Source organism: Cyprinodon tularosa, unplaced genomic scaffold, assembly GCF_016077235.1.
Source record: "Cyprinodon tularosa strain WSP-4 unplaced genomic scaffold, ASM1607723v1 ctg66, whole genome shotgun sequence".
NCBI lineage: Eukaryota > Metazoa > Chordata > Actinopteri > Cyprinodontiformes > Cyprinodontidae > Cyprinodon > Cyprinodon tularosa.
Window position 1 is genome coordinate 5,401,405 of NW_024039407.1, and position 144,179 is coordinate 5,545,583.

The 144,179-nt window shown below is 38.8% G+C and overlaps 2 protein-coding genes across 3 annotated transcripts in view; both read left to right on the top strand.

The window, feature by feature from the left end:
• Positions 1-11,547: 11,547 nt before the first annotated feature.
• On the top strand, positions 11,548-118,783 carry LOC119799433 (arf-GAP with coiled-coil, ANK repeat and PH domain-containing protein 3-like). 2 transcript variants are annotated; one of them, XM_038309327.1, is made up of 25 exons: positions 11,548-11,736; positions 55,664-55,721; positions 59,923-60,042; positions 60,596-60,649; positions 69,031-69,089; positions 71,350-71,533; positions 72,105-72,149; positions 72,231-72,326; positions 76,495-76,569; positions 82,623-82,634; positions 89,644-89,756; positions 90,401-90,452; positions 91,374-91,474; positions 95,565-95,676; positions 95,849-96,057; positions 98,546-98,615; positions 98,685-98,779; positions 98,872-99,089; positions 101,938-102,027; positions 102,153-102,245; positions 102,340-102,554; positions 102,704-102,813; positions 104,672-104,782; positions 104,873-104,934; positions 118,056-118,783. In XM_038309327.1, exons 1-25 carry the CDS (start codon positions 11,690-11,692, stop codon positions 118,160-118,162), a joined length of 2,508 nt encoding a protein of 835 aa, XP_038165255.1. In that variant the 5' UTR covers positions 11,548-11,689; the 3' UTR covers positions 118,163-118,783. The 2 variants fall into 2 exon arrangements, with proteins under 2 accessions (XP_038165255.1, XP_038165254.1); XM_038309326.1 differs by having other exon boundaries at positions 98,546-98,614; positions 98,681-98,779.
• Positions 118,784-122,146: 3,363 nt separating this feature from the next.
• The window catches only part of hipk1a (homeodomain interacting protein kinase 1a), a 23,918-nt gene continuing 1,885 nt past the window's right edge, over positions 122,147-144,179 (top strand). Inside the window, exons 1-15 of the mRNA XM_038309314.1 lie at positions 122,147-122,509; positions 127,235-127,962; positions 131,157-131,530; positions 131,627-131,750; positions 132,476-132,595; positions 132,686-132,772; positions 132,854-133,035; positions 137,064-137,214; positions 137,597-137,801; positions 137,880-137,998; positions 138,085-138,236; positions 138,329-138,481; positions 140,885-141,040; positions 141,286-141,482; positions 141,578-141,708. Coding sequence (XP_038165242.1) covers positions 122,494-122,509; positions 127,235-127,962; positions 131,157-131,530; positions 131,627-131,750; positions 132,476-132,595; positions 132,686-132,772; positions 132,854-133,035; positions 137,064-137,214; positions 137,597-137,801; positions 137,880-137,998; positions 138,085-138,236; positions 138,329-138,481; positions 140,885-141,040; positions 141,286-141,482; positions 141,578-141,708 — 2,895 coding nt within the window. The 5' untranslated portion in view covers positions 122,147-122,493. The remainder of the gene's footprint in view (positions 122,510-127,234; positions 127,963-131,156; positions 131,531-131,626; positions 131,751-132,475; positions 132,596-132,685; positions 132,773-132,853; positions 133,036-137,063; positions 137,215-137,596; positions 137,802-137,879; positions 137,999-138,084; positions 138,237-138,328; positions 138,482-140,884; positions 141,041-141,285; positions 141,483-141,577; positions 141,709-144,179) is intronic.

Genomic DNA, 144,179 nt, shown 5'->3' on the forward strand with positions numbered 1-144,179 from the left:
TTTAGATAGAGTTTTACGAGTTAAAATCTTTTCAAATTGCATTTAAAGATCACTTTCACTTGTATTCACTTCTGGAGGTGTAGACAGGGTGTCTGCCTCACAGACTAAAACTGGTAGTTGGTTCCACAGGAGAGATAACCCACCTCTGATCAGATAAAGATCTGCCTTCCATTCTAAAAGTAGAATGGGAGGCAGAACTTTTACCCTTGCTCACACTGGCTCCGGTGCGGTTACTGAGCCGACAGAGACCGCAACTCCCGCACACCCCCTTTTGACTACGGTGCGGTGCGGCTCTGCGGCTCCGGCAACAGGTCCGGAGATTTAACAGAAGTTCACTTGAGTTCACGTAACTTCACGCGATAACACCTCCCAAATAAGGATATTTGCGAGAGCTTGTTGCGGAGGGCTCCGGCACGCCGCAAGGATAGCTTTCTTGCGGAATTTTCTGCAGCGCCGGAGTGTCTCGGTAACCGCAGCCGGACAGCTCAGCAGCCGGTGAGAGAGGTTTACGTCTTTTTAATGACTTGGAATCACTGCAGCGCCGCACCTACCGCACCGCAACGGTAAGACCGGAGTCGGTGTGAGCCTGGGGTAAAAGTTAATAACTTATGTGAACCCACATCTTCTTAAGGCTTTGACATAATAAAAGATTGTTTTATTGTTTTTTTATTTCTCAATTTTTTTTTTAAGTTTAGTTATTTTATTTTGAACCTTATTTTCCTTTTATTTTTTATTCTATTCTTATGGCGGCCTTCAGGGCGGCCATGGTTATTTTACAGGGAATAATATAATCTGTTCATCTGCGATGTGTTGATTTGGTTTGTATTTGAAATTCATAGCAATACTCTTAAACTCTCGTATTGCTTACAGTAGTTGCCAACAAATCTGCTCTGCAGCTGGAACATAATGAGGCTCGGTGTGACATTCCTTTCAAATCCAGGTCCTGACAATGCAAGTTGGATTTGAGGATGTAACATTTGTTTTACATTAAAAATGTCATTTTTTATATTTACTGTCTGCTACAAACATGAGATGAGGCTTTTTATGTGATTTTAAACAAAACATTTGAAGATGATTTTTCTTTTCATGTCCTTTTGGTTACTCTGTCTAAGCATTATCACACAAAAGCTGATAGAAGCAGCATGGTGAGAGATCAACATTAATTTTTAAGTCTATTTTAGAAATGTTGTTTCAAAGCTGGTGGTGGTGGGAGGTGCATGCATAATACATACTATCTGCTGTTTGCTCCAGCTTAATTTCTGACTTGTTCTGTCTTGCACCTGCAGTCAAAAGGGATAAAATTACATGCTGCAAATCCAGCAGTTCGACTTGCAGCTTTCTCCAGTTAGACTAAAGAAGGTAGCGAAAGTAGGTCACCATCCAAGAGAGCTATATGCTTTTCTCAGTGATTCAGTGTTGCAGTAGTGCTTGGGATTTTGTAGGAGGCGGGGTTCTGGGGGAAGCATGTGTGCGATTCAAAGGCTTTCTCTTCTCTGTGCATCTGAGATAGTGATGGTCTCAGAAATAGAAGGATATGGACTCCAACAGCATCTTATACGCTCTTAGATAGCTAGATCTTAGATAGCTGGATCTTAATTGTCAGCTGAACACAGAGGCTGTATTATTTATTCAAGTATTATCAAGGCGAACTAAGGTAGATGAGCAGCAGGTATTATCAGTATTGTAGCCATTACAGTGAGAAAACAGTTTTACCGAATCAATGAGTCATTTGTATTTATAGTTTATTCTAAGGCCACAATGATGGTGACAGAGATGCTTTATAAAACTAATTTACAAAAAAAAAAATAAACAGATAAAAATGCAAAAACTTGTTTAAATTGAAATAAAAAAAAAAGGCTAAAAAGACATTCAAATTTTTAAAACGTTTTATAAAAAAGACTGATGCTGAGAATAACTTACTGTTTTCTTAGAATTTAATTTAATTTCATTATTATTATTTTTAGATTGTATTCTTTCGATATTACATTTTTACAGATTTTATTCCCAATTTCTGTCAGGATTTGGTTTTAAGGTTTTTGTGAGGACCCAAAAGCAGAAACTGAGAGGCAGGGGTGAGATCTTTTAAGGTTTAATCAATGATGACAGGCAGCCAAACAGTAATCCAAAAAAATTCAACTTAAAAATGTAAAAAACCAGAATCCAAAAAACCAACATAAGAATTAAACCCAAACCAGGACCATGGAGACATCAGGGGAAACAATCCTGAGGAGCCAGGGTAGGATGAAGTAAGACGAGGAAACAGCAAAGAGGGACTGCAGAGGGAGTGTATTTATGGCTGACTGAACAAAGGAAGGACTAACGAGCTGATTGGGAGCAGGTGTGAGTAGAGCTGATGAGGAAGCCAAGGGAAAAGAAAACACAAGGAGGCAACAGAGGACAGACAAAGAAAAACCTAAGAAACTGAAATGAATCCAGAACACACCAATAAAGCTGGAAAACAAGGAAGAACCTGGATGAACTTGAAACCGAAAACTAAGAGAAAAACAACAGAACCAAGATCGTTACAATTTCTTCTTTTTTTCACTTTTCAAAGTTGTTATACTTTTACCTATTTCTTGAAACTTCTCCTTTTCAGATGCAGTTTTACAACTTTCATTCACTGAGGAGCGAAGAAGCTTTTCTCTTGGTCTGCATGTTAGCAACAGGATCTTTACTGGTGCATAAAAAAGCAGCATTTGTATTGGGCTTGAAGGGAAGAGAATGTGATCTGTGAAACGACGTTTGGAAAAATCAAACAATTTGTAAAGCTTGATCTTAAAGACAGAAATTGAAAAAAAAAACTTTTGAAATTTTGTAAAGTATCATTTTATTTGACAAATAAAAATGGAAAATAAATAAAATTTGAAAAGAAATACATTAAAGTTACTCTTCAAACTTTTGTTTTATTAAAATACTTTTGAAAGTTTCATTTTTAGATTGCATTCTTTTCACTGTTCTTTACTTGCAACAATAATGGAACAAAATTATCTCCATAGTTGGGCACCAAATCGCTTTAACTAAGCCTATTATCACTATTGAGTTAATTTGTTCAAATTCCTTATGTTTTAGGGGTAAAGAACTAATGTAGCAAAACACTGGCTCACAAACACTGGATGCAGCTTTGCTCCACTATTTGCAGGGTCAGATTAAAGAAAAGCTGAGCATCGCAGCCAATGGTCTGCCGATCATATTTGATTTAAAGTACTAATTTTTATTGGACTTGTAGGATTTCTTGCAACATCCCAATGTCTATAATAATGTTATCTATTATAGGATAAAAATCCAGTTCATTGTCTAAAACAGGGGGGAATTTATAACACAAATAAAAGTATGTCCAAAGGCAATGCTGTTTTATTGTTCAAAAAAAGTGTTTATCCTGTTGCACATTTTATCAAAATTAAAGAAACTCTGAAATGTGTTGGTCAAATGAATATTTACACATATATTAGTGAGTAATCTAATATTGCCTGGTTGTGCTGGAGGTTTCTTCCTGTTAAAAGGGAGCTTTTCCTCTCCACTGTCGCTACAAGCAATTTTAACTTCTTTAAGGTATGGATAAGGCTCTGTTTGGGTAGTTTTGTTTAAGTTAAATTATTTGACCAGATCTGAAGTTGTTTTAACTATATGCTTTGTTGCCTAAATCACTAGTGCATTATCTTAATTTTAAATGTATATATATAAATACAGTATATATATTTATATTTCTTTGGCTTTAGATGTGGCCATTTTAACTCAAACTCTGTTAAAACTTCCATCTCAATTTCATCATCATATGTTTTATATAATGAAATCTTTTGTGGCTGTAATAAAATCCATAACAGTGTCCGTTAAATGCATACTACTGAGTATGCCGGTAAGTTTTCTGCTGCAGCTGGAACTTTTGCATCAGCCGACTGCAGATTCAGCATATTTATAAAGAGGCAGGGAGGGCTTTGATCTCAGATTTATAAGAAGAGCTGAGCCTCAGGAAGGAGGAGATGTGAATATCTATATTAGGAGACTTAAAGTATATTGACCAATAATGTTACAAAAAGTTTTATTGAAAAGAAGTCCAACTATTCTAAAACCAAATTGCAACTGCTTGGACATACAAAACTACACTGGATTACAAAGAATTATTTTAATAATCTGGGAGGACCAGATGCAAACATTAAAATGCACCAATAGATAACACAGAAAGTTTATTCTCTAAAAGATCACAAAAAAGTCACATTTTTTATGGGCTCTGTGCCAAAGAATTAAAACAATAAATTAAAAATCTGAGATTAAAAAAGAACAGTAAATTCCTTAGATTTTGTTTGTGCCAAGAATTCAAATATATATATTTTCCTTCCAGATGTGTCAACATGTCATGTAAGGTGAAAGGTCCAGCTAATTCATAGTAAATAATTAAAGTGCATTTTAATTTTTTATGAAATTTTTTGTCTGAATAAAACTCAAGTTTATTATAAAAAGTCTTTTTATTCATCAGAATTCTAGTTTTCCAAAATGGAAGACATTGTTCATGATAAATGTGACAGAAAGACAATGAAATCATTTCTATTCATGACCTGGAAGCAGAGACGGGAAGGAAAAATGACGCCAGTGAAAACTCATCAGTTCCTGCTCTTCCTCCTGGTTTTCCTGTTTTCTGTCAACGAAGGAAAGTCATTCAGGGAAAATTCATTTACTGTAGCATCGCTAAACATCTGCAGGGGAAAGTACAGAGGGAGGAAAAAGTGCTCTTTTTTTTTTGTAATTAAAGTTTTTATTTTGTTTTATGAACATATAACAAAAACAACAAACAAACAGCAAAAAAAAAAAAAAAAAAAAAAAAAAAAAAAAAAAAAAAAAAAAAAAAAAACAAAACACAACCAGTCAGGTAAACATTGTTGATTGTAAAGCGGCGTTCACATCCATCACACGTTGTCCTGGTTTCCACCCAATTAAATACAGACTGGACACCTAATTATGTCCCGTTTAGCTTGACCGGTCCTGGTCTTGTCCAGGTTCAGATCAGAATTTGGTACTCCTTAATTTAATATGTTTATGTGTAAATGCGAACGCAACCTAAATGTTGTTCCAAGTTATCACTGTTGCAATGTAGTAGAAACATAGGCACTAAAACTGTCCCATTCTTCTGTTACAGCCTCAGAGTAGTTGTTCAGTCTTCCAAGCATTTTCTCACAGGCTGTATTTTCAGTCATTCTCTCTCTCCATGTTTTGAAAGCTGGAGTCTGTGGTATCTTCCATAGAGTCAAAATGAGACGGGCACAGGTAACAAATCCAGTGTTCAGTACTCTGAAAGCTGCTTTATGGACACCTGGGACCAAACCTCTGTCCCCCAACAGGCACAGTCTTGGTGAAATAGGCAGTTTACTCTTTAACCATCCCTCCATGTATTTTATAACACTATTCCATATTGGAGAAATCAGCGGACATTCCCACAAAGCATGCAGCAATGTGCCTCTTGCTCTTTGGCATTTCCAGCATAAGTCATCTTTGCTAATACCCATCTTATGCAGTCTTACTGGTGTAAGATAATACCTGTTCAAAATTTTATATTGAATAAATTTCCCTTTGGCCTCTCTTATATAATGCCCGCTTTCAGAAACAATAGAGTCCCATATTCCATCTTCAAAAGTGCAACCCAGATCTCTTTCCCACACTACCTTAAGACTTTTACTTGTATTGTTTTTAACCCATGGACATATGTTATACCATTTTGATGCTTTACTAAGTAAAGGTGGAAGTTGTAAAAAACTCTCTATCGAATTTTTCTCTAAGTGAAATTTTGTTTTGTCCTTCAAACAGTCTCTAATTTGTAAGTATTTCCAAAAGTTGCTTTATCCCTCTAACTTAAACTTTTCTTTCAGATCATTATATGACATAAATGTGTCTTCCACAAATAAATCACCAATTATCCGTACACCTTTCTTTAACCAATGTGACCAATAAATTGACTGTTTACCGATTTTGATCTTAGGATTATGCCACAGGGAAGCATATCTTTGGGTATATGGAGAGAGCGCAAGTTTTTTGTGGACCAATTGCCACACCATTTTTGAGAATTTTAATATAGGGTTTTCAATTTTATTCTGTTTATTATCTATCTTTTGAGTCAATACCTCGATAGGGGCAAACGGAGAGGAAAGTTCCCGCTCTATTGAAACCCAGTCTAAATCTGATTTAGTTTCCGGCCAATGTTTACACATCTTGGACATTTCAAATGAAATGCTGTAATGTTCTATGTCAGGTAATGCCAGCCCCCCTTCTTTTTTGGATTGACATAGTTTGCTAATCTTGATTCTAGGTTTACCACCGTCCCACAGAAAATGTTTAATCATATTATTATATTTCAGAAGAATTTGAGCTGGGATACCAATTGGTATCATTCCAGTGTAATAATTTATCAAGGGTGCTATAACCATCTTTATTGTGTTTATCTTACCCCATAATGTTAAATGTAACTTGCTCCAATTGTCCAGGTTTGATTTAATTCTAGTAAGCAGTTTTTCTATATTTTCAACCATGATTTCATTAATATCTGGGTTAAGTGTTATTCCCAGATATTTCATGCCTTTTTGTAACCACTTGAAATTGAAAGTAGATAATAAGTTTGCAGTACAGGCTTTTGATACAGGCATTGCCTCTGATTTATACCAATTGATTTTATAACCTGATAATTTAGAAAAGTCATCTATCATCTCTAACAATGTTTTAATGGAATTAGCAGGTTCCTGACATAATACCAGAATATCATCGGCATACATAAATAATTTATGTTCTCTCCCCCCCCCGCTCACCCCCAGGATTCTAGCATCTTCCCTGATTTTAATAGCTAATGGCTCTAGGAAAATAGTGAACAGAAGTGGACTAAGGTTGCAGCCCTGACGCGTGGATCTGGAGATGCGGAAATAATTGGACAATATTCCATTGGTAAAAACAGCGGCCTTTGGGCCCGAGTATAAAGTACTAACCCACCTACAAAAATTTTCACCCAATCCAAACTTGGACAGAGCAGCGAACAAAAAACCCCACTCCACCCTGTCGAAGGCTTTTTGGGCATCAAGTGATATTGCCACTACAGGGTTTTTGTTGTCCTTGTTTCTCCATAAAAGATGCAGAAGTCTTCGCATATTATCAGCTGAAGAACGATGTTTAATAAAGCCCACCTGGTCTTTGTGAATAATCTGCGGTAACACAGTCTCTAATCTTGTGGCTAGAATTTTTGACAGTATTTTGCAATCAACATTTATCAAACTTATGGGACGGTAATTGACTGGGTCTGTAAGGTCTTTATCCCCCTTTGGTATGAGTAATTATAGCCTGATTGAAACTTTCAGGAAGTGAACCACATTCAAACGCTTCTCGATAAACATCAGTTAAGATTGGTGCAAGTATATCTACAAATTTATGATAGTATTCGACTGTAAAGCCATCTACACCAGGTGATTTCATTTTCTTCATTCCAGCAATTGCTTTTCTTACTTCTGCTTCACCTATGGGTGCTTCCAATCTATCTTTTCCATCCTGGGTGATTTTGGGTATCTTTATTTTGTCAAAAAAGGATTCTAATTCTTCTGCAGTTGCTACATTTTCAGATGTATAAAGATCTTCGTAAAATCTTTGGAAAATTTTATTAATATGAGAGGATGATGTTATAAATTTGTCATTTTCTTTAAATGCTGTGATTACGTTCTGATTCTCTAACCGCTTCAGTTGTCTGGCCAATAGCCGTCCTGTTTTTTCACCGTTTTCATAGAAATTGGTTTTGAGCCTGAACAATGCATATTCTGCTTTCTTATTGTAGATTTCATGAAGGTTAAATTTCATTTTGCATATTCTATTAAATTTGATTTCATCGTGATTTTCTGCCAGTTGTTTTTCCAATTCACTTATCTGTTTTTCCAGTATTTTGACTTTTTCTTTCCCCTCTTTTACTTTCTTAGAGCTGTATCCCAAGCATTTACCCCTAACAAAGGCCTTATGAGCATCCCAAACTGTTGCCAATTTATCTGTTGACCCAATATTCACGTCAAAGAAGTAGTTTAAGTCGTCTTTTAATGTTGTTACAAATTGTTCATCCTGCAATATGCTGGAGTTTAATCTCCATCTGCCCGATCTGTTATTTTCACCCTGCAAAAGTATCTGTAACTTCACTGGGGCGTGGTCTGTTAGGGCAATTACACCTATTTCACACTCCGCAACTAAGTCAACACTGGCACTGGGAATCAGAAAGTAATCGATGCGGGAGTAACTTTTGTGGGCATGTGAATAAAACATATATTCCCGCTCCGCAGGGTGTATTAGTCTCCATATGTCCACCAGCCCAATCTCTTCTTTAAAAAGGCCTGTTGCGGATTTACCTCCACTACTAGAACTGGCACTAATTACACTTTTATCAATAAAGATATCTGGGACTTCGTTCATATCTCCTCCCAGTATAATGTGGCCTTCAAGATTGCTTATTGTGTTTAGGATGGAGTGAAAAAAAGTGGCTCTTCCCTGTTTGGGGCATATATATTGCAGAGGACGACCTTCACATCATTCAAAAGTGCTTGTATGCATAGTGTACGTCCTTCTATATCTTTAAACTCCTGTAGTAACACAAAATTAAGATTTTTGTTTATAAGAATCATAACCCCTCTGCTTTTCCTGGACACAGAATTGTGAAACACTTTGCCAACCCAACCTTTCTTGAATTTTAAAGCTTCTATTTCACTTTCAAAGTGTGTTTCTTGTATGAACGCTATGTCCGTATCATGAGATTTCAAATAGCTAAGAACCTTTTTTCTTTTGATTGGTGTACCACAGCCATTAATGTTCCATGTTACAATATTTATACTTAATTTACCCATTATTCTCCAACAAAAACAGTATCAGACCAGTGTCCTGGATTCCACTACTTAGCATATATGAACAAGTTGGTGCAAGCATAACATAACTTCTTACCTGACTTTTTTTAAAACAATGAAACAGCAAATAAAAGTAGAAAATGGACAAATAAAACACTGCTCTAAAAAAGAACATGGCAGTGAAACCTTCCTGATGAAAAAGTCAAGTATTATCTGGTCCGTGTGGGTTCTGGAGACGACCTCTCTGCTGATCCCTTCGTCTTAATCCTGACCGCACCGCAGTGACCTTCCATGCCCCGTCAGATGTCGTATTTTCTCCGTTTTCCTACTCGTTGATATCAACAGGTGCTCCCTCGCCATCTCCCGCGGTCTGTCTTCCCGTTGTGGTTCCGCCATTTTCCGCGCTCTCCATGTGCTCTTGTACGAAACTTTCCGCCTCCTTTGCATCTGTAAAGCTGAGCCGTTTTCCTCTCCATGTAAACCTGAGTATGGCCGGATGCGCCAGTGTATGCTTCACCTGCTGCTGCCATAGCCGTTTCATCACCGTGGAAAACATTTTGCGCTGCACTGAGCGCTCCTTGGTGAAAAAGTGCTCTTTGACCTGAAGCCAGTGCCTGATGTCTCAGCTTGTAAGGCAGGATTTATATCAGCAAAAATGATATTATATAACTACAAAAACACGTAAATATGTTTTTACTCTCTGAAATTTTGAGCTTATAAAAAGAAAAAAATTAATTGCAACAATTCAAATAAGTTTTACGTCAGCGTCTACAATGTAGCTTTCAGGTGCTGTCCGAAATTTCAGTTTTAGCTGGAAATGTGTGCACTTTAAATTTTTTTTTCAGTAGTTACTTCCATCTGTTAATTACTTTTATTTTAAGGTATAACTAGTTTACCTTTTTGAGATTCCCTAAAGCCTTTTAAAAATATTAACATAATATATTCTTTACTAAGCTGCAGCGATTTCAATGACATGAAACACTTGCCCGTTTGTTTAGCTTCAGAGTTTAGCAGACATTACTCTGCTGTTTTAAAACCTGATTCAGAACCTATTAAAGCCCTAAATGTTTGTACAAAATACAGATGACACCTTTTCCATTCCCTTCCATTCTTTTTGACTCCTAAAAGCTCCATCCTTGCATAAATCATGCAGATGCGTCTCTAGTTTTAAATGACCATCTCTCATTTACTCAATTAATATAATTACTGGTTTATTATTATTCCCATTATACATTTATTTTGGTTGGGAAAATTGGATACAGCATGCTTTGTGAGAGGGAATGCTAAAGAGTCTATGAGTCGATACTGTCAGCTGGTTTTCCTTAGATAGAAAATTTTGAACCAATCTGGTTAGTTTGTTTCTGTAAAGGGCCTTGAGATGACATGTTGTGAATCAGCGCTATAAAAATATAGCATTTTTTTTTTTAAATATAAAAAAAAAGTAAAGTCAAAGTGAAGTACTCAAAGAAAAAAAGGCTGATATGCTTTTAACTCAGTAAATTACATATACCGGTAATTCCCTATACAATGTTCTTATTTGACAAACATGATTGTGTAACTTAAAATTGTATTTTAATAGTAATATTATTGTATGTATTCAATAATTTAATACGTTTTTTTGTCCTTTATTTGTAAGTGCTGGACTTAATTCCGCGTTCTTAATTTTACTTTAAAGAGAAACGCCGTTTTTTTTTTTACATTGGGCCCTCGATTTTAAGTTATTACATTATGTTCTACTCACCCATATGAGTTATGGCGCGCGCGGATGACGTCATCCACAATCCGCTTTATTTAAAAAATATATAAATATAAAAAATATAACCATGGATGTCTGGGGGACAGTGTCTGGGGGACAGTGATTCACCAGCATGTTATGAATGCTGGCGTACCATAAAGAATAAATTATGAGCAGTTTAGTTTGTGCCTTCAACTCTTTGCCCATAGGAAGACGTTACTTGGATAACAAAACCAAATATTTTCAGAACAGCTCCAAATGACAGAAAACTCATATGGGTGAGTAGAACATGATGTAATAATGTAAAATCAAGGGGCCAATGTAAAAAAACTGGTGTTCCCCTTTAATGAAATAGCTTCACCAGGGACCACTTGGGCACGTAAAAAGTCGCCTGATTTCATAATTTTCCACCAATGTGTTACTGGCCCTCCAAAAAAACTAACATCTTTGTCAGTGAAGCTGACTGCTCCCACATCTCTTCCTTCATGGTGCCCATCTACATTAAAGGAATAGTACACCCAAAACATGATTAGCCTTCATTTTCTACTCACCCCCATGCTGAACAACACTCTGGAGTACTTTTTTGATATCTCAAATGCATCTGGAGATCTGGGAGGCTTCTTGCTGTCTGCTGTACTATTCCTTTAAGGTTAAGAGGCTGAGCTCGTAGATGATGATAAATAACATAATTATGTATAATATATTACATTTCTGACTGTATATCCCTGTAATTATTACACACTGTAGCTTTAAAGTGAGAATTTTGAGGTTAAATCAGAATTCTGACTTTTTCCCCATATTAAACTGAAATAATATTTAAATATAAGTTAACTTTTTTCCAGTGGCCCTAATCCCCCTGCGTACAAAACAGATCCCAGTTCTATTGTATTACCAAAGAAATCTATTATTTCCAAGTACCCCTTGCAGTACCCTCGCGCACCACTAGGGGCTGGGAATGCCTGCTGCAGTGAGCGGAGCTGCAGTCAGAGCCGCTCTCACAGTGAACCGCTGCTGTTGGAGCAGCACCATTCTCCCTCGGATACTTAGCATCTTTTTACCCACTCAGGATATGAAATCTGTGTTTTAAATCGCGTGGAAATTCCTCAGCAAATCCAAGATGACGGTTGATTTTGAAGACTGCATCAAGGATTCTCCCCGGTTTCGGTAAGAGAGAGAAAAAACGCGCGTGAGCGGCGGTGTGTTTGAACTGTTGAGCGCCTCAGTCTGCTCTGCAGGACAGGATTGTCCTTCACACCGGCTCTGAGCGCCTGGAGCTGGGACACATGGCTCGATTGGGAATCGGGAAGTTAACGTAATGTGGGGAATTTAATGGAAAAGCGCAGCTTTTTGGGTTCAATCCCATTTTTTCAGTTATTTTCCATCAGTTGCCTAATTCTGTTGATCACAGAATTCAGTCACATGGACTGAACCTATGACACTAATTAATCCCAACTTATTAATTAGTTTCTGTCCATATATAATGTCTTATTTGACTTTAATCTTTTTTATTAGCTCATATAAAAAACTACTGATTCTGTCAGCTGATTTAACCCTTTTGTTTTTAGGACTGCTGATAACTGTGATCCAGTAGATCAGTTTAGATGAAGATTTCCAGACACAGAGATAGTGTCAAACTTTGAAGGAAACAAACAAAGCTGATCCAGGATCGCACTGCAACACCCTGTTGGTCTGGGATCCTTAAATTCACAGTTTGCTTCAAGAAAAAACTAAAAAGCAGCTGAATGAGATCGTTTCCAAACATTTAGTCTGGGGGGCACAGACGTTAAATTGACAATAATGAAGTGGCTACTTATTTTTATTATTTTTCAGTTATAAAAACATTTTTTTCTAACCTGTAGTTTTAAAAGCTGAACAGTTATGGAGTTAAATGCATTTCTGAATTTGTAAATGAAAGTAAATGATAGATTTATGATTTGTGTTTGTTCCTTGTCAACTCAAACTTGGACATAATCTTTTTTGGGATGGGGGCGGGTTCAAAATTTGTTTTTTGTCCTCTGCATGTTTTACTGTCCAAAAACAATGTTATTCTAACATACACAGACATTCGTTGAGCATTAGGACCAAGTGGAAACCGCAGCTCAAGCTGAAGCCCGCTTCCCTGAGTTTAGACAAGTTCCTGATTGGCCCACCGTCTTTTCTTGTGTGATTGACTGTCACCGCTAACCTGACACCGCCAGATGGATTTGCTCTGCATATCCATCTGGAAACCTTCCGTTGAAGTAATTTTGGGAAGAGGCGAAAATACTGGTTAGCTGATTGGCCTATGTTGGTGATAGACGGGCCAAATAAACCAATCAGATCAACGAAGCATATGACGTACTAACAGAGCGACGACGAAAACACAACCACAAGCCAATTGATAGATCAAACTCTTGCCGAAACCAGTCGGGAGAAGAGCGAAATCATCTTTTCCTCTGAGAAAAGCCTCCAGAGCAGTGTTTTGCTCTTCTTTCAGTGAAGAAATACTCTGTAATTCCAATAAAACTTGCTCGATAGCCACGCTAACGCTAGTTTCATCGGCTGAAGCCGCCATGTTCTTTAGACTGAACTGTCGTGCTTCACCTCAACTGTCGCGTCAAACCTCGACCCGCCTCAAAGCCAACGCTGATTGGACGTTCGTTTGGTGAACGGATCCGAATTTTCTTTAACGGAAAGTAGCAAGACTGATCTGCGAGGGAAACCTTGAAAGCTCGCGAGATTAGGATAGTCTCACGAGGCTGTCACCACTGTCACTCCTACGGAAGAGGATTAGGGCCACTGACAAAAAAAAGTTAACTGATTTTTAAAGTTTATTTCAGTTTAGTATGGGAAAAAAGTCAAAATTCTGACTTTTTTCTCAGAATTCTGACTTTAATCTCATAATTCTGACTTTTTTCTCAGAATTCTTACTTTAATCTAAGAATTCTGACTTTTTTATTGTCAGAATCCTGAGATTAAAGTCAGAATTCTGACTTTTTTCCCATACTAAACTGAAATAAAATTTTAAAATCGGTTAACTTTTTTTTGTCAGTGGCCCTAATCCTCTTCCGTACACTCCTGAAAAGCTCACTTAACAAACATCTGATGCTACTGGATCGGGTCTGTGATTGGATGGTCAAATACGATGAAGTTAGCTATATCAAAAAAAAAAAAACTTGCAGCCCCCCCCACTTTTGAGATCAAAATTTCGACCCTGAATTCAAAAGAACTAGGGATGATTTCCAAGATGAAATAGGACTAGAAGAAATATGACTCTGCTTTGACTGAACGAGTCCAGATGACTTGGAAGCTTGTTTATGGGGTAAATGAATGATGAGACCTTGCTGAAATTAGATTGTAGTGTTTAGTGGGGATAAAAAGTCTTCTGGCTCTTGCCTTGGTCATGAGACGTAGATCCGACCAAAAGAACATACATGACACTCAAAAAAAGAGGCCAAAATAACCTAATTATGGAGGTTGGCTGGGTTTATCTTTAGATAAGGTTAGGGGTGCGTAACATCAGGATGCTTACTTTGCACTTCTGGAGGTTTTTCTGAGCGTCTTCCACTGGGATAGGACACTGGGACCGTCCCTTCTAATCATCTATTTTGAACAAGCCTAAAGGGCAGATTGGACTTCTGCAACCGCACACATCAAATATCGCTTGGGTCTGGTCGTGAACCAATTTTTGCTGGTATGCTTCTGCACCATCGGTCTGGAATTTCTAGGGATGCACAGCAGTTTCCCGCCAAAGCATAAGTGGGAGCCTATTCGAGAACTCGCATGAACTTCGGCAGATGGTCACTAGAACTTCGGTGGCGCCGGTGGTAGTGTTAATCGTCCAAAACAACAACGGCGCGTCTGCAAAATATCACGATCACGGAGATGGATCTAGAGTTGCTAGATATCGAAGAGGAACCATTTCTGGCTGAACTCTCTCCAGAAGTTGACACAGAGACCTTGGTATCTTTGTATAATTTGTCTGAGGCATCGTATAATTGGTTGTACTTCCAAACCTCCTCGATTAACCTTTCATCGTAGTTGTCCATTGTTGTCATAGTTGTCCGAGGCGCACCACCCGGCACTGAATCGAGAAGGAAGGACGACCGCACAGACAGCCGGAAAGGCATACCAAGGACAAATCACAGCTGCTTTTTGTCTGCGCACTTCCGCTTGAGGTCTGCGTGGGTTTGCAACTGTCCGACGCGTAGTCAGGATTTTACCGAGGTGTGTGACGACGGTTGCAGAACCTTTGCTCGGGGGGCGTGGTCGCGCGCAGAGACAGATTGGACGGATGCAGAGGCTATGCGTCAGAAGCATAAATTGGCCTTTAGTTGTTTCCCTGAAATTCTAAAAAAAAAATTATATATTTTTTATTCTCTATGGGGGATTTTATGAAATAGAAAGCAGAGACGTGTTTTTCTGCTGCTCAAAAAAGATAAAAATTAAGCGAATTTCACAGATTTTCCTCATCAGTTCTCAGATGATTATGTGGACTTAAAGAGATAAACACAATGACGATTATTTTTTTACTATTTTCTTTTCAGAGAATTTCAACAACCGGTAGTTTAAAATCCAATTTTTTTGTCTCAGCAATGACTAAAATCAATAACTTGTTTGAAATATTGAATTAATGAACTTCTAAATCCAGACCTGGAGAACATTTCTTTGCTTCCTAACAGAGCACATGTTTCTCCCCTATAAATCAAAGACTTACTGGCAGCCATCTGCAGCTGGCTGCGCAGCAAACTCTTTCACTGTTTAAAATTTTCAGCAGTGCAGGAAAGGCCATGCACGCTCAGGAGAGGCCTCACTCGTTACTCAAAGCTCATGGATGGAGGAATGCAGGGAGAACTGCTCTCCTCCTCCTCAGATGTTGTGCAGATTTTTAATTCTTCTCCTACTTATATAGAGATTTTTTAGGGTTGAAGTTTATCCTTCAGCTAACAGAAGGTTAAGAGTCTTCTCTCTGCAGCAAATATGTTAGAGTGACCCGAAAAGATGCTGACAAAAGGCAAAGTAAACAGAGCCTGTAAGAAGGTTTTCATTCAGCCTCATTGAGGAGCTGAAAGCTCCTCTGCAGCAGAGCGATGTTACGTAAGAGACGTGGAGGTGGGTGGCTGCAAGGAAGCAGGTTAAACAAAAAAAAATATCTGGGATTTTCACCGTTGGGATTGACACACCGCCGTTTTCCCACGCATGTTGGAGATCAGGTCCGTGCGGTTGTGTCAGACACGCAGCTTCTGTTTGCCAGCTGGAGCTTAGAGCCAAACAGCAGACTGGTTTTTCCTTACAGTCAGCAGCTTTTCTTTAAGCAGCTTCCGATTGTATTGTACTGGTAGCAGGACACAAAACATGTTGAGCTCCCAGACTTTAAAACCAGTACCATTTCTTTTCAGTTGGATTGAACTACTTCAACCTGAAACAATAACATGTCAATTAGAATGGTTATACAGAAATCGCTTCTCCAATCTGGGATAAAGAAAACCTCATAAGTGACGTTTGTTTTTAGCTAAAGAGGAAACGTGGGATTACTGTGAATCACTGGGAGGAGAACTTCCACCCGTCTTCTCTTTTGTAGTCGAGGACAGGTTTCCATTCAGTGTTAAAACATTTTTAGAATAGTGTAGAATAGTGTTCCCCACAGCATCATGCTTCCACCGCCATGTTTTACTGTGAGGAACTGTTTTCTACCAAATGATCTCCAGCTGACTGATCCTTAAACTCCACATTTTGTTTTACTCACACAGCCTAAAGTTGTCAGAAAGGCTCAACTACCGTTTTAAAGTGCTGTTTTTTTTTTTTTTACACAAATCTTATTTCTAATAAGAAATAAAATAAATAGATTAACATCTCTACTATTAACCATGAAAATAACAAAGCATCTAAATCAAAGCATATTTACACATTACATTTTAAAGGCATACTATGCAACATTTTTCAGTTAATTAATGTGTTCCATAACATTTTTGGATGATTAAATGAGTCATTTCAGGTCGAACAAAGGTTTTCTCGGCCGCCCTGGTGGTGTGTAGGGGAAATACCGTACTTGCAATTGCAGGAGCCCTCGGCCCGCACCCACAGGCTCAGAAGTATCGTGCATTGCAAGAGTCGTCTTGCTTTACGGCGAGAACTTGGCTAACTACAATCTTTATTTAGACACATGCATAACAAATAATGTATGAAAACATGCTACATTTTCAAACTCGAAAATTGGAACAAAATAGTTACTTAGACATGGTGATTGGTTGCGTTCGCCTGTCTGCTAAGCTCAAAACAACCGCGCCTGGCTTGACGGAGAAACCAGGAGAACAGCTGAGCATATTTACGACAGTGCACTTTTACTTTCGCCCTCTGGGGGGAGCCTCGCTGGAAAATCAACACCGGTTGCATAGTATACCTTTAAAGTCAAGCTGTTGTTTTTCTTTCTTTTAGCAGTCTATCGATTGCAGGTTTTTGGCTGATCACAGATTACCAGATTACCAATCTGTGATCAGCCTGACATTTGACTGACAGGTACTGATTTTTAAAAAATGTTTTTTTTATTTATTTTAACTTTCATTTGTTATATGATCACAAAACACTTTAAGTATTTACAGTTTATCTTTTAAAAAATAAATCAATCTCCATGAAACAATAAAAAACCTTTTAACTGCTCTCAGCTTTAAAGCATTGAGAGTTGAGGATTGTCAGACCTTTACAGACATAGATAAGATTGACTGATTTCACATCTAAATGTTGACTGATCTACCAAAATAAAGGAAACGGCTTACAATCGGTTCACCCACACGCTCTTTGATTTCCTTTTCTCACTATTTTTTTAAGCTCACTTATACATTTATATAAAAAAGGCAGAAAAAATTTATAATTTTGATTGTTTTCTTTTATGTCGTTGAGATTTTTCCAGAGAAAAACTGAAACACAATGTTGTTTAATCTTTGTATTTACTGAATGATTTTTGAGAATTACGTTTCTTCTAAGGTCATAAATATTGTCAAGTTTGTCAAAGACTTTTAGAATATTACATTAATCATCTCTATTTATAGATTATGTAGCGGTATCAGAGTAAGGTTGGTTATACTCCGCGCAGTAGTGTGTCGCAGTGAGCTTGTCACAGATATTTTTGATTTATGCCCAATATTGAAGTGTGGTCTGCACCATGTTATTCCGCACCACAACGCAAGAGGGACTATCAGGAACTAGCTGTGGGTCTAGATACGACCGAGGCGGCGAGGAAGTGGCGGCGAGTTTGTCCGACAATTGAGGGACACGAGTGCGAAAAAGAGCGGGGATCCAGGTGGAAAAAGAGTCCCAGCGTTCTCGCGCACCTCGCTCTTCTAGCTGGTCCAACTTCACGAGTTGTTTTCCACAATGGCGGTCATAAAAAAAAACAACAAGCCGGTAAGGTACCAAACAGGAAATACGCATAGTGTAGAGCGGATGTAGATTTGACCAATCAGAGGCCTCCTGTCTGCGGTCACCTACAGTTTGGGATAGTGTCTGCGGAAGGGCGGGGGCACATTTGCGTTCACTGCGACACACACACAGACGAACTGGTTTCTGAGTATAAATCGGCATTAAAGGGGAACGCCTTTTTTTTTTTTACATTGGGCCCTTGATTTTACGTTATTACATCATGTTCTACTCACCCATATGAGTTTTGTGTCGTTTGGAGCCGTTCTGAAGATATTCCGTTAGGTCATATCCAAGTAACGTCTTCCTATGGGCAAGAAACGCACTCCTCTTTGTTTTTAAAATATATAAATATAAGAAATAAAACCGTGGCGTACCATAAAGAATAAATTATGAACGGTTTAGTTTGTGCCTTCAACTCGTTGTCCATAGGAAGACGTTACTTGGATACAACCTAACGGAATATCTTCAGAACGTCTCCAAATGACACAAAACATATATGGGTGAGTAGAACATTGTGTAATAATGTAAAATCAAGCACCCAATGTAAAAAAAAAAAAAACGGTGTTCTCCTTTAAAAGGCGCAGAAAGCATTGCACACCAGTCTGTTCTGGTCTTTTTTTAAATCCAGGTCTCTCCTTTCATTTCACAAGTTCATGCTGTGAGTGTGTTTGGTTGTAATGTGATAAAATGGGAGAAGTTTCAAAGGGTGTGAGTACTTCTGCAAGGCCGCGTTTAAAGTGACGTTCCAAAAGTTGGAGTTGGTTGTGTTTTGATTCCTTCTGCTGTTTTGGTTCCCATCCAAATTCAATAGTTTCTTTATTCTCTGTACTTCTGGCTGGGCTCCAGTTGGACAGGTGTCAGCATCGTTTCTGCTTCAGGGGAAGCTCCTCCCGGCAGTCGTCGTCTTCTGTTTTCCCTGGTTCTAAACTTCATTCTTCTTCTACACCTTGTTTTAAAGAGAAGTAAAAAGGTTCTCCGGTTTGCTGTTAGATTGAACATCTTTGCTTATCATGAAGATTTCTTGCTCTGCTCTAAAAGTGACGGTTTGTGTGACGGATGAGCTTTGCTGAGTTTCCCAGGCGAGGAAGTGAAGGCAGACCTTTCATTGTGGAGCTTTGCTGCACGCAGGCCTCTAAATGACGGGGTGGTTTTATTGTTTTTTTTTTCTTCTCGTTGTTAAATTCAGTTTCTTTTGATTGGAGCTTAGAAAATTAAACCTGATTCTAAGAGGACCAAATAAACCTTTAATTAGTCAATATGTTCCTTTAACCTTTGTGGCTTTATTATTGATAGTTTGACAGAAAGTATCATCTGGAGATGTTTCAATCAGAGATTTTATGGCTGGAAATAAAACGTATCAATCTAAGTTTTTGCTGTTCATTAGGTGCTATTCTATCATTAGTACAGACAGCATTTATAAAATTAAACTTGTTTCTATTATCTGTGTAGATACACCTCATGTTGTAAAGTTCTCATCTTAAGTTATTTATGAATAAATTCTTCGTAAGTTAAGTGATCGTATTGATCATCTAACATTTAATTGAAAAGCAGGAATTTTCTTTATATTTTTTAGCTTTGTGGCACTAGTGGCTCGTTTTTTTGGACAGTAGGCTGACAGGAAATGCAGGAAAGGTTCAGGTCTGAGCAAGACCCTTAACCTCACACTGCCCCCCCCGTGCGACACACAATGGCAGCCCTCTGCTCCCCAAGGGGATGGGTTAAATACAGAGAGTGCATGAAAATATAAAAAAAAAAGCTGAAAAAAATTAATCCTTTTAAATAAGAGATTTTTTTCCTCATATTCTTGTCTGGGAAAAATCTATTCCTTAGTTTAAATGTAAGAATTGAATCATTCAGTCTAGCACTTTAACCAACTCATCAAAGCCAGACGTGTGTCTATGGCGTGTTGCATGCTGTTGCTGTGGTGATTGCACTGCTGAGCTAACCTTTGGGTTTCTGTTTAATCTGGCACCACTCTGGGAACTGGCGGCTGTTTTCTCTGGGCCAACATGCTAATTAGAGGTCACACTCTTCCAGGAAGATAAACAAAGGTAATGATTAGGTGTGATTTAGCTCATCTTCTTCTACTTAAAGTTTTCCCTAAAGAGTCCAGGGATATTTCAGGCGGGAGTTCCAGCATCCGTTCCGCTCCATTCACGCTGAACTTCCCATCCTTTAGCTGAATATAAGTATTGTCCGGTGAGTTTGTGACTTCCGCTGGAAGACACTCTCCTCTCTGTGTCTGAACAGCAGCGAGCCGGGAGCTGAGATGATGTCGTCATGATGATGAAGGACTTCTCATTGAGTCACAGAGCGGAGCTCAGAGGTCCGACCTCTGCCCTTTGCTGCTTTCCAATCGTCTGTTTTTTGTGAGAAAAGCGCTGAACAGAAGAATTCTTGACACAAATTAGGATCAGGTTGCATATTTTAGATGGCTGCGTTAAAGAACAAGCCTGATATTTGGTCGGTTACCTGAAAATTAGATTTGATTTTTTGATGACAGATAAAGTTGGGGTGAAAGTAATGTTTATTACATATCAGAAACATAAAAAACCTGCTCTCTGAAGTGTGTAACAATTTCTATCCCACTTGTTTTTTATGTTCCACTCTGATATCGGAAATCTGTCTATCAGCAAAAAGAAAAGAAATTATAATATTGCAAAATATCAGCCTGCATTTCAAATCTCAGAGATTAGCATTTTGATAGAGAAACTCATGTTCAGTTTAAAGTTTAAAGGAAAAGTCTGGTTATATTCAGAATTCAGACTGAGAGTAATTTTCATGTGAATGTGCTTTACTGGAGGCATCCATGTTTGTCAAAGAACACTCCTGCCACCTTCTGGTTTGTGACGTCACGGTGCGGTATCGGCTGTTGATCAAGTCCCAGTGCTGTATCTGCTGTTTGTCACAACGCGCTATTATCCAAGTCATCTTGAAAATATTCTTCTTCCAAATGTTGGCTACATATTACGTGTTTTTTCTCTGGCCAGAAGTTCGATGGCAAATCCTCCCTCTTCAAGTTGGCAATCCAAGGTGGAGGATCAGGAATCAGAAAGGTGGAATAACTCTTTTTGTTTCACTTTTACCCGATGTATTCCAGCATCCAGCTGCCATGCACGTGGGCATTGTCAGTTTCACTATAGCTCTGGTGAATTTCAATGGTGAAGTCCTCTGGAAATCTTCAACAATTGTTGTTGATTGCAGATGTGTCTAGTAGTTCCCATTGATTTAGCTTGTAAAGCGCGGAGAATGGCGCTAGGCTTACCGCACCGTGACGTCAATGCTGGAAGATGGCAGGAGGGAGGGGTTACTATATTTGGGCAAAAACGGCCGCTCTTTGACGAAAATTATTGTTTTAATTTTTTTACTGATTAACGCAAAATTTATTAAATCAACGCAAACTAATTAGTTTTAGGTATAAATAATTATCCATTGATCATTCCTTGCTGACGGGACTTTTCCTTAGAGTAACTAATTGGTTGATTATAAATCAGTCATTCTCATAGTGTTGGTGCCTGTTGTTCTCTGTTTGAGTTACATCCTCTGATTAAGCCTTTTCTAACAAACCAATCTACATAATATAAGTATTTTAAGTATGTATTATTAGTGTTAATATCGTATCGGGTCGTTATCTGTATCAGCCAAAGAGCTTAGCAGACAGGCAAACACAACGAATCGCCATGTCTACTGCGGTAAGTGACTATTTTGTTCCAATTTTCGAGTTTGAAAATTTAGCATGTTTTCATACATTTACAACTGCACAAATATCGCAACTGCGCTAGCAACAAGCATGCCTTTCACTGGGGGCGTGTAGCAGTTCTCGCCGTAAAGCAACCGTCTCTCGCGATGCACGAGACTTCTGAGCCTGTGGGTGCCGGCCGAGGGCTCCTGCAATTGCAAGTACGGTATTTCCCCTACAGACCATCAGGGCGGCCGAGAAAACCTTTGTTCGACCTGAAATGACTCATTTAATCATCCAAAACGTTTTAGAACACATTAATTAACTGAAAAATGTTGCATAGTATGCCTTTAATTCTTTTAATTTGCTCCATCTGATTGGATTTGCTTCTGTTTGGGATCATTTTCTTGTTTATGACTCAGTTTGGGACGTTCTTTGGCTGACAGATTCTCTGATTCTTTGATGTAAAGAGGATTGGTGCTGTAACTGCCCCGGTCATCAGCCCCCTACCTCCATGCTTTACTGTTGATATCCAGACCAGCAAACATTTAAAGATCCTCATCTGTTATATTGAGTAACATCTTTGGTATCTTTCTGCCGAATGGTCTCTTTTTCTATGCCTTGTTTTGCTAAACTCTTGAGAACAGAGGGTGTTGAAGATCCTGCATCACTTTCATCACTTCATCAATGTTTCTCTTAGTGTTTGATCTGTCTCTGCAGCTTGCAGAGAGCTGGAAGGCATTTTTACCAAGAGATCTTGTTGTTTCTGCTCTAGTTCAAACCGACCTTCTAACTTCAATCTGTGTCAGTGGGCCTTCTGTTCAGCCAAGGGTGCTTTACCCACAACTGTGACTCCATCCAGTCCAGACTGGGAGATTCCTCGTTCTTACATCCCGTTAAATAAGTTGCCTCTCCTACATTTTCTGTGGATGTGTTCTTTATTCTTATTTCCACAGCATCTCTCGTACTATCTGTGTGTTTATTGTTCCTGTGATGCAAAAAAAAGGCTCCTGTCATCATTGTTTGGGTGAAAATTCACCCACATAACAGACCAGGAGTTTCTATTGGCTACACATAATAATAATATGTCGACAATCCGAAAAGCTTAGAATTTTATACAGTTGTTCTAAACAGGGGCCAGAATTCAAGTGGAAAACTTTTCGTTTAAATCTGTAAAAAAAAATCTTCTTTAAGGAACCTTTGGCTTTCCAATTATTAAACGATTAATCAAATAAATAATCATCGGATTAATCGAATCGTAAAATAATAATAACTAAGTTTCAGCCCTATTTCTTACCCTTACAAAAAGGTTAGAAATATAAAAACATGAAAAATAAATAGCTTTTTTAAATTTCATGTCAGATTTACAATATAGAAAAGAAAAACTGTACAATTATTCGCTGTAAAAAATAATTTGAGAAGAAATTAAGCATGTAGCTGAAAACAAAAAGTTTAAACTATATGCATAAAAAAAAACAAAAACTAGTTAAACATCTGAGGAAAAAATAGAATAACAGCAGATATTTTCGGAGAAGTGATCATTATAAATGCATATCCACTTAAAAAAAAATTATTTATACAAGAGTAGCTCACTGTGTTTGCATACAAAGTTCTTTTGAAAGATAACCATGTCCTGCTGGCACATTATTTATAATTATTTTGTTTTAAACTTTGATTTAGTAAACTTTTTTGGTAAATAAAACTATAAAAAGTTATATTTACAGAAACAATTGAGGTTTGGTTCTTCATATCTAAAGTAGTGAGACTAAAAAAAGTTAGTGGAAATGTGAAATAAAATTAACAAAAGTCCAAGATCCAGAGCATCTCTTTATGTCTGCTCATTGTGCCCGGTGCTGGAATTCTATTTAGGCTCAAAAAACAATTAGGATGGATGATTGGTGTAAATAATTTTATTTTATCAGGCTCAAATGGTTTTTGATCTACGGAAGAGGATTAGGGCCACTGAAAAAAAAAAATGTTAACTGATTCTTTTTTTATTTTATTTCAGTATAGTATGGGAAAAAAGTCAGAATTCTGACTTTAATCTTAGAATTCTGACTTTTTTCTCAGATTTCTGAGATTAAAGTCAGAATTCTGACTTTTTTCTCAGAATTCTGACTTAAATCTCAGAATTCTGACTTTTTTCTCAGAATTCTGACTTTAATCTCAGAATTCTGACTTTTGTCCTATGTTAAACTGAAATAAGATTTAAAAATCAGTTAACTTTTTTTTTTTTTTCAGTGGCCCTAATCCTCTTCCGTATTGATCTTTTTATAGTAAAGGCAAATAACGTGACTTTGCCTCTTTAACAACTGCTGGGAGGATTGATGGTTACAGCTGCATGCGTGGAGTGGGGAACTTTATCCAACAGTAACGTTAAACCTGTTTTTGTAGTCCTTTTTTTTTAGTTTTGAACAATGCGTCTGCATGTTTGGCTTCAATTTAACAATTAACAATGTATTTGTAAAATGACTGAATGTAGTGTAAAGCGCTTTGGTCTCTGACTATATAAGTATAGGCCATTCACCATTTAGTCACAAAGAAGATTGTTTCTGGCACCGTTTGCATCTTCCTCGTGGAAATTAAAATAAGAAAACAGCCGAATCTCTGGAGGGAAATAAAACTCAGCATCCATAGCTGGAAAGTAGTGAATGAGGCGGCTCTCTCTGGTTCTACTTTTGTTTGGTCAGGATCAGTAGAGCCTTTGATGACAGAAAGAGAGATTTAAGGGTTTTTAGTGAAAGAGACTTTTACATTTCTGATTCTTCCCCATTAAAAAAGGAGTTTCTGGGAAATGGTTTAGCAGGGTTTCCATGAGGGCCTCAAAAACCCTTTTATATGTCTAGATTTTTTCTAATAGGCATTGGAACCATCTTTATTGGTGTGCTGGTTGGCTCACCTGTTTCTTTTCTTCATTTTTTTTATTTTTATTTAATTTTTTTTACACAGGTGGATTTTAAATGCTGCAGTCAGTGGTGGCTGGAATAGACTGAAAGGATTTTTATTTACCCAATATAACTTTACTTAAGGAGATATATAAAGATGTCAAATAAAAAAAAGTATATTAAAGCAGAAAAGAAGATTTGTTTTAAATACCATTATTTGACAACACAAAGCTTATACTTACAATTACTAATAAACAGAAATCTGAACTATATATATAGGTGTATAGGTGTATAAAACTGTAGGTGTGTGTAGCTATTTTCGATTCATGTTTCTGAATTATTACTTTTTTATACATTTATTTATTTTTTTGCATGTTTGTTTTATAGGTAAATAGTAGTGCCGTAATAATGTTATTCCAAAGTAATGACACCCCTTATACATTATAGATAGTGACGGCTGTGGACAGGAAGGATCACCTGTAGCTGTCAGTATTCCAGTGGATCTGGAGAAGCCTCTGACTACAAATGAGAGTCTGATAAAGGGGATGATGGGGGTTTTGTAAGGTAAAAATGCCAATAAAGGCCCAAAATATAGATTACCTAATTAAGCATGAAGATAAAACCAAACCGGTCATGAAACAGGATCTTAAAAATGTTGAAGTGGTCTTCATTGAGTGCCTCCTGTTGCCGTGCCTCCTGTATTCAAGACGGTGAGAACCTTTCTGCCATTCTCGCCGTTTTCCTGCTTGGCCGATTTAATGAAGCCAGGAGCTCAGGGAGCTCATTGTTGGGCTTTTCCAGCATTTTTTTTTAAGGGAGTCAGGGAAGTCGTTGAACCGCAGGTAATGAAAGTGATGGGCATTAATTCAGCACAGTGGATGGGAGCGGCGACGTGTCTTAATCAGGGATTGGCCTACATTTGCTTGCTGATTCCTATGCACAACAAGGTGCACCACCTGGAGGCTACATCTACAGCTGGTTGTCATCCTGTAAAAGGTCCAAACAGATCTATTGATCCCTACAACTGCTCTCATGACATGCTGCAAAACACAGCATCAGTGGCCTAATTCCAGTTCAGATGAAGGGCTTTTTCCCATTTAAAGCCTCTAAGCTAAATGCATTGCATAGCATACGGGTTCAGCTGGACTAAAATCAGTCTGTCACAATTATGGCAGAAGAAATATTTGATTTGTCTTTATTTTGCCTGCTTGAAACTGACAGAAATAAGAAATTGTTTCCATAAGTCACAGAATTTGGGAAACTGAATCGGATCTTGCCAAAAGCTGGAACTTTATTAGTCCTAAATGTAGCTCTGTCTGGAAAATAACATGCATATTATAGTGAGTTTTACTTCCTTTTAATCTTACGTGGTCTAACATTTATTTAAAGAAGCTGGCAATCATAGCAGGAGATTATTTTCTACTTCCAGGTATAAGGAAAAAGGCTGCCTGTCCATCAGATACAGATACAACCTTGCAAACACACACCTGTTATATTCCACTATCTCTACAGCTCTATGGAAGGAAATTTGCTCCATTATTATTGCAAGCAAAGAACACATTTTGTGAATGGGTATTTGAAAAGCATGTTTTGTAAATTAGATTTTTTTTTGTTGTCTTTCAAGAAAACTTTGTCACATTTTTATTCTTCAAATTAAGATTTTTTTCCTATTGAGTGTTATGAATTGCAATCTTTTGCTAATCTGTAGATGCTTTACTATTGGTCTGCATAGATGCTGGTTAAAACATTTTTATTGGCCAAGAGAGCATTCATATTATGCTTGAAGTGAAGAGAATTTAATCTGTTAAAGGCATTTTGAAAAGACTGCAATTTGTAATACTCCATCTGCCTAAGAAAATTATGAAAAAATAAAGTGTGAAAATATAGATTCTGTAAAAAACTAAAATAAAATTAAAAAAATTATAATATGGAAAAAAAAAATCTTTATACTGTAAAATGATGTGACTATATATATTCATGCCGTAACCCTGAAGTCTTGAGTAGCTGAAAATGAACCCCTGTTAGAACAGCTTTGGCTTCAAAGATGACGTCGAACGGTTTGTGTTGTTTTTGTGTGGGAGGAGGCGATTCTCTTCAGGAGCTCTGGCTCTCCAAATCCTTTCAGTTTCATGAATAGGAATATATTTTGCAGATGAGACACAGAGCGACATAAAGTCTTTTCTTGCATCTTGAGGGTTGGGAATTTAAATTGGCTGCTTTCAGTGTGAAACCGTAAACGTTTTAATGCATACATGTCTAACAACCAGGTTTCACAGTTTCCACTCATTTGAGTATTTTTTTAGATTAGTCAATGCATAAGTTTGAGCTTGCATTAAAGCGGCGCTGAATCAGCTCTGCAGTAACATTAAATGATGAAGATGTTGGAGAAAATGTGAACATTTCTAGCACTGCTCATAGTGAAAGAGAAAAACAGCAGCTGAGGAGTCAAAGTCTTAGAGATTTTACCTCTGATGTTTAACCTTTGCTCTCTTTTCTAAGTGGGAATGAAGAAAGTCCCTCCCAACTTCAGTTTTTCCTCACAGATTGGATTACGGTAATGGAGGCTGAACCCATGATTTCAATTTCCAGATATCAAATGCTTTACACTATTTATAGAAAGTGATCTACTTTTCTTTTAATGTGTGGGGGGATGCTCCAAATTAGCTCACCAGAACATGTTGACGTACATGTTTGTTTGTTTAGCAATTAAATGTTTTTGTACAAATTAGGGCTGGGCGATAATTCAATAACGATATATATCGATCGATAGACGTGTGGCGCAATAGAAAAAAAGAGGGTCGATAAAAGTTCGATAAAGAAACGCAGTTTTCCTTCCTTCTCATTGTAGCCTAGCATGTAGGTTTATGGTAGTCACTGCTTCCTCCCAACCAATCACAATCGCGGACCCAGGCACGCCGTCACCAAGCGCCGCCCTCTCAAACCACAACACAGAGCACATGAAGATGTCGCAGCAAGGAGAGGCGGTGGAAATTGTTTCAAAGAAGGGTTTTTGTAGTTCGGCAGTCTGGCAGTATTTCGGTCATGGCAAGTCGGACAAAAAACAAACCACAGTCATCTGGAAAATTTGAAGGGAACCAGTGGAAACCAAGTCTGATAACACAACCAACTTTTTTTTTTTTTTATCACCTCAGCCGCTCACAACCCAGGAGTACGAGCTGTGTAGGCCCCGACGCGGCTCTCCTCCGAGGAATCTTCGGGAAAATATATATATATTTTCAGTTCTGGGCAGTTTCCCACGTAGTTCTAACAATTGAGATAAAAATGCTGAGGGGCCAGAAACTTCAAAGTAATAACTCAGGTTAAAGCAGGAAACGGGGGCGGCGGCGGCGGCGGCGGTGGGGGGGCATTTATTTATTTGTTATATTTATTTTGGTCACTTTTCTGGTCACTTTAGTTTATTCTTTGTCAGTATTTAATAACAAAACTCAGGTCTCTTAAGTTATTTTTCTTTAAAACAATTCTGTTATGGTTAAAAAAGTTGGTTAAATAAAGATTTAATTCGAAGTTTGTGTTTGTGTTTTTTATTAAAATTAAATCATTTAGCAATATTATATAAAGTCCAGGCAGAGCTGCACATAAAATATGGTTTCAAATCTTTTCAATAATTATCGATATCGATCAATATGCATTTTTTTTATCGATAAGCTTTTTTTCTATATCGCCCAGCCCTAGTACAAATAAACTTCAACTGTAAGAAGTTTATAAAATGTCTTCTTTTCCAATCCCTCCTGAAAACTTGAAAGTGAAGAAAAGGCAAAAAGAGGCAAAAGTTTGACTCAAAAGCAAAAATGATGGAGTTGATAAAAATCTGAGCATCTTTTATTAGTAATTAGCATGCTAATCTTGGTTAGCTTTATTGATAGTAAACAACGATGTCTGTGTGTAGGATTAAAGTGAAAGCCTCTTTTTTGAAACTTTAAAAAGAATGTAGACTAGTTGAAAAATTTGGCCTAAATGTGTTCTCATGTTTAAATTACCTTAAAAATGTTTGTAACACATAAACACTCATAAATATTCATAAAATATATCCTTTGTTATATTTTTTCACTCAAGGAGGTAGGCATTTAAACATAGAAAGAACAGAAAAGGCGCCAGAAAGGCGCCTTTGAAATGAAATGTATTATTGTTATTATTAAGTGGTAAGTCACCTGTCCTGCAGACAGGAATCCTGGGTTCGTATCCCAGGGTTCCTATGAGCTGCCATCATGGTGCTTAGTAGGGATGGAACGGTTTATGAAAACTGTCCGAACCGTTTCGGTTCGACTGTCTTGGTTCGATTCGTGTGTGTTGCGTTCAGTTCATGCGCTGCTCCTTTTTCTCATAGGCGAAGTGATTACACTCCAGAGCAGAAGGTGGCGGTACTGCGACCAAAACCAACCACCAGTAGTAAACAAGAAGAAGAAGAAGCGAAGCAGCGTAGCCGGGTATAGCAGAAAAAAATCAGTTGTTGGGGAGAATTGTGTGGGTATGGCGAGTGGGAAAGAACAGGAGTTGGAAGACGCGCCAGCAGCACTTTATAGGTCTGCTGTATGGGACCACTTTGCATTTAGAGTGACCTACGATGACAGCGGAAAGAAAGTTGTGGATAAAAGTGCAACAGTGTGCAAGCATTGTGCAACACGTTTTGTTTATGCTAACAGCAACACGACCAACATGTCAGGCTAACAATCAACATATACCGAACTGAACCGAAAACCGTGACCACGGAACTGTGAACCGAACCGAACCGTGGATTTTGTGAACCGTTCCACCCCTAGTCCTTAGGCAAGGTGAATTTATTATGCATAGCCTCTGCAACAGTCAAATCTGTCTCTGTGCGCGACCACGCCCTTCCGTGCAGAGGTTCTGTAACAGTGGTCGCGCACCTAAAAAAAATCCTGACTTCGGGTCGGACGACCACAAACCTGCACAGGCCTCAAGCGGAAGTGCGCAGACAAAAAGCAGCTGTGCTTTGTCCTTGGTATGTCTTTCTGGCTGTCTGTGTGGTCGTCCTTCTCGATTCGGTGCCGGGGCGCGCCATTTTTAAAAACCAAGTAACAACTACAAAGGACAACTATGACGAAAGGTTAATCGGTCTTTTTGCCAACTCCATTAACAGAACCTGTTCCTCTTCGATGTCTAGCAACTCTAGATCCATCTCTGTGACCGTGATATCTTACAGACGCGCCATTGTTGTTTTGGAAGATAAACATTCAGACCAGATCCAGAGGTGGGCTCGGCTTGGTTTTTCCCTGGCTCGGTTCTCTGATAACAAGAGCGCATGAGCAGAACGCGTCATCTCCGTCTGGCTGCACGTCCCGATTCACACTCCATTCCAGTAGTTGGCGGTAATGTCCCTCCGGAAGTTGCTTGCCAACCAACACAAAACGGAAGAAGAAGAACTATAAACAACAATCAAGTAAATCCACGAAAGGTTGATGTCTTCGCCTGACCCTCCGCAAACACCGAAGTACAGCAATAATAATCAAGCATAACTTTCTGAATGTGCCATCATTGATTTGCTTGATTTCCTCCTTCTTCCTCTTCTTCTTGTGTTTTATGGCGGTTGGCAAACAACTTTTGGTGCATTACCGCCACCAACTGCTTGATTTTCTCCTTCAATGCTGGTAGTAATACCGCAGGTCGTCATAAGGAGGCGAGGAACCGAGATAGCATGATGTGTAAACGGTCGTCAGAACCGAGCTCGGCCTGGTTAACTGATCCAAGCTCGGCATGGATCGGTTTTTCAAGGGAAGTGTAAATGGGGGTATTTTACTGCATCACTTCAAGACTGTGGCACATGATTAGAGAAGAACTCTTCAACTAAGTGTAAGAAACTAGTATTTTTCCAAAGACTTAACTTTGTAGTGGAAACCGCATACTTAAGGTGTAGTTTTCTAGATAGTCCTCTGCATTGGCAGCTGTGTCATTCGTCATCAGTCACGTAAAGGAGACTCGATAACCTGTGTTTGCCCTCAGACCTGGTGGGTCTGAACTAACAGAAAGTTATGACTGCCAGATTTCTTTGTGTTGGATCATATCTGGGAAACAGCCTCCCTGATGACCAAGCTGGAAAGTCTCTGACATTTAAGGTAATAGTGTTGAGTATTCCGCTTGTGTCGCTGTTTGAATCAGGAAATGGGATAAAAACCTATGGACTGGGGTTGAGTTTTAGTCTCCACAGCTGTGGCCCTTCGACGTCAGAGTCTCCAGTCTCTGCTTAGGATTTAAATGCTGAATCACATGTGTTTGAACATCTGTTTTTGATTACTTCCATAGCTCTCACTCCCCTGCCTCACACTCTCCCCGTCCCTTCTCTTTTTTCCCTCTCTCTTGCACTCTGGGCGTGTGGTTGGGCCAAGTCTAGGGACTGGCCAGGAAGTGCGTCACTTTGCTCCAGTATTGAAAGCAGATTGGGACGAAGGAGCTGAACCCCGGGGAGACGATGTGTGTGTGAGGAAGTAGCTGACTCTCCTGTTGTAACACCCAACTCTGAGTCACAAGATCAATCCTTTTAACCTCTTCCAGCGTTGATAACATTTGGACGACAGACCACCCCTAAAACCAGAGGGGACTGAATTCCTTTGAGTTAGTTTGCTGCTAGTTTGGCCCCATATCAGCTTTATGTATTGTATTACCCTATAACTCGTTTTTTTTTTGGGTTGTTTGACTTATATATATTATCATTATCTATATTAGACTTTTCAAGCCTCTATTGACCATTTATCTATTCTCCTCCGGCGTTTTGCAGTTACCAATGTTTTAGGCTATTTTATTTTATTATGTAACTATTAAAGGTTAAAAATCACTTCAGAAATAATTCCACCATCATACATCGTGTGCATTTATCATAGAATACAGGCAGAGCTGCTTTAGAGTGAAAAAAAACGTAATATAAAGCTTTACATTGTTGAAGCACCTCTTAACTTCATATCTGCTCTCAGTAATGACTTAGCAATATTTGTCAAAATTTCCATTGGAAATTGAAGCAATCAGATTGCAACCGAGCCTCTTTATATCACCAATGGGTTTTTCGAATGAGATTGAGGCCTGGGCTTTGACTGGGACACTCCCTTACTTTTATCTTTGCTGGTAAACTTCTTTTTTGTTTAATCGATCTGGATGGAAGCTGCTCTGTGACATTTCCTAGTGGAAACTTGTTTAATAGTTACCTCGATTTAAGACCCTGGTTTCTGTACCAGTGCATATCATCATCATAAACCGATTTAGTATTATATTATCAGTACAGCGACCAAAATGGGCCAGGAACAGTTCTACATGGGTGCTGTACCCTGCTGGCCCATGCTGGCCCCTGCTGGCCCTTGCTGGCCCATGCTGGCCCTTGCTGGCCCATGCTGGCCCATGTTGGCCCACGCTGGCCCTTGTTGGCCCTTGTTGGCCCATGTTGGCCCATGCTGGCCCTTGCTAGCCCATGTTGGCCCATGCTGGCCCTTGTTGGCACTTGTTGGCCCATGTTGGTCCATGCTGGCCCATGCTGGCCCTTGCTGGACCATGTTGGCCCATGCTGGCCCTTGTTGGCCCATGTTGGCCCATGCTGGCCCTTGTTGGCACTTGTTGGCCCATGTTGGTCCATGCTGGCCCATGCTGGCCCTTGCTGGACCATGTTGGCCCTTGTTGGCCCATGCTGGCCCTTGTTGGCCCATGCTGGCCCTTGCTAGCCCATGTTGGCCCATGTTGGCCCATGCTGGCCCTTGCTAGCCCATGTTGGCCCATGTTGGCCCTTGTTGGCCCATGCTGGCCCATGTTGGCCCATGTCGGCCCTTGTTGGCCCATGCTGGCCCTTGTTGGCCCATGTTGGCCCATGCTGGCCCTTGCTGGACCATGTTGGCCCTTGTTGGCCCTTGTTGGCCCATGTTGGCCCATGCTGGCCCTTGTTGGCCCATGTTGGCCCATGCTGGCCCTTGTTGGCCCTTGTTTGCCCATGTTGGCCCATGCTGGCCCTTGTTGGCCCATGCTGGCCCTTGCTGGCCCATGTTGGCCCTTGTTGGCCCATGCTGGCCCATGTTGGCCCATGTTGGCCCATGCTGGCCCTTGCTAGCCCATGTTGGCCCTTGTTGGCCCATGCTGGCCCTTGTTGGCCCATGTTGGCCCATGTTGGCCCATGCTGGCCCTTGTTGGCCCATGCTGGCCCTTGCTGGCCCATGTTGGCCCTTGTTGGCCCTTGCTGGCCCATGCTGGCCCTTGTTGGCCCATGTTGGCCCATGCTGGCCATTGTTGGCCCATGTTGGCCCATGCTGGCCCATGTTGGCCCATGCTGGCCCTTGTTGGCCCTTGTTGGCCCATGCTGGCCCATGCTGGCCCTTGCTGGCCGTTGCTGGCCCATGCCGGCCCATGTTGGCCCTTGTTGGCCCTTGCTGGCCCATGCTGGCCCTTGCTGGCCCATGTTGGCCCTTGTTGGCCCTTGCTGGCCCATGCTGGCCCTTGTTGGCCCATGTTGGCCCATGCTGGCCATTGTTGGCCCATGTTGGCCCATGCTGGCCCATGTTGGCCCATGTTGGCCCATGCTGGCCCTTGTTGGCCCTTGTTGGCCCATGCTGGCCCATGCTGGCCCTTGCTGGCCGTTGCTGGCCCATGCCGGCCCATGTTGGCCCATGTTGGCCCTTGCTGGCCCATGCTAGCCCATGCTGGCCCATGCTGGCCCATGTTGGCCCATGTTGGCCCATGCTGGCCCTTGTTGGCCCATGCTGGCCCATGCTGGCCCTTGCTGGCCCTTGCTGGCCCTTGCTGGCCCATGCCGGCCCATGTTGGCCCATGTTGGCCCTTGCTGGCCCATGCTAGCCCATGCTGGCCCATGCTGGCCCCTGCTGGCCCATGCTGGCCCATGCTAGCCCATGCTGGCCCATGCCGGCCCATGTTGGCCCATGCTAGCCCATGCTGGCCCATGCCGGCCCATGTTGGCCCATGCTAGCCCATGCTGGCCCATGCTGGCCCCTGCTGGCCCATGCTGGCCCATGCTGGCCCTTGCTCGCCTGCACCAAAACATACTGAGCGTGGCCCCGATGTCATTATTCTGATGCACATTCGGGTCAGATTGCAGGTGTTTAAACCAAGGTTAGAAAAAGGCCTCTGACACCACCGTGCTCCACTGTGTGGATGATGTTGCTTTGGTTTGGTTTGATGTTTCTCCATCATAGCAAAGAAATTAGAGATCGACCGATGCAGTTTTATTAAAAGATGATACTGACTATTCTGACATCAGTCTTAACCGGTTCTACAGATGTGCTGCCAACTTTTTTGGGGCCAATTTGGGGCTAATTTAGCTTTTTTTCTGGTTTAACATTTGTTATCATTTAGACAAATGCTACACCAGTTTGTATTTAAACAAACAAGAACATTTATCACCAATTCATACAAAACATTAACAGTGAATAGCACATGGAGGGAGGTGGGAAGCATGTGCTTTATATGATATAAAGGCAAGGCTGCTGAATTGAATGAGCTAATACAAGATAATAAAAAAAACGGGTGTATTAATCTATTTCTAAAAGAAATTCAATAAATTATGGAGACTTTAAACCTGTTTTCCCAAAGTTTAGCTTCTCTTTAAGAGAATTTAATCCTTTAAAAATGGGAAGCTGTGAGATTTGACTATAGAGCAACTAGAACAATGGATTTTTTTTGGTATTACGGGTTAATCAGAGGAGCTAAGATGTTAGCAGGTGTGTTCTGCCTTCGCTAAATGGGAATTTAAATGCTGATGATTGCTCTAACGCATTCGCTGGGACCTTTCATTTTGGGCACTTTCATCTGTGTGAGGTTCGACCATATAAGGCTGCAGAGAGTCCATCCAATCAACTGAATAATTTACCAAACAATCATTGTATTCCAAGAAATCCTTTGCAATAGTAATAATATGTACATTCATATTGTAGAGAGGATATAGTCAGATTATTTAAGCATGTTTTATTTACAGATATGCAATAAAAAGTAAAATATGTTGCCTTAGCTACATGTTGATTTTGCATCAATACATGTTCATTTGCTAAATGGTTCAAAATCTTTGAAATGCAGTAATACTGCCTTTTTGATGTCTACAATTGTTGAAGCGATACCTTTCTTTTAAAAAGAGGTACTACTTTAAATAGACTAAATTCTTTATAGACCAGTTAAACACCTCAGTTACTGGTTTGTGTTTCATTTAATGTGTTTTCTTTTATTGTTTGGTCCCTCCTCCTGTTAAATTTTTTCGTTGCCTTCTTGGAAGACTGAGGTTTTTGGTCAAAACTGAAGCTAAACCTTTTGTTTTTCCTCATAAAACCTTTCAGCTGCTTGTTATTTTTTTCTTTTCTTGCTTTCTGCATACCATTCTCCACAGCGGATCTGCTGCGGCTGTCGTTTTCCAAACGACCATTTTTCTTGCTCTTTGGACTGACACCGAGCGGTTATCTCACGGCACGCTTGAACTCGCTTTGTAATCTTTGTTCTCTCTCTTTAAGGGGTCAAAGCTGTGGGCTGTGGTTAGGAAGCGCTTTGCTTCATCTTGTGATGCTTCCCTGCCGGCTGTGTCGCTTTGCGGTGAGGTTTTTGCTGGTTCATGGTCTGTAGGGAGAGGATCATCATGGAGGGGAATCTAAAAGTCAGGTCAGGGCCAGAGGGAATGCTGCTGATGTCAGATCAGAGGAAGCACCTGGAGGAAGGGACCACATCTCTGTTATCTGTCACTGACCTGATCAGACATGATGACCTACTGTTCACCTCAGCTCTTTCAAACAGTTCTACCTCCACTCCAAAGAAGAGCTGTTTTTGAGCTCTAAAAACTAGTGCAGTGGGATTAAAGGTATCAGAAAGTCGCGTAAAAGCTTTTCACTTCTTAAACGTTTGTCTTCAAAGCTCTGTTTCTCCAAAGCTGTGAGACAGGAAGGAGCAGAATGCTTCACAGGTCTGGTATGTCCTTTTTAGTGCAAGCCAAGCTGCATGTTTAACCCACAAAAATGCCGGGAAGACTCCCAGCTCTCGCCGCTGCAACACATCACGCCTTCTCAGGGGTTTTCAGTGGTGGTGGTGGTGGGGGGGGGGGGTTCAGCTATTTCACCCAAATGTCAGAGTCTTGCGCTGTAGGATTGGCTTACTGGGAGCTTTCCCTCCCCAGTCAGCGCTGGTTTTGTGCCCAGAAATAAAGCAGTAAGAAGCTCCATGTCTGTGCGCCTTATTGTCTTCCTCCCCTTCAATGGGACATTGTGCAGGCTGGTTCTCACAGCCCAGGCCTCCTCTTGTGCGCGTTTCTTTCTTTCGTCTCCCGCGCGTCTTCTTTTGACATTTTTCTGCGTTGCAGTCATCTCAGACTGGGACCACCCTGGCTTAATGTAAACCGTCACGGCGAGCGCAGACCCCTCGTACCCCGACCTGTCTTTGGCCTGTCAGCCTGCTGATCAACATCGGGCCTCCTCTGCACCAGTACATACAATGGCTGTTTAGACGTTGCCTACATCCTACGTAATAACAAACACTCCTTCTGACGCTGTAGTTCTGTCTGCTTCCTTTGTGAAGGTCTGACTTGGAGTCCCTGAACCCCCCATGAGGAAGCGCTAATCTATCCAGTGGTATAAATAATACAATCAGTTAAACTGAAGGGATTAATCCATGTAACACTTCCTCTTCGTGACCTTTTTTGTTGTTGTTCACTCATTGCCAGTGGTGACCTAATTGCACAAGCCCCCACCTCCACACTTAACCCATTAGATGCCTGCTTCTGCTAAGCTTTGACTGCTTTTTGTAGTAATGCGTTATATTTCAATTCAATTCAGTTTGATTATACTTCAATAATCTCCAAAGAAATTCAGTTTCTGCACATCCCGTCCAAGAAGACGAAAACATACTGAAAGATCAGGAGGATGTTTAAGGTAAAGGGAGACTTCAACGCTTTATAGCATAAACTATGAAACAATTGTCAGAAAATTACTAAATCTTTGGAAATAGGTGTCATTGAACATTCTGACAAATGGGTAAAAAAACTAATCAGTTCTGAATGAGTCAATTTTTTGGGTAAGTTATTGTATTGTTTGTGATAATTAGACATTTTTGAGCAATTTATTAGAGATTTTGTAAGTCAGTTTTTTCAAGAACAATTATATCACACTAATGATGTAGAGATCAGAACAACTGATGCATCTTATATGAGACACTTGGTGTTAAAGGATTTAATTCATGAGGAAGTTGTAGGGTCAGAAACTGCAACCTGTCTTTGGCCAAAATGTGAATGTTCACATTTTGGCCAAAGAAGACAGGTGGTTTGAGAGGGGTGTGGAGGAAGCAATCTCTGTTAAGAAAGAAAACACAACCTTAAACAGAGGGGGTGGACTGAGGTTTCAGCTTTCAAAAACCTACAACAGCGATAGAGTTCATTCCTTCCCGCTATCATCGCAACTAATGTTGCACTTATATGAATACCAGTATCAGAGGGGGCCCCGATCCAGCACTAAAATGGTGGTATCGGTGAGTACCAACTAGGGATGGATGGGTTTATGAAAACCGTCCGAACCGTTCGGTTCGACTGTCTCGGTTCGGGTTCGCGTGTGTTGTGTTCGGTTCATGCGCTGCTCCTTTTTCTCATAGATGAAGCATGTATACTCCAGAGCAGAAGGTGGCGGTACTGTGACCAAAGCCAACCACCAGTAGTAAACAAGAAGAAGAAGTGAAGCAGCTTAGCCGGGTGTAGCAGAAAAAAATCAGTTGTTGTGGAGAATTGTGTGGGTATGGCGAGTGGGAAAGAACAGGAGTTGGAAGACGCGCCAGCAGCACGCTTTGCATTTAGAGTGACCTGCGATGACGGCGGAAAGAAAGTTGTTGATAAAAGTGCAACAGTGTGCAAGCATTGTGCAACATGTTTTGTTTATGCTAACAGCAACACGACCAACATGTCATGCTAACAATCAACATATACCGAACCGAAAACCGTGACCACGAAACCGTGAACCGAACTGAACCGAACCGTGGATTTTGTGAACCGTTCCACCCCTAACACACACACACATCAATTTCAAACAGATGGTATCGGTATCGGCCGATACTGCACAGCCAGGTGTCGGGTATCGGTATCGGGGCCAAAAAATGGCATTGGCGCAACACTAATAGCAACCCCCACCCTCCTATACAGGGGAACAGAAGACCAAGCCTGTTCAGTCAGGCCACCAATTCCCCCTAATGACACCCCTCTTAGAGACATAGACAGGTATTGGATATTGCAGGCTAACATAAAACCCAAACGACTGCCCATTCGTAAGGGGTGGACCCATTCGTCCGGTTCAATTTGCATTTTTCTAAGCCAAGACAAGGCTTTATTTTTGGGCTACTCTATAAAGCCTCGAACTCAACGCCCTTTCTAACATTTTGAATTGAAAAAGCTTCCTGGATGGGAAGAGAAACGTCTTCAAACTTGGAAACAAAGTCCAGAGGATTGTTGTTTAACTTTTTTGGAATGACTGTGACCTGGATGACTGAGAATCCTCATCAGTATATGCACATTCTGATTTTGTCAGGCTACTAATAGATAAGATCTGTTGGCTTGAACGATAAAGAGTTTCTTGTGTGTTTGAATGACAAATATTTATATAATAGTTTTTGCTAACATATAATCCGGTATTGTTGTTTAGGTTTCTCAATCGATGTTAACGGCTGCCTTTTTAGAAATTGGTTAATAGTCATTGATGGTCTTCACATAGGTTAATGGTAAAATCCCAGTGCTGGATGGAGTTTGGATCTAGAGAATTGCAATGCACTACTGTAATTGTTTAATAGTAGTCGTCAGTTTGCTTCTGTGAATTCCTTGTCTTTTTTTATGTCCCTGTATCACCAGACGGCTGCACAGCCAAGAATATATAGTGGTTGGGTTAGAGCAATATTTACGGCGTATAATTTGACCAAATTAGTTACAGAATGTTGCATCACTGGCTCTGCTTTCCTCACTCATCGCTCCGCTCTGCTGGTCTTTCATTGAGTGGTGAGAATAAGAGAGAGTCGGATGCTTGTGCCCTGCTGGTTGTAACATTGTCCTGAATGACTTCAGCACAAACCCAAAGTTCGAGGTTCTTTAAGAATTGTTGGTCACCTTCCCTCTCATTGTTCTTTGGCATTTCCCCCCCCCCCCCCCCTAAAGATCAGCAGCGTCAGCAGGAAGTTCAATGCTGTCTTTCACCCCTTTCAATGCTGAAAATGCAATTTTATGATCTGGCCCCAGACTCGGCTTTTGAGTCTTTCCTGTGAGCTTTATCAGAGGAGCTTTTCTCTTATCTGTTATCCTTTGTTCTCGTGGTGCAGAGAAACATGCAGCCTTGAGGCTCAGATTTCTAGAGACTTCTTAGGACTGACTATGGAATGCAGAACTGGCTCTGAAAGATTTTTAGTACAGTTAATTTTTTATATGCATTAGATCAGGGGGTTAAAGGGCTTACATTTAAATCCATTTATGACGAAGGGACCAGAGGTGGGCAGTAACTAGTTACATTTACTCTTTAAGACCCCACCCGTTTACCTCTTAACGGTTTCACGCCCTCTTGAACTCATTTTTCAAAGTTCTTTTCAACTTTCCCTTACGGTTCTTACCGGCCTCACACCGTCCATGGGCTGAGCCTAAATCAGGAGGACTCAGGCCCCCGAGCGACACCGGGCAAAGCGGTCTTCTGTACTCCAAATTTCCCATGCCCGCCGGTCGGACGGGGATTCGGCGCTGGGCTCTTCCCTCTTGGCTCGCCGCTAGGGAATCCTGGTTAGTTTATTTTCCTCCGCTTAGTAATATGCTTAAATTCACTGGGTTGTCTCGTCTGATCTGAGGTCGCAGTGGGGCCGGTGTCTGTCTTTGGCAGTCTATGGGCAAGAGGCGGGTCCAGCATGGACAGATTGATAGTTTGTCGCAGGGCAACACAGAGACATACAACCACATGCACTCACACCTAAAGATAATTTAGTGAAGTCAATTAACCCAAAAGCCCGGCTGGGGAGAATTTCAGTCCGGATAGAACTTTCTTCTTGGCTCTACTTTTCTTATACCTCATCCAAAATACTTAGGTTATTCTGAGCTAATTTCTGCATTTGCACTGCTATAGGCTTAGACTGCTGGAGGACATAGGGACCACTTTTCATTCTTTCTTTATTCTCCCACTCCGCAGAACCTGTTAGTTCAATCTCTAACATTCTGCTCTCTCTGCTTTTTCTCATAGTACTAGTAGCAACTATCAAAAAATAAATTAGCATTAGTCATACTTTAATCTCCTCTTTACTATTACTTGAATAAAAACCATACAAAATGATAGTAAATACTATATATATTTTAATGAATGCTTCAGTATGCCATTTCATGTGGTAAACATGGTAAAACAAGTTATTACCTTCAGTTTGTTTTGCTTTGATTGTCTGCTTTGCCAGATCAACTGATTTTATTAGCAATAGACCAGAATTTTATCATTAAACTGGTAAAAATTCAAAATTAACCAAAGAAATAACTGCATTTGTGATTATATATGTGATTATAGCCTCAATTATCTTTTTTAACAAAAAATATTGGTAATTTTCAACTGAAATTTGAATTTTTTTTTTAGTGTGATGCGATTTTTGCCCAAGTTTTAAGAATATATTATATCCTTGGATATATATTTAATGCTTTGCATCAAATATTGATTAGGGTTTCAAGATTTATTAATAAAGAATATAGTAAATGGCAGATAAAGAGTTTGCATTAGAAAACTATTTACAGATGTGTGAGATAAAATGTTGGTGAAGCATGAGAGCATTTGAAAACTGCAATTGTTTAAATAGTATAAAAAAAGTCTTAATAGTACGTATTTTTACATTTTGGAAAATTAAAGGGGAAATATGAAGCCCTAACTGTCATCAATATTTTCCCACCTTTCTCCTTTCGGGTAAAGATAAACTTCAACTTTAAGCGATAGAAAAGAGAGAGATCCTGACTGTATTTATTTTAATCTGAATTTACCATTTATTTTTTGTGTCATTAGTTTCTCTTACTGTCCAGTCATTCTAAATGGTCAAATCCTGCTTTTGATTCAGATTTCTTTTTTTTTGTTTTAATCTTCTAACTCTTTTTATAATTTCTTATTGAAGTGGGATCTTGATTAGATTCAATTTGCTGTTTTTTTAAAACTCTGCCCTTTACGACTCTGGAGATGCATTCTCATAACGTCAACCCATCGATAGAAAAAAAAAAGAAAAACTCATGTTTTTTGATAAAGGAAAAAAAAAGTTTTTAAGCCAGGATTTTTTCCGTATTACAATTTCTGTGTTTCGCAATTGAAACACTTTATTTTTTACGGAGTCCCCTAGGGGACATGGGTATAATCACAGAGTTATTGATTAAAATATGATGATATAAATGGTTAATAATAACAAAAAAAATCTAAAAAAAAAGTAAATTTGTATTTTTCCAAACCAGCTGTTGTAGTGCAATCACCAAGAGCCCATTAGTGTGTGTGGTGATTTTGGAATCTCTGCACTTTATGGCAGTGGAGTTATTGATTTTTATTTGCAACGTTTTGCTGTTGTTTTACCATTTGCAGACGGACCCTAACCACTCACCTGGCCGCTGCCTGTGCATAGAGATCAATGTAATACATCCAGCTCGGAGAACGGCTTGTTTTTCTCGAAAATAACACTTTTTGATTCTTGTAATACGTAGTCTGTGCTATCAGGTCATGGAAGAGGCGCCATTTGTGTTTCAACAACGAGAGTTATTGATCCCGGAAGTCCGAATCTGTGAATATCTTTCTCACTTTACCGAAGTAAAAGGTTTTGCGAGGTAACGCAACATTTTGCGAGGTAACGCAATACTTTTGCGAGGGAACGAAAGAAAAAAAAAATCCCCATGTCCCCTAGGGGGCTCCGTAATTTTTCACCATTTCAGGGATGTGCAATCGGATATTTGTGCAGGTGAACGAAGACAAAATAGTGGTCGGAGGAGGATATTCGGCGTTTTTTAAATGAGCTCTCTTATGAACAAAATTGTTCATGTGTAATTTTAATTCAATTCATTTATAGAAACTGAAAATGCAGAGTTGTTTCTGCATTAGTAGAATATCAGCTACGTTTTGCACACATTTGTAATGAAAATGCAGCTATGTTCCCTTTTTGGAACGATACAGGATGTTTCTATCTATTACTAACTAGTTCCTTTCATTGGTGGTACTAAATCCAGGTTAAGTCTGTTGAAAGAAACTCGGTCATTTGTGTTTTTCCTTATCATTCTATGCCAAGAAAGACATTTACGGTACTTAAAAAAAAAAAAAGTCCCGGTTTGGACTGAGAGCCTGAAACTGACAGGTTTTTCTCCCTTTCCCTGAATATATCAGAAAAAGATCTTGGCAGCAGCAGCTGGACTAAACCTGCAGGATTTCTGTTTAATTTGTTGAGTGAGTCGGACTCATCTGCCTCATTGAGTGGGAATGTTATCCCTAGTTCTGGGAATGACTGAGTTGGCCTGAATGCATCACCTTCCACATGTGAAACGCTTGTATGACTGACAGCAGCAGAACTAATGCCTCTCACCAAGGGATATTCTGAAAATATGTGCACATGTTGCTCAAGGTCCGGAGAAAGCATAAAAAAATCAATGTTGGCACGCTTAGTTTGGGAAGTTGTTGAGCCTTTTCTCCAGGGAAGGTCTGCTTTAAACACAGCCAGAAGTCATGCTTGATTTCCTTCTTTTCCTCCTCACTTAAAAATACACTTTTGTTCCAACAAAATTGACAAAGTTTACATTCCTGAACTGCAGATTTCATTTGTACTTTAGTATTGCATATAGCATCTTTAGATTCACTGTTAGATTTCTTAGAGGTTGCCAAATATTTCCAAATCCTTCATGATCCATGACAGACAAATGTTAAAGACACAAAAGGATGAAACAGAGGAATTTTGCTGTACTCCTTGCAGCCTTCATGTTATTTGCTGAAAGTCTCACTCTCTCTCGCTAGGTCACTTAAATGAACCATCTGGTCACTTTAAGGACAGCTTAAGGCAAAGATTGTTGAGCTTGGCAGCAAAATGTCCCACATAGTGATCTAGATCTATTACTTTGGCACACTGCTTCCATCTCAAACCATCATCTGCCATGTTTAAGTGCACATGACTTTTAAAAAAGATTTATATCAACATTTATATTGGGATTTTCTTTATGTACAGGTTTGTTTATAATTTAAAGCTGCTAAACTCTTTCAGACAAACAAGCAATTACTAATTATAAGTATTTTAAGGGCATAAAAGTAGGGGGCAGTTTCCCCCTCTTGCCCCCCTGTAGAGCTGACCTTAAGATTAGATTAGATTAGATTAGATTCAACTTTATCGTCATTGCACAGGTACAGGTACAAGGCAACGAAATGCAGTTTAGTTCTAACCAGAAGTGCAATAGCAGCAAGTGGAGGATAAATAATGGTTCCATAAATACAGGCCATGGGTTAGAGATGAATACCATTATAAACAGAATCTTACTAATAGATGAATATAATATATAGATAACTAATGTTATGAACTAAAATTACAGCTGGATATACTGTATACCGAATATAATATACAGGTGGATATTACTATAAAAAGGGTTTTTACAGTTATGTACAGTTGTCATGATTTTTATCTAAGGTCTGACCCCAAGATGCAGAAAGCCAAACAGAGAGACACAGAGTAAAAGTTTAACAGGTTTATTAAGAGAGTGGTGATGCAACCAGTGCTGCTCTGAGCACTAGGGAGTGAGTCCAGTGTTGCTCTGAACACTGCTCAACAGGGACTGAAAGGTGAGGGGAAGACACTGCGGTTAGTTTAGTCTCAGTGGGAAATTTGAATCTTGGAATTGGAAGAAAAGGTTGCAGACTCACTTCTCCAGGGAAAGGTGTCCTTTATGGAATCCAGACTGAGAAGATTGTACCAGAGAGTGTCTTGCTTGGAGATGGGTGGACTGGGCTACTCAGACTGCGGTTGTTCCTTGGTGAATGGAGAAGCTTACTGCCACTCAGATTTCCGGCAGTACTTGAACGGGCTGTGGTGCAGATGAAACCTTTACTTGGTGTGAAGCTCAAACGACTTCTTGGGTAAAGTGGATCCAAACTTCCTGTTTGGAGTGAATGGAGAAGCTGACTGCCACTCTGATTTACTGCGGCACTTGAACGGGCTGCGGTGCTGAATAAACCTTTGCTTGGTGTGAAGCTCAAACGACCTCTTGGGGAAAGAGGATCCAAACCTCCCGTTTGGAACCCCAGCTCAGTTAGAAGCTCAGCTGAACCTTCCAGAGAGAGAAGGACCAAACAAATCCAGTTTGCAGGATGACTTCCTGCCGAGAGGCAAAGACAAAACAAAGTTAAGACTCAGGTTGACAAAAACTCAGTTTGACTCAGGAAAACTCAGCTTGACTAGAGAATCCAAAACTGGCAAACCAAAAACTCAGGTTAGACTCGGCTAAACTAAGCATGGCTAGAGTGCCCAGTATTGGAAAACAAAGACTTAGGTTAGACTCTGCTAAACTACGCATGGCAAGAGTACCCTGTTTAGGCAAACACTCTGGCGTCGAGGTAGTGGCAGTCAACGCTCCAGAGGTAATGAGACAATGAGCTGCAGGTGTGCAGGGAGACCCAATGAGGACGGGGCACCACCTGCTGGAGGAGGAAAGGAAACATAAAAACAGACCACACAAACTGGATTCCTGACAACAATAGCATAATATACAGATGGGTTTTACTATAAAGTGAATAAATAAAGTTTGGACAGAAGCTATCTAAATTAAAGTGTAGTGGAAGGTAATTGCTGACCTTAGCTGATGAAGGCGATGTTGTCCATGAGAGCTGATAGCGTTTAGTTTGATGTCTAGATTTTCGGGTGATTAAGGTTAAAAACTGGTCAAAAAAATCGGATAATCGACGGAATCCTTTGGTTAATACCTGGAAAGATCAACTGGGTTTCAAACATTTGAGTTAGAATTACTAATTAATCTTAATTTGCACAGGTTTGATGCTGTATTTTATTCCAATTCATGTCCCAAATTCTTCTATTTCCATGTAGACACTTGAATGGCTTATATTTTCCTGCCTGCTTTTTAACCCAATGGTAACAATAAAGGAGACGGATTAGCTCGATCATATCCCCCTGTTAAAATGGAACAATCATTTAAGACTGAAGGCTAAATTCAATTAAAATGTCTCTGTGTCTGCATCTTATATTAATTTCAGTTAAAATGTAATGTGCATATTTAGATCCTTGGTGTTACGAGAGGAATTATGTATTCTGTGATTTGTAATTTAGATTTGAGCTTTTAAATCAATAATGCTTTTCTTAAGATTGTATTTGGATCCACAGGCTCCTCCTTTCCTTTAGGGTTTATGAGCTGTGGTCTGTGGCTTTAAGAGATTCACCGCACAGCTAACATATGAGCATATAAAAGGGATAATTGGCCGCGTGTGAGGAGGAAGACGAGATAGCGGAGTAGAGACCAGACAGGCAAAAGTTCAGCATGCAGGCAGATTTCCTAACCTGCTGACAGACCAGATATCTACTTCAGACATTAAAACAAACGCACAGTGTTGATTTTGGAAGAGCTGTTTGGAGTCAGTAGAGAGGAATATTTACTGTTAGCCAGCTAAGTTTACCTTTCTTCTCTTCTTTCACCTTCCTTATTTTACATTTCCCATCAACGGCATAGGGGTTGTGTTTTTAAAACACATACGAGAGTAAAAGAAGGATGGATCAAAGGCTGAGAGATGGAGCAACTTTTTCTTTTTGGCTCAACCCTGTTTTTACAATAGAGGTTGGAAATCACAGCAGCACCAGCTCAGCACCTGAACTCATGAAACTTTGGTTATCGTAACTGCAAGAAATCCTTAATATTGAAATATATTATCACTAGGGCTTAAACAATCGGATTAATCGATTATTAAAATAACCATCAACTAATTTAGTAATTGATTGATCATTAAGGGGAGTATTAAGACTGTAAAACAGGCCTTTAGCTGACAGAGTGACCCACTTAGAGTAGTAATTATATCAAAATTGTAAATAAAATATATAAACATATTGCATTTAAGATAAAAAAAAAAAAAAAACTTTTTCATCTGTCAATATGCTTTATCCAGAACTCCTCAAGTGGAAATGTTTTAGTCTCCCCTGATTTAATTTAGTAAAAAAACCTTTGGCTACCTGATTTTTAATCACTAAATAGAAAAAATAATCATCAGATTAATAAATTTGCAAAATAATCGTTAGTTGCAGCCCTAATTATCACATTAAAAAGACAAAGCTTTCATCTCAGTAGTAAAAAACAGGGGAATTTGCATGATGAAATCTTAATGCCAAGTTTTTTCTTTTTTCTGATCTAAAGAATAATGGTTGCAATGTAAATGAGAAATAAAGCAAACAATATTTAGCTTTTTTTTAGCTCTAACAAGTGATCAGCTAACTTCAGTTCAGAGTATTGGCATTGTAAGCACAGATGGATATAATGCATGCATGTTTTTCTGACACTTGAGGCCCCTTTGAAAAAATCATTTGGTGGTCTTCTTTGTATTTAACCCACTGAAAGAGTGGGTGGGCTTGAAGAGTCATTGCCAGCCAGCTGTTTGGCCACACACAGCAAACTGGCAGAGCAGACATGCAGTGGTGGCCCTGAAATAAAAGCAGAATAATGTCAATGTTTTCTTGAGCGCTAAGTACTTCTTTCTGCCTTCAACAAATACTTCGGTCTGAAACATCTACATATAAAAAAGGGATATTTTCTTAAAGATTAAGGTTCATAATTTTCACCAGGCTGTTGATGCAGATGCTTGATACCAAACCGGATTAAATGTACTGTAATTTAGGAACCAGTCCGAACCTGAAATGTGAGCTTTTCGCTCTTTGGACAGAAATCCAAAGCAGTTACAAAGGGCACGTTTGAGCTTTTCAAGCAAAAAACAATAGTTAGAGGGTATTTGAGAAATTCAAAACCCATCCACCTTAAATGCATTAGGATTGGGTTAGTACAAATTATGGTGCAGTATAAGTGCTCAAACTAGACTATTAAGAGGTGAGGTAATGTAGCACCGGCTGCTTGAGTGCATAGGTCGTTAGTTCAAGGCTAGCAAAATTAGTTTTTTACATCTGTAATGTGATGTAAATGGGAAATTTCAAGTAACCAAAATCATATGTTAAAGGCAACCTAGCAGGATCCAACAGCATGCAGTAAAATAAATGTATTGCTTGATAAAACAAGTGATAAGAACTTTCCCAAAATGCCCTGAAAGGAAAATATAATTAAATGTGCAGCGCATGCTCGAAAAATGTGAATCATTTAATAAATAACTTTGTTTCAGACAAACTAATAACAAAAAAATACAAAGTTAACACAGATGTTATTATTATTACAGATATCACACAGATATTATAATTAATAACATATAGAGTTACTAAATACATAATTTATTTAGAATACTCCAGTCCCCGTGCCATGTAACGTAAAATCAAGGGCCAAATGTAAAAAAAAACGGCGTTTCCCTTTAAATACCAGCAACCTTCCAGATGGTTGTTTAACTTGTGAGTCCATATAGGTTCAAAAGTCAATTTAGTGAGCTAATAAGTTGATGTACATCTAACATTCACCCATGCCTGCACACATCTTAATTTAAATATTAAGACCACATGACCACAACTATTGCACAAACATGGCATCATCCACCTACACATATATTATTTTCATATTTTTGTTGAGCATGTAAGTTTATGAAATTTAGATGATCTCTATAATGTAATGTAAAGGGTAGTCCTATTTTTTCCCCATTGAATAGGATTAGATAGAAAATAATCAATTCTAAATTTTGAGAGTTTTAATCCAATCAATTCAATAAATTAGAATCAATACTCAGCCATCGGATGAAGCTCCTCCTTCAAAATCTAAGGCAGAGCAAAGCAGATTCTCAATCTGATGATGACATAGATCTCTTGACGCAACAGGAAGTCAAAATGTTGATGCTCCAATTAATTCAGAGCCTTGCTTTTTTGGTTTATGAACCAAGACCGTAACGACACCAAGAAGTGAATTAAAGACACATCTGCAAAAGAAAATAATCAAAAACAAAGATGGGCCTTTAAACTTCCAAACCAGATGCTGGCTGATTCTGTCTTGAAACACTACAAACAGGATCTGGCACTGAAGGAGTCTTTTTCACAGCGGGAACAAACTTGCCTTGAAGTCAGGATTACACAAGGACTGAGTAGGGTTTAGAAATAAAAACAATCCCCAGCAGCACATACTCACACATCAACTCTGCTTTTTCTTTTTTCTATTATATCTTAAGAGAAGAAGAAGAAATCCTTACATGAAATCAAAGAAGTTAAAGAAAGGAAATACTGTGGACCCCGTAAAGCTCCACTGTTGGTCTTAAGGCCAATTTATGCGTCTGACGCATAGCCTCTGCATCCCTCAAATCTGTCTCTGTGCGTGACCACGCCCCCCGTGCAGAGGTTTCTCAAAAAAACCCTGACTATGCAAATGTCGGACATTCGCAAACCCGTGCAGACCTCAAGCGGAAGTGCGCAGACAAAAGCAGCTGTGATTGGTCCTTGTTTTGCCTTTCCGGCTGTCTGTGTGGTCGTCCTTCTCGATTTGGTGCCGGGGCGCGCCATTTTTAAAAACCGAGGAACAACTACAATGGACAACTACGACAAAAGGTTAATCGAGGAGGTTCGGGAAGTACAACCACTTGTACGACGCCTCAGACAAATTATATAAAGATGCCAAGGTCTCTGCCAACTCTTGGATAGAGATCCGCCAGATCCTTGAGCGGGTTCCAAAGGAGTGTTGACAAAGGTGGAAGAGACTGAGAAATAAATGCGTGTAGTTCTCGTAATTTCTTGAATAGGCTCCCCCTTGCACTTTGGGGGGAAACTGCTGTGCATCCCTAGAAATTTCAGACCAGCGGTGCAGAAGCATACCAGCAAAACTGGTTCGCGACCAGACTACATTTGATGTGTGCGATTGTAGAAGTCTAATCTGCCCTTTACCGTATCCCGCCTGCATTGCCACATTGCCAATTTCATTGTGGGGGTGACCAGCTGGATCAGGTATTGGTCTACTCCTTACAATCCCACCAACAAGCTAGATGTATCCCTGACTCCCCAAAAAGCATCTCTCTGGTTCATTAGAGCTAAGCCAAAACTTTCCTACACTTCTGCTGCACTCACTGCGTAAACTTTTCCAAATCTTACTTTGTTAAGATGTTGCAGCTTTATTGTTAACAGTTTTGGCCCCTTTTCTACCATTTTCTCTCTCTGTACCTCTTCTTAAAGCCTTATTTTCTGGCGGATGCAGCAGAGAAATGCTCCTAATGACTGGAAGATTCAAGCACTCCAGCCTTTTCTCTGGATTCCCAGTCAGCATGCCGCCAGCCAGAAACCACCAGAGCGGCAGCTTGCTCAGCATAATCTATTTTTATTATGCTTTTAAAGCACTGCCTAACTACCCTGCTTTCACGCAGACTTGTTCAACCACTTCTGTTTTTTAACGTCTTGCATCTATTGAGTCCTATTCATCTATTCAGGACAGGGTGTGTGTGTGTGTGTGTGTGTGTGTGTGAAGGACAGGCGGATTTACTGCACTTTAACCGTCTCCCTGACAAGGTTTTAAATGTCCGCCTGCCACAAGAGCCCTGTTGCTTGTCATGTTATTAGCTGTGTAGTTTGTGTGAAAAAAGGGTCAGCTCGCTTGAACGACTGGGGGAAACCTTCGTCCTAGTTAGGAGTCTGTTGCCATGGCTATGGGCCCGGGGCAGCATGTGCATCCATTAATGGAGGCGTGTGCAGTGAGACAGAGGCGGTGGAGGACATGGCCTGAGGGCAACAGCTGCCCTGTGAGTCAGAGAGCACATCTGCTGCAGCGCTCCGATTGAACGCTACGGCGTGTCGTCCAGTGAAAGCCTCATGAGCAAACAGGTGGTATCATTCACCACCACAGGAAGAACAAATACAGTTGAACCTGTTAATTGGCCACATCAAAATCACCCAAAACACTTTGAAAACACGCCAATTAAACCGGCTGCTTTTCTTTAACCATAGGGATGGTCTGGCATGCCTTTTAAAACCATTGTAATGTTGGACAGCTTTCAGTTGTAACATATCGTTCTGATATCTCAGAAAATGATTTGATCCCGATGCTAACCATAAATGGCAGCTTTATCCGAATGTCCGCCCTAACCAATATATAGGGCACTATATAGTGCCTATATAGTCCGTCATTTTAGATGAGTGTCTGAATATTTAGTGCAGTGCTCCTCAATTATTTTCTGTTACGCCCTCCTTGCAAGAAGAAAACTATTCGACTGTTGGAAATATTCAGCATGTTTTCGCTGAAAAAACTCGGCTTATCTGCGTGATTGGGGTGTAACGTATTTAAGTGACACGCTAATTAATTTGGCTTCATGCTGTCCACTGCGAGCATTTTTAGACACACCAAACACACCGGTCTTTCCTCCTCTCCAACTGTAGTCACAGTGATGCCAAGTGCTAAATGCGCTTTGTCGTATTTCCTCGTCTTAGCTTTCGGGTGACTTTTTTTTTGTCTCATTATCTTTGTCTCTCTCCGTTTTTCTTTTCATCCCTGTTAAAAACTTTTTCATGTTGGGGGTTGTTAGGCAAACCTGTTGTCTTGTTAGTCGTAAAATGTTGCACTGTCGCAAACGTGACAGAAGTAACAATGGGAGCGCGACTGCCGCCTACTGTAGTGGATGTGCAATTACACTTTATACTAGTACGGCCAAAAAAAAAAGCCTGTTCCCCAGGGTCACATGCGTCCCCCCAGGTGGGTGCGTCCCACTATTTGAGAAGCACTGGTCTAGTGGATGAAAAAGAATTGGAATCGAAATGTACATTGAAAAGTAGTGATCATCCACGGTCACTAGACCAGCAGATATATCCCGGAATACTTTGCAAGGCGAGCTCTCCTCGCAAAACATCATGGGATTTGTTGTCACAGTGGCCCGCTGTCGCCTATGACTGTTGCTACCCGACAGTGGCAACACATAACAAAGATGGTGCAGGCACCGTGCGGGGAGGTGGAGCTACATGACCAACAGGGAGCAAAAAGTAGTGAAGGAGCGGCGGCCTAGGGTTTAGGGCAGAGGTCTTTAACAGGGGGTCCGTGACCCCTAGGGGTCCACAGAGGTACTGCATGGGGGTCGTGAAAGTTTTGGTTGATTAGACTTTTTTTATATTCCCCCCTGCAATTTTTTCCACTAATTGAAATATATTTAAGTCCACATTAACATGAATTCAACAGACTGCAGTAAACAGATAAATGGAGGCAGAGGATGTCTTTCATTCATCAATGCACACATTCAGCGACACACAGGAGCTCTTTCAAGCTGGGCACCGTTTCATTCACAACACCTGTCCCATCAACCAGGAATCAGAATCAGAAATACTTAATAACCCTAGGGTGAAATTACTTTAGTTACATTACTCCATATGTAATAGAGTGAATATAGGACCAGTTTGATATAACAAAATTTCATACAATATATATAATTAGGGTACCCCCCCACTCTACTCGCCATCAGTTTGGAGGTCCTTGGCATGGAAAACGTTGAAGACCCCTAGTTTAGTAGCCTCGTGAGACCATCCTGATCTCGCAAGCTTTCAAAGTTTCACTCGCAGATCAGTCTGGAGACTCTCCGTTAAAGAAAATTTGGAGCCGTTCACCAAACGAACGTCCAATCAGCGTTGGCTTTGAGGCGGGTTGAGGTGTGACGCAACGAGAAGCGCGACAGTTCAGTCTAAAGAACATTGTGGCTTCAGCCGATGAAACTAGCGTTAGCGTGGCTATCGAGCAAGTTTTATCGGAATTACAGAGTATTTCTTCACTGAAAGAAGAGCAAAACACTGTTCTGGAGGATTTTCTCAGAGGAAAAGATGTTTTGCTCTTCTTCAGACTGGTTTCGGCAAGAGTTTGATCTATCAATTGGCTCCTCTTCGTCGTCGCTCTGTTAGTACGTCATATGCTTCGTTGATCTGATTGGTTTATTTGGCCCGTCTATCACCAACATAGGCCAATCAGCTGACCAGTATTTTCGCCCCTTCCCAAAATTACTTCTACGGAAGGTTTCCAGATGGATATGAGGAGCAAATCCATCTGGCGGAGTCAGGTTACTAGTTTAGGGCATAGAGCTTGGAATCCTGCGGTTCTGGGTTCGAGCCCCACTCCCACAGACTACCACTCTAGGTCTCAGAGCACATTCCTTAACCCCACACTGCTCCCTGGGTGCCGCACAATGGCAGCCCACTGCTCCCCAAGGGGATGGGTTAAATGCAGATGTAAATTTCTCCAATGTGAGATCAATAAAGTTCAATTATTATTATTATCTGTCTGAATGGAGGTTTAACTGAGTTCACTATAAGGTTCCCTATTTAGTCCCCGCTCTACCTAGTGATTGAGGGATTTAGGGGTTAGGGCGGACGTTTGGACAGACAGTCTCAGATAGAAACTGGAGGTCTTTGTAGCATAGCTCTCTCAGAGGAGGCATCTCCTAGCAGCATCTGTTCAAACACCAGCTTCTTCAGCCAACTCTCTCCTTTTCCTTCATTTGGTCCTCCTCATCTTCACAATGTCTCTTGATTTCCACTTTTTCATTCATTTCAGCTCACTCAGGTTCAAACTGAAAAGATGTAACGCCATTTGCCAGAATAGTTTTCAGCAAAAACTTTAAAACTAAATAGCGTATTGTGTTTTTTCTGATTTACTGTGATTACAGATCTTAAGATAAATCAAGAGACCCCCCCAATACCCCTATAAAAATATGTCTCCTATTTGAAAATGATGTGATTAAAGGATAATCTGACCAGAAGTGGCTACCAAAGAAAAGCATTAAACTACCTGTAATAAGCTGCCTGACATTTGGGAAATAAATGTCATTTCATAATCATCATTGGGCCCAAAGAAAAGCCAGAGCATAATAATCCCTCCTTTTTCACATAAAAGGAGTAGTTTGACACAAACAAATGTCTTCAGCACTAATAGAGGGTTTATCTCAGCTTCAGCTGGAGATCAGTAAAAACAGCCATCCACACATGGAATGATATGGATTGGTCATTTAGGTAATGCATTTTACCAGGGATTCTAAGTTATGGGTTTTGACATGCATTTCCTCCCTGGAGGATTCTTCCCTCCTTTCCTTCTGTTCATATAAAAGGGGATGGACGGTAGTACAAGCTGTGGGGGTGGACAACATGTGCCTTCCTTTGTCCCCTGAGTCGGCCAGAGTAGGCAAATCCACCCGAAGACGGACCAGAGAGAAAGGAAATGAGAGCCAAGTTATGTTTGGTGCCAGCAGTGGCCGAAATACGCCACAAATGCTCTCATCATGAGACCGCTACATGATTCGCAGCATAACTCTGTATCACATGAAGTGTGTGAAGAAGTGAAACTCAAGGAGCTGCCACACATGATCATGTTTCTCCCACGATAAAAGTTTAGGAAGAGTTCAATTAACAATTCTATCTGCATTTTTGAAAAATGTATATATGCATTTTATTAAAGTTATCAAGAGAAGGAGACACCGTTTGGAGGGGGTGTTTTTTAAAAAGTATTACTAGCAATGTTTTATTATTTTACACAGCAAATGGGTAAAATAATAAAACATGGGAGGTGGTGGTTTTAAAATTTAATGGAGAAGCTTTTGAAGTCAGGTTTCACTTTATATTTCTCCAAGCATCATACATATATTTTTTTGTAAATTTATCTCCATTAGCAGATCAAGCCCATCCAGCTGACCAATGCTTTGACTTGAGGTTAAAATATGTGCTTAAAGTAAAGATACACCAGTGTCATTTTTTTATAACCCTGTGCTGCAAGCTGGATTGTCACAAGATCTGAGTTTTCAGTCTCACAACAAATCCATCTTGAAAGACTTCCACTAATACGTCCGTCTTGTAATAACAAGCGAGTCGGACCAGTGACATGCCAGCAGGTTAATTTGGGGCGGGACGTGTAAGAATGACCTCTACTGGAGGACTCACCTGTCAATACCACAATTGACCCGGTTTTAGCTAAAGTAGCAACAATTTCTTGTTTAGAAAAGGGGCAAATAGAAGCACTTTGCTCATTTTTAGATGGGAAAGATGTCTGTGCTTTTCCTCTTACAGGATTTGAAAAAAGTTAGATTCATCAGCTTACGAAACGCAACGATTCAATGCTACAATTGGCTGAAAGCGCATTATCACCCAATCAACTCGAAGTATTGTACTAAGTATTGTTCAGTCTTTCACAGGCAGACTGAACAGCACCCATCCCAGATTGATAACGTAGAACTCAACTCAGTTCTACACATATTAATCTTGCTACTGTCGGGGTTGGTTTTTAAAGGCAAATGCCTTAAAAAAAAAGCTTTTATTTTGACATCAGTCTAACTGATCCCCGATATGTGCTTCTTATTATTTTGGCCCCATTTTTTGAGCCAGTATTGGTTAGGGATGCACGATATAATCGGCCTCCTATCGGTATCGGCCTGTATCGGCCTCAAAACTGAATATCGAACATCTGCCACCCCACCGATATTTAACCCGATATTTGATCAGCTTCTGATTTTCTAAAGTCTAAAAAAAATAAATAAAAAATACTACTACTTTTTCCTCAAAAACTTCTTTTTTACAGACTTAAAAACTTCTAAAGACGAGGGAAAAAATATTGATACGTTAAAATATCACAATAGCTTCATATGCTGATATATTGCCATTTAAAAACACCATATCAATCTCTTTTACTAATGAAATATTGCTATATGTCATCGAAATTTTGACATATTTTTATATGTTAATATATTGACGCGGTATCGATCTATTTTACTAACAAAATCTCACAAGAATTTGCAAAATATCACAAGAGTTTGTAACAGAACGATGAAATTTCATGAGATTTTGAAAGTAAAATAGATCGATACCGCGTTTTTAAAAATCAATTTGATATCAGCATATGAAAATATATTTGAGTATATTATCTTTCAAAGTGTCAGAAATGGATAACAAAACTGCTATTTTCAATGACTACTTATTTTTGTCCAGCTTTAACATCGGTATCGATATCGGTTATCGGCTACACGAGTTTTAAAATATCGGCATATCGGATATCGGCCAAAATCCCAATATCGTTCATCCCTAGTATTGGTTTTTATTTCCCCTTTTATATAATAAAAATCACACAATGATAATAAATGTTCAATTACAATTCTTAATTTATACTCAAAAACATTTATCAGCAAATCAAATAAAACAGTATAAACAAATAAAACAATCCACTTGGGGAGCAGTGGGATGCCATTTGCAAGCAGTGTTAAGGGTTAAGGGTCTATCTTAGGGACCCAAAGTGGCAGTCTGTTGGAGTGGGTTTCAAACCTACAACCTCAGGATTTCAAGCTCTATGCCCTAACCACTAGACCACCACTCCCTGCACAACTAATATGTAATAAATGTCATGTGAATGGCTCCAGGACATGTAGGCAGCACTGTAACATATCTATTTATACAGCTTATTAGCAAAATAAAAGGTTGTATTGATGGATTAGTTGCTCTTAAAAATAGAAAAATTAGTGAAAAGGCCATAACAATGTGGACTGCTCAGTTGCCTTTAGAATATTGTATCCATAAGTTGAAGCAGGGTGCAGGAGATGGCTGCAGAGCATCATCTTTTAGTCCACCCACTCAGACATCACTACTGCTGTTGGAAGGCCAGCATCATTCAGCACTTCGCTGCATAAATCTCAAGGGTCGGGGCGGGGGCTCCAGATGCGGTTGGAACCGGCGGCGGTTACAGCTGTGCGTTTGTGTCATAAACCACCAGCCATGTTTCACGCCACTGTCCAGAGACCGCGTCTGTCGCTCTGTTTTGACAGAGCCGCGCTGCTCCCAGAGCAGCGTCTCGCTCACTGCAAACACGCCCAAACTATCTCAGCGGGCGCAGCTCAAACACGTCTGGCTGCTGCTCCACAAGAACCCGATCCTTCGCTGGCAGATTTATGGGGTGCCACAGAAGTCTGAGAGAACGTGAGAAAGCACTAATAGGCTGGAAAACGCCTGTCCTCCTCCAAGATGGATGACCTTAATGGAATTTGTTCCATTTGTGGTAAAACATTACTTTTCAAGCATTAAGTGATTTTCACTTTTTTTTCTTTCACAGGACAAATATTGATGAAGTGGAGACAGAAGTTGTGGAGATCGAAGCAAAACTAGAAAAGGTAAAACATTTCTTATACATTCTTTATAATAGTTTTTGGTGATGATTGGAAAGATTACATCTTTGGTTTATTTTTTTTATTTTTTTTTTATTTAAACAGTGAACATATGATTATATCACATTGGTGAATGGGCATGCACCATGTGCCCTTTGGTAAATGCACCTTGCTTTGTGCTCTGGTGCACACTCATGTTGGTAGACGAATGGGCCAGCTAATAAAATAATAATAAAAATCATTAAACTTTATTGATCGGATTGATTGGAGAAATTTACCTCTGCATTTAACCCATCCCATTGTCTAGAATGTCTTGGTCTGCCAAAGCATTAAGAGTTTATTACCCCATTTACACTACCCTTGAAAAACCGATCCATGTGGAGACCGGTCCGAGTTCGGATCAGTTAACCAGGCCGAGCTCTGTTCTGACGACCGTTTACACATCACGGTATCTCGGTTCCTCGCCTCCTCGCCTCCTAGTGACGATCTGCGGTATTACTGCCAGTATTGAAGGAGGAAATCGAGCAGTTGGTGGCGGTAATGCACTAGAAGTTGTTTGCCAACTGCCATAAAACACAAGAAGAAATCGAAGAAGGAGGGAATCAAGCAAATCAAAATGGCGGCGCCCGTCACATTCAGAAAGTTATGCTTGATTATTATTGTTGTACTTTGGTGTTACTATTTAAAATGCCATTATTTAAAATATTGCGTGGAGAAGATTTTGATTGTTTATAGTTGTTGTTGTTCTTCTGTTTTGTGATGGTTGGCAAGCAACTTCCGGAGGGGCATTACCGCCAACTACTGGAATGGAGTGTGAATCGGAATGTGCAGCCAGACGGAGATGACGCGTTCTGCTCATGCACTCTTGTTATGAGAGAACCGAGCCGAGCCCACCTCTGGAACTGATCTGCAGTTAGCGCAGTTCGGTTGTGTCTAGCCTGGTTCAGTTCAGTTTGCTTTCCATTTACACACGATAAGTTATCTCAGTTACTGAGCTGCGACCGGTTTCAGCACGGTTTTTCAAGGGTAGTGTAAATGGGGTATATTTCACTGGAACTAAGGGGCCAAGCCCAGCTCCTGGAAAACAACCCCCATGACCTCATGATCCCCCCTCCGCTAAACTTAACAATTGGCGCAATTAAGTCAGATAAGTGCCCTTCTCCTTGCAACCACCAAACCCAGACTGCTCCATCAGATATTCCAGATGGAGAAGTGCAGTTCGTCACTCCTGAGAACATGTCTCTGTGTCCCTGGAGTCCAGCAGCGTCATGCTTTACACCACTGCATCAAAACGCTTTGCATTACATTTGGTGATGTATGGCTTAGACGCAGCTGCCCGACCATGGAAAGTCATTCCACAAAGCTCTCTGTTCTTGAGCCGATCTGAAGGCCGCATGAAGTTTGGAGGTGTGTAGTGACTGACTCTGCAGAAACTTGGTGACCTTTTCTCACTATGAGCTTCAGCATCCTGTGACCTCATTCCTTCAGTCAACCTGATCTTCTCTGCCACTTTAAGGCTGAGTTGCTGTCGTTCCCAAATGCTACCATTGTCTAATGGTGCATCTGACACTTGACTTTGGAATATTTAGGAGCAAGAAAATTTATTGACTGGATCTGTTGCACAAGTGGCTTCCTGTATGGGAAGCTTTTCAAAATCTAAAACATTAGTGCAGTGGTTTATGTTATAATAAACCTTTGGGTTAAGTTGTCGCAAGCAGGTTTTTCTTGTGTTTCTTGTGATTTTGGTCTTAAATTTTTATTTCAAGTGGCATTAAAAAGTCTTAAAAAGTCTTGAATTTAACTCGCCTTATGCTGTAGGAACCCTGGTTTTATGCTGGAACTCACTGAGTTCCTAAAAGTCACCCCTTCCTTCACAACAGTGTGCTGGCCCAGATGCTTGCTGCTATACACCTGTGATCATGGAAGAGATTGGAACACCTCATGCCAATGATTTGGAAGGGGAGAGAAATACTTTAGGCAGTATAGTGTTGATTTTCTATAAATTATAAAACATGTTGGCTTTTTACTGGCCAGTATGCTAAAAGGCCATATTCTACGTTTCACGGGATCTAAACAAACTTGTTTCAAATCTGTTTCTAAAGCTTTAAAACCTTGCAAACTAGACAATCCTATGCGAAAAAAAATATTTATAGGAAAATGTGCTTTCCATGGTGCACTTTATTTTGTTTGTAGAAGTTGAAATGGCTGTTTTTCTGTATGGTTTTGATAACGGACACAGTTCAAATCCCACAGCTGAGAGGATCTAGAGGCCAGAAAAACATTGAAACTTTAATTTTTTTAAATCTAAAATGTTGAGCCAGTCTGCATTTTTTTAATTTACTTACAGGATCCAGACTAATCAAGGTGTTTTGCAGCACATCATAGAAAACTTGAGCTTTTCTAAAGATTTAATGCTATTATTGCATTTTATTTTTAATAATAAGTAATTAAACACATACATTAATGAAGAGATAAGAATTTAGAAAAATTAAGAAAAATTAAGAAAAAAATTTAAGTTTAGTTTATTTATCCTTAATTAAACTTAATCACTGAATCATTTCCAAACTTCATTTAAAGCATGTTTTTAATCCAAATGATAAATTAATCTGCCTGTAAAACTTTCAATCACAGCATTGCTTGTTGGACACATTTAGGAGGCATAATCCTTCAAATTTAATGAATTGTTTCCTTTTTTTAAAGTGAAAAATCAGCTGAATTTCAATACTTGCTGAACACATCTGCATTCACCTCTCCTTTATTTCCAGCTCTAAGACAAAGCGAGCCTCTTGATCAATAATTAAGTTAGCACCTGGTTACATGGAATAAAATAAAAAGCTTTTGTTTTGTAGGTAATATGAATATTTATTTTCTTAATGCGAAGAATTGCAAAATGTTAAAGCTGTGACCTTAGTACTGTCCTCTATGGAGTTAAATGATAAAGTCCGCTGCATACATCCGATTAAAAAAAACAATCCTCTTCAGTTTAAGCTTTGTTTTAAGAAAGATCATCCATATTTTATAAAGCTTAAATGATTGTGCATTCTCTGCTGGCTGCATTGATCCCTCTGTCCCTTTTATTGCAAAGGAAGAATTCCTTTCATATAAATTTTTATGTTTTGTTGTTTTAACCTTTATAAGAAGTGAAGCATGCATGGTAGTAGTCCTCCTTATAGCATGAGTAGAAGGAAAAAAATAAAAATGTTCACCTTAAAGCTTCTTGCAGCGCACAATAGATAGTTTTACTGTTAGTCTCTGATCTTCTCTCCATCTAATCCCTAATCCCATACATACTCCCAGCATTAATGGCTTTGTGTCACTGGCTGCCCTCTCTCTGCTTAATGGACATCAAATGTCACTCAGTTGGGTTAAACAGTTCAGCGAGAGGTCATGGAGTTGTCTTGGCTTTCCTGTTGGCCAGATGCTTCTGTGCTGCTGGTGTCAGAAGTCCATCTGGTCCCGACTCTGACCCTGATCCTGACTTTCGATCCCAGTTTGTCAGATTAGAGACGCTGGTCTTTTCCTGCTATCGATGCTGAAAGCCTTTCGTTGTTGGACATGATTTTTCCTCCTAATCTCTCATCTATCACTTTCAGTCTACAAACCCAAAGCATGTTTACATCTAAAATCCCCTAAAGTTCTCGTTAAAGTGAGATTTGTGTTTTACCATTCAGTTTTTTTCCTGTGATCTTTTAACAAATGTAGAAAAGTCTGTTCTATGGATTGGCTGGAAAATTTCTGTTCCTTCTTCTTGGGTCTTTTAAAAGGTCTTTGACTGTTTCTAAATGCTTCAGGATGAGTCTGATGAGCGTTAGGAGTAAAGACCATCCATCCACTGTCCTTTTAGAGGTGTAATGGGGAGCTGCTGCTTTTGAAGAGGACAGTTACACCTCAGAGAGATCATTGGCCCATCACAGAGCAACAAACTTCTCTTTATTTTTTGCTTTTGTAGATAAAACTATTAGTGTTTACATATAAAGCTCCAGTTGACCCAGTTTCATACCTGTATTATTCTTTTTTCCAAACAGAGGACATCTTTCAGACTATGTGATTAGTTTGTACTGGATTGAAACAGATACTGATACTTGGCTCTCAGTTTATTTGTATTTCCTGTATTTAGAAACCCATATTGACACACATTCTATAAGTATATATATGTTATACAGTGCTGGTTGATTTACTGTGTCTCTTTTCTTTTTCTCTTCTGCAGCTGGTGAAGTTATGCAGCGGGATGATCGAGTCTGGGAAGGCATACATCAGCGCCAACAAGCTGTTTGTCAACGGCATCAGGGATCTGTCTCAGCAGTGCAAAAAGGATGAGATGATCTCGGTGAGATTCTGACTCCACCCGGCCTCCCTATCGCTCATTACATTTATTAAATGTAACTCCTAATGAGTACTTAACCTTTAAAGGTTTGCTTGTAAAAGGCAAGTTTCCTACTGTTTGGGTGTTGTCCTACTGGGTTGGTTTATATGTGAATAAACCTTATTACTCACTGATTAGTTAGTGAAAATCACATCTGGCCTGGAAGAACTTGGGCTTAATTTCCAGACGGTTCTAATGTTTTCTGTCTAAAATTGTCTAATAAACGCCTTCTTGACTTCAAACTTCTGACTAAATGTTATTATTCCCATTAATGTCTTGTTCAGATTTGGACTTTCCATTGTAAAATAAGGAATGAATCAGCTTTAGAGTTATAGGTGTTTCCCATAGGTTGTTAAAAACACAGCGATTGTATAAATCAGCTTACATTTCCCAGTTCTTTTCTTTGCCTCTTTTTGTACAAGTCATATTGACGTTTTTTTTTATCATGGCAGCTTTCATTTGCTTCTTTATATTTAAAATAGCTAAACATTAAAATTTTCTTTGATTCTCTTTGCAGGAGTGCCTGGAAAAGTGCGGAGAAAGTCTGCAAGAGATCATTAATTACCACATGGTAGGTGAATTATTGACAGTGGGTAGAGTCGAGCAGCACAATGCTAACAGTCTCTGGTCCCGTAAAGTAATAGTACACCCAAAACATGATTAGCCTTCATTTTCTACTCACCCCCATGCTGAACAACACTCTGGAGTACTTTTTTGATATCTCAAATGCATCTGGAGATCCGGGAGGCTTCTTGCTGTCTGCTGACATTCAAATAATGGAGGTCTATGGTGACCGAGACAGAAAGGTCCATAAAAGTCCACAAAAAACGTGTCAATATTCCTCCATACTGCTCGTCCAATGTATTCCAAGTGTCCTGAGTGGGTAGCATCCAGAATTTACTCGAAACGAAGTCATTTAGAATGTTTTTAGAGCATAAACAGTAGTGTATAGGATTTCCTAGAAGCGCGTTCACGAGTCTACGGAAACCGCGGCAGACCAAACCAGATGAAAGTGCGCATTCAGCGTCTGCTCTGCCGATAATGCAAGCGTAGAAGAAGAAATGTGCTGTTTACCTGTGCAAAGAAAGAAACAACGAAAGAAAAATGTCTTAGGACTTCAGTGTTTAGGAAGAGCATGAGTTCTTTGCCGAGCTGAATACGCACTTTAGAATAGATTCTATTGGCTTCTGGCAAACTTTAAACTCAGTAGTTTGTTCACAAATTCAACTCGCTTGCAAGGTAATTAATCGTATGCGAAAAAATAGGTAAGATATGTAAAAATAACTCATCTTTGATGTACATGGAGGTTGGCGTTCTGAGCAGTGGAGGGGGCAAATACTCAAGTCAGATTAGATTTAGCTGATGGACCTCAATAATCCTTCATAACCTTGCCATATTGTAGAGTTCATGACATTTGCTGGCTCATCCACTTCATGTGTGGATTCTGCTGGGAGCCTATGAGCCTCTTTTCTCACATTTCTGCTTTAAAATACCAAAGAAGCCTTGGAAATGATGACAGAATCTTCATTTTGTTTTCAAAAGGCCTTTGGCCGCTATAGGCTAATAAAATCAGCCATGAACATTTTCTGAATAAAATGTGTCAGGAAGCTGTCGGCGATCCTTCTGTTGAAGCAACATATGGATTTATGAATAATTTGAGTTCTCATGTTAGCAGGTTTAGCATCGGTCCATTGAGTGTTTATGGTGTAGATCAAAGTTGAAAGTTTAAGGATTATAATATTAAATAATATGGTTATTTAAACTGAATAAGAAGAAAACCAACCATTATCTTTGACATGAACTCTTTTTTTCATGTTTCTATAGAGCAGCATTTAAATCAGAGACTGCAAGCTTATCGGTTTAATTATAAAATTAATGCTGATGCTGAGTTTCCGTCTGCATCTTGGTGCAACTCAACCTAAACATGACAGCCGAGCACTTAAAATGTGATTCTCTGATAAATACGGAGTCCAAGTGTTCTATACTCATATGAATATTGCATTGATGATTGCCAACGTGTGCATTGTAATGCTTGCAGATTGAAACTTTTGTCCTGATATCTTTGGACGAAACATTAAGATGGGAGCCTGGAGAGATGAGTTGATCTAGAACCACACAGGCAAGAAAAAAACTAACAAAATGGCTCTAAGCTATGCCTGGCTAATGACTATCTTAGCTAGCAAATTTCTTTATCAAATCTAACTGCAAGGATAATTAATTGGACATAATTTTCAGCTCATTTTTGTTAGATTTGTTTTTTTTGTTAGATTTGGATCTTTTCTCCATATTGGAGGCAATATTTATACCTCCCCGGTTTTGAGCGGTTTTGCTCTGATCGCCACGCAGCTGCAGATATGTTGCTTTTTATTGGAAAAACAAAACAAAGCCTCTGACACTTGGTCAAGTTAGCTTCCCTCCCAAACATGGATGTCTAACCCCTGCTTTCAAAACTGACTCTCTGTCTGCTGGTGAGGTTGTAGCGTTTGTTTGTTTGTTTGTCAGTTGGTGAACAACTCTGAAGTAGAGCCGAATGAATTTGATTAATTGGGATTTATCAATTATTGAAATAATTGACATTTAATTCAATTAAATTCTGTTTATTTATATAGCACCAATTCACAACACATGTCATCTCAAGGCACTTTACAGTTCACAAGATCATGAAGTCAAATTGATTCAAACTTTTCTATCTAAGGAAAACCAGTTGATTGCATCGACTCATTGACTCTAATGCAATCCCTCACACTAAGCATGCTTGTAGCGACAGTGGAGAGGAAAAACTCCCTTTTAACAGGAAGAAACATCCAGCAGAACCAGACTCGGTGTGAGCGGCCATCTGCAGAGGCCGACTGGGGTTCAAGGAGACGGAAGCAGAGATATAAAATGCAACGGTAAAAGGCGGCTCCCATGTCAGAGGAGAAAGAGAGAACATTCAGCGAGTCACAGGCAGAGAAACAGGACTACACTAAAAATCAGGCAGATCTCCAGCATCCATAAACAAAGGTGTTGATGGCAGCAGCACAGCTGATATTTCTTTCGAGGATGGAGTCACAGCCAAACAGGAACAGATGAGGTGAAGCTACTATGAGAAAAAGCAGAGGGAGCAGAACGTTAGAGATTAAACTAACAGAGTGGGAGAATAGAGATAGAATGAAGCAGAATGATCAAATAGGGGTCCCTATGTGCTCCAGCAGTCTAAGCCTATAGCAGCATAGGATAACCTGAGCCAATCTAACTATAAGTTTTATCAAAAAGAAAAGTTTTAAATTTGAAAATTTTAATTTTTAAATGTAGTCACTGATTAATCTTTAACTGGAACTACAGACTTCAAAACAACATACTCGGAGCAGAAATTATATTTAGATTCTAAAAAAAAAAAGATATAAATATCTTCCATTTAAAGCTACAGTGTGTAATTTTCAGCGACATCTAGCGGTCAGACTGCAGACCGCAGCAACATGAACATCCCCCCCCCACCGCTTCTCCCCCCCAACAATACGGCGAGCGTTACGGGACAAAATGTCTTCCACGACGTCCGCATCACCTACCTTCTCAAGTGATGAGGTTTGTTTACATAGATAATTTTACAGATAGTATTTCATTAGTCTGTGTAGGGTATAGATTGTTCAGTACCGTCTGAGTTAATCTCTCTCAACTTGCCGTAGTTACTTTCGACCGTAATGGGCGATCTCGCAATCGCTAGTTTGTTGGCTCTGCGCTGCCGTAGCGCAAAGATGTCTGCCTCCATGGCTGCGAGACCCGCTCCAATGTAATTATAAATAACGAATTCTAAGGCAACGCAAATATTAAGGTTAAGAGGCTGAGCTCGTAGATGATGATAAATAACATAGTTATGTATAATATATTACATTTCTGACTGTATATCCCTGTAATTATTACACACTGTAGCTTTAAGATGAAAAACCTTTTGTTCTGTTAATATGCTCTGTCCAGAATTCCTCAATAGACTTTTACCTTGGTTCAAATTATACATAAAATCATCTTTAATGAACCTTTTGCTGTCTGGTAATTGTTTTTATACAAACAATAGTCAACAGATAATTTGATTACCTTCTTTCTTCTTCCTGACTGGATGATCTGGTTGAACTGTAAAGTGCCTTGAGATGTCCTCTGTTGTTAATTGGCGCTATATAAATACATTGAATTGAATTAAATTAAATTAGCCAAATAATTATCAGTTGCACCCATTGTTAGGGTGATTGGTTCACGTTTTCACTAGTGAGTGATTAACCGATAATTGGATGTGAAGCCGATCTTTTCCACCAATCAGATCTACCTCTGTAAAGCTCTGAACCACACCCACTGATAACACTTTAAGCTTTAATTTACATTTGAGAGCAGTTATTTCAGAAATTTTTATTGTTTCACAGGCAATGTTTTTTTTTTTTTCAGTAGGATAAGATTGAAATATCTTGAGTCAGAAAAAAAAAAATCTGTATCATTAAAAATCAGAATGGGCGTGTCAAAATATTTAAAGATCTGTAATCTGTTCACCCCTATTTTCCACAGAGTTTTTCTTATTTATATGTCTAAATAAGGAAGTAAATGTGTTTAAATACACAGTTTCTGCATCCGTTACTCTCTTTAAAATTCCATTGGCCCGATTTCACCGTAATTAGACAACTTTCTGCGTAACCTGCGGTGCTGAAATGCGCTGGACAGAGCCTTAGGGGAAGGGAGCCCAGATGTCAGTCAAAGGGACAATGCATCTTAAAAAAATAAGTGTGGCAGCCTGAATATCATTCTAGCAGGGATAAATTAAAATACGCTGGCGAGGAACTCTGCACTTTTTAAAGAGAAGCAACTGGCTGAGGTAAGGCCCTTAAGAGGGATTTCTTTGTTTAGCCATGAGAGCATTGCATTGCGCAGCCATATTTGACAACAATATCACTTAATTAAACATTAAAACAAAGCAAACTCAAATGCTGAGATTGTGAACAATGTCTTCATTCCCAATTGTAATATATGCATTAATTAGGGAGGCGTTTCATTGCTGTGAAATTTATGTTTGCGTTTCATTGCTGTGAAATTGATGTTTCATGATTCAGTCAGCAAGTGGGTCAATGCCACAGCAGAGTGTTTCTTAAAGCGACGCAGCGTTTGTTCTATTGGACTGATGCTCTTTCAAGCAGAAGTGGCTTTTGATTCGATTGGCACTCTAAGTTTAATCATACGAGAGCTTTAAAAATATAATGTTACACGCAGCTTTCTTTGTTTTCACTGCTTTCTACTTCGGTCTCCCTCCGCCTGCTTTGTCTGCTTCAGCATGTTGCACTATAGAGACCATGAGAGCGCGGCCTGGCCTGGGATCAGCTGGCCTCCTCCACTTTAAGCCCAGCTGGGCTTTCAGACTCATTTCTCTCTCTCTCCCCTCCAGTCATTCGCTGAGTGGACAATAATATGATTCATCAAAGGTTTTCTTTGTTTCTTTGATGTAAAGTAGAACAGAGGGGATGGATCCGATTGCGTTGTGATGAGGGGATCCCCTCAAGACCAAGCAGCAATGTGGAGTAATATTTTAGGCATCGTCTGCATGTTCATTTTTCTACGGAAGAGGATTAGGGCCACTGAAAAAAAAAAAAAAAGTAGGACTGGGCGATATAGAAAAAAAGCTTATCGATAAAAAAAAATGCATATTGATCGATATCGATAATTATTGAAAAGATTTGAAACCATATTTTATGTGCAGCTCTGCCTGGACTTTTTATGATATTGCTAAATGATTTAATTTTAATAAAGAACACAAACACAGACTTCGAATTAAATCTTTATTTAACCAACTTTTTTAACCATAACAGAATTGTTATAAAGAAAAATAACTTAAGAGACCTGAGTTATGTTATTAAATACTGACAAAGAATAAACTAAAGTGACCAGAAAAGTGACCAAAATAAAAATAATAACAGTTATTACTTTGAAGTTTCTGGCCCCTCAGCATTTTTTATCTCAATTGTTAGAACTACGTGGGAAACTGCCCAGAACTGAAAAAATATATATTATTTCCCGAAATCCCCGAAGATTCCTCGGAGGAGAGCCGCGTCGGGGCCTACACAGCTCGTACTCCTGCGGCTGTGAGCGGCTGAGATGATAAAAAAAAAAAAGTTGGTTGTGTTATCAGACTTCGTTTTCACTGGTTCACTTCAAATTTTCCAGATGACTGTGGTTTGTTTTTGGTCCGACTTTCCATGACCGAAATACTGCCAAACTGGCAAACTACAAAAACCCTTCTTTGGAACAATTTCCTCCGCCTCTCCTTGCTGCGACATCTTCATGTGCTCTGTGTAGTGGTTTGAGAGGGCGGAGCTTTGTGACGGCGTGCCTGGGTCCGCGATTGTGATTGGTTAGGAGGAAGTAGTGACTAGCATAAACCTACATGCTAGACTACAATGAGAAGGAAGGAAAACTGCGTTTCTTTATCGAACTTTTATCGACTCTCTTTTTTTCTATTGCGCCACACGTCTATCGATCGATATATATCGTTATTGAATTATCAAACAGCCCTAAAAAAAGGTTATCTGATTTTTACATTTTATTTCAGTTTAACATGGGAAAAAAGTCAGAATTCTGACTTTTTTCTCAGAATTCTGACTTTAATCTCAGAATTCTGACTTTTTTCTCAGAATTCGGACTTTAATCTAAGAATTCTCACTTTAATCTCAGAATTCTGACTTTAATCTCAGAATTCTGATGTTTTTCTCAGAATTGTGACTTTTTTCTCAGAATTCTGACCTTTTCTCAGAATTCTGACCTTTTTCTTAGAATTCTGACTTTTTTCTCAGAATTCTGACTGAATTCTGACAATGAAAAAAGTCACACGCTGCTCCTTTTTCTCATAGGCGAAGCGTTTACACTCCAGAGCAGAAGGTGGCGGTACTGCGACCAAAGCCAACCACCAGTAGTAAACGAAGAAGCGAAGCAGCGTAGCCGGGTGTAGCAGAAAAAAATCAGTTGTTGTGGAGAATTGTTTGGGTATGGCGAGTGGGAAAGAACAGGAGTTGGAAGACGCGCCAGCAGCACTTTATAGGTCTGCTGTACGGGACCGCTTTGCATTTAGAGTGACCTACGATGACGACGGAAAGAAAGTTGTGGATAAAAGTGCAACAGTGTGCAAGCATTGTGCAACACGTTTTGTTTATGCTAACAGCAACATGACCAACATGTCATGCTAACCCCGAAATCCCACATACTCCGTCAGCGATCCGCCCCGCTGCGCTCCAGACCGCCTGCGCAAAGCACAGCATACAGCCTCCGCTGTGGCTCCCGTCCGCTCCGCTCTGAGTTCCTTGGAGATCGTACAGGGCATGCGCCAGATGATTAAATTCAAAGCAGCAAAATATGCGGAAATGATCCAGGGTTTCTGTGGATCGTTAAAATAGTTACAATTCATTAATTTTTGGGGGATTTTTTCATTAATTTCATTAATTTTTATTAATTTTTTTATTTTTCGGTGTAACAATAAACATATATCGAACCGAACCAAAAATCGTGACCACGAAACCGTGAACCGAATCGAACCATGGATTTTGTGAACCGTTCCACCCCTAATACAATTCTATACATTATTTCATGAAGAAAATTTCATGTTTGTTGTATTAACAGTTAACTATTAACATTATAGTTTTGTTTCAGATATGGATGACCCCCTTTACCTACACCTTAGAAAAAACTTTAATATAAAGTATCCTATTCTGAGCTGAAAGCTTTTAACTAACTTCCACTTAAAGCACAGTCAACCTGTTTGCTCTTCATCCTGTGAAAGGCTGGAGCTCGTTCCAGCAAAACAGTCAAAGAATGCACCAATCTGCAAATTTAGCAGAGCCAGGAAGTCTCCTTCAACATGCAAACACCATAGACCGTGGAATGCTGGGTTAGCCAAGCATGCAGCGTGTGGCCGACATTGTGCCACCATCCAGCTCCGCGCTCAACATAATCACCTCTGCGCTGTGGTGTTTACTCACCGCAGTCCTGCTAATTTAGTTTTCAGTCACCAAGCGTTGGTTGGCGTCTGATGGCATGAATGGACAGCTCCACAACATCTGTTTTTTAAGAGCCCTTTAAACTGCATCTACAGTAACAGACTCGCCTTAGACACACAGTGCGGGCCCGTTCTAGTGCTTTGTCTTCTCTAAGAAGGAATCTAAAAAGATTTCTTACTACTGAAGATTTCTTTTAATCCAGTTGTTTTGCATGCCAGTAAAATACATCTTTAAAGCCAGCATCAACACAAAAATGACTCATTTGGTGGTTTCTGGAAATCCACTAAACTGACCACTTCCAGATTATATTTAGACTCTAAATCTTTCCTGTGCAGGGAGACTGGACCATCCCAGCAGCGCAGTTGTTTTATGACAGCATGTAGGTTCAGCCAGGCTCTTCTGTTCTGCATCGGATGCAGAACTAAAAGCCTCTCCTCCCAGTTCTCCCCTCCCTCTGTGTTCAAGTGACCTATTTAGCAGCAGCAGACGATGCGTTCAGAGGGCGCAGGGGAAGGGGCTTTAATTAAAATCTGGAAAAAAAAAAAGCCTGGTATTATATCGGAGTAGACATGTTCAAGTTAGAGCAGGGTTCCCTTTCTATTCCTTTCCTAAGGCTGACTTGATCAATTATGAATCACTTGTCTTGTGGAACTAAATGAAAAAGATGTGCTTTGTCGCCCCCTGATGGTGACTAATGTAGATACATTGGTGTTCCCCATTCTACTAGAAATTAGCTCCTTTTTTTTTTGATCTGAGGGTGTAAGACACTGAATTCATGAAATAAGGTTCAAGATTGGAGGATTGTAGCATTTACATCTTTTCTTTTCTAATAGAGAATTATTTTCACTATCTGCTTTTTGTCTTTTTGTTTTATCAATATGATTGTGTGGCTTTTTCATTTATTCTCATTTTTCTGAACCTAAAATCGTGTTGTTTTCTTTCTTCTCTCTTTCAGATACTGTTTGATCAAGCCCAGCGTTCTGTGAAGCAGCAGTTGCACAACTTCGTGAAAGAGTGAGAGAACCAGCCATTATTTTTCTGTCACATTTTTTTTTACATTTTGCATGTTTTATTTATATCATTTGAAGTTTTTCATGTTTTTGCAATATTATAATCATCAACCTAAGCAGGGGAGGTTCTAGACAGGGGCCAACAGGGGCCAGTGTCTCTCTAGAACATGCCCTGCAAAAACTAAAACACAAGTGAGCCTTTTTTTCTTGAAATATGTTTATTTTCCCTTGATTTGAGCAGATGCATACGTTTAATATTACACTGGAAAAACGATCTAGAAATAAGTAAAAATATCTTAAATTAAGTGTATTTACCCTTAATTTGAATAGATAAATATGATTGTTTGCCAAAGAAATTAGTATTATTACTCTTAAAATAAGATAATTAGATAATATACATTTGAAATAAGACAATGCAATTGTGTTTTCCTATTTTAAGTGTAAATTGTCTTGTTCCATTGGTAAAATGTCTCTTTTACCTCCTCAAACCGAGAGCAAATGCACTTATTTTAAGAAAAAATGACTTATCTAGATTTCGATTTTTTCCAGTGTATACTTACTGTCACCTAAATGTGCTGGATATCGGTGACTCCCAACCAGAGGGTATTCGTACCCATAGTGGTCCGTGAGTGCATTGTACGGAAGAGGATTAGGGCCACTGAAAAAAAAAAAGAAAAGTTAACTGATTTTTAAATTTTATTTCAGTTTAACATGGGAAAAAAAGTCAGAATTCTGCCTTTTTTTTTAAGAATTCTGAATGAATTCTGACAATAAAAAAGTCATAATTCTGAGATTAAAGTCAGAATTCTGAAAAAAAAGTCAGAATTCTGAGATTAAAGTCAGAATTCTGAGGAAAAAAGTCAGAATTCTGAGATTAAAGTCAGAATTCTGAGAAAAAAAGTCAGAATTCTGAGATTAAAGTCAGAATTCTGAGGAAAAAAGTCAGAATTCTGAGATTAAAGTCAGAATTCTGAGGAAAAAAGTCTGAATTCTGAGATTAAAGTCAGAATTCTGAGGAAAAAAGTCAGAATTCTGAGATTAAAGTCAGAATTCTGAGAAAAAAGTCAGAATTCTGAGATTAAAGTCAGAATTCTGAGGAAAAAAGTCTGAATTCTGAGATTAAAGTCAGAATTCTGAGGAAAAAAGTCAGAATTCTGAGATTAAAGTCAGAATTCTGAGGAAAAAAGTCAGAATTCTGAGATTAAAGTCAGAATTCTGAGAAAAAAGTCAGAATTCTGAGATTAAAGTCAGAATTCTGAGGAAAAAAGTCAGAATTCTGAGATTAAAGTCAGAATTCTGAGAAAAAAGTCAGAATTCTGAGATTAAAGTCAGAATTCTGAGAAAAACTAATCTCAGAATTCTGACTTTTTTCCCATACTATACTGAAATAAAATAAAAAAAATCTGTTCACTTTTTTTTTTTCCAGTGGCCCTAATCCTCTTCCATAGCATTGCGAGCGGTACAAAATAAAAAAAAAAAATGTTATTGCTTATGTAGTAAGACCAAATAGGGCTGGGATCTGTTTTGCTTTGTGAGAACCACATTAAAAAATTAAACAAGCTTTTATCCACCAAAAAATGTGTTGTTTTTTTTTTTATATATATTTGAATTCACCTTCAGCTTTGACACATCAAAACCAAGTAGAGGAACAGACTGGATGTAGAGAACAGTCTGATATCGGCTGATTTTAATACTGAGCTATCGGAGCCTATCAAAGCAGCTCAGGTGTCTTGATGAAAACAAATAAAATTAATTAAATCAGTCTTACTATAATTTTTGTTTTGCATTTTGTTCCCAATTCATAAAGTTCAAATGTGATGATAAGGGAGCTCCAGTTTTATAAATGCCGGTTTATAATATGATTTTATTTAGTATTTGTTTCAATTCCTTAATAACTGACAGGCAACATATTTATGTTGTTTTTTTTATTTTTGATTTAAAGCTGAAATGCCGAACAATTAAATCTTCAAATTAAAAGATTATGTAAAATATTTTTTTTATTTTATAATCAGTTATTGTACATTCCACTTTTGGACAATTATCAATACTTTTCACTGAGAGGGGGACTCCTGGTAAGACAAAATACCCAAAGGGGGACACATGTCAAAGAAGGTTGGGAACCACTGCTGTAAATGATGCACAATAGACCAGAATCTGTGGTTAGCTGCAGTGGTTACTTGAAATACCTACAAATCATAACTTTTTGATGATGTTTGAGGTGAAGTTTTGAGTAGACGTCAAATTTTTGTGTCTGTTTGTGTCAGGGATGTTCGGAAGTTCAAGGAGACCAAAAAGCACTTTGACAGGGTGCGGGAGGATATGGAAATAGCGCAGGTGAAGAACGCTCAGGCGCCCAGGAACAAGCCGCACGAGGTCGAAGAAGCCACCAGCTCACTCAGCATCACCCGCAAATGCTTCCGACATCTTGCTCTAGACTACGTCCTGCAGGTTAGTCAAATGATCAGTAAAGTGTAAACAAACAACCAGTAACATGAATAAAGAAGATGGATTAGCCTGTTTTCCAGCAGCAACATTACTGGCGAAGGACAAAGAAAACGGATTCAGAGTGATCCCACGCATGGTTCTGCCCCCATTTTTATGTTCTAGCTTGTCTCCTGACATCCCTCTCATGCAGCTGCTGTAGATCTGACCCTTTTGAACCTTTAATTCATTGTGTCTCTATGCAGAGAAGGTCAAAGCTGCAGGCATTTCACTGTATGTCTAAGTGACAGATTTAATGTAGCACAAAATATCTTTTAGGTTTGCATCTTTACGACATACAGTGCAAAGCTTTTAACCGAGCCATCCCTCTGGGGCTGTGTTCACCACTGTAGTGCGAGGGAAAAAAGTCAATGCGATCATTTATATGAGGGCACTCTGAGGATAGTCTATCACCGTTAACTTCAGTCGGACTTTATGGTGTTGCTGTACTCTCAGAAAAGGGAAATGAAGGGCTCCCACTAGAGGGAGTCATCCCAGTCGCTTATTTTTACTCATGTTTGTCGTCGTTTTTCCACAGATTAACGTCCTTCAGGCAAAGAAGAAATTTGAGATCTTGGATGCGGTACGTCGGGGGAGAATTTACAGACACTTCTCTCTACTGGGACTTCATGCTGATCTTTAACCTTAATGTTTTTCCATGCAGATGCTCTCATTCATGAACGCCCAGTACTCGCTGTTCCAGCAGGGATACAACCTTCTTGATGAGCTCGACCCATATATGAAGAAACTTGCCGCTGATGTAAGCAAAGTATCTCTTCATATCTTTGTATAAAATATCCCTTCCATCCTTTCGTATGTCCATCTTCTTTCCTTCCCGCCTGGTTTGCATATTTCCGTTTCTGACTATAGAAATAGGCTATATTTACACAAGAGGATATTTAAACTTTGAAATATGTGCTAAATGTTTGGAAATGTATTCATTTTTCCCCTTAAAATATGTAAGAGCCCTGTTGTCCTGTACTCCAGCTTTTATTTCACATTAAAATGTGAAAATAAAGCTAGATTTCTTGAGGCATTTTAGATCTTTGCCGTTTTTCTCTGACATCAGTTCATTCTCAGTTTAAATTAGGATGATCAACCTTAAATTACACATTTATTCCAAATTAGATTAAAAGAATGATTTCAGAAAATTGAGTAGGATACTCCAGATAACACTTTTATTTTGCTAATGCAAAAAAGTCGATTATCCGCTTTGTTTACAATCTAACTCCATCGTCTAAGCTGATCAGAGCCAATTTTTCTCGGGTTTCGCAGAATCAGAAGATGACCGGAGGATTAAAACATCCTTACACTGCAAAAACGATCTAAAAATTTGTAAAAAAGTCTTAAATGAAGTACATTAACCCATAATTTGAGAAGGAAAATAAAATGATTTTCCTATGGAATTTGTATTTTTACTCCTAAAATAAGATAATTAGATAATATGCACTTGAAAGAAGACAATGTAATCGTTTTTTTCTTATTTTAAATGTAAATTGTCTTGTTCCATTGGCAAAGTGTTACACTTACCTCATTAATTCAAGAAAAGATGCACTTATTTTAAGAATAAATTACTCATTGAGATTTAAATTTTTTGAAGTGTAGACACTTAAGTTCCACATGATTTTTGCACGTTTGCTATTGAAATGTGTGCATACCCCTTTCCACCAGTTCTGACTAACTACTGTAATGACATGCAGTCTATCGTGCATCAAGTGCCTTTTTATTATACCTCTTGAAACAGCTACACTATAATTTTTTAGACTTATTTCTTTTTTTTTAAATCGAAAACAGGGCTGTAGTACGGTGGCCCTGAAGTACAAACTGCAACTACAAATCTAAAAGTGCAACTACATTAAGGAAATTGCAACTACATAAAGCAAAGCGCAACTACATTAAGGAAATCACAACTACAAAAAGCAAAGCACAACTACATTAAGGAAATCGCAACTACATAAAGCAAAGCGCAACTACACTAAGGAAATCGCAACTACATAAAGCAAAGCGCAACTACATTAAGAAAAACAAAACTACATTAAGCAAAGCACAACTACATTAAGGAAATCGCAACTACATAATGCAAAGCGCAACTACATTAAGGAAATCGCAACTACATAAAGCAAAGCGCAACTACACTAAGGAAATCGCAACTACATAAAGCAAAGCGCAACTACATTAAGAAAAACAAAACTACATTAAGCAAAGCACAACTACATTAAAGAAATCGCAACTACATAAAGCAAAGCGCAACTACATTAAGGAAATCGCAACTACATAAAGCAAAGCGCAACTACACTAAGGAAATCGCAACTACATAAAGCAAAGCGCAACTACATTAAGAAAAACAAAACTACATTAAGCAAAGCACAACTACATTAAAGAAATCGCAACTACATAAAGCAAAGCGCAACTACATTAAGGAAATCGCAACTACATAAAGCAAAGCGCAACTACACTAAGGAAATCGCAACTACATAAAGCAAAGCGCAACTACATTAAGAAAAACAAAACTACATTAAGCAAACCACAACTACATTAAGGAAATCGCAACTACATAAAGCAAAGCGCAACTACATTAAGGAAATCGCAACTACATAAAGCAAAGCACAACTACATTAAGAAAAACAAAACTACATTAAGCAAAGCACAACTACATTAAGGAAATCGCAACTACATAAAGCAAAGCGCAACTACATTAAGGAAATTGCAACTACATAAAGCAAAGCGCAACTACATTAAGAAAAACAAAACTACATAAAGCAAAGCGCAACTACATTAAGGAAATCGCAACTACAAAAAAGCAAAGCGCAACTACATTAAGAAAAGCAAAACTACATAAAGCAAAGTGCAACTACATTAAGGAAATCGCAACTACATAAAGCAAAGCGTAACTACATTAAGGAAATCGCAACTACATAAAGCAAAGCACAACTACATTAAGAAAAACAAAACTACATAAAGCAAAGCGCAACTACATTAAGGAAATCGCAACTACATAAAGCAAAGCGCAACTACATTAAGGAAATCGCAACTACATAAAGCAAAGCACAACTACATTAAGAAAAACAAAACTACATAAAGCAAAGCACAACTACATTAAGGAAATTGCAACTACATAAAGCAAAGCACAACTACATTAAGAAAAACAAAACTACATAAAGCAAAGCACAACTACATTAAGGAAATCGCAACTACATAAAGCAAAGCGCAACTACATTAAGGAAATCGCAACTACATAAAGCAAAGCGCAACTACATTAAGGAAATCGCAACTACATAAAGCAAAGCGCAACTACATTAAGGAAATCGCAACTACATAAAGCAAAGCACAACTACATTAAGAAAAACAAAACTACATAAAGCAAAGCACAACTACATTAAGGAAATCGCAACTACATAAAGCAAAGCACAACTACATTAAGAAAAACAAAACTACATAAAGCAAAGCACAACTACATTAAGGAAATCGCAACTACATAAAGCAAAGCGCAACTACATTAAGGAAATCGCAACTACATAAAGCAAAGCGCAACTACATTAAGGAAATCGCAACTACATAAAGCAAAGCGCAACTACATTAAGGAAATCGCAACTACATAAAGCAAAGCACAACTACATTAAGAAAAACAAAACTACATAAAGCAAAGCACAACTACATTAAGGAAATCGCAACTACATAAAGCAAAGCGCAACTACATTAAGGAAATCGCAACTACATAAAGCAAAGCACAACTACATTAAGAAAAACACAATTACATTAACCTACCGGAAAAGGTAGGTACGAGTAGGAAACATGAGACATCGCTGATTGGACGACGGCGCCGTTTGACCCTTGAACCGGAGGTCATTCTGCCTGCTGCGGCTTTTGAAAACATGGATATTGTCGGCGCCCCAAACATAGCTGCCGTTATCCAGGAATATTTTGAATCAGGACATACGTACGAGGTGATAACGGATATGCTCAAGACTAATGACGAAATTTCAGTTAGTTTGCGTACACTGAAGACACACTTAAAAGAAGCTGGACTGTTCAGACGACGCAACTTCCGGTTTAAGGGTCAAACGGCGCCGTCGTCCAATCAGCGCTGTCTCATGTTTCCCACTGGTACCTACCTTTTCCGGTAGGTTAATGTAATTGTGTTTTCCTTAATGTAGTTGTGCTTTGCTTTATGTAGTTTTGTTTTTATTAATGTAGTTGCGCTTTTAGACTTGTAGTTGCAGTTTGCACTTCAGGGCCACCGTACTGTAGTCATTAATCATGACGAATCTGTTGTTGAAATAATTGTCAACTAATTTGGTAACTGGATCCAATCTTTACCTAGAGTAATGATAAACTGGCTCTAAATTTAATTTGCTGAAAGGATTACATACTTAAAGCAGTAATTAAGACCAAACTAAACAAATATAAACTATAAACATTTGTAGCTGTATAATAAACAACGGTTTTTTTAAAATTAAGATTAAATTCTCTGTATATAGATAAATTATGAAATGTATATCCATGTATATTTTTTGCATTTTGTGATTTGTAATAAATTTTAAATACACAAAAATGTTAATTTACTAAAAGTATCTTTTTTTAGATTAATTGATTACCTAAAAAATAATCAATATATTAATTGATTACTAAAACAAATTGATAGTTGCAGCCCTAAAAACAATTTTGCTTATAGTTTTGTCTACAATCAACTCAATCCCTTATTTTTCACTTATTATTTAATTTTTGATAGAGTTCTATTTGGATTTTCCAATGAATTTGGTGTCATTTTATATTGTTTTCTTACTTGCTTTATTAACTATCGTTACCTTTCCCTGCTTGTCCTGTTCAGTTTTTTTTTTCTCAGCTTTTCTTGTCTATGTGAGCAGAACTTTATAAGCAGCATAAACATAACATGTACGATGTTCTCCCGTTTGTGAAATGACTTTCAGCTCGATCAGCTGGTCATCGATTCTGCCATGGAGAAGCGGGAGATGGAACATAAACATGCAACTATTCAACAAAGAGTGAGTTTCTGTTTTAAATCTCTTTTCCTCTCAAAACCTTGGATTATTTGTAAATCAAAGGCGTCTGCTCTAAAATTTTCTTTTAAAACTAGTTGTCAATAGGATTTCATTCTACGCTGATGATGATAAACAGTTTATACCCAATTTGTTTAGGGTTTTTTTTAATCCGCTGTATGTTGTGTTGTTTCTGCTATGGTTTGGATCTTTAAATAGGGGGACAGGTTGCTGCTGAGCTCCTCCTTCCTAGTTTCAGTTACCTTTTGTTCCAGAGCATCTGCTCTGACCGGGGAGGGATTAGAGGTGTGCATCTGGAAGGTGTTCGATTTATCTGCCAAACAAAGTGCGGCGCATTGATTTAAGCTTCAAATCAGGTGCAGCTAAGTGTTTTAGGACTTCTTAATCCTCCTGTTGTCGTCTGCAGATGGCTGGCAACAGTCAGCACATATGTGTGCTGATCCATAAGCCGGAGCTTCAGAGACCTTTTAGTCTTGCAAACTGCAGTTTCCAAAGCTTACTGATATTTTGTAAAAAAATTGACTTTATAATGGTTTATGATTGCAATCTCAAAACCTGTCATGAATTAAATTAACAGCCCCATTAACTTAAATCATTTTGATATTTTACATATTGACATTTATACTTAGTATTGATGTAAATACTTAGGTTTTGGCTTAGTCCTCCTCTTAAATCTCTCTGTTTTGAACATACTGACAATATTTTACACCAGGGGTCTTCAACGTTTTCCAGGCCAAGGACCCCTAAACTGATGGAGAGATGGAGCAGGGACCTCCTAATTATATATACTGTATGAAAATTTGTTATATATATCAAACTAGTCCTATAGTCACTCTATTACAGATGGAGTAATTTAACAAAAGTAATTTCTCCAAGTGGAATACAACTTTCAGTCCAGCAGATATCGCTGCGGATACTGCGACGAGTCATTCATAAACAAAACATGGAGGAGACTGAGAAAATTTGCACAGCTCCATCACATTCCAAGTCAGATGTTTGGATGCATTTTGGCTTTAAAAACAAAATAAATATAACGCATGTAATTTGCAAAAGGGGAAATGTCAAACATTTGAATGCTTCCATTTCATTGGTTTAAAGGACCACTGAGGCCATGTAAATGGCACTGTTTAAGTTTTTTAAATCCTAAGCACTTTTTGTCGGTGTGTCCACTCCAGTAATAGTAATATTTGTGTCCAGTATTTGGTTTCATGGCAACACCTTCGATAGTCGTTTCAATAAATACAGCTATGTATGAATTCAGTTGCTTTCAGTTATGTATCAATTAAAGTCACTATCCAGATCACACACAGCCAGTCAGCCACTGGTAAGGGCTGTATTTTTTTCTTACAGTGTTCAGTGAAAATATCGCAATGCATCACAATATTTCAAGTATCGCGATGCATCGTGATAGGATCGCATCGTGGCATGTGAATCGTGATTCGAATCGAATCATGACTTCTTTGCCAATTCCCAGCCCTAGTGAATAAAACGTTGCCCACGTTGAAAGAGCTCCTGTGTGTCCCTGAATGTGTGCATTGATGACTGAAAGACATCCTCTGCCTCCATTAATCTATTTACTACAGTGTGTTGAATTCCTGTTAATGTGGATTTAAAGAAATTTCAATTAGTGGAATAAATTGGAGGGGGAATATAAAAAAAAAAAGTCTAATCAGCCAAAACTTTCGCGACCCCATGCAGTACCTTCAAGGACCTCCTAGGGGCCGCGGACCCCCTGTTGAAGACCTCTGTTTTCGACAATATGTCTTTATCATAAAAGTTGCCAAAAGATAAGGTCAAGCAGATGAATAAAGATTCATTTTAGGTTCAAACAATTGTTTATTAAGGTGTGCTAATCTACCAAGATTATATCTTTAACCCTTTAAAGCCCGATCCAAGAATAAAACAAAACAGAAAGTAACTTTTTTTTGGTTTGAATTCCTTATTTGCCCTTTTAACAAAATATGTAAAAAGAAAAAACAGAAATAGATTTTTGATATAAATAATTTATTACTATGCGATAAGTCAAGATTATTTTTTTGTGTGGTCTTCTGCCCTCTGTTATCAGGTATATCTGATTGTGTACAATAGGATTTTGAGCAAAGTTTTTACCATTAATTTATGCAAAAGGTGTCAGACGCAAAACATTTCAGAAACAGTATGTATCAAATACGATACATTTGGCATTACAGGGTTAAAATGAACTGAATAACTAGAAATAATAAAGATAACTAGAATTGATTAGAAAGATAATTGATAGCTGCAGTCATATTCTTTAGTAAGCAGAGATACTCTGATAAAAAACGACCAGCTTTTAATTAGGCTTAAACCTCATGATTAGAAGGTCAACTCCTAACAAAAACTAAATTTGATAAGTTGCAAAAGATACATCTTCCATGGTTAACTTTGTTAGCCAAAAACTAAAGGTGGACTGGTAGAGCTCAAAATCAATGGAAACAGTCTGCTAAGCCTGTTTAATAAAGTGTATCATATAAAGCAGGCTTCCCTTACGGCCACACTGCAAAAAAGCTAAATCTAGATAAGTCATTTTTTCTTAAAATAAGTGCATTTGTTCTTGAATTGAGGAGGTAAAAGAGAAATTTTGCCAATGGAACAAGACAATTTACACTTAAAATAAGAAAACACAATTGTATTGTCTTATTTCAAGTGCATATCATCTAATTATCTTAGTTTAAGAGTAAAAATACTCATTCCATTGGCTATTTCATTTACCTACTCAAATTAAGGGTGAATACACTTAATTTATGAAATTTTTACTTATTTCTAGATTGTTTTTGCAGTGCAGCACTGATTGGAAATTAGAAAAGCAGTTCTGTTAAGCCTTTTTCCAGTTAGTAGGTCAGTTTTAAATAGGAATCTGCTTCATGTTTGTTGTTGCAATCGGATCGCATTCTGGGCTCAGGGTACAGTTCAGGGGGCATTAGTGGGGGGGTGGGGGTGGTGGGGTCTACAAGAGCCAGCGAACCTTCAGTCTTTCCAGGATGCAAGCGCCCAGCTAGAACCAGCAAGCCTGCACTCCCCACATGTACTTTGATCTGTGATCTGCTTAGTGGGGGGTGGTGTTAAATTTTTATGGAGCCTTTTTGCCACATGGTCACCATTTAGGAACAAGTGCAGTTTTTACTTCTGGTCTTGCTTTAGATGTTTTTTTTTTTGTTTTTGTTTTTTTAATTGCACTGCAAAAACAATCTGAAATTAAGTAAAAATGTATTAAATCAAGTATATTTACCCTTAATTTGAGCAGGAAAATAAGATAATTTGCCAATGAAATGAGTATTTTTACACTTAAAATAAGATAATTAGAAAATATGCACTTAAAATAAGACTAAGCAATAATTTTTTCTTATTTCAAATGTAAATTGTCTTGTTGGCAAAGTGTCTCACTTACCCCCTCAATTCAAGAAAAAATGCACTTATTTTAAGAAAAAATGACTTATTTAGATTTACATTTTTTGCAGTGTGTATATGGAGTGAATTCTGTTCCATTCTGTTTGAAGAACAGCACTGGAAAAACAATCTAGAAATAAGTAAAAATGTTTTAAATTAAGTGTATTTACCCTTAATTTGAGTAGGTAAATGAGATAGTTTGCCAATGGAATGAGTATTTTTACTCTTAAAATTAGATAATTAGTAGTGCTGTCAATCGATTAAATTTTTTAATCGCGATTAATCGCATCAATGCCTGAGTTAACTCGCGATTAATCGCATTTTAATCGCACATTTTTTTTCCTGATTGAAAATCATTTAAATACTCTCGATGACATACAAAAAAATACATACAGGCTAGGTTTGTGCCAATGTTCTTTTTTTAAAATGAAAACAGGTCACAGATACTGATTTATGCCATAGAAACATATGGCAAGAAGATGGGGAGGCATGTAGCAAAAAATAACAAATATGTAGGCAAAAAAAAGGCCCTGAAAACAGGCTGATGTAAAAGACAGTCTTTACAGTTAATACAGTCTTTTGAACAAAGACAAGCATTTTACCCTACTGCTATAAAATGTAGTACAGTTAACATTAGATGTTAATTAACCAAGATAATAATGAACAAAGTTACTTTTCAGCCTCTTAACAAAAATGAGAACACACACACACCCACTCACCCACACACAGACATACCCACCCACACACACACACACACACACACGATACCGACAAGAGTGCCGTAGCAGATTCCATTTCACCTCAGTAATCTTTTTTCTCAGCGTATTTCAGGTTGCTACTAGTTACCAGACACTCAACTTGTTTGTTGGTGGTGGGGCTTAAAGAAAAGGCACTAGCGTCACCCAGTGTATGAGCGTCTTTTTTCCTTGAGGAGCTCCGCTGTCGAAGCCTATGAGAAATTCATACACTGGGGGAAAATAGCCCCGCCTTCTCGCAGGCTGCAGCGGGATGTACTTGGAAAATTGTACCATAAAACCACATAGCGTTAATCTCACGTTAAAAAAATTATCGCCGTTAAAATGGCCTTGCGTTAACGCGTTAATAACGCGATAATTTTGACAGCACTAATAATTAGATAACATGCACTTGAAATAATACAATTCAATTAAGTTTTCTGATTTTAAGTGTAAATTGTCTTGTTCCAATGGCAAAATGTCTCTTTTACCTACTCAATTCAAGAACAAATGCACTTATTTTAAGAAAAAATTATGCACTTTAAATAAGAAAATGCCATTGTACTTTCTTATTTTAAGTGTAAATTGTCTGGTTCAATTGGCAAAATTTCTCTTTTACCTTCTCAATCCAAGAACAAATACACTTATTTTAGGAAAAAATTACTTATCTAGGTTTCGATTTTTTCCAGTGAGAACACTTTGTTAAAGGAAATTTGAAATTCTTGATAAAAAAAAAAGGTTTTGATTGTAACTTTGCTGTTTTCTTAGATTTTGAAATATTTTTTTCAAGATGTATTTTCAGATGCTTTTGTTCAGATTTAGTTTTAGGAATTTTATTCTTTTCAAATTATATTTTTTAGATCACATCCTCTTCACTACTCGGGGGGTTCCTCAGGAGTTAGGAGAGAAAACGCATTTCTGTTGGTCTAGATGGACGTTAGAAACAATGTTCTGGTTGGTCAAAAGGATCCAATTCAAAAACTATGATCTGAAAAACATAAATAAAAAAATTAGAATAATAAATCTGTAAAAAAAAAAAAGAAAAAGAAAATTTGTAAAAAAAATAAATAAATAAATAACAAAAAGTATATATACAGTGTGCATATTTTTATGTATGTATAGATAATGAAATATGAGAAAACAGCAGAGTTAGGCTAAATTTCTGGATCGCATTTTTTTTTTCTATACATTTACAAAAGATTTTCTTCACTTGCAAAATAATAGAACAAAATTCGCTCCATAATTTTGCAATAAATAACAACTAGAATGAAAAGGGACCCCAACAATGAGTCACATCTTTGCACAATTTAGCTTGGTTTTGCCTTCAGGCCTCAGAAAAACATAGATATCAGACAAAGAAACCTCAAAATATCAATCAGAAAGACAAAAAAAAAGATCAAAGTATGGATAAATAGCAAGTATGGGCCTCATCAGACCAACATCAGGCCTAAGGAAGAACTATAATCTATCTAAGGCTTAACAGACCCCATCGGACACATCTTTAATGATGAACAAAGAGGGGGTGCAGGAAGGTGTCTGTATGCTGTGTTGCCCACAATCAGTGGCCATCTGGCAGACAGCTCAGCTCTGTGTTCCCCCTCCAGGCATCGGTTTGTGATACGGACCGGCCCACAGGGGAAGGGTCGGAGTCAGATGTGTAGCCAATTATTGATCTGTTTGTGTCTGAGCTGTTAGGGGGAGATTTAATGTTAAATAAAGATGTTATTCAGGCTGATGGTGTCGTTTTGTGGAGGCTCAGTAATTAGGATAATAATCAGTTGGCTGAACCTGACAGATTATCACATTATCCCCATTTAAACTGTTCTGCTGCTGCTGCACACACTCATTTTGTCATTTTTCTGTCTCCTCTATGTCCCTAATGGCACTTTATCACCTCAGACCCTCATGCAGGTGAGTAAGCCTTCATTTGTTTTGCTTTCTGGGTTTTGATTATTTTTCTGGAGGCTTTGGGGTCAGTGAATGCATACGGAAGAGGATTAGGGCCACTGGAAAAATAAAATAAAAAAGTTAACAGATTTTTTTTATTTTATTTCAGTATAGTATGGGAAAAAAATTCTGAGATTAAAGTCAGAATTCTGAGAAAAAAGTCAGAATTCTGACTTTAATCTCAGAATTCTGACTTTTTTTCTCAGAATTCTGACTTTTTATTGTCAGAATTCAGTCAGAATTCTGAGATTAAAGCCAGAATTCTGAGAAAAAAGTCAGAATTCTGGCTTTTTTCCCATGTTAAACTGAAATAAAATTTAAAAATCAGTTAACTTTTTTTTTTTTTTTTTTTTCCAGTGGCCCTAATCCTCTTCCGTAGATGCAGACCTGCATCTCAACCTGAAGTCTGCGACTTCTTCCACTGTGTTTTGACAAGCTGTATTTAAACTCTGGAATCCATTAGGGCATGCAGAAGTGGATCTTGAATCATTTATAATGCACAATCAGAAGCCAAACTTAGTTTGAGTGGCCTACATAGAGCTTTGAGGTTAGATCTACCAATGCAGAGAGTAACTATATAAAAGGGGCTCAAAGGGTTTAGATTTATGTTATAAAACTGTCAGTTTAGAGATATTGTGTACATTTTTATAATCTTCAATCACCTGCAGTAATACTTAATAAGTCTTATGTAAGTCTTTAAAGGATTAAGAGCAGCCGCTATGTCATACAAGGAAAAAATAGAAGGAAGTGGGAAGAAAGTTAAGCTCTAAAGGCAAATATTGTTACTGCTGCAGAGAAGGAAGAGGCTCTCAAATGTCGGTGCTGTTTATTTTTAATCTGGGTTTAATGGAGAAGTCCTGTTTGATGCTACAGCTCCCTACTATTCCTGCTCATTCAGAGTTATTTTTACTGCTTGAAGCTGCACGTCGATGTTTGAAGGAAACAATGACTGAATATTTTAGCTCATACGTCGTGTCCTTTGTTTTATTCATTCCTTACTTAACATGACTTGGCTGTAGTATTGAATACAAAGGAGTCACTAATGACGTACAACAACAAAATGGAAATTATAGCATCTCTGAAAATCTTTTAAACCTTCTGAATGTTTTAATTTGTTTTAAAGTGCAAGCTTGGTTTAAATGGATAAAGTGGAACTGAGTAAAGCTTGGAGCTTCATTAAATAAGACCAGATTTCCTAACAGTAATTTAGTTTTATTCCTAGTGTCCTCTCATTGATCTCTTGGTTTAATTACTTAGATTTTCTTTGAGATTTTTTTTCCTTCAACTTTACAGGGTTGTGGGACAATAAAGCAATTTTCTATTCTATTCTAAAAGTTGTCTGGAAATGTCAGAAATTCAAGCTTTTTTCAAGTCTGCTTAAGACTGGGAGGAATTCTCGAGTATAATTAAAAAAGAATAGAGAATGGAAATATCCATCCATCCTTCCATCCATTCATCCTTCCATCCATCCATCCATCCATTCATCCATCCATCCATCCATCCATCCTTCCATCCATCCATCCATTCATCCTTCCATCCATCCATCCATCCATCCATCCATCCATCCATCCATCCATCCATCCATCCATCCATCCATCCATCCATCCATCCATCCATCCATCCATCCATCCATCCATCCATCCATCCATCCATCCATCCATCCATCCATCCATCCATCCATCAAATGTTTAGATTTTGTTAATATCTGTACAAAACCAGGGGCGGGGGATCGGTGTACATTCAGCTTTTTAATTTTTTTATTTAATGAAACCAAAATAAAAAAAACACAGCAAAGTTTTTCAGTTTTTTTAGTATTTCTGTTTGTATTTTTTTTTTTACTTGCCCAAAATGGGAAAAAAAAAACCGAACCAGTGCTAATTTTTACTTTACCTTTTTTTAATGAGATAACTGGCCTGGAACCATGAATATCTACGCATCATTCATTCATTCATCATCAATTTTTTTATTTTATTTAAAACCATTCTCCATTCTTATCACTTACTGTGATAAGAATGGAGAACTGTACTTTTCTTTTTTTTAATGTATTGCTATACTGATTTAGATATATAATAAAACTAGAAAAAGAGCATATACTTTCTTTTTTTATTTCATTTTGGTCTCTTATAGCATCCCACCATCCCAGCTTTTCAGATGAACAGTCCACTTTTCAATTCTAAATCCACCTCCACAAAATAAAAACAATATCAAATCAGTTAAAAAATAAAGTAATTAGTAGATTTACGAGATATATTTGGATGAATATTCATGTTGATGCTTCAAACGTCAGTGTCCTTTAAAAAATATATATATATATATATCTTTGTTATATGTCTAATACAGGTGAAGACGCACCTGTTTGCAGCAAATCTGGATTCTCCATCTGATCTTATTTATTCTTTTTTTTGCTCTGATCAGACAAGCTTGTTCTGATTGTTAAAGACAAGATAGATTATGATAGATTCCTTTCAAGACGCTCCCTGACTCTGCAATCTCAAACTGAATCCTTCTTTCTATTTTGTGGGGCAGCTGGAACACCGCTGTGAACCTGTGGAGCCTCTGCACCTAGTTTTTGCAGTTCAGTGCTCAAAATTATTCTAATATTGGATAAATGATTAAATAACATCATACATCTTTATATTAACATTAAAATAAATAGTACCTGTAGTATTTTTCAAGTTATAAATGGGAGAAGACAGCTAGTACGACAATATTAAACGTATTAGGCTAATTATTCATTAGTTGCTACAATAAGTGTTAATGCTATGATTTCTAAATGGATGGAAGATTTACATCTGCAAATTTTTCTAAGCTGCTGTTGAATTTTTTTTTACTCAAGCGTCTTTATGTTTCTCCTGTCTTTTGTTATTTTTTTTTTCTGCTTGGGCATCATTAAACTATTGATACTTCAGAATTCTGAGAAAAAAGTCAGAATTCTGACTTTTTTCCCATACTATACTGAAATATGAAATAAAAAAAAATTTTAAAAATCAGTTAACTTTTTTTTTTTTTTTCCAGTGGCCCTAATCCTCTTCCGTACAGATTATACACCGACTGCAGAGAAACTGTTAATTCAACTTGGCAAAAAAACAGAAAAAAAAGAGAGCTAGAAATATTCACATGAAGATGTAGGGACATCTAAAGCTTAATTATTTCAAGTGCGGTGAAGAAAGTTGTGCGTCTTTGTTAAGCATTAAAAAAAGAGGCCTCTAATCCATTTAGGTCTTTGGGGCTTCCATAAAATCTAATTTATCCAATTTAGGTATTAACCTGAGCCTGATGGTTTTGTTTCTTTCTTGTTTTCTTTTTTCTGTAAGCTTTTACGATCAATTCAAGCTCTGATATTGGATCAATTTATAGACGTCTGCCAGAGTGACACTTAATGGGCTTCCAGGTGATACAGTCCCTGCAGCAGATTGAGAAATCAGTGCTGCCAACTGGACAGGATGCGAGGTGTTTGTTCCGGCCTGGCAGCGCGGTCTGCAGGCTGACAGCAGCAGCAGGTGGATGATGTATCACCGCACACTGACTGCATCATTCCATGTTCCTGCTTGTTCATGCCTGCCGCTCCACAGTTTTCCTTGTTTTGCCTATAACGTTCTTAAGCCTCTCGCTTGTTAAATAATTCACTCGTGCTCTTATTGGTCTGTGTGATGTCGGCCCGTTAAAAATAGATGATGATTGTTGTAGAGCTGGAGAGTTTTCAGAGCAGCGTACAGTGCTTCTCCTGTTTCTGATGTCCTTCCCTTTTAACAGTGAAGGTAAGCTGCTTTGAATTTAATATTTTCCTTTTTTTTTACCTGATCTAATGTGATGTGAAACAAACCGGGTCCCTGTTAGCAGTAGATGTTAAATGAAGCTTGCTGAGACTTTTTGTTTTTTGTTTGGTGGTCTTGGCTTCCTTCCAGGGGAGATTCTTGCTGTGTCACCATGGTGGTGTTGGAGGAGGCGTTGAAAAAGTTGTACAACTGATTCAAGCCTACTTGTTTTTTGGGTCAAGAGCAGCTGAAGTGTTGAGGTGTCAATAGGAATGTTTGGAGGTAGCGACAGCTGTATGGTAATTAGCTGTAAACCTGAGGTGCATGCTGCCGTGGTCAGAGCTTCAGTGGCGGTTCAATCGCTCCGCTGTTAGAAAGTGGAGAAAGACATGATCCTGTCGTCAGGCTCCGTCTTTGGATTTGTGTTTATGCAGATTTTTTCCTCATGTTTCTGTTTGTAAAGATTTTTTAATGTTGCTGAAAAACATCCATCTTTTAAAAATGAAGATCTTTTCCTGGTGGAATTGCAGCTTGGTGGGTGGACTTTTTCACTTTTCTTATATCTAGACACTGTTTAACTCTATTCTAATGATTTAGAAAAACTTTTTTCATCCTTTATTTGTGTCTGTATGATTTTATACTATTATTAACTTTCATATTAAACCCGTCTTTTATTCATTTACTGAAATATTCCTATAGAACATCTGTTTCAACTTTTAAAACCAGCAATATACACTGTGAAAAACTATAAAATTTGACAAAATAAAAAAAAACAAAGCTAGCAATTTGCAATCAGATAAGTAAAAAATTAACTTAGATTTGATTAAAAAGTATGTAATTTCAAAAGCTATAAAACACCAAGACATAATAGTTATATTGTACCCAACACTTTAATCTATTAATCCAGAAAAGTTCACATGCATGACAAATCCTCATAGTTTTATTTAGAATACACTCATGTAAACTACACAATTGGTGCATTTTAAACGTTCTATGTGTGCAGATTTATTACTATAAGGCCCCAGTTCTATCACAAGCATGACTCTATGCTTCTTCTCTGTGCTCCTCTTGCATTTTATGCAGCTCTAGATTTTCTCCTGATCACCTTTTGATCTGTTTCTGTGGCTCTTGTCAACTTTTGTCACTTTGAGGGTGAAACAGACCGGAGAAAGAAATCCGCCTGTGATTGGCTACTTTACAGGAAATCCCGCCTCTTGAGACAGTAGCGTTTTCTTCATAGACATTAAGAAGTACCCATTGGACGCTGCTGTCTGAATAAATAGGAGGAACCTCACATCTCATTTTAAACACATGGAAGACGAGTCAAAGATAATATCCCAATAATCTCTTACCGGTATATGTTACGACCCCTTAAAATTTCAAAAACATAATATAATGACATTTTATTTATATTAAATATACAGAATCAAAACAGGTTTAACTGAAATCAAAGTGGATGAGATATAAACAGTACATGCAGTTATATATTTTGCAATTTAATATTAATATGACAAACACAAACAAATATATATATTAGGGGTGGAACGGTTGACAAAATCCACGGTTCGGTTCGGTTCACGGTTTCGTGATGGTCACGGTTTTCGGTTCAGTTCGGTATATGTTGATTATTACACCAAAATCCCATAAAATGTATGTAATTAATGAAAAAATCCAAAAAAATTAATGAATTGTAATTATTTTTAATGATCCGCGGTAATCCTGGTACATTTCCGCATGTTTTGCTGCTTTGAATTTAATCATCTGGCGCATGCCCTCTACAATCTCCAAGGAACTCAGAGCGGAGCGGACGGGAGCCACAGCGGAGGCTGTATGCTGTGCTTTGCCCAGGCGGTCTGGAGCGCAGTGGGGCGGAGCGCTGATGGAGTATGAGGGATTTCGGGGTTAGCATGACATGTTGGTCGTGTTGCTGTTAGCATAAACAAAACGTGTTGCACAATGCTTGCACACTGTTGCACTTTTATCCACAACTTTCTTTCCGCCGTCATCGTAGGTCACTCTAAACTCTAAATGCAAAGTGGTCCCATACAGCAGAGCTATAAAGTGCTGCTGGCGCGTCTTCCAACTCCTGTTCTTTCCCACTCGCCATACCCACACAATTCTCCACAACAACTGATTTTTTTCTGCTACACCCGGTTACGCGGCTTCGCTTCTTCTTCTTCTTGTTTACTGCTGGTGGTTGGCTTTGGTCGCAGTACTGCCACCTTCTGCTCTGGAGTGTAAACGCTTCGCCTATGAGAAAAAGGAGCAGCGCATGAACCGAACGAAACACATGCGAACCCAACCGACACAGTTTTCATAAACCGTTCCATCCCTAATATACTGTATATATATATCAAAATATATAATACACTTTTCAAAAATCAGGGCATTTTATGCACTTTTCTCTGCTTCCATCCCTGCTATGCATTAACACATACAGTATTGTGCTGATGCCAGGAAACTGTGAAACATGAGGAAAACCTGTCATAAAATGCTACTTCTGGATCTTGTTTGTGGTCTCCTTTTATTTATGAACCTATACGTGGAATAAAAGTCGGGCATCCTGAGAGAAAGCTCTGGGAGTTTTCTAACTGTCAATACAAAATCAAAATAATGATAATTTCTATGACTCATTTGGTGCCATGTTGCCACTGAAACGTTGCAGTTCTCAGTAAACCATTTATCTGGAAATCGGTTAAAAGTTCACCAGATTCGGTGTCTGAATTAATAAAGTAACATATGCCTCAATAGACGTGTACTGTTTCCGTCCGCTTGGTCTGACCCAAGATGGCCGCTCTGTCGGCATGGCTCTCACCCGATGAGGCGGGGTCTATCGAGGTCTATGGTTTTCTTCCTGGTTGCAGCTAGTAACTTCTCGCCTGCACTTTTTAGTGTAAAGGAAAGTTACAGTAGTTCAGTACAGTAGTTTACATAGACAAAATGTCCTGTTCCGAACAAAATTTATTCAAAAAGCAAAATTACTTAAAATACAGCATGTTTATTAGTAAATAGAAAACATTTTATAATTAAGAACTTATATACAGTAAAAGAAAAAGATGCCAGTTTGTCTAAAGTGTATAATGCTCAGCACATAGATTGAAAGCTGTTGGTAATCTAGAAGACAAAATCTATAACTGCAGCCTCTTTGCTGCAGAACAGGGTTTTTTATTCTTTGTTGATCATTGATTTTCCTGATTTAAATCCTTTTCTTTCTGCAGGATTTTTCATATGACGACTCAAAGGTGGAGTTTAACGTGGACGCCCCTAATGGCGTGGTGATGGAGGGCTACTTGTTCAAAAGGGCTAGCAATGCCTTCAAGACCTGGAACAGGTAAGCGCCATGACTAAAACTGAAAACCGTGTTGGATCAACTTCATTTAAAGGTGGACATTGGTTGCACACCGACCCTGTTTGTTGTGTAAATTTAAAATTAATTGGTGGTTTCACCTCAACACAACTCGATCACTTCCTTATGTAACCATTTGATCAATAAAAACTCAGAACTGAGGGTTTAGGCGATAGATGACATTTTATGGTTTGATCCCACAGCCTGTGGCTTATTGTAGGAGTCTCCTAACCCTGTAGATATCCATGCTGTAAAAGTAGCGTTGTTGTATGTAGAAAGATGGTAGGTTTAGGGGTGTTAATCACATCCATCATGGCGATTCGATTCAGTATCGATTTTCTGACCCAAAGATTCGATTATTTTCGATATTCAAGAATACACCACGATACGAATGGATTCGATTCATTGGTTCATTTTTTTTTTTTTTTTTTTTACCTTACAGGCTAGACAATGTTTCAATTTTGAATTTTATCAATGAAAGCTTTAATATCGTTATGCATTTAATTTGAGAAACAACAGCAAATAACAGAGGTAGAAAAGTTGTACTCCATAATGCCCCTGCGTTATAGATTCTGAAAGGCTTTGCATCAAAAAAAAAAAAAAAAAAACTTCTCTTTTTACTGTTACAGGCGGTGGTTCTCCATTCAGAACAATCAGCTGGTCTATCAGAAGAAGTTGAAGGCAAGTGCTTATTTATTTAACCCTTAGCAAAAGTAGTATACTTCAAGTTAATTTTATTAAGTATAGATGATCATAAGGATAAGTTTAGCAAGTATATTAGGAACCATCTAGTGTTCTTCAAAATATACTCATTTAATAGTTTTGGGACTAAATTAAAGCATTCTTGTTACAAAAGGTATACTTAAAGCATACTGGTACATGGTCAAATCCAATATTCAAGTATGCAGCAAGTACACTCATTGTTATACTACTAGTGTAAAAATTTTAGTTTATTGAAGTATATTTGAAGTATAATACACTTGTACATTTCTTATTCCATACTTCAGTCAATATATTTTAAGTATCAGTGCTTTGTGGCATAATTAAGTAAAATTATACAAATACGTTTCTGTATTTAAGTATAAGGTTAACTAATGGTGTTAAAATCCTTAGTTTTGATTTATATTTATACTTTTTTGTAGTATACTCCTCTATTGTGTTCTTATATATGTTAAATATATGTATATATATATATGAAAAATACATTATAACAAGGTAAAAATCAAGTAAACAGACTTGCCTTTAGTATATGCCGAGGGACGCCATCAGTTCTCTCTGTAAAAGGTAAAATTTTAAATTTTGAAGTATTTATTTTTGCAGAAATCTGTGTCTGATGCTGTGGAGAGAAATTCTAATATTTTTTCAGATAAAATATTGAGATGCAAGCAATTGTTTTGTGAGATGAGGATTAGTGGATCCCGGTTAAGATCCTGGTAAAGATAAAGGGAATATCTGAGCTGTTGGGAATCTTCTGAAATTAATTTTAACTGACAAAAAGCTCATCACTTGTTAGGTAAACGGAAATTTCCTTTTGCAGAAAGAATCAGGTATATGCAGCTGCTGTTTCAGGTAGACAAATATAACACTTTTTTTTGTGAACAGGATGTACTTACGGTGGTAGTAGAGGATCTCCGATTGTGTTCTGTAAAACCATATGAGGACATCGAGAGGAGGTTCTGCTTTGAGGTCGTCTCCCCCTTCAAGTAAGGCATTTACACTGAAAACTGTAAGCTTTGATTTGTTTAAAGATGGCACCATTTAGTGAAAGAATTCCCTAGTTTCTGGCCTGTACTTGAAACAATTCTCTGCTGGGTAAATATCCAAGTTAACATGAGTCAGTAAAAAAATCAAACTAAATGACTTCCTTAGAGCTTTGTAGTTTCACATGTCAGACCTCCAGCATACAGCTGGCCAGCAGCACTGGAAATCCCAGCAGAAAGCTCTCTGCTGCAGGCCAACCTTTGGGGGATTCCTCATTGCCATCAATAGCTGGAAGTGAATATAAAGAGTTTTTAAGGTTTGTGGTAAAAACTGCAAAGTTTTGCAGGTTTTACAGGGTTTCTGCAGGTCATTAAAAACCATTAAAAGTCATTAAATTGTAATTTTTAAAATTAAGGCCTTAATTGGCATTAAAATTCATTAAATTTGATTATCGTGGCATTTAAAATGCTTTATAAAAAAAAAAAGTTAATAAAAACAATTTTGTCAGATATTAATATATTGCGATATGTTTGCGCAGAACTGTCTCTGGTTGATCGTAAAGCCGTATGTTTGGGAAAAAAGCTCGAGGCGGAGAAAAAGTTAGAGAATTGGAAAATGCAATTTTCAATAAAAGTGACAGGAAAATGACGATTTCGGGACATGGCTGCAGCCTGTCCATCGTAAATATGACAAAAGATTTTGCCGTATTTATATGAGCGTCATGGGTAGTTGTTGATGGCATTAAAATACCTGAGTGAAGTTGGCCCCCCCACCTTCTTCAAATCAGACAAAATTAGTGTCAAACGTTTGTGCAGCAAAAATTTTCGTTTGTGCCGCTATCGTTTTAGGATATAAAGAAATATTTCTAGGTGTCTGACCTGAGTGAAGTTGCTCCCCCCCCCACCTTCTTCAAATCAGATGTAATTAGTGTCAAACTTTTGTGCTACGTTTGTCTGGTTTGTGCAGCAAACATTTTCGTTTGTGCTGCTTTAGATTTGAAGATATTAATGAAAATGTAAAGGTCAAAAGGTCAACTAGCCTTCCCACCTTATTCAAATTAGACAAAATTGGTGTCAAACGTTTGTGCTACGTTTGTGCAGGAAAAATTTTCGTTTGTGCCGCTATCGTTTTAAAGATATAAAGAAATATTTCTAGAGGTCATCAAAGGTCAACCAGCCCCCCCACCTTATTCAAATCAGACGAAATAGGTGTCAATTAACTCGGCTCCGTTTGAGCTGGTTTGTGCAGCAAAAATTTTCGTTTGTGCTGCTTTGGATTTGAAGCTGGTTGACCTTTGATGACCTCTAGAAACATCTCTTTATATCTTATAAATGAAAGCGGCACAAACGAAAATTTGTGCTGCACAAATGTAGCAGAAATGTTTGACACCAATTTTGTCTAATTTGAAGAAGGTGGGGGGGCTGGTTGACCTTTTGACCTTTATATTTTCATTAATATCTTCTAAGCCAAAGCAGCACAAACAACAATATTTGCTGCACAAACCAGCTCAAACGGAGATGAGTTAATTGACACCCATTTTGTCTGATTTGAAGAAGGTGGGGGGGCCAACTTCACTCAGATCATTAAAATTATTTCTAAGAGCATTAGAAGAGCATTAAAAAGCATTAGATAAGAGTTACTCATTCCTGTATAAACCCTGTTTTAACATTTCTAGTTAATGTGGGTATTTATAAACTCTTCCGCCATAGTTCATAAAAATGTTTTAGTGCAGCAATAATGATCAGAGCTCACTCTCTGTTCCTCCTAACAATCCATTCTTCCAGCTTTTATTTTAAACCTTTGGAGTTTAACTCCCTTAATATTTATTTTTTCATATTCAGAAGCAACAACAGCTTACATGCAGTGTCTGTCTCCGCAAAAAACTCCTGTGTCAGCTTTTCTGACGCTCCAGCTTCCAGCGACAAAAGTTCAATTTTCTAAACTCTGGACGTCGTCGACTTTGCATGTAAATCAGAGGCTTAGATTCCGAAAAACGCACCCAGTCTGAACGCAACAGTTTTTTTGGAAAACATTTGGTTCCTCCATTGGTGTGGCTCCAAGTTTTGTTTTTTCAATGTTTTCTTTTTTAACTCTGGAATTGGTTGCTGTACATATAAAATGATTTTTGACAATATGTTCTCATTTTTTTACATTTTGTTGTGATGCATAACCATGGCAACCACGGCCACAGAAGCAAGTTGTTTTGTAAGACCCAGGAAGGGCTCTGTATCGTCTCAAAATATGAATTATACTTGCACAACTTCTACTTACAACTCTTTAAAAAAACAACAACTATTAAGTTACATTTAGTTTTCATTAGGGATGCACGATATTGGGATTTTGGCCGATATTTTAAAACTCATGTATCCGATAACCGATATTGATACCGATGTTAAAGCTGGACAAAAATAAGTAGTCATTGAAAATAGCAGTTTTGTTATCCATTTCTGACACTTTGAAAAATAATATACTCAAATATATTTTCATATGCTGATATCAAATTGATTTTTAAAAACGCGGTATCGATCTATTTTACTTTCAAAATCTCGTGAAATTTCATCGTTCTGTTACAAACTCTCGTGATATTTTGCCAATTCTTGTGAGATTTTGTTAGTAAAATAGATCGATACCGCGTCAATATATCAACATATAAAAATATGGCAAAATTTCGTGAATTTTAGGGGGATTTCGTAGCATAACGATGACATATAGCAATATTTCATTAGTAAAAGAGATTGATATGGTGTTTTTAAATGGCGATATATCAGCATATGAAGATATTATGATATTTTTTCCCTCGTCTTTAGAAGTTTTTAAGTCTGTAAAAAATAAGTTTTTGAGAAAGAAGAAGAAGTAGTATTTTTTTTATTTTTTTTTTAGACTTTAGAAACTCAGAAGCTGATCAAATATCGGGTTAAATATCGGTGGGGTGGCCGATGTCGGATATTCAGTTTTAAAGGAATAGTACACCCAAAACATGATTAGCCTTCATTTTCTACTCACCCTCATGCTGAACAACACTCTGGAGTACTTTTTTGATATCTCAAATGCATCTGGAGATCTGGGAGGCTTCTTGCTGGCTGCTGACCTTCAAATAATGGAGGTCTATGGCGCCCGAGGCAGAAAGGTCCATAAAAGTCCACAAAAAACGTGTCAATATTCCTCCATACTGCTCATCCAATGTATTCCAAGTGTCCTGAGTGGGTAGCGTCCATAATTTACTCGAAACAAAGTCAGTTAGAATGTTTTTAGAGCATAAACAGTAGTGTATAGGATTTCCTAAAAGTGCGCACATGCGCGTTCACGACGCTACGGAAGCCGGCAGACCAAACCAGATGAAAGTGCGCATTCAGCGTCTGCTCTGCCGATAATGCAAGCGTAGAAGAAGAAATGTGCTGTTTACCTGTGCAAAGAAAGAAACAATGAAAGAAAAATGTCTGAGGACTTCAGTGTTGAGGAAGAGCATGAGTTCTTTGCCGAGCTGAATGTGCACTTTCATCTGGTTTGGTCTGCCGGCTTCCGTAGCGTCGTGAACGCGCATGTGCGCGCTTTCAGGAAATCCTATACACTACTGTTTATGCTCTAAAAACATTCTAAATGACTTCGTTTCGAGTAAATTCTGGATGCTACCCACTCAGGACACTTGGAATACATTGGACGAGCAGTATGGAGGAATATTGACACGTTTTTTGTGGACTTTTATGGACCTTTCTGCCTCGGGCGCCATAGACCTCCATTATTTGAATGTCAGCAGACAGCAAGAAGCCTCCCAGATCTCCAGATGCATTTGAGATATCAAAAAAGTACTCCAGAGTGTTGTTCAGCATGGGGGTGAGTAGAAAATGAAGGCTAATCATGTTTTGGGTGTACTATTCCTTTAAGGCCGATACCGATAGGGGGCAGATTATATCGTGCATCCCTAGTTTTCATATCTATAAAAAACAATTTGAATTGAAGCAAATGAGTGAACTTTTGACCCACCATCCATCTGTTTAAGCATCATAATAATAACCAGCCTTGTTAGCTTCTAGTTGAAATTTCAACATGCGCCGACCAACCAACAGAAGGATTTAAAACTGTCTTGTCCTACAGGAGCTGTATGCTTCAGGCTGAGTCTGAGAAACTTCGACAAGCTTGGATTCAAGCAGTTCAAGCTAGCATTGCTTCAGCCTACAAAGAAAGCCCAGACACGTACTACATCGAGGTGAGTCACCATTTGTGGTCATGCAATGAAACTTTTACATGTTGTTTATGAGATTTTTCCTTGTTTATGTTTTAAGGCTGTTTAACACATTACCCTAATTACTTTAATCAGGTACAGTTTGACTCCTCCTGGCTGCCTTTTTGTCCGACATTCATATTCTGTCCATTTTCAGCACCTGGACAGAACAGCCTCTCCGTCCACCAGCAGCATTGATTCAGCCAGTGAGCCGCGGGAGCGCAGCGCCAGGCCTGAAACGATCCTGCAGCGCATCCAGAGTCTGCCAGGGAATGAGCAGTGCTGCGACTGCAGTCAAGCTGACCCACGCTGGGCCTCGATCAACCTGGGCATCCTGCTGTGCATCGAGTGCTCCGGCATCCACAGGTCGGACACAGAAGAAAACACAGACAGCATCCAACCTGTCTTAACAAGACAAAAAAAATGGCTGTACCTATCAAGTATTTTATGTTATTGATAAATCAAGTCAATATTTTTATTAATCTAAAAAAAAAAAAAAAAATGCGTAAAAAAACATTTTTTGGCATTTAGAAAAAAACCAAACTTTATTGCACATTTTCTTAAGTTCCCCACTAAGTATGTAATTATTTAGGAAGTGGCATACTTTATTGTCTGCTTAAGATGAATCCTGGTAACAATTTGATTACTAAATTAATTGATTTACTAATTGCTGATCATTTTGTTTGCAACAACCTGCTGGAAATGCATGTTTTGTTTGCAGTTTGGTTGCTTTTGTTCCGACTTGTTGCATATGCATACTCCCTTGGGATCAGACGTGATCTTGCGTCACAATACACTTTTCTTCCTACTACAGAACCGTTGCCTGGATACTAGACACTCATTTGCATCACTATAGGAGTCTGGAATACCACTTCACACTTTTTGAGTAGTTTCCCGCAAAAAACAGAATATACGACTAATCTGCTTACCTTCCTTTATTCAAATTAGTAGAAAAGAGGAATAAATGCTGCTTTTCTGTCACTAAATCTGCTGTCACCTGCTTCTTCATGGTAAATTATTGAAAGTTTTTGCTAATTTGTATATAATACATTATATATAATCTGTTTATTGCACCTTATACTTATTTTATTTTACTTGTACTTTAACCAATGCTGTTTATTTATAAATGTTTATATTGCATTTATATTGCATTTGATGTATATATATATATATATGTATATATATATATATATGTACAGTATATATATGTGTATATATATATGTATATATATATGTGTATATATATATATGTGTATATATGTATGTATATATGTGTATATATATATATATATATGTGTATATATGTATATATATATGTATATATATGTGTATATATATATATATATATATGTGTATATACACTATATTGCCAAAAGTATTTGCTCACCTGTCTTGACTCACATATGAGCTTAAGTGACATCCCGTTCCTAATCCATAGGGTTCAATATGACGTCGGTCCACCCTTTGCAGCTAGAACAGCTTCAACTCTTCTGGGAAGGCTGTCCACAAGGTTTAGGAGTGTGTTTATGGGAATTTTTGACCATTCTTCCAGAAGCGCATTTGTGAGGTCGCACACTGATGTTGGACGAGAAGGCCTGGCTCTCAGTCTCCGCTCTAATTCATCCCAAAGGTGTTCTATCGGGTTGAGGTCAGGACTCTGTGCAGGCCAGTCAAGTTCATCCACACCAGACTCTGTCATCCATGTCTTTATGGACCTTGCTTTGTGCACTGGTGCACAGTCATGTTGGAAGAGGAAGGGGCCAGCTCCAAACTGTTCCCACAAAGTTGGGAGCATGGAATTGTCCAAAATGTCTTGGTATGCTGAAGCATTCAGAGTTCCTTTCACTGGAACTAAGGGGCCAAGCCCAGCTCCTGAAAAACAACCCCACACCATAATCCCCCCTCCACCAAACTTTACACTTGGCACAATGCAGTCAGACAAGTACCGTTCTCCTGGCAACCGCGAAACCCAGACCCGTCCATCAGATTGCCAGATGGAGAAGCGCGATTCGTCACTCCAGAGAACGCGTCTCCACTGCTCTAGAGTCCAGTGGCGGCGTGCTTTACACCACCGCATCCGACGCTTTGCATTGCACTTGGTGATGTATGGCTTGGATGCAGCTGCTCGACCATGGAAACCCATTCCATGAAGCTCTCTGCGCACTGTTCTTGAGCCAATTTTGAAGGCCACATGAAGTTTGGAGGTCTGTAGTGATTGACTCTGCAGAAAGTTGGCGACCTCTTCGCACTATGCGCGTCAGCATCCGCTGACCCCGCTCCGTCAGTTTACGTGGCCTACCACTTCGTGGCTGAGTTGCTGTCGTTCCCAAACACTTCCATTTTCTTATAATACAGCTGACAGTTGACTGTGGAATATTTAGGAGCGAGGAAATTTCACGACTGGATTTGTTGCACAGGTGGCATCCTATCACAGTTCCACGCTGGAATTCACTGAGCTCCTGAGAGCGACCCATTCTTTCACAAATGTTTGTAAAAACAGTCTGCATGCCTAGGTGCTTGAATTTATACACCTGTGGCCATGGAAGTGATTGGAACACCTGATTCCAATAATTTGGATGGGTGAGCAAATACTTTTGGCAATATAGTGTATGTATATATAGATGTGTATATATGTATATATATATATAGATGTGTGTATATATATATATATATATATATATATATATATATATATATATATATAGAGAGATGTTAATTTACTTTTTACCTCATTGTGTAAAGCTGATGCTACAGTGCAATTTCCCAGCTTTGCATAAATGAAGTCTGTCTGTCTATCTATATTTATCGATCTAATGTTTTAATGACAGTGAATTTTTGCATTTTTTTAATGCAGGAGTCTTGGCGTCCACTGTTCGAAGGTGCGTTCCTTGACCCTCGACTCGTGGGAACCAGAGTTATTAAAGGTATGGTTAATTCTTTGAACAGCTCAGCATGTTGGAGCCAGTTACAACGTCTATTTTATTTCCTCGCAGTTGATGTGTGAGCTTGGAAACAGCGTCATCAATCGCGTCTATGAAGGTTCCTACCAAGAGCAGGGTCTGAAGAAACCATCGCCCTCCAGTTCAAGGTCAGGATGTGGAAAAATGCAGCTAATTGGCACATCAGCTTTTATTTCATAGGCAGAAAAAAAATAAAGGATTAAAACCTCTTCTGTTGCAGGCAGGAAAAAGAGGCGTGGATTCGAGCCAAGTATGTGGAGAAGAAATTCCTGAAGAGGCTTGGCTCCGCTGAGATCCTGGTTAATGGAGAGAGGAAGTCAGAGAGGCGGTGGAGCGTGAAGAAGTGCAGAAGACACAACAGCGCCACCACTGTTCCAAAAACCCAGCGGAGATACAGACAAGAGCCTGGCAGCACCTCTCCTTCTGCTCTCTCAATAGGCAGGCTAATTATTCAGTTTTTACAAATGGCTGATTTAGTGACAGCTAGGTGATGTTCAGTTAAAATGATTACTGAACATAGAAACAAGCATCAGTCCACTCACTGTTAACGGGAAGGACATCTTTTGTCAGTGCTAGGGTTTAATCTGGTGTTTGCAGATTCTACATCCGTTTAAATCAGACCTCAAGTGTGCAAAACACAACAGCTTATCATTATTTTAGTAACAAAAACAAACTTCTAATGGCAAAACAGTGTAGAAAAAAAGAACAAAGTTTGTCACATGACTTAAAAGCCTCAGTAGGTGTTTTCTGTCTGGCTTTATTAGTCACTGACTGTTGTGAAGGAATTTTAGTACATTCTCCTCTATAAATCTTTCCTTTATATCTGTTAAATTCTACGGACATTAAAAGGAGTACTGTAGTTTCCGGACTATAAGCCGCTACCTTTTTCTCATGCTTTGAAAAATGTGGCTTTAGGCTGAATAAGGGCTGGTTATCCTCCCCGCAGCAGTGTGTCACAGTGAGCTTAACGCAGACATTTTTGATTTATGCTCAAGTTTGAAGAGTGGTCCGCGCCACGCCACAACGCCAGTGGGACAATCAGGAACTAGCTGTGGCTCTAGATTCGGCCGAGGTGGTGAAGAAGTGGGGGCAAGTTTGTGCCTCATCGGAGGGATGTGAGGGCAAAAAAGAGCAGGGATTCAGGTGGAAAAAGGGTCCCAGCATTCTCGCACACTTCGCTCTTCTAGTTGGTCCAACTTCAAGAGTTGATTTCCGCAATGGCTGTCATACAAACAAAACAAGCCGGTCTCCTGTCTGCGGCACTGTCTGTGGTCACCTACAATTTGGAAGGTGCAGCAGAGTGTCTGCGGAGGGGGCGGGGACGTCTTTGCGTTCACTGAGACACCTACGCAGACGACCTGGTTTCGAAGTATAAATCAGCCTTTATAAGAAGGTGCAGCTTTTCTGTGGATTTTTACCAACCGGTAGAGGGGGAAATCAAGGCTGATAATGAAAGAATAAGGGGCTAATGTACATTTAGCACAAGAATATGCTAGCTGCAGGCACGACGGGGAACAAGGCCGTTTCTCAATTTACAAGAACGCAAGCAGGGACTCATGTCCTCGCTAAGTATGCTCTTGAGTAGAACACAGGAAAGTATTTACTCTGGGAGAGCGGGAGCACGCAGCATAAATATGGGTCAATTTGAACAGAAGAATACTCGTGACATCACCACACTCTAAGCTCGTCTGGAGCTGCATTTTTCACCTCCTGTTATTAATAGTCTCTAGATCAGGGGTCTTCAACAAATTTCAGGCCAAGGACCCCCAAACTGATGGCAAAATGGAGCGGGGACCCCCTAATTATATATATTGTATGAAATTATGTTATATCAAACTGGTCCTATAGTCACTCTATTACAGATGGAGTAATGTAATGAACGTAATTTCTCCCTGGGATTATTAAAGTATTTCTGATTCCTGATTGATGGAACAGGTGTTGTGAATGAAACGGTGTCCAGCTTGAAAGAGCTCCTGTGTGTCGCTGAATGTGAGCATTGATGACTGAAAGACATCTTCTGCCTCCATTTATCTGTTTACTACAGTGTGTTGAATTCATGTTAATGTGGATTTAAAGACATTCAATTAGTGGAAAAATTGCAGGGGGGAATGTAAAAAAAAGTTTAACTTTCGCGACCCCCATGCAGTACCTCCCTGGACCCCTTAGGGGTTGCGGACCCCCTGTTGGAAACCTCCGCTCTAGATAATAATAATAATAAAACTGCTGCTGCCGCAGTGCATGCTGGGACAGCTGTCAATCTCGAGAACGGAGAATTCTGCTCTGATGCATGCTGGGTAAAGATGGAGGGACAAGAAAAATAGTTGTTATGTTCTCGGTCTGCTGTTCTCGTGAATTTGAACAGTACTAGGGCTGAGGATGATGACGTTTCACGAGCACATGAGAACGCACAAGTACATATATTGAGAAACGGCACAAATGTCCTGAATTCACACATATTAACATTTATTTGCTGCATTAAAGCTGGCGAACCAATGAAGAGACTGGGCTCAACTCCTGCAGAGCTAAAATAAAGAGCCAATAAAGCCCCATCTTTCAGTATTAGCTCTTACTGCCGTGAGCCAACAAGCTGACGGAAGCTAGCATTATTCTTCTTCCCTACCCCAGGCGCTGTATGTAGAGCTCCCCCTACAGGTTTGGTGGGAGACAGTTCAGTAGATATCAGCGACTTATAGCCCAGTGTGACTTATATGTGTACGATTCCAGTTTTTTTATGTAGCTGCGGGTAATAGTGATGTGCGCTCTATAGTCCGGAAATTACTGTAAGTTTGGAATTGGAATTGGTATCTTTATTTCAAACATGCAAGAGAAAAAAAAAACAATGTTTAAAAACATTGGAGAGAGAAACAACAAACACGGTACCTTTCTTTCCTTAGTTAATATACCTCTATTACATGTGCGAAAAGGAGTAGGAAGAAGTAAAACTTATGTACTCCTTTAATTCACCCCTTTAATTCTAGTATTTCTTCAATTTACAATATTTATAATTATGTTGCTATATATATATCCCTATATATATGTATATACACACCTACCTACACATATACATACATAAATATCTAAAGTTGAATTCATTGAGGGTTTTTTGAGCTGAAAGCTTGGTGTAGAGAATTTAGGAACCTAGACCACATCACTTTTATTTTGTGCTGATAAGTAAAAACCAAGAACTGAAAAAGGATGTACTTTCTTTTTGTTATCTCTGAAGCTGTGTTGTAGACAAAGAATCAATGGGCTGTAAAAAAAAAACTCTTTGCTCTCTCTCTCACAGCAGCGGCAAAATTCAGACGAGAGTCTTTGTTTTGCCCGGATGAGCTGGATTCTCTCTTCTCTTACTTTGATAATGGATCTGGTCCTCGGAGTAAGTTTTTTTGTTTAGCACTTAACTTTGTGCTAGTGTGAAAATAACATGAGATCTTGTGTAAGCAGATGTTTTAGATTGCAATAAAAAGCGACAGTTTCTAATGTGTTCATGTTGTCCTGCAGGTCTAAGCAGCGACAGCGGCCTGGGAGGCAGCACAGACGGCAGTACAGACATCCTGGCGTTTGGCTCAGTGGTGGACAGCGTCACGGAGGAGGGTGAGGCTAGTTATAAGGAGGTAGAGCAGAATGTAGAAACTTCAGGAAGATATTTAGACCTTTTTTATGAGCGACTTCTTATGGTGATCTGCAGAGTGTGAAGAATCTGAAGACTCGAGCGGTGAGACCGAGCCTGAGACGTCAGACCCGGAGGACATGAGGGAGATGGATCCTGGAACCCTGCTCTATAAAGCCTCTAAAGCTCGCAATCTGCCAGTGATGGCTGAAGCTCTAGCCCACGGCGCCGACGTTAATTTGGTCAACGACGAGGACGAAGGAAAGACGCCCCTTATACAAGCTGTTACTGGGGTGAGTTAGTCTGGGCAAAGAAAAGGCAATCTGATTTGTTTTTTTTTATGCAAAACTCCTGATACAATATTAAAATAGAGTGCAGTCTTCGAAAACTTTTTTCATCATCACTTCAAAATATAATTGCTTTGTTTTTAAATTTATTCCAGGGTTCTCTGGTTGCCTGTGAGTTCCTGCTGCAAAACGCTGCTGATGTCAACCAAAGAGATGCAAGAGGGAGGGGCCCATTGTATCACGCTACTTATCTAGGGCACACAGGGTGAGTCATAAAAAAACACTATATAATAAGAAAAAAACTTGTATATAAAATATTATATTTTTATTTATATATATATATATATATATATATATATATATATATATATATATATATATATATATATATATATATATACACACACGCTACCATTCAAAAGTTTGGGGTCACGTTGAAATGTCCTTATTTTTGAAGGAAAAACACTATACTTTTCAATAAAGATAACTTAAAACTAGTCTTAACTTTAAAGAAATACACTTTAGACATTGCTAATGTGGTAAATGACTATTCTAGCTGCAAATGTCTGGTTTTTGGTGCAATATCTACATAGGTGTATAGAGGCCCATTTCCAGCAACTATCACTCCAGTGTTCTAATGGTACAATGTGTTTGCTGATTGGCTCAGAAGGCTAATTGATGATTAGAAAACCCTTGTGCAATCATGTTCACACATCTGAAAACAGTTTAGCTCGTTAGAGAAGCTACAAAACTGACCTTCCTTTGAGCAGATTGAGTTTCTGGAGCATCACATTTGTGGTAAATAGTCATTTACCACATTAGCAATGTATAGAGTGTATTTCTTTAAAGTTATGACTAGTTTAAAGTTATCTTCATTGAAAAGTACAGTGCTTTTCCTTTAAAAATAAGAACATTTCAATGTGACCCCAAACTTTTGAACGGTAGTATATCTCTCTCTCTCTCTCTCTCTCTCTCTCTCTCTCTCTCTCTCTCTCTCTCTCTCTCTCTCTCTCTATATATATATATATATATATATATATATATATATATATAGATTATCACCGATTTTTCATAAGCCCCACTGTTCCCAACATGTTGAGGTTATTTATTTTGCCATGACTTATACTTATAAAGACACCTCAATGTATTATGTTTCTGGGCTGATACTGGACATTCATGCTGATTTTGCACAGTTTCTACCTTAGTCATTTAAATAACATAGTGCTGTCATTTTGCTCATATCTGATGTTGCTGCTATTTTCATTTACCATTACTGGAAATGTCCTTAGCTGTATTTTGGTCATTCATTCTGCAGGTGCACAGTATTTATATTGTTAAAACACTTTAAAGCACAGTATTTTATTGTTTATCTTTTAACTTTACACTGTTATGTTATTTTTACAAATTTTTCCGAGGTCCACATTTGGGTGACCATTTTTTCTATAATCTTTTTGCAGCTGTAAACACCAGAATTTCCCTTATTGTCGGACAATAAAGGGATTTTCTTTCTATTTTAGATAAGCACACACACAAACCCACACATACACATATATATATATATATATATATATATATATATATATATATATAAAGTCTCAGGTTCTAAGTACTCTACATCATGAGGCTACTTAATTGATTAGCAGGACAAGACAGTGTTACTCTTATGTGGTTTCATGAAATGGTGATGAGTAGATCAGTAAAACTTTATCCTCCTCCAGCAATGCTCTAAGAAAGCCAGCATGGGCATCGGTCCCCAATCTCTAAAGTTAAAATCATGCCTTACGGCATAACAGGGTGATCATGTTGCTCTGATATCCTTTTACATATGAAGTGCCCTAGTCTTATGAAAATGAGTAGTTCCCCTTAAATTAATTCATGGAATTCTTGAACATAAATGAATAAGGTTCAGAAGTCTATATCTATCTCTAATAGCTAAAAAAACAGACAAACAGACAGTGCTGATAGTGAGAGCAGACTCTATAAAAAAGAATTATACATACGAATAAAAGCAGAATCAATATTAAGCGGTCGCTTACACAGAGTGACAATATACATTTTGATCTTGTTTTAAATTAGGCTTTAATTGGATGTTTTTAACTCTTTTTTTGTTTGTTTGTTTCCAGACAGGTGTGTTTGTTTCTCAAAAGAGGAGCTGCGCAGAATGACTGTGATGAAGAAGGCATGGACCCTTTGAGTATAGCCGTGCAGCAAGCCAATGCAGATATTGTCACGCTGTATGTTAATGAATTAGTGAACTTCAGCTCCAGCGCTTCGGTCCAGTTTTTACGTAAACTCAGATTTTGCTTGTCCCGTCTTTGTTTTAGGCTGCGACTGGCCAGGATGAATGACGAAATGCGGGAGTCAGAGGGACCGTTTGGACAGCCAGGTCAATACCCAATCAGCAGCCCCACCGAGCAGCAGTATAAAAAATGCATACAGGAGTTTATCTGCATCCACATAGCAGAGTGCTGATCAGGTTCAGTCAGGGTGACGCAGCAGTCGCCCCTCCGATGAGAAATGTTGGAGATGTAGGGTTTCTGTTTTACCCCACACCTTGGTATCCGTAGTCTTCCTTCTTCTTTGCTGTCAGAGAGGATTTTAGATCATAAACCGCTCAGAAGTTAGCCCCTGTCTTACAATTCTACTGGAATCTACATCTAATGAAGAAGTTTAAAAAGCAAACTAAGTTGGATGACAAGTTGCAGGGAAAATTCACTAATTCTTCTGAGCAAAAAAGTTAATCAAACCAACCAATGTCGGGTTTCAATCAGCAAATCTCAACAAAAAAACTGTATGGTTTAGTTTTTCATTTGTAATTTCTTTAAATATATCCACCTTAAACCTCGTCATCCCTGCCCAACAAATCAAAATGTGTCTACAGCGAGGGGAAGTCTAAAAGCTCATCTTAGCTGTGATCAACAAACCAAGTAGACATTGTATGATGCACTTTTTTTGTTTTACAAATGCAGATTTAAGGTACTCTGATTTAATTATGTAAATTATTTTAATTATGTATGGAAACTTTCTGAGCAATGGTGCAATAACATTTTTAGTACTTTTTTGTATTGTTAAATAATATATGTAGGTTGTTTTGTTTTAAAAGGGTAGTTTTTGTTAGACAATCACTCACTCAGGCACACAGTATTATGTTTTCCTTAGAAAATCTCAATAGTCAAATTGTTTCACTTGTTTGTGAATTAGCTGAATAAGCTGTTCTAGAAGATGGGCTCTTAATAACGGAATAACAGAAAATCCATTGCATCATGTATTTGATTATAAAATGTTTGTTAAGCCGCATCATTACAACTAGGTTAGAATTAGAATTGTCTTTGTTTCTAATGATTGAGTAGATGTTGACCATTTCCTTTGCCTCTCATTTCACACATTTAGTGCCGTTAAATATTTCTGGTATTTACAATGTTTTGCCAAATCATAGTGGAGCATATGATAAAACATTTCTTCCAGAAAATGATGCTCCATCCTGCAGTTACTACTTCGATAATAATCAGTCAGGTTTAGTTTCAACCAAAGAAAAATCATACATTTTTAAACACAGTTTGCTTATTTTTAGTAGAAATGAATGTATTTTGTGTTGCTGTTTTTTCAACAAGAATAAACTGTGCAGGAGTTGTTTTGATGAAGGCTAGAATTAAGGGTTAAACACATAAACTTATTCTGTTCTAAGTAAGATTTGGACAATCACAACTGAGGGCCAAAAATTTGCAACTAAATTTTAAAATGTTAAGTTGTGAAAAGTTTAAATACTGTTATATTTTTCACTAAGAGGTGGTCTTACATTGTTTTGCAAACAGTCTTTATTATAAATTTAACATGAAAATAAAATAAGCTGTTCAAGAAGGAACTTATGCATAGCAATAACTTTATTTTATTTCTTCCCAAAGGCAAATATAGTCTTACAATTCAATTCAATTCAGTTTATTTCTATAGCGCCAATTCACAACCCATGTCCTCTCAAGGCACTTTACAGTTGACCAGATCATCCAGTCAGATTGATACAGTTTTATATCTAAGGAAAGCCAGTTGTTTGCATCAACTCACTGACTTGAATGCAATCCCTCACACTAAACATGCTTGCAGCGACAGTGGAGAGGAAAAACTCCCTTTTAACAGTAAGAAACCTCCAGGAGAACCAGGCTTAGTATGAGCGGCCATCTGCCGAGGCCAACTGGGGTTCAAGGAGACAGAAGCAGAGATAAACAAGACAAGCTCCGAGCCAACTCCCATGTCAGAGGATGAAGAGAGCACATCCAACCAGTCACAGTCAGAGAAACAGGACTACACTGGAAAAACAGGCCGATCTCCAACATCTATAAACAAGGGTGTTGATGGCAGCAGCACAGCTGATATTTCTCTCCACAAAGTCCCCACACAACAGACACTCACAAAAACACTCCAATTTTACAAAATTTGTATTTGTCCAAGCAGCACATTTATCTGGAATGATTTAAACACCTCAGATACCAGTTAATCTCATCCATTAGGCAAGTAAACATCCTCCCTGATGTGCAGAGGAGGTTAAGAGTTTATACCGATTTAGGGGATGTTGCCCTTCCATGGACTCTATTTCTAAAAACCTGAATAAAAAAATCTGCCATGCTAAGAAAAAACACACCAAAAACAATACCCTATCCAAAAAAATTAATTGAATAAAAGAAAATAAATTATTCTTAAAAATATATATATTTTATTATCTTAAAAATATAAATAATTTTCCAGCTACTGATCTAATAAAGTATGTTACCATTGATCATTTGCCCTCAAAGCATTTTCCAACTTTTTTACTTGGTACTTATTGCAGCTAATATGTGATACGGTAAAATGGGGATATGGTGTTTATTATTTAACATATTAAAGCAATAAAATGTAAGTTTTTTTTTTCAAATATTTGATTGATCATCTTAGAAATATTTATCTTATATTATTATGATCATCTGATTTATAGGTGGACCAAAATATAAAGGGATTTTTTACCACCTGTTTTGCTAACACTTTTCGATGCTTTAGCACAAATTTTAGCATAAGTTAAAAAAAAACTGGAAAAACTGCCTGAAAATATTAAATTGACTTCACTGCTTACAAAATATAGTAAATACTTCCCACTAAAATTTTTTTTTTTTTTTTTTTTTTCTATTATGTTTTTAATAAGCTGTCACAACAGGAAAGTTAGCTAAATGAAGTTAGCATAGCCAAGCTAATGTTTCAAAGCTTCCAGGTGTGCTATGTATCTAACTTTAACTTTTGAAAAAATGTTTTTCCAATGAGGTTGTTCATTGACATTAGAAAAAATTAGATTTTTTGAGTTTATTTACCTTTTTTTTTTAGTTTAGAAAGTTTTCTATTAGTCAAACTACAAAGCATTGGAATCCAGCTTTTTTATTTGACTTCAGCAACATTTCTTATAACCTTCTGCTCAGAGAGGAGAATATAGTTTCCTAAAGCACATTCTTATTTTTTGCACAGTCTCTAGTTCATTTCTGCCAAGCATGACTATTTTTGCAGGGATGAGAAGCGCAGCTCCCTCATTTTCTCTTCTATCGTTATAAAAAAAACACCAAAAGCACTTTTTTAATGCAGCCTTTTCTTATTTTGTGCAGTATTTCACAACCAAATTCATAGTCTTCATATGAAGATGTGTCTGACTAACAATCATTTCCATTAAGCCAATGAACGATTATGTTTTGTACAGTGTGGTTTGTGTGTACAGTGACTGTAGTGTATACTAAATCCTATTAACTTGTCTGTTATTTGACATTCCTTTTTCTAACTTCCTTTTATTTTCTCTCTATTATCTGTAAAACTTTTGAATACTGCAAGAAATCTTTCTCTGAATATACTGTACTTGTGCTTATTAACACTCTATGTATTTCTTCTGTCTTCCTCTTTATAATGATACTGATAATAAACGTCTGACTAAACTCTAACCTCCTTCTCTACTTTGTGCTGTTTCTACACTTTTATGCTTTATTTTACTTTATTTTTCAAAAAATGGAGGAGCTATCTTCTTTGAAACTGTAAATAAATAACATTAAACTTATCTATCAAAGCTTCCCTCCTAAGAAAGCAGCCTCACTAAAGTGCTCATGATCCTTGTACTTATCCACAGCTTTCAGTCTTAAAATTACAAAAATAATCTCTTATATTCTTCTCTGAGTGATTCCCTGCTGGCCCATCTTGCTAGCTTTCATGGTGCGTTTACAGTTATGCCATATTCTTACTATTTTATATAATGGGTTGATATAAAACTCTGAGATGGTTAAAAATTAGATATTATTTAAATAAACCTATCATGGTTTAACTGTTCCCAACCTTAAGCCCTGAGCTTCTTCACTCTCTTCCTTATGTTTTGTTTTGCAATATTCTTTATCAACCCTCTGGGTTCTTTACTGACTATTCAATTTTAAAATACTTTATTAATCCCAAAGTTACATTAAATAAAATGAATCAAGATAATTAAACATATTTTTGATGAAATAAATAACACTCAGCTTGATATTATGTACCACTGGAGGGGCTCCTGAATTAATTTGGATATTATTTAGTAAAATCAGAATGACAGTTGCTACTATATAAAACTGCAGGACTCACTTTTCAGATTTTTCTTTGTAAATATAACTTAAGAATGACGTATTCGGCTTCCGGGAAGATGGCGGAGGGAGAGGTCGCATAGTTGGATAGCTCTCCGAGGTCGGTTAAAAACCCACAATAAGAATATTACTCGATAGGTAAAACTAAGGTATGAGTGGGAGCAAGAAAAGAAGTCGGAAAAGCAATAAAAAACAAGACAAAAGCGAAGAGTTGCCTGCAACGGGTAAAAGACCCACACGCGAAGCTAACGAACACGAGGAAGACAAAGAGGAGATAATGGAGGAAAGCGATAGCACGGTGACGCTGCAAAACGGGTTCGCCACCATCAGAACTGATATCAAAAACTTGAAACGAGCTGTGTCGGGAGCTGGCTGAGTTCAAGGATGAACTGAAGAAAGAGATGAAGGAAGAAATGGTGAGATTCCGACAAGAAATAGAACGCAGGTGGTCTGAGAATGACCGGGATATCCAGGCACAGCGAGCGGACCTCAACGAGGCTCAGGCACGGATAGAGGAGGTGGAAGAGTGGAAGACGGATGCTAACGAGGTGTTAATGAAAATGGTGGAACAAACACAAAGAATGCAGGAAAAATTAACCGACCTCGAGGGGAGATCGAGGAGAAAGAGGTAGAGGGGAAATCTACTGCCACATTTTTGGAGCAACTATTCCAAAAGGAACTCGAACTACCGGAGGGGACTAATCTCCAGATTCAACGAGCTCACCGAACACCCGCATCCAAGCCGAATGCAAACGCAACACCGAGGTCAGTCGTGGTTAATTTTCTGCAGTATGAGACCAAAGAAATGATATTGAAGAAAGCCTGGCAGACAAAGATTCAGGTAAAGGATAAGCGTATCTATTTTGATCACGACTACCCGACTGAGATTGTACAGAAGAGAAAGGCATATAGCGGCATTAAAAAAATATTGAAGGAGAAAGGAATACGTTTCCAGACGCCACTCACCAAAATGCGGATACACTGCGAGAATGGAGTGAAGACATATGAAAACGCTAAGTCAGCAGCGCAGGACATGAAGGAAAGGGGATACAACGTAGCTGAGCCGGGAGGAGGCGACGCGGCAACGGAGGAAAGGAGACGAGGAGCGGCAGGATGGCAGAGAACGAAGGGAACAGACCGGGACCGAGAGGCGGCTCATCGAGCGAGAGAAAAGCTGCACAACTTCCAATGGAAACCCTAGAATGTTTCGCCCACAGAAGAAATCGATCAAGAAGAAATGAGGTATGGTCACAAAAGAGAATAAAGACTGGGTCAAAGTGCAAGACTTCTTAATTTCGCAGAATTCATTACGAACCGACGGAGAGGAGATATAAACTTTTAAGTTGGACATGTCTAGATGGAGTAGTACCCCACGGGATGGGAGTGGTACAGGATCTAGGGAGGGGCCCTCAACAAAGGTGAGGATTTCCCCTCCACCCACCAACGGGGACTGGGGAAGAGGGATACCCCAAGTACGGGAAGTCAGTTTGATTTTAAGTTTTTGTTTGGTTAGTATTAGTTCATGTTGGTTAAGGTGTGAGTTGCCGGGGAGCTTTTCAACAGGGGTCGAGAAATTATTTCCATGACTGATATCAAGATAATGTCGCTAAATGTGAACGGGTTGAATGTGCGGAGTAAAACAGAAAAGGTGATGACTAAATTGAAAAAGGAAAACGCACAAATTATATACTTACAAGAAACACATTTATCCAAATCGGAGCATGAAAAACTTAAAAAATATGGTTGCTGGAATATATATTACAGTTCATATGCAGAAGAACGTAGAAGGGGAGTGGCTATATTAATTTCGAAAAACATACAATTCGACAGCAAAAAGCAAGTAAAAGACAAAGAAGGAAGATACATAATATTAAAAGGAAAGATTGAAAATGAATTAATAACTATGATAAATATATATGCACCCCCCGGGAGTAACAAAGAATTCTTTAAAAGTCTATTTAATTTAATAGCTGTGGAAACAGAAGGGATTCTAATTTGCGGAGGTGATTTAAATGTAGTTTTGAATCATCACTTGGACACAACGAGCCAAAAAAAAAATAAAATTCACTTAACAAAATTTATAAACGTATCAATAGAGGAGATGGGAATGATAGATGTATGGAGAAAAATGCACCCATCAGGGAGAGATTTCACACATTACTCGGCTGTTTATGGGGTACACTCCAGAATAGACTATTTTTTAGTCAAGGAAGAAGATAATCACAGGGTAAAGGAGTGCAAGATAGGAGCGGCAGATGTGTCGGATCACAATCCGGTTTATGTAAAGATGTGCCTAGGTAGTAGGAAAAGAAATACTGTATGGAGATTAAATGTGGGAATATTAAACAATGAACAACAAAAAGAAAAGATCAAAGCAGAGATAAAACAATATATTGAGGAAAATAATAATGGAACAGTTGACCCAACAATAGTGTGGGATGCCATGAAGGCAGTCATTAGAGGAAAGTTAATAGCTATAACGGCACATGAAAAAAGAACCAAATTACAAAAATACAGGTCAAACAATGAGAGACTTAGAGAACTAGAAAAGAAATATCAGATAACAGAAGACCCAAAGATATACCAAGAAATCAAGATGGTCAGGGCCGAAATAAATGATATACTATTGGGAGAAATAGAAAAAAAGAATATATACCTGAAACAGAACTATTATGAGGCAGGGTCAAGGGCAACTAAACTGCTAGCAAAACGTATTCGAAAACAGCAAACAATTAATGCAATAAACAAAATCAGGAATCCCAACACAGGAGAATTAACTAATAATCCAGAAGAAATAGAAGGCATTTTCCGAGGTTATTATGAGAAGTTATACACACAACCTGCAGGTGCTCAAGAGGGGGAAATGAGAACCTTTTTAAACACATTAGATTTACCAACAATTGGCAAAATACAAAATGAGTCACTGACAGCAACAATTACAATAGAAGAGGTAAAGGAGGCGATAAACTCACTTAAAAACAATAAATCACCAGGCAGTGATGGATACCCGGCAGAGTGGTATAAGATTTTTAAAGAAGAATTGGTCTCAATACTCACAGCATCATTCAATTGGACACTTAATAATAATAAAATACCTCCTTCATGGAGAGAAGCTATAATTACGGTCATACCAAAACAAGGGAAAGACAATGAACAATGTAGTAGTTATAGACCAATCTCACTACTGAATGTGGACTATAAGATTTATACATCCATTATCTCTGCTAGATTAAATAAATGGGTGACAGAATTGATAGAGGAGGATCAAACAGGATTTGTGAAAGGACGACAAACTCACGATAATATTAGAAGAGTATTGCATATATTGGATCAAGCGCAACAGGAAAAACAAAGCACCATATTAGTAAGTGTCGATGCAGAAAAAGCATTCGATTTGGTGAATTGGACATTTCTATATAGGGTGCTAGAACGGTTTGGATTCAACAATAAATCAATATTGAGTATAAAAGCATTATACCATCAACCTACAGCGAGAATAAAAATAAATGGAAGTCTGACAGGAAAATTTAACATACAAAGATCAACCAGACAAGGGTGCTGCCTATCACCTACCTTATTTGCACTCTTTGTGGAACCTTTGGCTCAGGCAGTACGTCAAGATGAAAGAATCAAAGGCGTTACAGTAAATGGTGAAGAACACAAGATAGGACTTTTTGCAGACGATATAATAACCTTCCTTGAACAGCCAAATAGATCGTTGCCAGTTTTGATGGACTTGTTTGGAAAGTATGAATATCTTTCAGGATACAAAATTAATGTAAGCAAAACACAGACACTAACACTCAACTATAACCTATCAAAAGAAATACAAGAAGCATTTCCCATTAAATGGAACACGAAAGAAATAAAATATCTAGGAGTCAATATTACTAAAGAAATATCTACATTGTCTAAAGCGAATTATAGTAAAATAACCCAAGAAATACAAAAAGATATAGATAGATGGAATACTTTACCATTGGATTTGAACTCGAGAGTCGAAATTATCAAAATGAATGTGCAAGCGAAACTTCTATATCTGTTCCAGGCATTACCGATAGAGGTGAGTCAAACTCAATTTGATATCTGGGACAAGATAATATCAAGATTCATCTGGGGGGGCAAAAAACCAAGAGTTAAATATAAAACGTTACAGCTACCGAAAGACGAAGGGGGTTTGGGCCTACCAAGACTGAGAGAGTACTTCTGGGCAGCACAGCTCAGGCATGTGGTGTGTTGGTGCTCGCCGGACTACTCAACAAGGTGGAAAGACATGGAGAAAGAGTTTGGAGGATGTCCAATTCAGAGTGTTATTGGAGATGAAGATAGATATGAAAAGATCAAGAATTATAAAGATCCAATCGCTAATTTTACATTGGAAACATGGTTCAAAACATTGAAAAAACACAAAATAAAGAAAGAAATGAAAATACTTAGGTGGATAGCATACGACACGGATTTTAAACCATTAAAATATGATAAAGGATTCAAGCAATGGATAGGGAAAGGGATTACGGGATGGTATGCCCTCCAGGAAAATAATGAGCTGTTGAGCTTTCAACAAATGAAGGACAAGTATAATCTAGATAAACATGAGTTCCATAGGTATTTGCAAATGAGAGACTATTACAGGACAGACATCAAATGGGACACTAAGATGGAAAGGAATAGTGTGATTGGAGTGGTACTTAAATCTATTAATGGAACTAAAATGAAAACCATCTCTACACTATATCAAAAACTAATGAATAGGCATTCTACAAAGTATATTAAAGAGAAATGGGAATCAGAGTTTAATATGACAATTACGGATAAAGACTGGATAGATATGTGGAAAACACAACAGACATCTACTAATTCGCGGATATGGAGGGAGTTTGCATGGAAGAACCTTATACGTTTTTTCATCACGCCTAAAATCAAGAATAAATATAGTAATACAAGCGCAGAGTGTTGGAGAAAATGCGGATTGATGAATGCTGATCACTCGCACATATTTTGGAACTGTCCAAAAATTGTTGCATTCTGGAAAAATGTTTATGTATCTGTGAAGAGGATACTGGGGTATGATATCCCTATGAGTAGCATGGTATTCTATCTATGTAATTTTAATAATACCAAGATTACGGTAAAAGATAGATACCTGACTAAGATCCTGTTAATAGCGGATAAGAAAGCGATCACGAGGAAGTGGGGGAAAGAGGACCCCCCATGCCAAGAACATTGGACTGAAATTGTGGAAGAAATTTATATTATGGAAAAACTGACACACAGATTGAGACTGCAACAAGCACAAATGGAAAAAAAATGGACAAAATGGACTGTATTCAGGACAACAGAGAGCGACAAAAGTGGATAAAGGCCTTTGAAAATGAGAGACAATAAGGTAATAATGAGTACAAGCCCCCGAGCATCAGTTTTGGTTCCTTTTTATTTTGAGTAGAGGTGGATGTGTTGTGTTCAAGTTCACTGTAAATGTAAATAAATGTAAAAATTTCAATAAAAAGTTAAATGTTAAAAAAAAAAGAATGACGTATTCCACTTTACAGTCATGTTTTAGTTGTTTGCTCAATATCAAGATAATTTTTGAAGCTAGTAGAAAATAAAAAGCTTTGTTTTAATAAGAAAGGATCAAAACTAGGATTCTAATTGTGACTTTAAAGTTGAAATTATGACTTTGTATCTCATATGTTTTTAAAATCTCTATTGCACCTACAGTGCTAGTGAAATGGGGTTAAATGAGGTTGCTGAAAACTGAATTGTCCTTTTTTGGGGGGATAAATAAATAAAATTTGAATAATTATGACTGTAAATCACATAATTATAACTTTGAACGCTGAATTCTGACTTTACATCTCATGTTTATGACATACCATGTGACATTTTTTACTTACAATGAAATGGGCTTCCATAATTTATAGAATTTAAAAACATAATGCAATAGGATTAAACAGCAGATAGAATTTTATGAATGCAGGAAACGGGAACCTAAAACAATAACAGAGCCGTGTTATGTATGATGTGTTCAGCTAAAAAAATTTGGCTTTTTTTTTTAACATCGATTTATACCTTAAGACCGATGTCCTTACCTCCATGCCAGCGGCTCTGACTGCACCCTATCTTCCCAATGCAAGTCTTAATCAATCATAAACTACAACTGAAACAAGAATTTGGACAAAAATTTCACAATAGTGGCGGTTCCAGGAAATCTTCATAGAGGGCTCCTATTGTACTAAAAGCTCTGGCCCTGGGTTATTTTCTGTGGGTGCGGCCCCACACTTGCCCCCGGTTTGTAATCGGCGAATTTCTGTTCTTGCTAACGCAAATAAAACAGTTTTTTTTTTGGCGTGAATATCCATCCATCCATCCATCTTCCTCCGCTTATCCGGGGTCGGGTCGCGGGGGTAGCAGCTTCAGTAGGGAGGCCAAGACGTCCGTCTCCCCAGACACTTGGGCCAGCTCCTCCGGGGAATCCCAGGGCGCTCCCAGGCCAGCCAAGAAAAATAGTCCCTCCAGCATGTCCTGGGTCTCCCCCTGGGCCTCCTCCCGGTGGGACGTGCCTGGAACACCTTACCACGGAGACGTCAAGGAGGCATCCTAATCAGATGCCTAAACCACCTCAACTGGGTCCTCTCGATGTGAAGGAGCAGCTGCTCTACTCTGAGGCCCTGTCCACACAAAGTCAAAACGAACACGAAACGCTAATATTTTCCAGAACGTTTGTCGTAAAGACGGAGACCTAAAATAAATGTGATCGACCACATGAATGCATGAAAATGCTACAAAATGTTTGCCAGGCCTGTAAGTGGCGCTGTGGTGCCAAAGCAAAAATAGGCGAAAACAGGCAACGAAATGTTGGGCATGCGCAGTAATATTTATACAACAACCAAACCGGAAAATGGCCCTGCGGGTCCATTTTCGTGGTTCAGTCAAATTCAGGTGCTGAACTATGTCGTCGATATTGCTCTGTTCTTCCTGGAGATATTCCAGAAGAAGAAGATTCTGTTGTAAGCCCGGCAGCAGGGTGAGTAGCATGAGCAGCAACCATTCAACACAGTATGGCGCCATTGTTGTTGTGATATTGTGTCGCGCATGTGTGTTTAGAGGCGATGCTATGACGCATGCGTGTAAGAAAAAAAATGTGGTTAGAGCTTAAAGATGGAAACGCGAAAACGGCGTTTCAAAATCTTCCCACTCTGAAGGCTTAATAAAAAAAAGATTGTTTACAGACCCCGAAACGCCGGCTTCATATGGATGAGAGGCTGGTTTGGTGAAAAATGTGTGCGTTTAGGCCAGGGTTTGACTTCGTGTGGACGGGGCCTGAGTCCTCCCCGGATGACTGAGCTCCTTACCCTATCTCTAAGGGAGAGCCCAGACACACTAGAGAGAAAACTCATTTCAGCTGCTTGTATCCGGGATCTCATTCTTTCGGCCATGATGCAAAGCTCATGACCATAGATGAGGGTAGGGACATAGATCCATCGGTAAATCGAGAACTTTCCTTTTTGGCTCAGCTCTCTTCACCAAAACAGACCAGTACAGTGCCCGCTTCACAGCAGACAACGCACCAATCCGCCTATCGATCTCCCGCTCCATTTTCTCCTCAATCGTGAACAAGACCCCAAGATACTTAAACTCGTCCACTAGGGGCAGTACATCCTCTCCAACCCGGAGAAGGCACTCTACCGTTTTCCAGCTCAAGACCATGGTCTTGGATTGGTCTTGGATTTGGAGGCACTGATCCTCATCCCAGATGGTTCACACTCGGCTGCGAACCGCTCCAGTGAGAGCTGTAGATCACGCCCTGATAAATCAATAGAACCACATCATCTGCGAATAAGGCCAACAAAACAGATCTGCTCAACACTTTGGCTGCACCTAGAAATTCTGTCCATAAAAGTTAGGAGCAGAATCGGTGACATTTTGGCATGAAATATTTAACTTATTTAGAATTGTGAAAAAGACTGCTTTAGGGAGGTCTAAACTGATATTAACCATTTCGTAACTGAAACACAAACACACACTGAGGCAATAAAATTTCCACATCTTTGTTACAAACATAGGAAATAATAAACTTTAAAGTAGCATATATTATATTGTTTTCTTTCCTATATTTAGGCACAAAGGACTGGTGGATTGATCTAGGATTGGTCAGTCAATCAGAATTGAGCTACTCGAACTTGGCAAGTGTATGAGAATTGAATGAGCATGAAATGGGGAAATATAAGTGAGAAATGTCATGTGTGGCATGAAAATGGGTGAAATTGTGTGACTGTTACACTCAATGCGTTAAACTTGGCAGCCCTGGTTTATTTGTTGCTTTTTCTCCCTTTAGTGTATCATTTCGGTGTAAAAAGGAGGGCGATGGATGGGACAGTGAAGCTTTGAATAGCTTCCAAAACAAGAGCCACTGCACAAGAGAGTGAGGGTGGTGTGAATGGGGACTGGTTTTAGGGATTATGTCTAATATAGAAATAGGAGGCAGTGAAAAGAAGTAATAATAAAACACACAAATTACACTTAAGCACCAAACTGCACAATTTAAATCACATACGGTTCAAAATTCTAATTACTCCCAAGTTTCAGGCTGCTTCTCCCAGGAGGAACGTTCATACTCCCTTTATGTGGCGTATCCTGTGAGCTTTTTCAGACACACAACAATTCACTGCCACTTTAGTTCTGAGTGTATGTGCACCAGTTACCATAGCAACAACAGGCATGAATGCTCAGGATTTAGGGACGCTGAAAGAGGGGAAGCTTCAGGGTGCCTCAATGACTTTTTTGTGGGTTTTCTTGCATTTTATGTTCTTTCCTTTCAAAGAAAAGAAAAATTCCTGCTCTCAGGCTGTGTTTTTCTATTTTATTTTATTTATTGTTCCCCCCGTTGTTTGTATCTTACCAGGAGACACTACATACCTTGACATCTTCAGGGAATTTTCCCACATGGCCTCCAACAACCCGGAGAAGCTGAAGCGTAGGAGTTTGCATTTCCGACACTCGTTCAGGTAGTCGACTGGATATCTGGAGGGGAAAAGTGGCTCCGCTTCACGCTTATAAGAGACCTACAAGAAACCTGGAGCACCTCCAGTTCATCAGTCTACCACTTCCTGTTCCTGTTAAAATGGTGATAAGCTGTTAGGATAGATTGAATGTGTCTCAGAGGAACTTTTATTTTGGTAGGGCAATATTCTTTTGAGGAACTGCTGGTCTTTTCCTCTTGAATATGAATTTAGAAACCCACTTTCCCTTAAATGTTGATGAGCACTTATTCTGGCTGTGGTCATATATATATAAAAAACCATTTCTGTCATGTTGGTGATTGAAGGAATTTCATTATTACCGTATATTTTCTCTGTATGCATGCATTACATTTCATATTTTAAACTTACATTCAAATACAGCTGATAAGTTTTACGTTAACCATCCGTATTATACAGTTGCAGTGATGTTTCTTTGAATGTGCAGCCTATTTTGATAAGAAACGTGTTTTATTTTGCATCGACTACGCTGGTCTAGTCCTTCTCTTTGAATGTACTTTGCTTCACCACTATGAGATGAGGTCTTAACGTCCTGTATGCATGCTGGAGAAGTGAAATAAAGTGTTAATATATCAAGAGAAATGAATGAAAATAAATGTGTTTTAAGTTGTGATGCTTCCCAGTGGTTTAAACAACAGCGCCTCATAGTGGAAATACGGGGCATTACCAAAAGATTTAAATAATTTCATAGCAATGGATTTTACATCTCATCATTAGACAATGCTTTACAGAAGACTCAGGAAATTGAGGTGAAGTGAGTTGTGTGCAAAGCATTAATAACCAACGTGAATCCCTATTGGAACCAACGTTTTGCTGGTTTCTTGCTTTGTAACATTCAGATTGTTTGGCACCATAATGTGTAGATGGAAAAAGATTCACAGTAATTGTCAGTAAGCAATTGTTGCTGTTAGATCAGAAGGTTTTTATAGGACAGTATTTACAGTATGTTTGGTTAATCTTTTCAGAAAGTGAAGCTAATTTAAAACCTTTATTTCTTGTATTTGATGACATACAGATAATGAAAAAAAAATGCATCTGGATATTTTTAAAAAGGTAAAACATCAGAAAGTTATGGTGTCACACAATGATTAACTGATTAACTGAAAAACACCTGCAAATGTTTCCTAATTTTTTTCTAAAAACACAGTTGTATCTAAAAGAGAAAAGGAAGGTGTGGAAGGAAATGGTGCACCACCATGGGCGTAATTTCAGGGGCGATGGGGGGGGGGGACATGTCCCTTGCACTTTTTCATACATCCGTTTTGGTCCCCTACAAGTTTTACTGTCCAAAAACAATATTACGCTACAGTACATAGACATTCGTCGAGCACTAGGACCAAGCGGAAAATCGCAGCTCAAACTGAAGCCCGCTTCCCTGCGTTTAGACCGCCCACAAGCTCCTGATTGGCCCACCGCCTTGTGTGATTGACTGTAACGGCTGTCACTCCTGAGGAGCTGATTTTATAAAGAGCTGATGTGCCACTGGATCAGGTCTGTGATTGGATGATCTCACACACACTGAAGTTAGTTACCGGTATATTAAACAATACTTGCATCCCAATTCTGAAATTAAGATTTTATCCATGTGCATCTTAGTGGAAATGGATTTTTAAGCAAAATCAACAAAAATCAGGGGGAGCAGCAAGGATTCTACTAAAGCTTGCATGAGGACGTCAAGAGCCTCCATGAACAGACAGTTCGACTAAAAGGGTAGAAAAGTTTGCACTTCCTGTGGCGGGCATCTTTTGAAAAAGAGGCAACATCAGAAGTATATTATGTTTTATTTGGAAATTAAGGACCCAAAGGGTCACCACTGATAAAAAAAAAAAAATTAAATCTGTCCATAACTTTTCACGTTATCCCTGTACATAGACAGACAGGCAAACACAGACAACTCCCCTAAAAACATAACCTCATTGGTGGAGGTAACAACTCAGTCATCTTATTTCAAGTGCATTTGGCAAATTATTTTAAGGGCAAAAATATTCATTCCATTGACAGGTTAATGTATTTAATTTTAAGGGCAGACACAGTAACTGTAGATATTTTTACTTATCTTTAGATCAGTGTTGGTGCTGCAGGCTCGTCCCTTATGCCAATCTGCATTGATGAAGAATTCATAATGAAAGGAGATTAAAGCAACTATAAAGTGCATAGAGATATTTTCCATTGAAATACTGACATTTCTGTTAAAGATATATTTTCTTTAACTGAGTTTCTGCAATTTTGGAATTTTCAGTCTTTTTCATCAAAATTACAAAAGCTAACTTTATATATTGGCTATACTTAAATTGGTGATGAAAATAGAAAATTCCATCACAATGATCTAATCTTGTGCTATGCTTTTATTTCAAGTTCCAGGGCTAAATTCTTATCTATTTAGACTATTTAATATCCTGCTCTGTGAAATCCAAAAGAAAAAAACAAACAAAAAAACAATAATGGAATCAACATTCCTTTGATTGAATATTAAAGTTTATTAAGAGACAACAGAGAAAGACTTTATTGACAAGATTTATGTTTCTTTAATAATCATGTATCGATTCGCTCACAAGACTGTCACTGATAAAAAGAAAGCATGCAGTGAGAAAACATAGGATATATGGTGGCAAAATACCAAAAAAAAAATCCACTGGACTTTGTTTCAAAGTTTAAAGATGTTTCGCTTCCCATCCTGGAAGATTTTTCAAATCAAAATGTCAGAAACAGCATCGAGTTTGAGGCTTCTTAGAGCCCAAAGGGGCGGACCCATTCATCTGGTTCAATTTGCATGTTTTCTACGCCAAAACAAGGCTTTGTTTTTGATCCACTCTATATAAAACCTTAATCTCAACGCTATTTGTGACATTTTGAATTGAAAAAGCTTCCTGGACGGGATGCAAAAAGTCTTCAAACTTTGAAACAATATCCAGTGGATTGTTTTTTCACTTTTTATGGAATGACTATGACTTGGATGACTAAGAATCTTCACCAGCATTTGTTCACAAATTAATTACATAATTCAAATAAAAACACAAAACTATTTTTTTATAACACAATTTCATTTGGGAATATGTTTTTCTCCTATTCAGAAATCTTAATTTGAACATAAAGATTGCAATTTAAATAACACAAACAAACTCTACAACATGGAAGCTAATTGGATCATCTTCCAAGTCCGTAGATAAATGGAGATAAAACTAGAAAGAAAGTTTTAATTTCCCAATTTTTAGCAAAAAATATATGTAAATTCAGGTTATATCCCTTAGGTCATTTTTTTCTCGTATTCAAGTCATTATTGGACTTGGATTTAAAATTTTCAAACTTTTTCTCTTTAACTTCAGGATAAAGGTCTATGTCACGTGAAAGAATTTTGTTGTGAATACAGAGGCGTAGCCAGAACATTTTGAAGACTCCTAGCTGACTTGCAGAGACATAATTTTCTCTTTACCCCATAAAACACAAAATCTAGTTCTGAAAAGAGCATGAATTCTGTATTTACCACCTTTAATACTTGTATATTAATGTGCATAATCAACCACAGTGGTTTTGTTGTCAAGTAACTGTTAATATATGAAGATTTTTTTAAATTTTGAATATCCCACTTGAATATTCCATTATTACTGCTGCCACCATCTGTATTAGAGGGGGGGGAATTGTAGTGGTGGCAAATGATTGGCTGCCCACCATCTAGCTCCGCCCCTGTGTGAATATGGTATTTTAAAAGATAAATTTTTGTTTTTTAACACAGCCGTGAACTTACACTCGAATTTCTGAAACCCTTAAAAGCTTTTATGGATGTTATTTATTGAGTTTATACATTATATCAATACGTATATAAAATATGTTATTAAATATCATTAACTGGGGGAGAGAGGAGGAAGCTAAATGTTTTTAATAGACGATCTTTGGTGATTTTACTCCATACTCGGCAATGAAGCCCATGCGTGAAGGAGTGACTGGTCCATCATAAATAGACGAGCTTGGGTTTCATTCAGTTTGCGTTTGCTAGTCCTCAGGACTGGAAGCAGGCCGACAGCTCGTGAAGATGGAGCTCGGTCCAGACTCTGCTACCCGTCTTGTAGACATATGACATCTGCAGTGTAACGGTGCGGGTTCCGCGCGCTCGGGGCATGAAGCGCCTGTGGACTGGGCTCGGACATGCTTGTAGCCGGCTGCTATTAGCTTAGCTCCTGCTTCTCTCGCTGCAGGAACAACGTCTGGCTGCTGGAGGCTCAGCTGATCCGCTGCAGAGAGACTGGATGATGCTGAGGCCTTAACTGTCAGTTCGGTGACGCTGCGCTCGCTCAACAAAATCAGCTGATGTCATCCATTGCTGGTACTTTATTTTTATTCTGATTCAGCAGACAGAGGAGGCTTTATTTGCTGTGGATTCATGTGATGTTGAACTTGATCCAGGTTTTGATGTGTTTGTCTTGTCTTTGTCAGGGGCGGAGCTAGATGGGGGGACCAGGGGTGGCCATGGCCACCCCTACCATTTATTTCCCTCTAATACAGATGGTGGCATCAGTAATACTCTCAAGTGGATAATTCAAAATCTTTTTATTTTTCATATATTAACAATTACTTGACGACAAAACCATTGTGGTATATTATGCACATCAATATAGTAACATTAAAGATGATGAGTACAGAATTAATGCTCTTTTCAGAACTAGATTTTGTGTTTTATGGGATCAAGAGGAAATTATGTGTCTCTGCAAGTCATCTAGGAATCTTAGGTGAAATCATAGATTAACAACAATTTTAATAAAACATATTAAATAATCATTTTATGTAGATATTAGTACTTGTTAATGTCAATTCTATGCAGAATGATTACTGATAAAAGTAGTTATAAATGACAACGGAAAAGATGTTCGCCCAAAACTCAAACTGAAAAGAATTTTATCCACTATACCTTTTATCTAGAAAGATGTTTGAATATATTCATCTATTTGTTAGCAAAGGCTGTGGGAAAGTATAGTTTGTTTTTATTTAGAAAATATGGATTTTTTGCTGGTTCATTTTTTGGTGCCTATCTAATTTTGCCCACCCCTCAGTGGCTATTGCCTGGCCACCCTTATAAAAATTTTCTGGCTACGCCTCTGGTCTTTGTTTGGAGCTTTTCATAAGTACTTGAATTTGGTTGCATTAACTGTCGTGAAAAAAATTGGAACTTTTAGTGTTTTGTTGTTTTTTTAAATATTATTTTGTATTTCGCATTAATAGCATCAGCATCAATACAGGTGCTGGTCATAAAATTAGAATATCATGAAAAAGTAGATTGATTTCAGTAATTCCATTTAAAAAGTGAAACTTGTATATTATATTCATACATTACATACAAACTCATATATTTCAGATGTTTATTTTGTTTAATTTTGATGATTACAAATGACAACAAATGAAAATCTCAAATTCATCATATCAGAAAATTAGAATATTACTGAAGACCAATAAAAACAAAGGATTTATAGAAATGTTGGCCAACTGAAAAGTATGAACATGAAAAGTATGAGCATGTACAGCACTCAGTATTTAGTTGGGCCTCCTTTGGCCTGTATTACTGCAGCAATGCGGCGTGGCATGGAGTCGATCAGTCTGTGGCACTGCTCAGGTGTTATGATAGCCCAGGTTGCTCTAATAGTGGCTTTTAGCTCTTCTGAATTGTTGGGTCTGGTGTATTGCATCTTCTTCTTCACAATACCCCATAGATTTTCTATGGGGTTAAGGTCAGGAGAGTTTGCTGGCCAATTAAGAACAGGGATACCATGGTCCTTCAACCAGGTACTGGTAGCTTTGGCACTGTGTGCAGGTGCCAAGTCCTGTTGGAAAATGAAATCTGCATCTCCAAAAAGTTGGTCAGCTGCAGGAAGCATGAAGTGCTCTAAAACTTCCTGGTATGTGGCTGCGTTGACCCTGGACCTCAGAAAACACAATGGACCAACACCAGCAGATGACATGGCACCCCAAACCATCACTGACTGTGGAAACTTTACACTGGACTTCAAGCAACGTGGATGAAGTGCCTCTCTTCTTTTCCTCCAGACTCTGGGACCTTGATTTCCAAAGGAAATGCAAAATTTACTTTCATCAGAGAACATGACTTTGGACCACTCACCAGCAGTCCAGTCCTGTTTCTCTTTAGACGCTTCTGACGCTGTCTGTGGTTCAAGAGTGGCTTGACACAAGGAATGCGACAGCAGAAACCCATGTCTTTCATACGTCTGTGTGTGGTGGTTCTTGAAGCACTCACTCCAGCTGCAGTCCACTCTTTGTGAATCTCCCCCACATTTTTGAATGGGTTTTGTTTCACAATCCTCTCCAGGGTGCGGTTATCTCTCTTGCTTGTACACTTTTTTCGACCACATCTTTTCCTTCCCTTCGCCTCTCTATTAATGTGCTTGGACACTGAGCTCTGTGAACAGCCAGCCTCTTTAGCGATGACCTTTTGTGTCTTGCCCTCCTTGTGCAAGGTGTCGATGGTCGTCTTTTGGACAACTGTCAAGTCAGCATACTTCCCCATGATTGTGTAGCCTATAGAACTAGACTGAAAGACCATTTAAAGGCTTTTGCAGGTGGTTTGAGTTAATTAGCTGATTAGAGTGTGGCACCAGGGGCCATCAATTTTGAACCTTTTCACAATATTCTAATTTTCTGATATGATGAATTTGAGATTTTCATTTGTTTTCATTTGTAATCGTCAAAATTAAACAAAATAAACATCTGAAATATATGAGTTTGTATGTAATGTATGAATATAATATACAAGTTTCACTTTTTAAATGGAATTACTGAAATCAATCTACTTTTTCATGATATTCTAATTTTATGACCAGCACCTGTATATTGGTTTGTCCCTTGTGAGCTACTGTAGAAAGAAAGGCAAAGGGGTAAATATAAGGGCCTTTTCGGTATTTTAATAAAAATATATCTAACATTAACTTAAAAGCAAACAGAAACAGGTCATTTAACATGAAAACTTTTAAAATTCTCAGGATGAGGGAATTTAAAAAGGACCCAATTGGCTGTCTAGCTAATTATGTGTGGAAGCAGATAAAATGACAAATTAAAGCCAATTAAAATGCAGAGAATGTATCTATCCTTGGAGATCAACAGGCAATAATCCAAATGTTTGTTAATGAGTCAAGCTATCATCTCAATAAATTACAAGGTCATATATAAAATATATGAAAATATATAAAAAAATAATATATAAAAAATATAACCACAGATGTCTGGGGGACTAGGGCTGGGTAAAAAAAATCGATTTTGAATCGATTCCTTTACATTTTTGCAAAACTTTTTCACTTTTCACAAACAAAACTGTCTCAAAAGTTTGCACTTTTGAGACAGTTTTGCTCAAACCTCAAGTTCAAACTGTCTGATTTACAAGTTTGCACTTTGTGTTTAATATGACAGGAAAAAATAAAATACATCAGTATTTAGAAACCCAGTTGAACCACTTTCATTACTGTAAAAACATTGAATCGAAATTAATCCATTTAGAACTGTATGAATCAAATTCGAATCGATTCAGGACTTTGGTGAAAATACCCAGCCCTATGGGGGACAGTGATTGGCCTACATGTTATGAATGCTGGCGTACCATAAAGAATAAATTATGAGCAGTTTAGTTTGTGCCTTCAACTCGTTGCCCATAGGAAGATGTTACTTGGATAACAAAATCGAATATTTTCAGAACAGCTCCAAATGACAGAAAACTCATATGGGTGAGTAGAACATGATGTAATAATGTAAAATCAAGGGGCCAATGTAAAAAAAAAACTGGTGTTCCCCTTTAATGAAATAGCTTCACCAGGGTCCGCTTGGGCACGTAAAAAGTCGCCTGATTTCATAATTTTCCACCAGTGTGTTACTGGCCCTCCAAAAAAACTCACATCTTTGTCAGTGAAGCTGACTGCTCCCACATCTCTTCCTTCATGGTGCCCATCTACATTAAGATCCAACATTCTGAGATTAAACTCAGGATTGTAAGAGAAAAGTACAAATTCTGAGATTAAATTCAGAATTGTGAGATTAAAGTCAGAAAATATTTTAATTTTCTCTACAATTTCAAAATTTTACAAATATATTTCTGGAAAGACAGGATGAATAAATGAGATTAATTAAATTAATCTGAGATTAAAGTAGGAATTCTAAGAAAAAAGTCTGAGGTTAAATCAGAATTCTGACTTTTTTCCCATATTAAACTGAAATAATATTTAAATATCAGTTAACTTTTTTTTTTTTTTTTCAGTGGCCCTAATCCTCCTCCGTACAAAACAGATCCCAGTTCTGTTTTATTTTGCTACCAAGGAAATCTAATATTTCCAAGTACTCCCTTGCAGTACCCTCGCGCACCACTAGGGGCTGGGAATGCCTGCTGCAGTGAGTGGAGCTGCAGTCAGAGCCGCTCTCACAGTGAACCGCTGCTGTTGGAGCAGCACCATTCTCCCTCGGATACTTAGCATCTTTTCATTTCCCTTTATGAAAGAGAATCCAACCTTAAACAGAGGGAGTGGACTCAGATTTCAGCTTTCCTACAATTCAGCAATTGAGTTAATCCATTCTCGCTATCATGGCAGCCCCAACCCCTTTACAGGAGAACAGAAGAGCTCAGCTGTTCAGCCAGGCCAACAATTCCCTTTAACGACATCTCCTTTTCAGATACATAGACAGGTATCGAGTATTACAGGCTAACAAAAGAAGCCAGACCACCCCCCATTTCAAACGGGTTCGTCCATTTCAGTTTGCATGTAGTCTAAGCAAAGACAAGGCTTTGTTGGGCTGCTGTATAAAGCCTCAACCTCAATGCTATTTCTGACATTTTTATTTGAAAAAGCTTCCTGGATGGGAAGCGAAACATCTTCAAACTTTGAAACAAAATCCAGTGGATTGTTTTTTAAACTTTTTTGGAATGTGTATTGTAACCCACATTTAACAGTGATGGTTTTTGGTTTGTCCCACATGGGCTGCTGTAGTAAAAAGGCAGAGGAGTACAGAGAATGACTGTTGTCTATTTTTATTTAAAATATAAAGCATCCGTTCTCTTCCACAGACATGTCGTCGCAGCTCCAGGTCTTCTCCTCCCCCTCCGTTTCCTCCAGTGGCTACTCTCGGCCAAAGAGGCTCAAAGTTGAGAACCCTTCGTGGGACGTCTCCAACCAGTTGGCGGATAGCGGCTACTATCAGCAGAGCCCCTCCCAGGGAGCCGCCCCCTCCACTTCCGGCTCTAACTTTGACCTGGTGTACAACTCCAACCAGGCCCCCCCCCCTACAGCCGGCTCCAGGGAGCAGACGGTGGTGCGGGCCGCAGACAGCACAGGACACGCTTCCTCCTCCTCTTCTTCCTCCTCCACCTCCTCCAGTCGACACGTCAAGGATGCGGGTTCCTCCTCGCAGCACTGCGAGATTTACCAAAAGCAGTACAGCTTGAAGAGGAAGAGCGAGGAGGTGGACAGCAGCGACAGTGTCCAGATACTGGAGGAGCTCTCTGCGCCTGTGGTGTCGAACCGAGCCGGCGGAGGAGGGGGAACCACTACAGCTCAGTCCATCGCTCACTCCACCTCCACCACCAAAAGTAGCAACTCTCACAGTGAGGGAGACTACCAGCTGGTCCAGCATGAGATCCTGTGCTCCATTTCCAACAGTTATGAGGTGCTTGAGTTCCTGGGGCGCGGCACTTTTGGACAGGTAGCAAAATGTTGGAAACGGGGAACCAATGAGATCGTGGCCATTAAAATACTGAAGAACCATCCATCTTATGCTCGGCAAGGCCAAATCGAGGTGAGTTTGTTCTGCTCAAAGGGTATCACCTTTGATAGGCATTACAGACACAATGGGTTCGCATGTTTAAATAAAACTACAAAACTACAAGTTGAAGCATCAGATACTGATGTTATGCAGCCTTACTGGTTTCATAGCTTTAGCTTCAGGTTTAGTGCTTATCATATTTAAATGAGCACATTTTTGTGCTTTTTAATGAATATCTGAGCAAGAAGTCTGAAAGCAGAGACAGTTTGAGAATCAGGGAAGGTTGAAGCAAAAGAGAAGATCAAGGGACACAGAGGGGAAATATAAGAGAAGAAAGAACAAAGGAATAAGTTAAAGGGCAATAGTCACGTTATTTGCCAATACAAATAAAATAAAAAAATAACTGGAATGTTAGAACTGTAAATATATAGTCATATGTTTATATTACTGTTTTTATGTATTTTTTTACTGGTTTAAAGGCTGCACTTAAAAAATGAAATTGTCTAGAGAGCTGTTCTTAACGAAATTTCTTTTTGTTTACACTTGTGTATACAAAATGACAAAATAAATCTGTCTAAATTAGGGTTGTCACGATACTAAACTTTTTAACTCGATACCGATATTAAGGAAAATATTCGATACTTGATACCACAGTGATAAAAACTCCAAATTTCAACAGAAATATTTTGATTAATAATTAAAATACAATAAATAAATACAATAAACAATAAGAACAATATTTTGAGGTTGTATGCTGTGCACAGTATTAAGCAAGCTTGATAAAAAACTTATAAAATTTAAATTAAGTGTTCCTTCCTTGGCTATGCTTTGCACACATAACAATGACACTAGCCAAACCGGTTAAGAAACAAAAATAATTCTCAGCAGCTGCACCTGTTACATAAAAAGTCAGAAACTAAAAAATGCACAGAATTATTCAATCACACAGTGTTCCTAAAGTGCATTTTCCTCTATTCTGCACTTTAGATGAATGACTGTTTAGGTGCCACTGGTGGTGGCACTGTATCGATACTTTTGAAAATGAGTATTGTATCCGGATACAATGTTTCAGTATGGATACTTTTTTGAGTATCGATACTTTTGACAACCCTAGTCTAAATACATCAAAACCCTTCTGATCATGAGAAAATGAGGCTATATACACCAAGCGTCCGTCCTGATGGAACGGTTCACAAAATCCACGGTTCAGTTCGGTTCACGGTTTCGTGGTCACGGTTTTCGGTTCGGTTCGGTATATGTTGATTGTTAGGAAAATCTATTGTCTTGTATAGTACAACACGTGTTGCACAATGCTTGCACACTGTTGCACTTTTATCCACAACTTTCTTTCCGCTGTCATCGTAGGTCACTCTAAATGCAAAGTGGTCCCATACAGCGGACCTATAAAGTGCTGCTGGCGCGTCTTCCAACTCCTGTTCTTTCCCACTCGCCATACCCACACAATTCTCCACAACAACTGATTTTTTTCCCTGCTAGACCCGGCTACGCTGCTTCGCTTCTTCTTCTTCTTGTTTACTACTGGTGGTTGGCTTTGGTCGCAGTACCGCCACCTTCTGCTCTGGACTGCTCTGGAACGCTTCGCCTATGAGAAAAAAGGAGCAGCGCATGAACCGAACGCAACACACGCGAACCGAACCGAGACAGTCGAACCGAACGGTTCGGACGGTTTTCATAAACAGTTCCATTCCTAGTTACATGGCTGTAATTAATTCATCAAATTCTAGTCCAAAGCCATATTTCGACAAAATAATCGACCTTTTTTAATAAAAAAAAAAACATTTGCTCAGAAACAGAAATATATATTGTTTTCAATCCATTATTTAGATTATTGAACCATCAGATTGGTGTAAAATTAAAATCATTTAGCCTTTTTTATGTAACTTTTTAAAAAACTACTTTAGAGGTGTAAACAGTACATAGACATTCATTATAGCACAGTTCCTTCCATAGAATATGTTAACAACTATTAAGAAACTAGGAATACAATACAGATGGCAACTACTGCAATGTCTCGAGGGTTAAACGGTTAAACTCACCGTGGTCAAACACCAACTGCTATTAGCAATTCAAACTAATTTCCCAACAACTCTGAGTTATAGTAAAGGTCCTAAGGAGAAAGAAAATGAGCATTTCTTTTCTTTTTTTTTCTTTTTTCTTTTTTTACAGTTCCCTGTCTGGCAATGTGGCAATAAGAATAATTGTCTTGATGCTAAAAAGAGCCCAACAGATTTTACTTTCACAAGTGTAGCAGTATGGCAATTGCCATATTGCTACACTTGTTTCATGCATATAAATTGCTTTATTATAATTATGCAGGGAGTTTTACAGCCTATATGGACACTGCAATGCAAACAGAAGAAAAACAGGAGAACAAAAAGAGAAAAAAAAGATGAAAGAAAGAGGAGATAGAAAAGAGACAATGAGCATTTCCAACAAAGACAAACGAACTCGGCTTAAAGGGAAGAACTGATCAATCAATTGATCTATAATATTGTTTGTACTTAAACTGTAGAGACTAAGAATAGGGTTGCTATCACTACTATTAGCATCAATGAGGACGTTTACTCATGCATCCTTTTTCATACTATATTCCCAGCTGTGTTTGAGTCTTAATCCTCTTTGAATCAAACTTTTTTGCATTTTTTTCACACTGGATCTTGAACTTTCCTTCCTTTATTCCACATCGTGCTGGGAGGGAAGCTAACTGGCTTAACCACAGTAGGCTACTTCCTTGTTTACCTTCTTCGCACATGCACAGTACCGTACCTTTGTTGTAAATACAAATGAAGGGCTTTATTTACTAATAAATGTGCAAAAACAAAGGATAAAACTAAAAAATAACAAATAATTCACCATCAGGACATAGTAATCTTTCAGAAAACCTTTGTACCAGAGTAAGCTACTGCGGAATAAGTAAAGTGACTATTCACCTTCAAGTTATTAACATAAAAGGAGATTAGAAAGTCGGGGGGGGAGGAAAGAAAGAATGGCAGAAATGAAAATAATTAAGGAAGAAAGAAAGAGCCCCAGGAAACTAATAATGAGAAGAATCATCAAAGAGGAGATTAAGGAAGGAGCACAAGGAAGGAAAGAAGAGTCTGTTTTTAAGAAAATCCAGAAACAGCCTAGGACCCTGTTTCTAATGGCAGTCAGTTGTGAGCTGAACTCTAACCAGCTTCCTTCATCCCCACTATCTCCACCCACAGGTGAGCATCCTCAGCAGGCTGAGCACCGAGAACGCCGATGAGTTTAACTTTGTGCGCTCATATGAATGTTTCCAACACAAGAACCACACGTGCCTGGTGTTCGAGATGCTGGAGCAGAACCTCTACGACTTCCTGAAGCACAGCAAGTTCAGCCCTCTGATGCTCAAGTGCATCCGGCCCATCCTGCAGCAGGTGGCCACGGCGCTGATGAAGCTGAAGAGCCTGGGCCTGATCCACGCCGACCTGAAGCCCGAGAACATCATGCTGGTGGACCCTCTGAGGCAGCCGTACAGGGTGAAGGTCATCGACTTTGGCTCCGCCAGCCACGTCTCCAAAGCGGTGTGCTCCACCTACCTGCAGTCCAGATATTACAGGTTGGAGTTTGATCTGGTTCAAAGTTATTTGAGTTCAGAGTTGATTCACTGTGTGTTTAATTTTTATTTATATTGTTTGTGACTGTGAACATGCAGAGCTCCAGAGATCATTCTAGGTCTCCCTTTCTGCGAAGCGATCGACATGTGGTCTTTGGGGTGTGTCATTGCCGAGCTGTTCCTGGGATGGCCCCTTTATCCAGGAGCATCGGAGTACGACCAGGTCGTCCGCACCACCTGCACATGCACTTTACATGGAGGATTCTCTTATCATCAAAGAACTTCTGTGTCAGATAGAAATAACAAAAACATGTTTGTCTCTTTATCTATTAATACTGCACTTACTGGACACAAAGAAAAGCGTACTCACTTTTTCTTATGGTTCAATTACTCTTATTATATAAAATATTGTTTTATATTACAGGGGTTGACTTTAAGGATTTTTACCGCTTGCCCACTTTCACATTTCATTTGCCCAGAAACAATTTTTACTTGCCCAGTATAATGTTTGATAAATATAGTTCCTAATATTTATTTTTGTATATATATCAATGAAACATGTTTGTTTTTTAATAATTTGTTGTAATTCAGTATTTTTTAAGTTTGCAGGTTCCTGGTGTGTATCTGCATGCGTCAGATAATGAACTCAAGCCTACATTACCGCGTTAAAATGCTTTTCAATCCTTCCTGCACATTCTTTTCAAACTAAACTTTGATTTAAACTGTTGTGTGCTTGGAAAAATATAAATTGTAATGTTGAAAATCTAAAAAAAAAATAACTTGACAGGTTAAAAACTTAAGATAAATCACAAGTCAAGTCAATGTCACAAATGAATAACTTTTATTTTAGAGTCATGGTATGTTTATACAAGATAATACTATTAATGTAATGTTACTCTTTTAGAGAATTTAGAATAATAAAGCGTGCGTCTAATGCTCTTCTTTCAGATTCGATATATTTCTCAGACACAGGGTCTCCCAGCGGAGTACCTGCTGAGCGCAGGAACCAAGACCAGCCGCTTTTTCAACCGAGGCCCCGACTCCAGCTATCCTCTCTGGAGGCTGAAAGTAGGTTCCTGTACAGATTACTTACCTGAACAGCATCAAATTTATCTACAGTATATTTTATGAAAAGTTTTTTTTCTTTATTTCATGCAGACTCCTGCAGAACATGAGGCTGAGATGGGCATCAAGTCAAAGGAGGCAAGAAAGTACATCTTCAACTGCTTGGATGATATGATGCAGGTATGATTGGACGTACATGGTGTTAGCTTTAGGTTACCAGAGCTAACCTGGGATTGGTTAACATTCACTGATCCCCTGCAGGTCAACATGACCAGCCTAGAGGGCACAGACATCCTGGCAGAGAAGGCCGACAGACGAGAGTTCATCGACCTGCTAAAAAAGATGCTAACTCTAGACGCCGACAAGAGGATCACGCCCATGAAGACGCTGAACCATCCCTTTGTTACCATGACGCACCTCCTGCACTTCCCCCACAGCTCACAGTAAGGCTGCTCCATCAGGATGCAGGATGAATAGAAAACCTGCTGTTGCTCAAGTAGTTCATGATTTACACTGTTGCCAGCTTTTTAGAAAAGAGGGCTGGTGTAGGTACCAGATCTGCACATTCCCTGGTTGCCCAGACAACGATAACAGTGTAGCGTCCGTGGGCTGAAGGCTGATTTATACTCAGAAACCAGGTCATGTGCGTGTGCGAAAATGTGCCCCCGCCCCTTCTGTAGACACTCTGCTGCACCTCTCCAAATCTGTAGGTGACCGCAGACAGGAGGCCTATGATTGGTGAAATCTATATCCACTCTACACTCTGCGAATGTCCTGTTTGGTGCCTTACCGGCTTGTTTTGTTTGTATGAACGCCATTCTGGAAAACAGCTCGTGAAGGTGGACCAGCTAGAAGAGCGAGGTGCGCAAGAACGCTGGAACCCTTTTTCCACCTGTATCCCTGCTATTTTTTTGCCCTCGTGTCCCTCCATTGTCGCACAAACTTGACCCCACTTCCTCACCGCCTCGGTCATATCTAGACCCACAGCTAGTTCCTGATTGTCCCTCTTGTGTTGTGGCATCGAATAACATAGTAGACCGCGCTTCAATATTGGGCATAAATCAAAAATATCTGCGACAAACGCACTGCGACACTCTGCTGCGGGAGCACCTTTAATGTTAGCGGGTTTAATGACCGTTTAAGTTTTATTGATCGATAACAAGGCTGAAAAAATCTGTTTATGGTGAACAAAGTAAATGCAAAAACATGATACAGTATAAAGGAGGAGAGCTGGGTAGCGCTTTGGCTAGCTGTGCTCAGTAACTAATAGGATAGCCTCTTTAAGCTCGCACAGTTAGCCATATTTAGCTAAACTTCTTTTTAACTTTGTCACGACAGCTTCGTTTTCTACAAGTAGAATAAGTGTTGTTTTCTTTGTCTAAAATCCCTATTAAAGTCCTTTTTAAGATAATCCATTTGTCCTCCACTGCCCTTTAGATCTTAATAAAAAGAATAAGAAGTTCTGAGACTTTTTGTGTCTCCCTGTTTAATGGCAGAGCTCAGTCTGTCTTAGAAGGCAGTGCTTTCCTTCGAGAATGATAATGATTCTTTTCTGCTTTCGGCTATTTTTGATCGCCAATGAAACATAAAATGTAAATCCCTTTATTATCCCTCAATGGAGAAACTCAAAATCTCCATTTAACCCATCCCCTTGGGGAGCACTGGGCTGCCATTGTGCAGCGCTCGGGGAGCTGTGTATCATTAAGTGTTTTGCTCAGAGACCCAGAGTTCAGTCTGTGGGGATCGAACCGGATACTTGCAACCTTCTCAGAGCACAAGCGCACTGCTATAACCACTAGACCAATACTCTCCATATAATAGCAAATATGGGTAATAAAATGTTGCGACTCCAGAAGAGATCTGATTCTTAAGAAACGGATCCAATACAGTTTGTCTGTGTGAATATGGTGATGAAGATTCTCAGTCATCCAGGTCATAGTTCATAGCGTTATAAGTAGTTCACAGCCGGTGAACAATACCTCCTTAACAACCGACTCTTAACAATCATAGACAGGTTCCAGGTATTACAGGCTAACGATGGAACCAAACGACCCATTCATCGGTTTCCATTTGGATGTTTCCAAGCGATACAAGGCTTTATCTATATATAGACTCAAACTCACTGCGGATCCAGACATTTTAATTGAGAAAGCTTCCTGGAGAGGTGGAGAAACGTCTTCAAATCTGGTAAACCAAGTCCAGTGGATTTTTTTGAACTTTTGTGGAATTGTCTGTGTGAAGTTGCTGAATGATGGCATCATAAGAAAGGGCAGGGCCCTGAGTAGATCTTGTACCTACACCGTAACTAGCTTTCCTAAAAGAGGTCAGCTAAGGTCACTACCTTATTAGCATATTTGCTAACGCTTTGATCCGGCCGTAGGAGAGAGGAACCTCAACATCAGCAAGACGGTGATTAAAACTCGAATTTAGAGCTGGAGAACAATTCAGAATAGATAAGTATCGCAATTTAAGTTAATACAATAAGATACGACATTTGAACACATTTCTGGTGTTTTGATATACGCTGCAGTGCGTTTGTCCCTTACTGGTGTACATTACTACATGAGCAATGATGTCCACTACAGACTGGACAGCCTTAGCTGAACTGCTTAGGGTCCTGTCCAGAGATGGCAAAAGTACTCACTTTCCGTACTTGAGTAAAAGTACAGATACTTGTGTTAAAAAATACTCTGGTAAAAGTGGAAGTACTGATTAAACTTCTTTACTCAAGTAAAAGTAACAAAGTACAGGCTTGTAAATTTACTTAAAGTATAAAAGTAAAAGTAGAAACCACTTTTTTCATGCCGTTGCCTACATTTTAAATGGATGTCTGCCAATAGGACTAGATCTCCGTTGTGTTCATTTTCAATCATCTCGTCGTCCATGCTACTATGCTAACGCCACCGCCACCAAGCTGCAATGATTTGCCGCCAATGAATACCGCCGAATCTGTCGATTCATTTTGTAGTGGTGAGTCAAATGCAACGTAGATTCCCATCCAATTAGATTGAATTTGGTATTGATGACGTGAAAAATAATAACGGTAACTCCACTGAAATGATTCAAAACTAAAGTAACGAGCCAATTTTTTAAAATATAAGGAGTAGAAAGTACAGATATTTGTGTAAAAATGTAAGGAGTAGAAGTAAAAAGTCGCCATAAAAATAAGTAGTAAAGTAAAGTAAAAATATCAGAAAAATCTACTTGAGTACAGTAACGAAGTATTTGTACTTCGTTACTTCCCATCCTGATTTCCCAGGATCTCCTAAAACGCTGGCATACACTGAAGTTTCCATGTATTTTTTTCATTTTGGGCGTATACATAGAGTATTCATAAGGAGTCCAAAGTGTATGTCCAAGGACAGCCTAATTTATACATAACGCATGGCAGCGTAATGCCCTTGAAATGATGCACAAAGAAAGAAAGAAGGTTTTCAGTCACAGCAGATTCATGTCTGCTAGGATGTTTGTTGGTTGTGGGTGTTGGCGTGAACGCAGGGAGGATCCATCACTCACCTTCTCGCTCACATTATGATGAGGATGAAATCTGGAGGATTGCTGGAGGTTTCCTCCTGTGAACGCTTCCAATACGCCATTTTACAGTAGCTGTAAGTTAGAAACGCGTTCAATGGTCGTCTGGACCCCTTTCTTCTAGGGATGCACGATATTGGGATTTTGGCCGATATCCGATATGCCGATATTTTAAAACTCATGTAGCCGATAACCGATATCGATATCGATGTTAAAGCTGGACAAAAATAAGTAGTCATTGAAAATAGCAGTTTTGTTATCCATTTCTGATATTTTGAAAAATATACTCAAATATATTTTCATATGCTGATATCAAATTGATTTTTAAAACGCGGTATCGATCTATTTTACTTTCAAAATCTGGTGAAATTTCATCGTTCTGTTACAAACTCTCGTGATATTTTGCAATTTCTTGTGAGATTTTGTTAGTAAAATAGATTGATACCGCGTCAATATATCAACATATAAAAATATGGCAACATTTCGTGAATTTTTGGGGGATTTCGTAGCATAGCGATGACATATAGCAATATTTCATTAATAAAAGAGATTGATATGGTGTTTTTAAATGGTAATATATCAGCATATGAAGATATTGTGATATTTTAATGTATCAATATTTTTTCCCTCGTCTTTGAAAGTTTTTAAGTCTGTAAAAAAGAAGTTTTTGAGGAAGAAGAAGTAGTATTTTATTTTTTTTTTTTAGACTTTAGAAACTCAGAAGCTGATCAAATATCGGGTTAAATATCGGTGGGGTGGCCGATGTCCGATATTCAGTTTTAAGGCCGATACCGATAGCGGGCCGATTATATCGTGCATCTCTACTTTCTTCGTTAGAGGGGTCTGAAAAATAGCTGGATAGAGCGACAAATTCGGCAAGTTGGCAACAGTCATGACTTGTACAACATTCTCTTTCTTCTGTTTTTATTTTATCCACCAGCGTAAAGTCCTGCTTCCAAAACATGGACATATGCAAACGTAGATGCAGCGCATTTGAGAATGGGAAGAACATGTTTGCGAGCAGCAGCACCCCGAGCGCAGCCGCCAACCTCACCGTCACATTCAGCAGCCAGCTGAACCAACACAATCAGGTGGGAACATATTCTCTGACCTGCCTCTGGAAACTTTTACTCTGCTCATGTTTTAATCAGTAATATCCTCTTCTTCTTGTTATAAGTAAAGCCAGAGAGCGTTTAAACTGTGAACCTACTGACTTCACTAGCAGCATCACATCGACTTCAATGCTTGTTAATAAACCGACCAAAAGTGTGACAAAAGGGTTCATAGTTTAAAGTAAATAAAATAGAAAATAATTTATTAGTGCGGAAACTGAAAAGCACTTTGGTTCTGGGCTTTGACTAGACCGCAATGATACATTTATTTGCTTTAATCTAAACTGATCCTTTAGTATGTTGAAGTTTATTGTCTGGTGGAAATAAAGAAACATTTAATTTTGTCCGTTGTGGCTCTCAGATGGCGTCAACAGGAGGCCAGTCGCTGTCGCTCAGCAGCAACGTCCCACTGCTCAACTATCAGCCGGGTCTCTATCAGCAGGCCACCATCAACATCCCAGGCCTGACTCAGCAGACCGTCCCGCTGCAGACCAGACCGACTCAGCTGTGTGCGCAGACGGAACCGTTTCAGCAGACGCTCATCGTCTGCCCTCCCACCATCCAGGGTGAGGGACTAACCCGTCTGATCATGAGCTGAATGAACTGACAGCCTGCTAAATGAACTGCATTTATTCTCCACATAGGGCTCCAAACTACCAGTAAGCCTTCCGGTTACCCGGTGAGAATGGATAATTCTGTACCCTTAGTGGCTCAAAACCAGTCCTCCCAGTCTCTTCACATCCAGCCCAGCATGCTGACTCAGGTACAGCCATCCCTCCCCCAGAACCGCTGCAGTAAACAAACTGAACGTCTGCATCTAACTCCCCTTTTTTATGTATAAATGAGTAGCAGGGCTGGCCAGCGGGGACACAGCAGATCCTCATCCCTTCCACCTGGCAGCAGATGCCCGGCATGTCCATCCACAACCCGGGTCAGGCCGTGGTCCCCGATTCGCCTGTCGGAGCTCCGCTGTCTGATGGCCAACAGGCCGCTGGATGGAGGTGGGTCACTGCTTCATAGTTAAATGCGACAGATCCCCCCCAAAAAAAAGGATAAAATGAAGCAATGCATGCTTTTCCTCCTGAAAAATTAGGGGTCGTCATGGCAACCAGCACGAAGGCGGCAGCCAGCAGGAATCCGGTGCCAGCCGCCATTCCGGCGTGCAGAACCACAGCTCAGGGGGCGCTCATGCAAGATCCCAACAAGGCAAGAGATGGAAGGGCCGACATGGCGACGGCAGAGCCAGGTAACAGTCCAGCTCAGTCACATGGCTGCGTTAAATTACCTAAGTTACATACCTGCACGCTGAAATATTTAGATTATCAAGAAGTTCAGGTTCTTTTTTTTTTTTTTTTCTTTTTTTTTCTTCCTTTTTGTTTTCTTTTTTCTTCTTTTTTATTGTAAGTTCATGTTCTTACAGTAAAATATTACATAAAATAACATCACATCGCATCGGAATAGTATAAATAAATAGTCATTTTTATTCAAACAGAATAGTTTTTCCACAGTGTTTGGTTATAATCGGGTTGCAAGTTATATTTTCAACCAATCTTTTGGCAGTATTTTTACCCAATCTATATAAACAACAAATCTATATTTGTACAGGGACAAACAATACAAATTACTCAAATTAGCCGAAATACTTGTTTTTTATTGCAACTTTCAAAAGTCTGATGCTACGTTCAGACCTAAAGCAGCAAAGGCAGCAGAAGCAGCTAGTTTACATGCAAAGTCGATGGTTGACGCACATCAAGGTGCAGCACAACATCCTGCAGCGCGTCGTGAGCTTCTGACGTGCCGCAAACACAGCAGCTAATGGAGTTGGCTCGACGTGCCACATCAACCAATCAGAGAAGCTGATCTGGGAGCTGGCAGGGAGACAGACACATCGCTGATGATACACATCACTATGATCACTCCTCTGAAACAGTTTATTAACGCCTAGATTAACTTAAAATGACGAAATATGCCAGCAAAACGTTCGCTGTTATCATCCTGGTGCCTGCAGTTTTCGATTACGTACATGAAAACAACCTTCCAGCCGCCGTGGCAAACCGCCAAGAGACGACCAGGACAGAGGCTGCTGTTGAATGAGATTCGCTGAGAGCGCAGCGCCGGTATGTGGGGGTCCGAGCGGCTCCGACAGCGAAATAATATTTGAAGGCAGGATGGTGATGAACGGACTTAAGTTTTCAGGTGGACTTTCTCACTTAAAAACATATTAAAGTTTAGTTTTTAACCCACTGATTACATCAAGTACGGCTGTCATTGTTACAGGAAAAGAAATGATAGGGTAGCTCCTCTTAATGTGCATCAGACCCACTTTACCACCACGCAGCTGGAGCAGCAAAGATGCTTCAGCCGTACATCAGAACTAAACTTGTACAAGTAAATGAAGCAGCACGGGGGTTTTTGCTGCTCTTGCTGCTCGCGGTCTGAACGTAGCATGAGGTAGATTTCGAACCACCAACCTCGGGGATGGAAGTCAATGTCATATAGCTGACGATATTAGCGAGGTGACAGCGTACCAGAAAGCAATACTACTTCACACTAATGTTACAACTGTTACCAGTAGGGATGGAACGGTTCACAAAATCCACTGTTCGGTTCGCAGTTTCGTGGTCATGGTTTTCGGTTCGGTATATGTTGATTGTTAGGAAAATCTCTAAGCTGACATGTTGGTCTTGTTACTGTTAGCATAAACAACACAATGCTTGCACACTGTTGCACTTTTATCCACAACTTTCTTTCCGCCGTCATCGTAGGTCACTCTAAATGCAAAGTGGTCCCATACAGCAGAGCTATAAAGTGCTGCTGGCGCGTCTTCCAACTCCTGTTCTTTCCCACTCGCCATACCCACACAATTCTCCACAACAACTGATTTTTTTCCCTGCTACACCCGGCTACGCTGCTTCGCGTCTTCTTCTTCTTGTTTACTACTGGTGGTTGGCTTTGGTCGCAGTACCGCCACCTTCTGCTCTGGAGTGTAAACGCTTCGCCTAGGAGAAAAAGGAGCAGCGCATGAACCGAATGCAACACACGCGAATCGAACCGAGACAGTCGAACCGAACGGTTCGGACGGTTTTCATAAACCGTTCCATCCCTAGTAACCAGTAGTCTGCTCAGATTTTGATCATTACATTGTTTGATCTAACCAAAATAGTTTTAACTAACTAGATTGGTTGGGAAAAAAACCAATCGATTATCCAAACTCTAGCAACTCTGCTACAAACTCCTATCTCCTCACTGAATACAGAGGCTGTTAAAAGTGCCAGGCGAGCTGAACCTCTTCCCGAGGCGGTCACATGGTATGGTGGGGTAGCGAGGCTTTGGATGTCATCTATTTTGGCTCCTCCCCCAAATGAAGCAAGCCTCGAAGCGCGCCTCACGAAAGAGCCCTTCTTTTATTCGACACACACACCTTGAAGCCTCGCTCATCTCATAATATCGCCGGCTATAACTAACATACCGAGAATATATTTTGTAATGGAATTCATGGATTTTTGTAAACTATTTTAAGTTATGCAACAATAACGTATGATGCAGGCTTTTGAGGACAATGAAAACTTTAGAGGTCAGAGCTACAGAGATATTGCGTCATAGGGGGAAACTAAATGCATCACCCTCCCTCATCTTCCTTCCTTCTCAGGCTGCATTCGGCCTCCACTGTCGTCCACAGCGCTTCTCTCCCCGGTGACCAATCTCAGCCGATCATCATCTCCGACACGCCGAGCCCCGCCGTCAGCATCATCACCATTCACAGTGACTCGGAGGACGAGGGTGAGACAAAGGTCATGGCTGCCTGGTGAGCTAAAAGCAGTGCTTCATTTTACAGATTTGCAAAAATAGAAAGTTTTTTTATAAGTGGAAAAAAAAATGACGCGTTGATAATTTAATAACGATTCCAGCTGCAGGACTTTCCTTTATTTTGTTTGTTTGTTAGAGTTCTCTCTAAAGAGTGTAAATAGCTTTTATGTCGTGTGATTTTTGCTGCGTATGGCTTTTCTTTTTATGCGATGGATAAATGGAGATTTTTCTGTTCTCCTGCAGCTCTGGAACGAGCCAGAGAACAAACGTGATCAGCTGCGTGACGGTGCACGACTCCCACGACTCGGACTCTTCCAGCAACAGCAGCCCTCTGAGGCCTGAGACCAACTCGCAGCCCTCCAAGTCTCTGGCCATCGTCATGCCCTCGGTGAAGACTCAACCCGTGGAGAGCTCAGCCAGCAAGTCCACCGCAGCTTTAGGTCCATTTCAAATATTTTATCCCCCCAACTCTGCGGTTTTTTAATCTTCAATCCACTGCCTGATTTTTCTCTCATCTCTGATTCTGAACCAACAGATCAGGCAGCTGGCGTCTCTGCAAAGTCCAAGAAGGCGTCTGCCCAATCGTCCTGCAGGTCTGGTGAATCCACCACCGATCGTCATCAGCGGGTGGCGTCCAGCAGATCTCAGCCCCTTAACCTCAGTCAGGTAGCAGCGGCGACGATCCCATCACCATAGTAACCATCCAACTTTTTTACATTGGTCTCATTGTGCCTGGATGGGAAAAAAATGATCTTACTGGGTTGTTACTCCATTAAACCATAGAAAGCATTGGGTTACATAATCAGGAAACAAAAGGACACACTATTAGTTTTCAAACCTTGTTTGTTGAATAAAATTGATCGCAGCCAGTTACGTTTTTGAACTAAAAAGAGTCCACATTTAACTTATTTAACGTAAGGACTCCAGATGTCTGTGGGAGAACATAAGTGAACTCTCGGCTTTGTTCAGACCAAAGAACCAAACGCTGAGGAGTTTGAAGCAGGATGAGGTTAAATATGGAATGATTATTGTTCCATTATTGTTGCAAAAAAAAAAAAAAAAAAAAAATACATTTGCTAAATGGAAATTTGAAAAAAAATTGCAAATACTATTTTAATGTTAGAAATAAAACTGAAAAACTTCCTAACAGAAAAAATGTTTTGAATTATTTTGCATTTTTCTCAGATTTTATTCAATTCAATTCAGTTTATTTCTATAGCGCCAATTCACAACACGTGTCATATCAAGGCACTTTACAGTTCAACCAGATCATACAGATCATATTCATATTTGTTTAACTAAATTTTAGTTTTATGTTTGATTTTTTATTTTATTTTTTTGGTCATTTGAATCATGTAGGTTATGCTTTAGTGAGGGTTTTACAAAAAAAATTTTGAATTTTAATGTGAGTCAGTGAACTGAATTTAGATACCTTTTAAAGGAAAAGTCCGGTCAGCAATGAATAATTAGTGGATCATTATCTATATCTAAAACTAAGTTGTTTGTGGTGATTTCATGTATTTAGTGTTAATCAGTAAAAAAAAAAGAAAAAAAAAGAAAATGAAAACAAAAATTTTCGTTGCGATCAGTGAGTCCGAGAGCGGCCATTTTTGCCCAAATATAGTAATCCCTCCCTCCTGCCATCTTCCAGCAGTGACGTCACGGTGCGGTAAGCCTAGCGCCATTCTCCCCGCTTTACAAGCTAAATCAATGGGGACTACTAGACTGTTAAAATGTAAAGCTCTGTCTACACCTAAAGCGTTCTCTCTCCGGTTCGTTTTCCTGAAAAGAGACTCAGGACAAATTCTATAAATAACACTTCTTAACATATATGTACTTAATAACCATGAGGCATGACAACAGATTTTGATAGAAATTGTAATCTTACTCAGATTAGAGAAGTTTAACAGTTAAAGAAGCATTTTATACATCTTCCATGTCAGCAGGAAGGAGACATCCATGGCTCCAGCCTTATCAAAATATTACATTTTGTTCTTAGCTGAAGGACGCCGCTCTCATTCCATTCCTAAATATTTGCCACATACAGAATGAAGATTATAACTGTATATAGCCGGACCGAGGAACTGGCCTAATTAGATCAACTACTGGGGAAAACGGTGCTGACACGCAACAGACAGCTGATATTAAAGGAATAGTACACCCAAAACATGATTAGCCTTCATTTTCTACTCACCCCCATGCTGAACAACACTCTGGAGTACTTTTTTGATATCTCAAATGCATCTGGAGATCTGGGAGGCTTCTTGCTGTCTGCTGACATTCAAATAATGGAGGTCTATGGCGCCCGAGACAGAAAGGTCCATAAAAGTCCACAAAAAACGTGTCAATATTCCTCCACACTGCTCGTCCAATGTATTCCAAGTGTCCTGAGTGGGTAGCATCCAGAATTTACTCGAAACGAAGTCATTTAGAATGTTTTTAGAGCATAAACAGTAGTGTATAGGATTTCCTGAAAGCGCGCACATGCGCGATCACGACGCTACGGAAGCCGGCAGACCAAACCAGATGAAAGTGCGCATTCAGCGTCTGCTCTGCCAATAATGCAAGCGTAGAAGAAGAAATGTGCCGTTTACCTGTGCAAAGAAAGAAACAACGAAAGAAAAACGTCTGAGGACTTCAGTGTTGAGGAAGAGCAGGAGTTCTTTGCCGAGCTGAATGCGCTGGTTTGGTCTGCTGGCTTCCATAGCGTCGTGAACGCGCACGTGCGCGCTTTCAGGAAATCCTATACACTACTGTTTATGCTCTAAAAACATTCTAAATGACTTTGTTTCGAGTAAATTCTGGATGCTACCCACTCAGGACACTTGGAATACATTGGACGAGCAGTATGGAGGAATATTGACACGTTTTTTGTGGACTTTTATGGACCTTTCTGTCTCGGTCACCATAGACCTCCATTATTTGAATGTCAGCAGACAGCAAGAAGCCTCCCAGATCTCCAGATGCATTTGAGATATCAAAAAAGTACTCCAGAGTGTTGTTCAGCATGGGGGTGAGTAGAAAATGAAGGCTAATCATGTTTTGGGTGTACTATTCCTTTAAGGTGTAATAAACTCCCACATCATCAATGATAATTATCCTAACAGGACACGCCTGCAATCAACAATTGAACTTCA

What these genes read in the sequence shown, in the direction of transcription:
- LOC119799433 (XM_038309326.1), top strand. Translation starts at nt 11,690, where the DNA reads ATGACGGTTGATTTTGAAGACTGCATCAAGGATTCTCCCCGGTTTCG. An exon ending in AGATCATTAATTACCACATG is followed by an intron (nt 60,650 to 69,030) that starts GTAGGTGAATTA and finishes TCTCTCTTTCAG; the next exon opens with ATACTGTTTGATCAAGCCCA. An exon ending in GGGACCGTTTGGACAGCCAG is followed by an intron (nt 104,935 to 118,055) that starts GTCAATACCCAA and finishes GTATCTTACCAG; the next exon opens with GAGACACTACATACCTTGAC.